The sequence below is a fragment of the Scomber scombrus genome, chromosome 20 (genome assembly GCF_963691925.1).
Source record: "Scomber scombrus chromosome 20, fScoSco1.1, whole genome shotgun sequence".
Taxonomy (NCBI): Eukaryota; Metazoa; Chordata; class Actinopteri; order Scombriformes; family Scombridae; genus Scomber; species Scomber scombrus.
In genome coordinates, this window is record NC_084989.1 from 3036696 (window position 1) to 3180874 (window position 144179).

Below are 144179 nucleotides of genomic sequence, written 5' to 3' on the forward strand. Positions count from 1 at the left end.
TAGTTTTTCGTTATTTTGAGATATTAAGTTAATATTGTGAGATACTTAGTCATTACTAGAGTTACTAAGTGAATATTTTGCGATATTAAGTTATTATTAGAGTTACTAAATTATTTTTTTGAGTTAGTAAGTCATTATTTTGAGATACTAATTCGTTATTTTGATATGCTAAGTCATTATTAGAGTTATTAAGTTAATATTTTGAGCTATAAAAAAAGTAATTTGAGAACGTTTCTCATTATAATTACTTTTTCTTTTTTTTTTTTTTCTTTTTTTAAATCACATTGGCGATAATAGGCTTCCATATCTTTATCTTTACATTACTTTAATCAAATGTATTGTTTGGATAAGTTGAGTATGACATACTTTGTAGCCAATTCACAAGGTGTTTTGAACTTTTTGTACACTGACTCAATAAAGCTAACATAAAGAGAAAGATAAGGCATCTTCCTATTGTAAAATTATGGACACCCAAAATATTCAGTATTAAAAATGAATCAATTTAAGTAATTTTTCAATACTTAATAAAATGAATAAATAAGTTTTATTTTCCCCAATTACAATTTAATTTTAATGACACTTTTAATATTTCATTTATTTCATATTGGTTGTTGGAGTTATTTGTTGCTGTTGTAAGATTTAATAATTAAACGTTATGTATTTTTTGTTGGTGTTTGTTTTGAAGAATATAGCTGAATTAGTTTGATTATAATATTAGTAGTGTTTTAGTCAATTTAAGTACTGGTTAATGCTTTTGTTTTGAAAGTACTGGTGTCAGGTGTCCATATAAACAGTAAAGATGTTTTCCTCTCTGTAATCATTCCTCCTGTTCATACTGACTATTAAAATATATCCTACACATGTGCTTTCAATGGAAGTGATGGAGGACAAAATCCACAGTGTGTCCACACATGTGTGAAGCTTCTATTCAGCTTCAGCAGTCTGAGTCACATCAAGTGATATCTGACACAGTAGTACCTTATTTATGAGTAGTAGTAATAGTAACAGTAGTAATACTAGTAGTAGTTGTTACAGTAGTAGAATTACTACTTTTTGTAGTAGCAGTAGTAGTACTACTACTAGTAAAAAGTACTACTTCTACTACTGTAACAACTACTACTAGTATTACTAATGTTACTACTTCTACTACTACAAAAAGTACTACTTCTATTATAGAAGTAGTACTTTTTGTGGTACCAGGTACCTGGTACTTGGTACCTGGTACTTTTTTAGTACCTGCTTTGGTGAGGTTCCAAGCGAGCCGAGCCGATACTAAATGTGATGTCACCAGACTGCTGGCCACTGATTGGTCAGAAGAGAGTCGCCGGAAGAGTCATGAGCCGTCCCACATAAGAATCAAACCTGGCATTTTTAAATACCGGCAGCAGCGTTACAACCGTAGTTACAGCTATACGGCTCAATTTTCTTGCTTTGTGTGTAAAAGAAAGCCACAAACGGCCTCAATGTCCTCCATTGTTTAAGTGTTTTGTGTCGCGTATAAAACGAAGTCACGGCAGTTTCGCGGAGCCGTGCTATGACGACCCCGCCCACGTTGAGTAGGTACTTTTTTGTAATGGAAAAGGTCTGTTCTGGAACCGTACCGAGGCGAGGCGAGCCGAGTCGTGCTGGAACTGTGTAGTGGAAAAGCGCCATAAGTAGTACTTTTTGAAGTAGCAGTCTTTTTAGCATTAAATGAGTGTTTCCCTGTTGAGCTGTGGTGGAAGTATAGTAACAAAAAGACTTTGCCACTAAAAACACTGTAACGTTGAAACATAGAAGATGAAGATTTGACTCATTTGATTCGTCTGTCAGTAACAGTCAACAAACATCATCACAGATATAGAAATAAACATCTGCATGGTTGACCTGACACCGCTCTGATGATGTCTACCTAATGAGAACATGACATTACAGTTCTTAAAGCATTACATGATTCGGGGAAAACGTGATTTTTATTTAACAATGACCCCATTCTATGTATAATTTGCTTTAAAGAAAATGATCAGCTGGAATGTGTTTGTGCTTATGAGATTATACACACTAGCTAGCCTAAATTAGATTAAGTGAGCCATATTTATGCTGCTGGTTTAATGCACTGGCTGTACCACTGCCTGAAGTCATTTTGAGACGGCCTTGTTTTTGTGAAAAGTTCCCCAAAGATCCTGGATAAGGAAAGCCTGTGTCAAAGCTGTCAGACGGAAGGAACCGAATGACACCACAGTTCTCTGGAGCTGTCATTTCAAAGCTGATGATTCTGACAGAACTGGGCAAAACTGTGTGTGTGAAAGAATGTGTGATTGAATTTTTGCATCCTTTCCAGACCATCTGAACAAGGTTAGTATATATTTCCAGTTAGAATATTAGTGTGTTATTTTTGGTAAACAGTGTTAATATATATTGAAAACTAATTGGAATGATGAGGTTACAAATGATCCGATGAACCAGATACTGAAAGTAAACTTCCCTTTCAAGTGATGATCCAGTACCTGTGTCTGAATCTGCTGAAATTCATCAATCTCAGTAAGTGTAACAAAGCAGTTCTTATCCACCTTTGAACCATACTCTAACTTGTGTTGTATAGCACTTATTCACCAAGTGTTAGTCAGTCTACCATTACCATTTTGCCTGATTTATGATCTGCAATGCAAAAGTTAAACTATCAAGTCTACATAATGCATTAACTGAAATCAAATTAGTAGAGGTGATAAACTCAGTTAGAATAAGAATATTGAAATTGAAAGCCTGAAATGAAACGGGAAAAGAAGAAGGTTATTCTAGGGTGTGCGTGCGTGTGTGTGTGTAGCATTCATGAGTGTTTGTGAATTTTGTCTCTCTAAAAACAGTCATCCCAAAACAGATTAAAATAGTCAATTAAACCAGCATGAGACCTACGAGTGGCACGAAGCCAGCTGTGAAGGCTGAAGATGGGGATGGGGATGGGACCTCAGAGAAAAACAGACTTTGGGCATTGTTTTTGGTTAAAATCAATTTTGGTCAGCTCATTCTGATGACGGACAGAATTTGTTCCCAAATGAACTATTATTCTTTTAATGGAGGTCGGGACTGGCAATACTGGAGCTTTAACAGCAAGATGACAGGGGCTGTGACCCCAATGAGACAGACAGTGTACGGCTGCTTTGAAGAAACACTCCTGACTATTGACTTGCTGGTTGTCAGTGTAAGATGTGCGTAGAATGGACAAAGGGATGGAGACTGAGTGCTGTCAGGACAAAACAGCGCATGCTCAGTGACCACAGAATGCTGTGCACTCACCAACTGTGGATGGAGCAGTGTAGTTTTATGGAGTTCATAACAACTGGAACACTGCCATTTTTATTTTCTCATGTTTCAGTTTTGAAATATTTGAATATGTGGCTAATTCTATAATAGATCATTGGTCAAGTTAATCAACACTAGGTCAATCAATGATGACAGCTGATCAGATGGTATAGGCTCAGTTTGCCTTTTCCAACTACTACAGTAATGACAGCACTGAGGCTGTGAGAGCTGATCTCTAGTCAGCTGACTTTTGACCAAGAAACAGAAAAAAGCAGCAAATCCAAAGTACTTAACCCCTTACATGCTGTTCATATTTACAAGTGTTCCTTTGTAGGTATTCCACTATAATTATTGCCTCTACCAAATTTTGAACCACAAATGTATTTTGTGTTAATATTTTCTTTAGATTTAATGCTATTACAGTGGAAATACATTCACAACACTACATTATGATCTTATTTTATCTAAAATAAGAACATAACAGTCAGTATAATTATTTCCATTAACTTACTGAAAGTGAAGGATGCAACAACATTTGAATGGGGTTTCACGATACCTTTTAAATATGTGCAAAAAAGGAATATCAGCTGCACGAAAATATATAATATAAATAAAAATTCCATTTTTGGAAATTTTAGGCCAATGTAGGAAAAGTCATAACATTTCAGGCTTGAATAATGTAATTTATGTGTTTTTAATTACTTTCAACTGTCAAAATGGGTCAAATTTGAGCCAAACAGTATGTAAGGGTTAAACATGTAAGTGGCTGCAGGACTCAGGTTTCTAATGGATTTATCTGTGTCCCATATTGGCCAACCTTGTCAAAATCCTAGATAAGCCAATAATGACAACTGAGCAAACTCCACCTACTGATGAAGGCTGAATGATGTGGTTGAGAGCTCTGGAAAAGTGAGTTAGCAGACCTTACAGATTTTTTTGTTCCAGACATTTGTTTCGAACACTTCACCAACTTTTTACAATATAGTCACACAGTAGCAGCAAAGTTACAAAATGACTTTTTATTGATTGATAAACAGTGGTATGGTATGGTGGAGCGATAGCACAGCCTGAGTATTTAGCAACCCGTTCTCATACAAATCAGAACTGTACCTTTCAACATTATGTACATACTGTATGTGTATCATCTACACAAACAAACTAGAAACAAAACCAAAAAAAAAAAAAAAAATGCATGCTTCAGTGTCACCTCCCAGAAATGTTGCCACCATCCATTCAGATATTCCCTTTGTTAAATTCCTGCTTTTACAAATGAAAATAGACAAATAGCTTAAAAAGACACCAATACCAAACAGCCACTACAATTGCCACCACCTATACCTTTCTGTAGACACCTCATGATTCTTTACTTTTCCAAAAGCTTATAAATATTTCTATAATAGCTGCTATCAATGCACTTATATTTCAGTGTTTGTTGAGGGAGTGTTTCTAACCATTCTTTATCCACAATAAATATCAGTGTTCAAGATAAACCGTGTTTCAACACACCGACCCAATGAAAACAAGACTTACGTACTGTACGTATGCTGTCTTTACGTTTTCAACAAATTACATCCATGCATTTTTATTATGCATGTCATTTGTTGTCATAAACTGCATTGCACAGATTACTGGATGGATACATGCTCTGACATGTATGACATAGTACAGTAAGCGATTGTGACATGGAAGAAAACATTCCTGAAAACATTGACAGAACCTCAATGATGAAGCTGCCACTGCCAGCAGAGAAAGTGGTAAAAACAGAAACAGAGAAACACCGTGAGCTGAATGGAAACAAAAAACAGACACCCCCCCCCCCCGGTAACCAGCTAGCTTAACAGATAATAGAAAAAGACACAATATCAAAACGCAAAGGCTTCAAAAGTGAAGGCAAACTCTTTGACTCATGCTTCTTATCACGCCATCAAAAAGAAAAAATGCAAACAAACAAAAACATTCAAGGAAAGCGTCAGCACTTCCCTTTACTTATAAATACAATACAGTATAAATAACAGTACAAAAGATTGTATAAAAGAAAAAAAAAAAAGCTGGGGAAGATGCAACATAATCACAGCCTTGTCCTCTTGGTTGTAGAGATGTGTGGATAAGGCCTCGCCACTCGCCAAGGATGACTGTACTAAAAATCTGATTCTAATCAAATTCATTCTTAAATTGCTTTTTCACAGTCTTCATATATGTAGCGGTCTATGCTTCCTGTATTTCCTGTAAATCCTGTATTTCTGTTGCTTTGTAGAGCCACATTACACCACTGTCATCGTTTTCTAAAGCGAGCAAGCACCATTTAGGTGGTTATATGTGTGAAATGTTTAATTCATTAGTCCTTAAAATGAAAATGACAAAAAAATAAGCCTTGAGTGTGTTTTCGAATGTTCAAGAAAAAGAGTATCACATCGTGTGAGGAACGAAGAAGCGTGAAGTCTGGCCGGCTGCTGATAGTTAATGATGGTTGAGCTGTGGCCAAACTCTGAGCTGACTAACATGTAGAAGTGTGACATCAATCTGTTCTTTATAGCCACTCAGTTGAATTCAGGGCCATGGCTGAAGCCTTGGTCGCCAGTTGCTCTCAGTGCTGACAAACCAATGCTTAAACCATCTGTAATTTAAGCCCCATTTATACTTATATCCAGGGTCTTACACCTCAACTATATTACCAGACTATTGATATTGATGAAAACATGAAGTATGTTCAATGACAACAATTTTTAACATGTCCTCGCTTTGTGTGATATCAGATCATGGCAGCTATGGGTATTGTTAGGGAAAGACTGTGGTTATGGTAAATAAACTATAGTTGAGGTTGGGCAACGAAACCACTTGGTGAAGGTTAGGGAAACATTGTTGTTAGGTTTAAAGACAAGGCAAAAGGTAACTGCAGGTCAGTGGAAGGATATAAACTCTGGTCTCCTGCATAAAAGTCTAATGCATTCAACATCCACCCACCATCCCGAAGCTGTACACCTTTACTTTCCGGCTTGCTACATAAAGGGTGCACACAACTTCATGCATTGGCACTGAATGTTGGCACTGGATATAAATTGAGATACTGAATGATCTTTTGGACATAAATCATATGTATTTGAATAAAGTCCAGATGTGAGTTAATACACTTTCACTTACAGTTAGCCACACACGCTTTCGGCAAGTCTGGTTAAGACCTTACTCCTCAAAATGACTTTTTTTTACCTTGCTGTCAAACAACTCTCCACCAACTACCACCGACACATGGACCGCTTGCAGGGTTTGAAGATCAAACCAGACAGATCATTCAATTGCACTGATTGGGGTTCAGATAAACCCAACGACACGTTATGCCTGTGGGAAGTGTTGAAATCACTGGAGCTGCTTTCTTCCTGCTATTTTAATAAGACAGGGAAAAAGATGACTACTACAAGCCCCCAGGAACAATGTCGGGCTAGTGTCCACACAGGGCATTTCAAAACACTGAATACATTTTTCAAGTGTCTCTACACCCCCAGAAGGACTCTCCTTGATATCAGAATTTAATCCATTCAGGCCAATTACATTTGGAAATATCAGAGTTGCTTTTATACCTTGTCAACATTTGGTTAGAATGTGTTACATACTCCTTCCTGAGGTGGAGTAATCAAGTTATCGAACTGCAATCCATCTCTAATGATTCCAGGTTGCATTTGAACACACATATATATCAGATTACTTTCTGTCCAAGACGGATGAAGTGGCTAAGTGTAAATGAGGTATTATAGTCTCCAGTGAACCTTACTATAGAGTGGACTGTGAGTGGATACCCACATGAATATGGGGAGAACATGCAAACTGTATTCAGAAAGAACCAAGGCAAATATCTGAACTCAGGACCTTCTTTATGTGGGGTTCAAGTGCTAACTACTGAGCACAGCCAGAACCCCACAGGCCACATACTGTATGAGGCAGTAAGTAACTGAGGCACAGTCTCACTACTGGACTAGAGATGTATAGACAAGGGTATGAGTGTGCATTGCAGTCAGTCTTTGTCTGAAAGAACATGACAGATTGTGGAACAGATTGAAGTAAATGTCTTAACTATTGCATATATTACACTGGTTTGTCCAAGAGTTTATACCACAAGAGCCGGTTCGATTCAGGAGGCCAATCCAATGATCGCAGGCCCCTTGGAGATCTACATGCTGCTTTGCACCAGTCACATTGTTTGAACTTAGGCGTTTCTCACGTGAGACAGTAAAGGTTTGGATGTTGGAGTACCTGCTCCATGCAAAGAACACCACACGGTGATGGTATACAGTCAGAGACAAGAAGTTCATCAGTGGAAGACATGAATACAGGCAGCTTCCATTCAAACAGCAGGACCAGAGATGCTAAGAGGTTAAGCGATACTCTGGCCAACAGGATGTGTAGAAAGTCCTCTTTAGTCAGCTGAAAACACAGTGTCCACATGCGCATTCTTCGTCTTCAAGGAATCAGGAAGTACCTGTTTACTGGGTCAACAGGATCTCCTACAGTCTCCCAGAAGCCCTTGTGTTGGAGTTGATGGCTACTTTGTTAGAGGAGATGTGACATCATTGTCTTTGAAAGCATTGCAGAACAACAAGGCTCAGGCAGACAGTTTGAGTGGTTTTCAGTAACATGGCTGTCCATTCAGAGGAGAACCACAAAAGGTTATTGTCCAGCTGCTGTCCTCACTTATAAAAAGTGAGACAGGGAATGGGGAAACTGCAGGTCCAAGTCCAGGCCTTCCCGGATGATACCGATACTTCTTGAGTACCAGTATTCGAGAACTATTGTAGTAGTTGTTAAGTCCGTAACTATCTGTCAAACAGCTGGCTCATTAAGGGAATATACTACACCCTTAACCTTGATTTGCTGTTGATGTACTGCATCTGATTTATACCAAAGGACCATTGTTTATGAAGTATTTGTAGAATACCCTGGCACTTCTTCCCTAACCTCAGTGTAATACACCCTTCCTAAAAGACTTCCAGCACCTATAAAACACATTGCTTTCAAAATAAAATCCATTGCTATAGTTAACCAAGAACAAAACCAAAGAAGGTATGAAAAGAGTCTTAACTTAGTGTTTTGACCATTACTGTTCAGCCAGGGATCAGATTTAGAATGAACATCCCGGCAATTTACAAACTCATTCCTGTACTCATTGAATTATCTGCTTACTTCGGTTTTTTCCTCACACCCAGGTGTTTCTGTTAATAAAGCATAGTGATACTGACAGTTTAGTCTTCTTTTCTAAATCGCCTTAACAAAGTGTTGGATTCCTCTATTGTCATGGTTTCTTCAACTTTAAACCAGATGCTAAACGGTCTGGGTAAAGTAATCCGTCCTTTTTAGTTCAAGCTACTGCAGTTCGGTCTATTCTTATGTATTGGCAAAATTTCCTCTCCTCTGTCTAATGTGGACGCGATTATATAAAATGATGTCTTTCTTAACACAGTGGTTGTAGTTTTAGATTTGATTGTAAGGTTACACTGATCTTGGGAGGGTTTTGGATGGCTGGTGTCTGGAGCCAAGCTACATCACATATATTGTAATGTCCCTGTGCCCTCTTTCAGTGTTTCCTATGACCCAGATCATGGTTTTAGATCCTCAGGCGGGTTTCTATTGGCCTGCCACAGTCCAGAAAAATACTTAATGATCTCTGTAGGCTCTTCAGATTTAAAAACAGACATGATTGTTCCTTTGGCATCAGGGCTACTAGACTTTACATGAGTCTTTTCAAAATCTCCATCATACTTTGAACCACTTCTTTTTAAAGCCACACTTATAGATGTATCTGAATGTATAAGAGCAGCAAACTATCTGACAATTTGCAGTTAGACTATATTCACACATTTGCATTCAGTTTGAATTCACTGAAAATATTGACAAATGTATAAGTCATCCTTCAATTTATATACATATAGGCTGCTTATCTTTTTAATCCCATTTAAATTCTGTATTCATTATGACTGTTTGCATTATTTGTGCAGTAGTGATTGTGTATGTACGCATATCATCTTCTGTTTGTGTTAATGCTCATCTTTTCTTGTTTTTACAGTATGTAAGCATACTGTAGCTTTTATTATATATAACTCCACAACTTGAATCTTTTCTGTGAATTCAAAATTTTAACAGGTATGAGAAAAAATCTTAAACGTAATTTAATATATTGTCAAGTATTTTGCTGTCATAATAACATTATAGATCCTATACATAGTTCTTGTTTTCAATGTGTTTATGCTCTCGTGTTGATATTATTTGTCTTACTTTCTGTACATCACTCTTCAATTTTTAGCTTTTGTTAGCATTTTCTATGATTGTAAGTATTTTTATCGTTGAATGAAGGATGCATTTTGGTACATGCAACTTTAAAGATCTTGATTTTATGTTACCCTTTCTATGGGTCATATTCTCCATTCTTCATGATTAATATAAAAATAACAGTAGTCCTCCTGTGGTGTCCTAAGTGCTGGGTGCTGTCATAAAGATCCTCATAGCTAAGTGACTAACACATAGAACCATCACAGTGACATACATTATCCACATGACCAAAAACTTTCTGCACAATCCAGGAATCTTTACGACACATTAAAGCCTGTGAGTTTTTTTGTCCCCTCTGTTGGCCCGGTCGGTGTTACGTGGAAAGAGATGTAGTTTTTGACTGCCTGTCCGGCTCACTCCAGGCCAAACGTGCTGGTTTCTTCCACGGCCGTCAGCAGTTTCTCATACAGCATGGTGTATGAAGGGTATGGCGGCAGGTCCAGACGATTAAAACAGGTATGAGCCCTGAGAGACAGAGAGAGACAGAGATGTTATAGAGTATGGAGAGTCATGGCTGAAAGAGAATGACTGAAATTCAAATGGCATTAATTATCTAATCCAAAAGTAGGGGGCGCCATCATGAACCCAAAAAACAACAACATTTCTCCTGTTTAGTTTAAGTTTTTTTTCTGTCAAAAGAGAACACAGATCATGTTATATCAATAAAATGCACGATGTTAGGCTTGTCACAATCATTGTTATTGACTTATCGTACAATCATCATGTCTATATATGGACTTATCATATGATACATAGACAGGACCTTGATCATTTTTTTGACCTCAGTATTACCACACTTCACATTAGCAGCTAAGAGACTATTCATGTCACATTGACTAAACAAGTAGTGTCCTCCATTCCTCACTGTGTACGTCCTGAGTGGAGACTGCAGTCTGTCTATGTACAGCTCCCCCCCTCGCCCCCCCCCCCCCTACACTGCCTATGAAAAGTAAAGCATCCCCAGTGTGCGTTATGTTGGTGGTAACGTCATGCTGTGGGTATTCCTCTGCAGCCCTGGAAGACTTGTGGGCATATCTGGGCGAAAAATGAAAATGCAGCGAAATACAAACTCCTGGAAGAAAATCTGACGCAGTCTTAGAGGAACCTGCCACTTGGGAGAAGATTAGTTTTATAGCAAGACAATGAAGAGCATGAAGCTAAATGTACACAGGAGAAAACTGAATACTGACTTGGACAGAAGACTTGTGCAAACATGTATTTAGTATTTTATATTTGTTATTAATTTAAAAGTGTCAAAGAAGCAACATTAAATCTACTTTGAACATGTTTACAACACACACTTGCACACAATACAATACTACAATAACTAGACCTGTCATGATAACTACTTTTATTGTAGATAAACGATATTATTGTCATTTGAAGATCATTTTATACCACTGATATAATGATAATATAATATCAAAATTTATTATTCTGACTTTAACAATGTTAAAATGAAGAAGTTGAACTGATAGAGGGACAAATCCATGTTTGTCACTATTACCTGAACACATTAATACACACTCAGAAACTTGTTTAAAAGAATAGTAAGATATTTCTTCTTTTAAAAGTAACATGGTATCACTTTACACCACCTCAACTGTGCCAACACACACACACACACACACACACACACACACACACACACACACACACACACACACACACACACACACACACACACACACACACACACACACACACACACACACACACACACACACACACACACACACACACACACACTCCTTTCACTAGCAGGTTTGTAACTGCTGATGCAGAAGCTTTCTCTGTCCACAAAGTCAAACTCTCACTCTTCTCCCTGCTCTGCAGTGAAACCTGAACCTTGCTGTTTCTGCTGAGCTCGCTCATATTAGAACTGCTGTTTACCAAATTATTGTCCTATTGTAAGGTCAGAGAGGAACACACCTTGCACAATTTCAGATCTACTTGCACTGCAGAGGAGGGAACATACCAAAAATAACTACTACGCTATGCTGGAACATTTTAATGAACTGATGTGAGCAATGTCAAAGTATTATATAAAGCATCATGAAATATGTCTATGCAGTGTCCTCATCTTTTGCTCAGATTGTGTTGTGAAGTGGAATTTTATACATCCATTGTTTAATGAAGTCATAACATAACTAAACATTTAAAAAAAGAACCAAATTCAAATTCAGGAAAAGCATCCATACTTTTAGTGAGGCAGTTTCAAGCATCACTAACTCTATTTTAAAAGTTGAAATATTAAAAATAGTTTAAGGTTTTCTTTAGCTTTTTATATGTTCTGTTTTAGTGTGTTCATAGCAGAACACTGCTGCTGCCGGGTGGGTGGACCTCAAAGCTACACTGACAATGACTTTAGTGCTTCAAAAATAAAAATTCAGCTGTTGTGCAGAAAAATGCTGTATCAATTATATTATATGATGAGAACAAGATGGACATAACATCAAGCTGCATAACCTGCTGTTAGTTATGAGGATGTAAGGACAGAGGTTGTTGTATAATGTACAGATTGTAAAGCCCCTATTGTGATATATAAATAAAATAGACTTAAATATTACAAATTAGTAAAGATAGATATCCAGATGTCAGACAAAAAAAGCATTACCACAGTCTATGTTATTTTCATATTAGCTAATTATTGACACATTTTAAACTGCATCTAGTTTCAGATTGTCAAATTATACAGTGATAAAAAATGGTCAGATTGTTTATCTTTCCTAAAGTACAGAACTTCATTAACTTAAAATGTCCAAATTCCACTGAAATGGATCAACATGTGTTTGAGATATCCTGTTGAATAAAAAACAAGCAGACAAGAAACATATTGCATATAAAACATGACCTCTTCCACCAGGTTCTAGTTATTGTCGCTGCAGGAATCTGTCACCCTTCTGAAGGATATTTATTTATACTTTTCCTACTGATCACAAATCCCATGAAAAACCAAAACCAAAATGATCAGTGACATACATTCTGACTTCCTGTTTATGTCTCTCAGCGCTACTGAAGGCTCACTAATAGAGTTTTTTAGAAGGCCCTAATACTCTAAATTTAACTTCTCTCAACTTTCCAAAGTGCTGTGCTGTTCATTCCCCATCTACAACCTACTGAGGTACAGACAATGAGGGCAGAGGAGTATGAACACGGCTCTGTAGGAAGCAGTTCAGTTGTCAGGGTTACATACCTGGGGAGCGAGGTAACTTTGCCCCACTTCTCGATGCAGAAGCGTCGCAGGCCGTTGGATCCCCTCAGGGCGGCGAAGCCTTCGTACGGCACGCTGGACGTCCCTGTGACAAACTGCAGCAGCCGCAGGCGCTGCTCGTTGTTGAAACGCTCCACGGCCGCCCAGAACCACCTCATCACTATGTGACCGTCATGGTAACCTAGAGAGTGACAGTCAGGGAGTTGACATGTGACATCAGAATGTAAAAGCCTTTTGAGTGGTCAAAAGACAAGAAAAGTGCTATATAAGTAAAGTCCATTACCGCTTACCATTATTGTTATTATACGAGCTATCCATTGAGAATTTGGGACACTTACTAATTGTCGTTTTGCATCATCACTGACAGCTGTAGACTCACACAATACTCATTTTTGCATCTATAAAGTGCAACGCATTGCATGGTAGGACTGGTAATAGAAAGTAGTGTACATGCCACACACACACACACACAGACACACACCTCCTCTGTACTCTGTGTTGCTCCTCCAGTCAACAAGGTCTATCTCTACTGTACCAGCGATGACTAGCTCCAGCTCCCGGGCGTCAAATACTGACACCAGCCTGGAGTCAACCACCTGTGACAGAAAAAACAAAACAACAGGCAAATATTTCAGTTTTAGCCTGAAAATACTAAATGACTTGTTTCATATTGATGCAACGCAGTAAAAGTGGTACTGTGATGTTTTTGCTCTTTTTTTTTTTTTTACCTCATAGAAGCCTCTGACCAGCGCCTCCGTCTGCTGCACCACTCCTCTCTCCACCCTCCACTTGGCCATCCGCTCTATATAATCTTTCTTGTTCTTCTCGGTCACCTGAAGGTTGGAGCCGCCTGACTTCAGCTCCCGCTCTGTCACCTAGCAACAATTAGTCAAGTTAACAGTGGAAGTCATCAAAGCAGTGGAAGCTTATCACTGAGAAAATATACTGTATATATAACAATAATATCATTATGAAAATAAGAGTTTGACATACGCATCTGATCAAATGTGGCTGAAGCTGTGACAAACAAGGACACACACACACACACACACACACACACACACTGACCTGGCCAAAGACCTCCTCATTAACGGTGAAGGTGAGGTCCAGGATGTCTGTGATGTCGTTATCTTTCATCCACTGAAGAGACTGGTGGAACTCTTCATCTAGATACTCCAGATCAGACAGGTCTGTGGGCCTGTAAGATACACACAGCTCAGCTTTACAATAGAAAAGGAAAGACAAGGACTATAAAGTTATAGCTTTATGATTCTTGTCATTTGTTGTTTATTACAAGTTGGATGTAGCCAGAACACATCCAGAAGGGCATCCCAACCAGATGCCCAAACCACCTAAACTGACCCTTTCTGACATGAAGGAGCAGTGGCTCTACTATGACTCCTCATCCTCTCTAACTCTAGTGATGCCCCAATGTTCAGCTTTCCATAAAATCAGGTAAAAAGTAGAAAGAGCTAAATTGATAGTTCTGATAAAAGTACAAGACTATAAAACATCTAATCACAAAACAGTAAAACTTATAGTCAAAACAATGAAATAGAGATAAAATATAGAATTAAAAACACAAAAAGGATGAGGAATACAGTCATTAAACTATAAGAAGGCCCTTTCATAAAATTATTATTATTATTGTTCTTTTTTTCGGAAAAATTTAAGTTTTATTGGGCATCCCCATCAGAAATAATAATTCAGTGCCTCTGTGTGCTTCCTATTGTACATGCAGATAAACATGTATGGATGTCTACAGAAGAACAAACTTCCACACATTATTACATTCATAAGTTGATGTTTCAATGTGGAATACATTTTCTTCTATAGTTTTTAACCTCTGCAATGAAACTGAAGAGGTAAATGAGACATGATAAATAGTTGAGGTGTGTGTGTGTGTGTGTGTGTGTGTGTGTGTGTGTGTGTGTGTGTGTGTGTGTGTGTGTACTAACAGTCTGAGCAGGGCCTTGTAGAAAGGTCTGGTGAAGAAAGCATCCAGCAGGTACTGATGAATCAAGGCCAGGCCCAGGATACGACCACTGAAACGGAACCTGGACACACAGGAGACATTTGTAATAGAATCAGTGAAAGAAAAGTTTCACATTGTCTTATGAACATGAAGAAAGGGGCCAAATGGACTGATATCAAATACAAGAGTTAGAGTGATTTGAGCTTGTTCTTTCTGACATCTGAGAGCCAAAGACGGAATTTGGGGCATTTTGACATTATTATATAGACTCACATGTGAAGAGAGAGAGAGAGAGAGGGGGGGGGGCTAACCATGTGTGTTTAAACAGCTTACCATTCCAGATGGTTTTCCACAAATGCTGACATGGGGCTGATCTGAACGGTGTAAGTGTCGTTGGCCGAGTATTCAAACAGGCCGTAGTAGGGATTAAACAACTCCTGAGACAAGAGGAAGAAAAACTCTCTGGACGGACCGCTGTAATCTAATCTGAAGACAGAGAGGAAACACTTTTACACACATTTGGTTCATGGTACATTTGGACACTAATATAGCCTTCATGTGGCCTATTAAAAACCCATTTATCCACCGCCAACAAAGAGGACAGTTTGGTTAATTAAGTCTATTTTAAAGTCTTGTAACTCTATAAATAATGTTTCAAATGGTTTCACACAACACCAAGAACATATTCTATACAGGGAAACTGAATACACATCATTTAAAGCAGCAAACAAGCAGAACATACAATGACATATTATCATATTGTAATTTTGCCATGAATGTGTGTGTGTGTGTGTACAGTGGCTTTTTCAGAGAGTTGTGGCTCTGAAAACCAAAATAATGAGTTAAAAGAGACCAAAATGCTGTAACGGTTCTGTGTGGTTTCATCACTACAAGCAAACCCTTTCATTTCACTCACTCATCTGATTTATTGTTAATATAAAAACACTGATTAGTGCAGCTTTTACAGAAATTGTACAGGAGAGAAATAAGCATCTTTGCAATTCCAATTGAACTGTTCTTGGTCTCAAAATCTTGTGATCAGCACATAACCCACTGCACAGTAACATATTTAGCTGTGTTACAACGTGTGTGTGTGTGTGTCTCACCCCTCCTCTCCGATGAAGGTGACGTAGAGTTTGTTCCTCTGCAGCTCTTTGCGGGAGTACGCCATCACCTGGTTAAAGGTTCCTTCCAGCAGGTGTTCTCTCCTGATCAGCAACCTACAACACAGAGGACAGCTCAAACACTGGAGCTCATACTGTACATCACACTGGAACTGTCTCACAAACACTGAGGTCAGAAGTCCCCCCCCCCCCCCCCCCCCACCCCTCCCCCCAATTAATTACAGCACTGCTTGATTTTTTTTCTCTTTTGTGATTCCTGAAAAATGTACGTTTTTTTCTTTTTTAAGAACATGACACAATTTTTGACATTTGGTAAAACAGCACAACCGACATCAGGTTATTTAACTCTGCTGCAACAGTCTAATGGTTGTGTTGTATTTTGATGCTAGTACAGTAAATGGATTCATGTGTGCAGTTTGTATGCTGTCCAGTCTTACTTGATCTTGCCTGGTCCCTGGCCGTAACCCTTCGCCTCTAATTTCCTGTAGAAGTTTCTTAGCTTGGCTTCAAAGTCTCTGCGGTAAGGAGCTGGAGCCCTGGCTCTCTGCAGGCCTGCACACACACACACACACACACACACACACACACACACACAGAAAGAAAATATCAAAGAGATGACATAAACACACATAAACACAGCAAAATGCACACGTGCATTATATTTAATGGTGATTTAAAAGTGGAGAGTGATATAGTGAGATTGAGAGGTAGACAGTTTCACAGCTCCTGGACAGTTAAAGACAGAAACTTAACCCTTTCACACATAGTGGTCACTGCAGTGGACAGCTATTCTATATAAAAGCTGTTTTCTTATGTATGAATTTTGATTCAAGTTACACTTCAGCCACCACAGTAGACACTAGTGCATCATCCCATACATCACCACTAAACCTGCAGTAATGTTTTTTTGTTGTAGATCAGTTTATTTATGTTATTATAATGTAATAGAATATCATTTGGTGAAAGAAAAAATGATGTTCAATTTTTTTTTTTTTTTGATGCCTAAAGAGAAATGAAAAAAATCCTGACTGAGGTTATCATAATTCATGCATGAAAGGGTTGAAAAAGTTCAGAAGAAGCACGAAGGCGACACCCGAGGAAAATATCAGAAATATAAGTGAAAGAAATTAAATGTTATCAATTAAAACTTTGCAGACAGCAGGAAACTATTTGGTCTTTGAACTTTGAAGTTTCATTAAAAGATTAGCAGCTCCATTTCATATTGGTCACTATTAAATGAATTTAAAAAAAGACATTATGGAATAGTCACATGACTAAATACAACAAAAAATATACAATCTAGCATGTGAATTATTTAGTACAATTGTAAAATAACTTAAACATCTTTTGCCTGTCAATCAATCAAACAGTGTACAGTTTGTTGTGATTGGCTGTTGCTTTGACCTGAATCAGCAAACATATCACATGCATGTTAACAACAATGAAAAGTGACATTCTTAAAAAAATGTGTCACTAGTTTTTTGAATTGAAAACAGAACTCAGAAGAAGTTTTTTTCCCTTTATATCATTTCATATAAATATTATGCATTTTGTCTGTATTTATTCATATGACTATTTATTTCGCGATGTCTTAATTATGTGTTTAAAATTGATATTCATAGAAACCTGAGCTGGGATGTAGACTGAGTGTTAAAGGTCTGTATGAAATAAAAAAGTGCCTGAAAAATAATTTCTGACAGTCAGACTGAGAGAGGATGTCAGATGTGCAGTGAGTTCAGCTGAGCTCACAGCATTTCTTATTCAGCTTTTCAGGTCAGATATACACAAAGACAAACACACATCTAATAGATAAAACACAATTACAAGCCAGGCTTCCCTGCTGTGACCCAATTTCCCTTTATAGAGGCTCACATCAATAACACACATAGTCAGTATGAGGTATACTGGAGCTCATTAAGATAACATTAGTGCATCTCAACATGGCACAGCATGGGGTTTCTCCTCTCTCTCTATCTGTGTGTGTGTGTGTGTGTGTGTGTGTGTGTGTGTGTGTGTGTGTGTGTGTGTGTGTGTGTGTGTGTGTGTGTGTGTGTGTGTGTGTGTGTGTGTGTGTGTGTGTGTGTCTACCAGAACCCACAGAGAGCTTCAGATAGCATGCAAGATTAGTGCATCTTTACTCTGAACACTTCTCTACAGAGTGCATCCACTTCACTACCTGCTTATTGATTACTGTGGCTTCAGGTGACAGGCAGATCATGCAGGTGTGTAGGTGAGGTGTGTGTGTGTGTGTGTGTGTGTGTGTGTGTGTGTGTGTTACTCAGGGGCAAAAAGCCTAGAAAAACATCAACGTCTGCCCTGCCATCCAGGAAAACCTCAAACCTGTGAACACCTGCTGCTCTGTGGTTAGCACATTATCCATAATCATTATCCATTATGTTGCCTGTATGTACAGTATTATGAAGCAATGTTTGGCACAGATGTATTCACAACTACAAATGTTGGAGGGATAAAAGGAACAATACTATAATGTCAAAATGTCTGCTGTGAAAACTCAACATAGCTGCTGGCCAGTGTGGAGCTCATTTGAACTACTTTATAGATTATTGGGTAGTCCGTGAATTAAATTAAACAGTTCAGTCTAGACGTGCGCTGTGTGAAAAATGCCTCGAGATCACTTTTGTTGTGATTTGGTGCAATAATAAAATGGATTGATATAGTGATTGATCGATTGAATTTTCTTGAAATGTTTAAAAGGAAACTCAAAACCTTCCTGTTGAGTCTGGCTTATGAATAAAAACAGAATAGTTTTATAGTCTTTTATTCTATTTTATTGTATTTGTTTTGATGTTTCAAATTTGTATCTTTTTATTTTACTTTGCCTACTTTATTTTATGCTATTTTATTATATCATTCTATAGGTTTTATCTTCTTATTGATTTTATTTATCTGTTTCTTTTGTCTTTTAATCTCTTTTTTAACCTAATTTCAGTCCAGCCTTTATTAAACTTCTTCTTTTATTCTACTTTTCTTTTGTCTTTTTAATCTATTTTAACCGATTTTTTTACTCTAACTTTTAATAAACCCTCTTTTTCCTTTATTTGTTGAATTTTTTTTCTATTTATTTATTTATTTATTTTTAACTTCTTATTTTCTCATGTGGTCTCAATTTTTGTCTTATAATTTGTTCTTTGTTCTTTTTCTTTATGTTGTCACTTGTTCTGTCTTATTATCAACTACCTGTAAAACACTTTGAACTACACTAACCTGTATGAAAGCTGCTATATAAATAAAGTTTAATTGATTGATTGTATTCCTATGCTCTGTGAAGCACTTGTTAACAACTGTTACACAAGATCAGTCTGAACTATAGTGGAATGGAAGTATAATGTAGCATACAATGGAAATAAAACAAACTACAAGTACCTCCAAATTGAACTTAAAGTGCAGTTTCTGAGTAATCATACATAGTTACATTCTACTATTAATATACATTCCAATGCCTGTGAAAACTGTATGGAAAGGAGCTAAAAATCAGTGTAGTGCTCCTTTAAAATGTCAAGATTTTCAAGGAATGTACATTTTAATTGTACAGTTGAACTGACAAACTAAACTTGAAGTTTATGTATCTATTGTCTGTATGACGGATAATGTAACTGTGTGCTTGCCACCTTAGTGCAAATAACAAAAATGATAACTGAAGTAGTTGAGGAATATTTGATTATTCTCATTACTTCATTATACTCTGACTCAAAGAAACAGTCAGACTGGCAGCTCATCACATGAGTGGCAGGGTGAAGGACCTACCAGGAGAGTTCTGAGGTGAGGAGGCGGGAGAGCAGCGAGGAGAGAAGCTGAAGCCGGGGTGGATGGGGTGAGGCGGAACGTAAGACATGATTTCCTCTTCAAATAAACTGTGAGGAGAGGAGACCGAAAAAGCAAAGACCAATTGTGTTCTTTGTGTTACATCGTTCATATCCAGTTATTTTAGTTTTTAAATACATCACAGAAAAACAAGCTAGGGTTGTGTCTCAAATCACATACTTCTGTTAGTACACTGTGTTAGTACACTTCTGTTAGTACACTGTGTTAGTACACTTCTGTTAGTACACTCTGTTAGTACACTTCTGTTGGTACACTTCTGTTAGTACACTTCTGTTAGTACACTTCTGTTAGTACACTTCTGTCAGTACACTTCTGTCAGTACACTTCTGTCAGTACACTTCTGTTGGTACACTTGTGTTAGTACACTTCTGTTAGTACACTTGTGTTAGTACACTTCTGTTAGTACACTTCTGTTAGTACACTTCTGTCAGTACACTTCTGTTAGTACACTTCTGTTAGTACACTTCTGTTAGTACACTTCTGTTGGTACACTTGTGTTAGTACACTTCTGTCAGTACACTTCTGTTAGTACACTTCTGTTAGTACACTTCTGTTGGTACACTTCTGTTAGTACACTTCTCTTGGTACACTTGTGTTAGTACACTTCTGTTAGTACACTTGTGTTAGTACACTTCTGTTAGTACACTTCTGTTAGTACACTTCTGTCAGTACACTTCTGTTAGTACACTTCTGTTAGTACACTTCTGTTAGTACACTTCTGTTGGTACACTTGTGTTAGTACACTTCTGTCAGTACACTTCTGTTAGTACACTTCTGTTAGTACACTTCTGTTGGTACACTTCTGTTAGTACACTTCTCTTGGTACACTTGTGTTAGTACACTTCTGTTAGTACACTTGTGTTAGTACACTTCTGTTAGTACACTTCTGTTAGTACACTTCTGTTAGTACACTTCTGTTGGTACACTTCTGTTAGTACACTTCTCTTGGTACACTTGTGTTAGTACACTTCTGTTAGTACACTTGGGTTAGTACACTTCTGTTAGTACACTTCTGTTAGTATACTCTGTTAGTACACTTCTGTTAGTATACTCTGTTAGTACACTCTGTTAGTACACTTCTGTTAGTATACTCTGTTAGTATACTCTGTTAGTATACTCTGTTAGTACACTCTGTTAGTACACTTCTGTTAGTATACTCTGTTAGTACACTTCTGTTAGTACACTTCTGTTAGTACACTCTGTTAGTACACTCTGTTAGTACACTTCTGTTAGTACACTCTGTTAGTACACTTCTGTTAGTACACTCTGTTAGTACACTCTGTTAGTACACTCTGTTAGTACACTTCTGTTAGTACACTCTGTTAGTACACTCTGTTAGTACACTCTGTTAGTACACTTCTGTTAGTACACTCTGTTAGTACACTCTGTTAGTATACTTCTGTTGGTATATTTCTGTTAGTACACTTCTGTTAGTACACTCTGTTAGTACACTCTGTTAGTATACTTCTGTTGGTATATTTCTGTTAGTACACTGTCTTAGTACACTTTTGTTAGTATAATTCTGTTAGTACACTTCTGTTAGTACACTGTGTAGGCTACACTAAGTAGATACTTTCATAGTGCACACATTTCACAAATCAAACACTGCTGTTGCACAATTACCACAAATATCGATTTGCTAGATAGCAAGCTAGCGTTAGCAAGCTAGTGTTTCGTGCTATCGTTCACAGTACCAAATCATTACAAACCTACTGATGGCTTAATATGTGACAACAGTATAGTGTTGCTTAATGCATGTTTTGAGTGCACCATACAGGTACTCATAGTACACTGCATTTTTCCATTCTTCTCAGTGTGTACACACTTATGCACTCAAAAGTACACTTAAATGTAAGTCCAGAAGTATGACATTCGAGACACAGAACAGGTGTTGGGTTCATACTGGAGTGAGGCTCTTTACCTCAACAGGATGACCAGGTCTGCATCACATGACAGCTTCTCCACACCCTGAGTACCTTCTGTTCGGATGTAGTGGATCTTCTCCCTAAAGAGTAAACAATACCTGTTAATTAAAATGACTACATTCCCCTGAGGGACACAAGCAAGCTGCGACATTCAAAAATAATGTATGTATGGATACAAGATTTTATTGATCGATAAATTGATTGTTCATTCCAAAGGATGTATCCCTGAGTTCCCTGTTCTTGTTTTTATTAAGTTACTCTTTAAAATGTTCACAGTGGCTCTCAGCCTGCCTTCGAAAGTGTTTCCCATTCTGTGAAGGCAAGATAAAGTGATGCTGAGTTGTTTCTGGTGTCATTTTTAACAGCTTAGTCATAAATAGCTGCACAGCAGATTCACAGTCTGTCTTAGTATCCTCAGGGATTCCACAGAACGCTCTAATGGAGAAGCACTAGAGGTCCAGCAAAGTTTCTACATAGCTGCTTGTTGTTCCTTTCCAACAGCAGCCTCTTTATTCTCCACATTCTCAGACATCAAATCGTCAATTTGCATCTGACTTTATTCTAGGCTCGCTCTGAGCTTGCCCAATTCCTCTGTCATGACTTCAAGATATCTTGAGCTTTGCAAGCCTTTTATCGTTGGATTGCAGCAGAGTAGTTACTACATCTGCTGTTGGCTCGCTCACATTACTGTCAGAATGTGCTCCTCTGCCTGGGGGGGGGGTCTGGAATCCTCATTGATATCCTTTACAATCTTGTTGTCTCTTTCACAAGCGTTCCACGAGTTTGTATCTTTCTGAGATATGCTTCTGTTTGCTCTCTGATATAATCAATAAATCTCTTCAGCTCCTCAATAGACCTGCTGATCGGCACAGATCCATCAGCCTCGAGGCAATCTAATACTCACCTCCAGCTGCTCCCAAAGATCAACACAAACATTTGTTGATGATTAATGATTTTATTAAACAGCTTTTTAAAAGAAGAAATTTCAAGTCTGTGTTCATAAAAATATCAGGGCTGAATGCTCTTAAATGCGTAATGCTGCACTTTTGCACATCTATACAACAGCTACCTTTTAGCCTAAATGATTTCTATTGTTATTTATTATGATTTTTCCAGGCTCTTGATTGCACATTATTTTAGAATAGTGCTGGGTTTTTTAACTACTGCTATGTTTAGTTATTATATTATATTATATTATATTATATTTCTTTTGCACTCCTGGTCCTGAGAAACAGAATTTCGTTCCACTGTATGTATTAAATAGATATGGTTGGAAAGACAAAGAAATGAATTTGAACTTGAGGTGTGTAAAATTATCACATTTGTCAGATAAATCACTTGTGTTATATCTATGACATCATACTGATACTCAGAGAAAAATACCATATATCATAACAAAATGTGTGCTACTACATCATATGATGAATTAAAACAAATGCCAAACTGGATAAAATCATTAAAAATACTGCTGACTAAGACATAAAATCATTAAAAATACTGCATTGATGTTAGAAATTACATACGAGACTATAAAGTGTATTACATGGATATTATAGGAATATTATTCAGGGGTTGACATGATAAACTAAGTCAACTAATACTCACTTTTTCAGCACTTGATGATACTGATTTCAATTTTCATGCAGTGCATAATATTACAAACCTGCTGCCTTTATGAAATATGTTTATCATCAGTAACACATTTCACGGTCAGTCATCTTATAGACATAACTATAACAAGGATTGTGAAGAAGAAACCTTCTTTACATACATAATGCAATTTAAAAAAAAATCTAAACAGACTCCAGTAATGGTTATTTTGCAACGTACCTGAGTGCATGGTTTCTGCTCAGGCTGGGCTGTCGCTCCTGCAACATGTCAAATATGTTCGGCTGTCGAAGGAACGCCACGATCTTATCATTGTAAGCTAAAGAGAGAGAAACAAAGAGTATTAGCACAGGTGAGCATGTCAATTAGCTATTCCATCTAGATTTATGTACTGTAAATTCATATTAATGCATTTTTTAAAATATTCACATTGAAATAACATAGTGACCACATTAACAGCTTACAGCATATAAAATGACATGAAGCACAATCGCTGGTTAGTAAGTGTTGCCCACAGTAAATATTGATTAGTAATGGGATGTTATGACAGTGCCTACATGGAGCGTGATGCTGGCTTCGTATGGCAGCGACCAGGCTGTTTCCAGGTCTGGCCATCAGAGAAGCCCCGCGACTCCGAGACACATCAGAGGCCTGAGAGGAGACACAACAACAGGACACACAGGTTAAGGCTCTGAAAGGTGTTTTACCTCTGATGAATCTACTATGTTTCCAGATAATGTCAGTATATAATGAGGATACAGTATCTTGACACCTGACCATCCATCACTAACTGTTATCACATCTGATGTGCACATTATCTCACATTCTAGTGTTGCTGCATGTTAGTATTCAAACTGAAATCCTGCAAACTTCCTGCACTTAACATAAAAACACAGAAGAGTTTTGGCAGCTTACTATTGTGTAAAGAGAAAGTGATATTCAGTTATCTTATTCAAACCCAATGTGCAGAGCAAAATCAACAATGAACAATGAATGTATCTACTGTTAATTAACATGTATTGTGTGTGTATCAAAGCCTGACATTCTTCCATTGTTGTCCAAAAACCATTAAAAACACATCAGTGATCCACACTGTTGCATTGCATATTTCCTCATTATCAATAACACACACACACACACACACACACACACACACACACACACACACACACACACACACACACACACACACACACACACACACACACACACACACACACACACACACACACACACACACACACACACACACACACTCTGTAGTTTATTTAGACACCATCCTGCTGCTAGAAATACTCACTAGAGCACCACATGTGGATTCATCCGCAGCTAAAATTAGTTCCTAACAAATGCACTTTTTCCTTTAAAATTACTGAGAGAGCTGTTGAGAGCTGTTGAGATTCAGGCTAGTAAAGTCAGAATGTATGAGCACAGATTGGCTAATACATTGTTGGTTTTGGTCTTTTTTAAGGTGTCAATATCAGCAGTCTTAAAAGTATATACAGAACACAAATATGGAGTAAAATGTGCATCAGCTTTTTTATTATCAGCATATAAATAGCAAATCCAACTAAAGTCATTATGCTGCTTTTTTACAGTACTCGAAAAAGTTATGAATAACAAGAAATATGTGTGAATATATATGTGTTCAAATATAACTGTGGTGTAAGTCAGCATGTATTTCCTGTAGTAGAGATGTGTGTGTTTGCGTGCGTGCGTGTGTGTATGTGTGTGTGTGTGTGTGTACCTCCCCGGCGCTGTAACTGCGCAGTCTCTGCAGGTGTTGTCTGTGAGCGAGGTGTCCGGGCAGACGGCCGTTCTGCAGAGGGATGCGAGGGTCGATGAAGGTGGTGGCTCGACTGTTGTGGTCCACAAAGAAAGACTGGGAGGAGGAAAGAATTGATGCTAACAGTATGGTATGTACTCTGTACAAAATATAGATTTCCAAATGATCTCTAAAAGGAAAATAAATATCAGTATATATACAGTACAGTGCTTTGGAGAGTGTGTGTGTGTGTGTGCATATTATTCATCCTGCTTAAAATACAATCAAACAGCGTTTTTTTGTCCTTGGTTCATTTTGCTTGGCTAGTCTTTCCATGTATGAAGCACTGCTGACTATCAGGGAATCTGAGGGTCATTCTGCACGTGGAGGGTGTCCTCCTACCTTGCCCTGGGGGTCAGTCTTGATCTCCCAGCCCCGCGGCAGCTCCAGCTGAGTGTCTGTGAACTTGTTGAGGAAGACCACCAGGTCCCGGTTATGTTGGTAGCGCTCAAAGTTTCTGGCATCGCGACGCACCTTCAGGATCATGTGTTTCACACAGCTGCTGCTGGTGAACATCCGGTACGCTGCCTGGAGAGACACAACAGCTGCTGGTTTACTTTTAAATCTATAAAAGTTCTGAGTCACATGCTGTTTATATTTTATTTTAGATGAGCCTTTTTGAGTGTGTGAGGGAGTGTGTTTGTATGTGTGTGTGTATCTAAAACACTTTTGTCAGTGTTGCATTACATACTTCACTTGCTATTGTATCATAGTATTTATGCTGTCATATCATTGCATGAGTAAACACTTGTTCTTCATTGGTCAGAGAATATGCATAGTAGTTTGGCACAACATTCATCACTAAGCAACACTTTTATCTGGTGTATTCTTGAAGCAGGTCATCTTTCACTTTTGCCAGTGATACTATCACACTGTACTGTAGCTGATATGGACATTTCATCAATTTAAATGCAAAATATTATTACATGTATTTCATCAGTGTCTGCTTAATGTTGTGGATTTGATTTGAACAAAATGTCTCATCAATGCAATACCATACAGCAGATGTAAACTGACGTACTGCAAGGGTATCATTAGCACTGCTGGTGGAGTTTTTAAAAAATGATCCCTGCTTGAAAATTATGAGAAACTTTTTTTTTTGGACAATTTTTTTTTTTTTTTTTTAGAGATTTTGACTTTGATAAATAATAAAGCTGACTAAAAAGCACTTTCAGTGATTTTCAATTATCTGAAAGCTGGAAGTACCTCAGTTTCTTTCCTTCCTTCCAGACAGCCACTGCATTCACTTGAGTAACATAATGCATGTCCAATTGAAGTTAATTGAAACAACAACATAAAAACAGCAATATGTTGACAAATTTAGAGTGTAAGAACACAACAATTATCCTGACTTTCTGAGAGAGTGAGCTGTTATCACCATATGAGGAGACAGACTGAGGGAACAGTGGGGATGACTGTAGCCATTCAGAACAGACAATAACAGTTTTGGCTCCAGCAGAGGTCAGATGACACTTGGAAATAGAAATCATACGATTTGACTCAGTGTGTTTACTCACAAAGGCTGTTGTCAGGTGTGAGTGTTCTACTCACATAGTTACTGTGCAACACAGTGAAGAATTCTGGGTGTGTGATGAACTTGACAGCAGGTGATTGGAGGAGATGGCTGATCTTCTGGTGATTGACAGGTGAGGAGGGGCCTGGAGACAGACAGGATTTAAATGACTTTGCATACTACTTTGAAGCTATTTACTCAAGGAGGTTGTAACGTAATAAACATACTATCATAATTATATCGTTACAGTGTGTGAGAGTACTACAGCCGGAAGAAATAGAACTGCTACTCATGTCTTCAATAAGTAAAAACAAACATGAGCAAGGACACGATACAAAACACCTGCAGGAATAATTCTATAATAAGGCAGAGAAGATACTTTACACTGGGAGAAGGATCAGAGGTGTACCTGTTGGAGGAGAATCAGTCTCTGTCTCTGTACTGTTGCTCCTCTCTAACCTCTGACCGCCACCCTCCTCCTCTGTGGCCATGGTCCTCTGGATGCTCTGGTACCTGCACAAACAAGCGGTCCTCTGAGCATGAAGGATCAAACCTGATGCCTTGTAAAATATTAGGTGCTTTTTCTATTTATTTCATATATTGAGGTCTTGCATAATGTGTTCCGTGTGAGCTTATATTTGAATATGCATTGTATGTCTTTGCATGACATGTGTGTTACATAAACAGAGGCTGATGCTTTGAGTTCCTTTAGCAGTCAGCAGATGTCAGCCTAACTCCACTATAGAAGCTGCATCAGCTTACAATACAGTACTGACTGAGACTATTCACTGCTTTTCTCACTTCAATCCTCACTGCCTGTTTCGCTTCCACATCGTTGTTTAGTTGACAAAAACAACCAAAATCAGATGCTCAGGAGTTATTTGAGATGTGATATATTTTAACATACAGTATACTGTATCTGTTAATGCTTAATATTGAGAAAAGGAACTTTGCAACACTCTGGTTAGCATTGTAAAAAATAAAATATACTTTAATAGGCTTAACATGTATTTATTCATTCTATCAGTTATAAGTTATAAACATTGAAGGTTTTACACATGGATAAATCCTGAAGGTTCTCAGAAAAATGGGGATTTGAACATCTACTTAAAATAACAGCATGGACAGTTTCAGTTTAGTTTAGATGTGTGTATTTTTTTATTCATAGGCAAGTGAAAAAATATACTTTTTCACTTCTCGACTGAACTAGATATGAGCATAAAAAAGCCAGAGACAGGCTGTGCAGGAGATGATAAATAAAGAGCCAAATAAAATCTCAAATGAAATCCTCTCTATGTTGTAGCAGTGTTGGTACTGGTTGATAGTACTGGCACACACATGAGTGCCTGATTACAGTTGGAGTTCTCTCACTCTCAGGATTCCCTCGCTCTCACCTCCTGTTGAGCTGCTCCATCTGTTGGGTGGATCCCGATCGAGGGATGCCGTGGTTACACTTGCCGCCGTTGCTCGGCCTCTGCCAGGTCGTGGTCCGGTTGACGTGGTCCACGTAGAAAACTCTCCCATGGCTGTCGATGCGAGCTTCCCAGTCTGTGACAGTAGAAAAGGTGGGGAGGGGACATTAGTGACATTATTACTGCCTTGTAAAGAATGTGCCTGTCAATCACATTACAGTCAGCTGGATGGGACATTCTCCCTAAAAAACTAATGGAAAGAAGCTCAAACTGGTTTGAACTGGTTGGTGTTGCTCTAATTGTTTACCTTCATTTAACCAAAATTTATAATGTCTTCTACTCTTCTGTGCACTCTTTGGAAAATATATATGATGTTATAGTTCAGATTGTTAAACACACATTTTATCAGTTTCCAAATGTGAAGCTCCATTTCAAATGTACACATAATGAGACGCATTGTAATATTTTTAATCCGACAAGAAATCACTGTTAACCATGTATAAATTAAGATACCATTGGCTTTATTATAATTCACTAAACAAGCTATTGACATTCATACAGGTAGCATTGTGTGGGTCAGTTATCTGTAGCTTAATAGATCAAACTGTGTGTTACTAAACGAGAAAATAAATCCTAGATTTCATAAATCACTTAATCCATATTTCAGAATCCTTCACTCAGAAATCTTTTTGCTTATATTATCCATCATCCACTCACAGGAAGTTTCTGCTTAAAAGAGAAATAGAAGTGGAGTAGGGTGGGTGTTTTCACACTGCTACGACTAATACTGTGCATAATATGTCTGAAACTAAGTTGGTAGCTAATCCTTTCATGCATGGTGTGATGTCCGCCTTGGAGATCACCAGGACTTGTGGGTCTTTTCTGACAAGCTGATTGGTCGTCGGATCCAAGCCAAACTGATTGGAGAATATAAGCTTATTTTTCCATCTTCTGAAAGACTAAAATCTGAAATAGAGTGCAGGAATACAGCAACTGCAAGTCAACGTGTGCATGACAAAGTGTCCGAAGTGACACGATCAATATAGAATCAATTCCAAATGTGTCAAAACAAGTGAATTTATCTACAATGAGAGGACTGAAATTCATTAGGCTGCAAAAATCTCCTTATAAAGTTTTTTTTTGTCTGTAATTAAGACCTTCAACCTACATGGACAGGCTTGTTGGCCTCACGAGAGCAGTGGAGCAAGCTAGAAGCTTAACATTGACATATTATCACCTTATATAGTTGCCATGGCTTACTTAACTACGCACACACAGAGCAACAATGCAACATTAGCATTAACAGGTAGTGTACAGTGGGTTTATCAGAGCTTCTGCTGTCAACGGCAGGAAACAAGGTTGATTAGAGCTGTAAGATTGTAGAAAACCCAAAAACCAAAAGAGCTGAAGATACAAAATAATCAATAAGCTGAAGGTAAACTGCAGTTCTCTGTGGGTTTTTCACTACCTCCAACCGCTTTCACATACACATGGTTATTTATAATCCAGTGTCATTAAAGACATATTGATTATAGCAGCAGCAAGTGAATATAGCGGCCATTGTAGTCAAGTCATTTTAACCTGTTTGTTAAAGGAAACGTCAGTGACTTTCCACAACAGTGTGTTTTTACCTCAAGTGATGAGACATGAGTCAGTATCAGTGTAAATTGGGGCTGAAGACTATAGTTTGAATATCTATGGGTGAGGTGTTAGAAAGAAGTGAGGTTAGCAGACCTCTGTAGCTCGTTCTCTCTGCTGGAGGCTAGCAGCTTCAAGCTACATTAGCTGCTAATAGCATAATACACCTGAATCTGTAGCCATGGTGACTTGAAAGAAGTGAGGTTAGCAGACCTCTGTAGCTCCTTCTCTCTGCTGGAGGCTAGCAGCTTCAAGCTACATTAGCTGCTAATAGCATAATACACCTGAATCTGTAGCCATGGTGACTTGAAAGAAGTTAGGTTAGCAGACCTCTGTAGCTCCTTCTCTCTGCTGGAGGCTAGCAGCTTCAAGCTACATTAGCTGCTAATAGCATAATACACCTGAATCTGTAGCCATGGTGACTTGAAAGAAGTTAGGTTAGCAGACCTCTGTAGCTCTTTCTCTCTGCTGGAGGCTAGCAGCTTCAAGCTACATTAGCTGCTAGAATAACACACCGGAATCTGTAGCTACAGTGAATTGAAAGGAGTGAGGTTAGCAGACCTCTGTAGCTCCTTATCTTAGCTAAAGACTGAGGGCTGATGGCTAGCAGCTCCAGGCTACATTAGCTGCTAGAATAACACACCGGAATCTGTAGCTACAGTGAATTGAAAGGAGTGAGGTTAGCAGACCTCTGTAGCTCCTTATCTTAGCTAAAGACTGAGGGCTGATGGCTAGCAGCTCCAGGCTACATTAGCTGCTACTGGCATAACACACCTGAATCTGTAGCTACAATGAATTGAATTAAGTTGTAGGCTATTGTGGGCAATGAAGGCTCCAGGTTTTGAGGAATAGTGGTGATATCCTTTTTCTGTCATGAGTCTTACAGTGTTATAAATCAGTGTTCTCTTTTAAGCAAATAAACTACATTCAAGTATTTCCTATCATCTTTTTTCATATATTTTGAGTGTTATCCAGCAATGTTGTTTCAAGACACAAACATTTATTACTAAACAATTCTAAAAACTAACTGACTGTTACTAGAAACAGATTGAAACTACTAGCACAGGCAGAAATAACATAACTGTATTCTACATGACAGGATTAAGATTAGAACATTCTCCAACTAAAGGCATGTAGTTTATAATCAATAATTTATTGAAAGCATTGTTCCCTTAATGATGACTGTAAACTTTGTAATTTGTGTTAACTTATGCCTGGCCTGGATGGTTTGGGGAGATTACATTTGTGTCATATCTACAGAGGGCAGAAACAGGCAGTTTTAAAGACCCTCACTGGAAACCAGTGGTTGTTGTTGTGGCTGACTGATGTGCCTCCATTATGATTCCATTTGGCTCATAAATGGCCGCAGTGTTAATGTGCGAGACAAGGACTGTAACAGCTTTCCTCAGCTCTGACTAACTGCTGTAGGAGGAGGAGGAGGAGGAAGATGAAGAGTGCCCCCTCAGGAAAGAAAAACCCTATGTTGGTTGTCACAACAGCTCTCTGCCCGCGCACACACACACACACACACACACACACACACACACACACACACACACACACACACACACACACACACACACACACACACACACACACACACACACACACACACACACACACAGCCTCTTACTGCCAGTCCTAAGCATATTTTAGGAGTCAGTGTACAGGCTACCTTGGATTGGATTTCTAGCCCTGCTCCATTTAATCAGACTGAAGTTGGTTTGGGTCAGGTTTAAGGTGATGGCGTGGTTTACTAATGACACTCACTTGTTCAGTTAGTGGCTATAGAAATGAGGCAGTGATTGGAGGGGACTTTATTCTCCTCCTCAAACACAAAGATCAGCTGAGGGTCACCAGAACATAAGTGTAATTCTGCACCTGTAAGTGTTATAAGTGGACCCAGTCCATGGTGTGAGAAGATTGAACATGCTGCTTGACACACAGTGCTTGACTAAACAGCATCGTGATCAACCTCAACATAGTGGAAGTCAAGAAGAAATGATGATTAGTAATTTAAAATAACAAATGTGGCATCTCTGATTTGTGCAATAAAGGAAAAAAGGTTGAATTGATGTATCAAATAAAAATGAAATTGATTGAATTGCTTTCATTTTCTAATTATTGGCTTTGATTTAACTGACACTGAACCTGGATTATGGGTAACTCATGACACTGCTGTGCAGAATCATACATTAACACCTCTCACAGCATATCCATGAAATATTCATATTCATCAGTTATGGTGAACTATAAGATAAACAACATTTCTTCTTTTTGACACAGCTGCTATTGTTGTAGTGTTCACTTGTTTTGTCTTTTTTAAACAAAAGCCATCAGATTGTTTCAAGGTCTTGTTATTTTTTAACATCACCCTTGACAACGTAGTATAGAACCCTCATTATCACTGCACACATCCGAAATCACATACTCAATATGTGTACTATATAGTTCAACATACTTTTGTGTGAATAAACGGTAGTATGCATTGTTTCAGACGCACTGAGGTATAATTTTCATGTCACTTCCTGAGAGCTTCCGTGTGTAACCATGGTAACCCGTTCCAACCAGAAAGTCTGAACTAATTAAAAAAAGAAATTCACACATTGAAGCTTTACTGAAGTTACGCCAGAGCTGCTTGGTTGCTGTCTGCCCTTGTGTGTTATGTTACTGTTGTTGTCACTACTGCATTGCATTGTGAGATACTTATCCTGGCGTATTGTCCAGCACTTGCATACTGTAATATTGGAATTGGAATAGTATGCACCACTTACTATTGGTTTCATACCATGGTTTTAGGCATACTAAAAAATATTTTTAGATTACTAAATAGCATGTTAGTATGGACTTTCCAAAGCGGTGACACTCCAAAGACACTCCATATTTGGAAGGTCCTGGCTCCAAAACGAAAAGATCATCAGCAGAAACTCTGGGTTTCAAAAAGCTCCAATGCAAACAAACAGATGATGTAACAGTTTATTACGTCAATTTTACTGCTGCTGACCTTTCTTCATACTTGATATACTGCCCCCACTGTTGAGCTTGAACTTCATTGCATCTTTTTGAAGTGTATCATTAAAGGCACTGCAACAGTGTTTCCATTTATTCCCACTAATTAGACCTGTGCTCATGTTAAAGAACTGTGCTTACATGAAGTAAGCAATAATAATAGTTAATGTTTTTTTTCCATGCAAACACATGTATTACAACTCATTAGGGTTCAGGGTTGAAAATATACATGTGGGTTCACCTTACATGGCTATTAATGTATGAGGATGTATGCACAGTTTACACAGGATATCCATCATGCACATGCCAACACATATCAACACAAAGCCCGACTGATACTGGATTTTATGGACCAATACCAATACTGATATTAGGGGGCAAAAAAATCAAATGTCGATGTATTGGTGGATAATGTATGTGAGAAATATATCTAAACATACATTTTTTTGCAATGATCCCTCAAATGTGGTTATTGAACACTTGTAATGAAGATATGTAATGGATATTGATATATTATGGTTTAACAATCAACTTTATTGTATAAAATGATGTCAGTGCACTGAAACAGTAAACTAGTAATTTAATAATTATAATTAGCTATGAATAAAAAACCCACAGAACTAAACAAAGACTGACCATAGACTAACCAAACTAGACAAACTTGACCAGAACAAAAAAAAAAGACAAAAAACAAAACATACAAATATTAAACTTGAAGTAAGAAAAAAGGATCAAATATAAACAAAATTCTGCCTATATAACTTTTTAAAAAATGTTTTAAAAATATCACATATCGGACAGCATATTCACCAATATATTTGTGATAGGTCAATATCGGCCGATAATATCAGCCGACCGATATATGGGTCAAGTTCTAGCCAACACATTGCTAAAAGGAAACACAAAAACCTTCATTTGTAGGTGTTGATGTGTTTGTTGTCTTGTCTTCAGCTCTTAGAAATAACATAATTACTGCTAATTCCTCATATTTTGTTGCTTTACTACATCGTATGGTATCTGACTGACAATTATGAGGCTGAGGGACAGTGGCTGATTTTTTACTATAAAACTTCCATAAAATGTGACACACTTTGTCTCGTTGAATTAACGGCTGCCTCAAATACTCACATATACAGAGCTTGTTTGTCATTCATGAAGTTGTCGTAGCAATTTTTTGTATAAGATGCATGAGCTGGTTTCAGTCCTCCAGTCTGATTTGACACTATATCAGGACAAACAGACTCTACATTCTGTGTGTTGTCAGGGTGAATGTGACTACGCTGCGGTTCAGGTCTGTGTTCTGTGTTTGCATAAGAAGAACGACAGAAAAAAAGTTTAAGAACCCCCTTTGTTGCAGCACGAATCCAAGCAAGCAGCACAGAGCAGTGTAAAGCTGTACGTGTAAACATAAAGGGGTTATGCATGAAGGGAGGGGGGGGGGATGAAATGATGTCTGCAAACACAGAGGTGGTGGAATATGTTTGACAAGCAAACATACACGGCAACATGCACATGAATGAAACATGCACACGCATACACACATACACACACACACACACACACACACACACACACACACACACACACACACACACACACACACACACACACACACACACACACACACACACACACACACACACACACACACACACACACACACACACACACACACAGGGACTGCCACACTCACAGCAAACCAAGGTGTGACTCCAGAGTAAGACTGGGAGGTGCTGGTTCTTACTTGGAGGTAAGGCTTGGTCAGTGGCTGCAGGAAAATGGTTTAGGTCATGGCTGGGTCGAAGGACTGGAAGATGGCCAACAGGAGGGGAGGAGCCTGGGCCTACAGGACATCAGAGAGACAGTTGGGGGTGAGTTACCATGACGCTGGGGACACTATACCACTGGTGGAATCCCCAGACACTGGCAAGTGGGTGGTAGTGTGTTCTTTATGTAGTGAGGTGGACAGTGGGGTGTGGAGGATGGTAGTGTGATGTAGTGCATCCAATTTTATTACAGGGGAGTTTATGATCTGCATTTATGTTTTTAGCTGTAGCTACAATCTAGAACTGACATTACAACAGTATTCATTAGTCATTTAGGTGACCTGGTCTCAGCAAACAAGCTGTAAACACAGAATTGATATATTATCACCTTAAAATATTCACATGGCTAATGTGTTAGCAAACTGTTGCCTGTTCACACCACATTAGCATTGATTTAGAGCTATGTATGTGTCTGTGTCTACCTGATTAATGTAAGTCCGATGTTAAATCTTTTTAACATTGGATCATATCTGGCTCTTTAGCTGCTAAATGCTCCACTATGTTCACCAGCCGGTCACTAACTGTGTGTGTGTGCTCTTTGCTGCTGGGCAGGTAGTGAACTGTGGGTTCATCAGAGCTATTGAGCAGAAAACATCTGCCTGCTGCTGCTGCTGCTGCTGGAAATGAGGTTAACGAGAGCATCGAGACCAAACGGAGCAGCTGAAAGACACTAAAATGCTCTGTAGAGCTGCAGAGTGAGTGATAATTCAATTGCATTTCATTTATTTCTTTGCAGGAAAAACAGCAGAGCAATGTAAAACATGACCAGCTGTTAACCTGACACAGTTTGGAAACTCTTTTCTAGAAGAACATATAAAACAAGACAGGCAGAAAATAAAACTTAACAAATTACACCAACATATTATTCATATGTGTGTGTGTGTATATATAACATGTAAAACTATGCCTATTTTTTAAGAGTGAATTCTCAATAAAACTATACAGCATTTAGCCAAAAAAAAGGGAAGTTGAACCATTAGTATTATCATTTTGTTTCAGAAGAAGGAAATATCTAAATATTTAAATTATAAGAAGGGAAAATCTCTAATGTGATGAGACTTCATTCCAAATGTTAGTGTATGTACAGAAAAATGATCTTACAAATGAATACCTATAAGTACTGTAGGATTATGAAAATGTAATGATTTAGTAACACTACACACTATAATTATGTGTCCAAGGAGAAAGTTCTCTATGGATTCATTCCACATTTGACCCTTCGTTAATATATTAGATATTAATTAAAGCAGCTTTAACAAACATTTAAATTGAACATAAGCCAGGGTTTTATCAGAAATGAATAAAATCAGCATAATGTCTTGTGACAGGGTTGGAAATGTAAATGAATCCACTGTATTTGTGTCATCACTAATATCAGAATCAATCAGTCTACATATGACAATATACTCAACTGGCTCTATAAGCTCTACTCTTAATAGGCCCTGGCAGTTTGTATAGAGTTAGTCTCTGATGGAGTTTCCATGTGCTATTAAAGTGCAATTTGTGTCAGAGCGTGTGTCCCAGATGGAGGAGAATGTGTGTGAGAATGTGTGTCAATGCAAAGTGGAACTGGAAGTATAAACACGCAACATGCTTATAGATGAGAATGTGGTCAGATCAGCTGCACTCAGCCTGGTGGAATGTAATCCATACGATGCTGTAACATTAATGAGGAGGCTTTCTCTCTCAGGAACATTACCGCCATCATCATCAAGGCGGCTGAAAAAAGTCTTTAACGTGAGATTCATCATTGCAAATAGCAGAAACATCAGTGTCATCACAGCATGGAGTCAAGTCACAATGCATAGAAACAACATCAGTGTGAGTAATGCTGTCAGTCCTTGCTACAGTATCAACCTTTTAAAAAAAAAAACCCAGTATGCACATGTGCCTCAAATCAGCTGAGATATACTCCAACCTGAACCTCATCATGTTCATTTCTGACTTGATAATGACTGCAAATGTTTACTGACTCCAGCATAAAGCTTTAAATCCCTCCTGTCCAAGCTCACACCCACAAGGCCAACACACACTTCCACCAACAGTTTACTCCTAAAATAACACTGACTCTGCACTTAGCACAGCATTACTCACTCACTTCCTCCTTTTTTATTCTGCTCGCTTGCTGCTCTTCTACCATGTTTACATCCTGCCAGAGGAGGCAGAAGAGCAAAAGAAACGTCTCCTCCGAACAGTTTCACGGGCAACAACACATTTGCGTGACGGCAGCTACAGCGGTTATTTGAATCAGTGCGAATGCAGGATGACATTTTTAACTCAATCAGCTCTTGAAGATAATAAAGAACAGGCTCAAGTTTGACATGCTAAATCTATTTAAAGTGTTTCTCATAAATAAGCATTGAATCACATCCATAATATCAGAGCATTAACAGCAGAGACTGAACCAGATATGATATTTTAAATAAAACCCAGAAGCCAAACTTGGCTCTTCAATGTGTGGACATAGTGGGAGTAAGCATGAAATTCTATTCTCAAAATTTAAGAAATAATAAATAAAACATTGATGCGGTGCATGTGGCAGTGTGTGGATGAGGACAGGAAGGGAAAAAAAGAGACAAGTGTTTTGAAAATGAACAAACCTGGCAGGGAAACTGGCTGAGCGCCGATTGCATTTCAGAGGAGGGAATTTCATTTTGTTTCTGCAACACTGACGGTGTGTGAATGTGACCTACTTTTCTATCACAGTGTAAAACAGTCATTATGTAAAATGTACAAATACAGTGTGTAAAATATGATGATGTATCCAGTAAAACAAGGCCAGTCAAACACACTCATTGCACTGCAGGTTATATACAGAAGCTGAAACTGATAAAACCTTACTGCTATTCCATTATTAACTTGGTGTTTAAATTGAATCAACTTAAAATGATTCAATATACATGTCTTTAACTTCATCTTTCACACAGAACACAGAACATCGCAGGCTTCATCTACAGCATATGTTTAATATGAATGGCTTTTTCAGGCATTAGTCTCATTCATGTGAACATGGGGGATCCTCACTACAGTACTAAAGTTTCTGATCAATATCATCAGATTATTTATCATATGTGAAAATGTGACATCCCTCAGACTCTGTAAATTAACAGGATGTTAGGATGTGACTAATAAAAGTAGATGGCAGAGTTTCCAAAAAAAGTTCAATTAAAGTGAGGGTGGATATGCATTTACATTAATGTTTAAGTATAATGTACATTTCCACAGCACTAATTCTACCAATATATAACCAGCCATGCAATACTAACCAGTGTTCTACTTCTTCTTTTCTTTTCTAACATTAAAAGCTAACTAGGAAAGACATAATAATAGCCCTCACACACGTGTACAAGTAGTGTTGAGGTAACACTTCACCTGTTCAGCATTTATAAGCAGTATATACACATTTAATAAATGGTTTATAATGTACAGTACCAGTCAAAAGTCTGGAGTAGCACCTGTGAGTAGATGCTGCTGTATAAAAATGCAATAATATACAATATGTTTTCATAGGAAAAGCTGTATTGGATGAAAAATATGGCACATTAATAAATGTGTTTATAACTATATTATAGTGTGTTATTACCTGTCTATATAATTATAGGGGATTTAAAGTAAAGTATTATCAGTGTTGAATTTCACTGGAACTTTACAATGCATGTTTTTTTAAGAGGATACGTACTGTATATATGGAAGGAGTGGAATTTACCTTTATCCATGGAATATAAGAAACTTAAAATGAAGGATTTTCTCTTGAGTTAAATAAATACGCCCCTATTTCAGAGTTTACGGTAATTCTACTTGCATACATGCTGTTTGTGTTTTGCTGGATCGTCATGCTGTAAGGAGTTGAATCATGAATGGATACTTCAAATTAAGGGAGACTTATGGACTGATGATGACACACACACACACACACACACACACACACACACACACACACACACACACACACACACACACACACACACACATTATCACTCATTCCATCTGACTCTCTTAACTGTGCCTTCTCTCTTTACTTTGTGTTCATATTCAGTCACAGTTTCGTTCTCCTTCCTCTCCCTGCAGCTGTCCCTCACAGCCTCACAGCAGACTTTGACACTTATTCATGAGCTGCACATGAAAAACTGACGCCACATTCATGTAACAAAGTGACTGTCAGAAACACTGAGAAGCAGATGTGAAGACTGAGAAACTAAAAATCTATTCTGTTCACTTCTATTCTATTAAACTGGGATCTCCTTTAAAACCACTGCAGTGAGTTTAAATGAAGAAAGGACCAATAGGAAAGCGGTATTTCATCTCACCAGTGCTGTTCCTGTCACTGGGCCCTGCCACAGCTGGCTCCCCATGCTCTCCTCTCCTGGCCTCCTTCCACCTCCCCGCCCTCCTCTCTCCTCCTGACCCGCCCCCCTCCTGGCCTTCGGGGCTCTGGCCGGGGTCAGGTAAGGACTCGAAGGCGCTCTCCTCGTCTTCGTCTTCATCCTGCGAGGAGAACACGGTGCTGCCGGAGAGCCGGTTGCTGTCCACGGACGAGAGGCGGGTGTGGCTGCAGAAGCGACCCCTCCCCTCGTAGCCTGAGTTGCTGTAGCAGGACGTACTGTAACAGGAGGTGCTGTAGCAGGAGGTGCTGTAGCAGGAGGTGTCGCAGAACTCACACTCGTTTTCGCCGTGCGGCCTGTGGCTGCTCCCTCCGACTCTAGTTCCTCCTCCTCCTCCTCCGTTACTGGAATCCCCCTCCTCGCCCTCCAGGCAGGAGGGGGAGAACCTCCTGACTGCTGGATGTCCTCCACCTCCTCCTCCTCCTCCCTCACCTTCCAGTAGCTGGTTCAGCTCAGAGAGGCGTTCGATGGAGAGGCTGCGAGGAAGAGAGCGACGACAGCAAGGACCCGGACACTCTGGGACCTGCAGAGAAAACACAAAGATTTAAAGGAGCAGTACGTAAAGTTTCTCATATGAGACATTTTTGGTTTTTATCAAACTTTACTGGAGAAGAACATTCCAAATTTGGGAACGACACAGTGTGATAGGCTGAGATACCAAAATTCCAATCAATAATAGGCCTAAAATGTGGGGTTTCTAAAGGCTACTTTACTTTAAAATAAATCTAATGTATATCAAATATTGTTACTGTCACATCCACAGGTTCTCATTTGTCATGTTGATTTGAACTAAGTACATTTACTCAAATAATGTACTAAAGTATAATTGTGAGGTACTTGTACTTTACTGTAGTATTTCCATGTGATGCTACTTTCTACATCTCAGAGGGAAATATTGTACTTTCTACTCCACTACATTTATTTAACAGCTTTAGTTACTTTTCAGATGAAGATTTGACACAATGGATAATATAACAAGCTTTATAAATACAACACATTGTTAAAGATGAAACCAAAAAGCAGTGTGTAGTCAGGCTCACATTTCAGATGTCTATGAGTTGTTAACAGCTCCACCAAATACTGATTTTTCCCTCTAAACTTCTCACATGCTTTCATTTCAATAAATGTTCAAATGATCCAATATTTCAGCAAATATCAAAGATTCAAAAACTGAAAACATAACTAAGTATCACAACTTAGTTTTTTCTTCTTTCCTCTCCCATTAATCATCTCACCACCCCTCACATTTATCTGCTGACCCTTTGGAGGGGCCCCACCCCTAGGTTGGGAACCACTGGACTAAACTAGCTAACTGTATATAAAGTAGTGTAAACTAGCTCCACCTCCAGCAGCTACAACAGTAACATGCTGCTCTAACACTGATGCTTCACTATTAATAATCTAATGATGTCATATATAATAATATATCAGTCAGAGGACCAAACCACTACTTTACTGTAATACTGCATACTACATCACTCATAATACTGCAGTACTTTTACTGTAATACTGCATACTACATCACTCATAATACTGCACTACTTTTACTGTAATACTGCATACTACATCACTCATAATACTGCAGTACTTTTACTGTAATACTGCATACTACATCACTCATAATACTGCAGTACTTTTACTGTAATACTGCATACTACATCGCTCATAATACTGCAGTACTTTTACTGTAATACTGCATACTACATCACTCATAATACTGCAGTACTTTTACTGTAATACTGCATACTACATCACTCATAATACTGCAGTACTTTTACTGTAATACTGCATACTACATCACTCATAATACTGCAGTACTTTTACTGTAATACTGCATACTACATCGCTCATAATACTGCAGTACTTTTACTGTAATACTGCATACTACATCACTCATAATACTGCACTACTTTAACTGTAATACTGCATACTACATCACTCATAATACTGCAGTACTTTTACTGTAATACTGCATACTACATCACTCATAATACTGCACTACTTTTACTGTAATACTGCATACTACATCACTCATAATACTGCACTACTTTTACTGTGGGACGACTTTTACTTGTAATTAAGTATTTTTAAATCATTGGTAGTTGATGTTGATACATTCTATTGTGAAAATGTGATTCAAATGATGGTGTCAGTTACAGGCATTAATGTAGTTTTGGATATTTCATGTGTATTTATTTACTTCCTACCTGAGTGGGAGACTGGGTTGTATCCTCCTCGTCCTCCTCCTCCTGCCCCTCCTCCTCTCCGTCCTTGGAGGTTTTAAGCGTTGGTGATGTGGAGGTGTTATCTTGAGTTGTACTCGTATTCTCTCCCTCCCCAGGCTCCTCCTCCTGGCTGGGAGCTCGCTGCTGGGCCGAGGGGAGGCTGTGGAGGAGGTGGTGAATCCGGATGTAATGGGATCTCGGCGTTTCCGGCTCGCCGCAGGCCGACGCGATCACCGTCTCAAGCTCTGACACGGGCAGGGAGCAGGGGCGGTTCTTACGCCGCGAGGGGCCGTGGGAGCTGTAGTTCGTGAACAGGGATTGGCAGGTACACGGGGCGGAGTTTCCTCCGTCTGTCACTTCCTGCGGGGCCCCTCCTGCTGGTTCTACAGGGGCCTCCTGGGAGGTGGTGCCTCCCTCTGCCGGAGCCTCAGCAGCAGGAGCCTCATCATTCGTAGTCTCTGCTGTGGGATTGTCAGAGTCTGGCTTTGGCTCACTTTCCTCCCCATCCTCCTTTTCTTCTCCTCCTGCCTCCCCCTCTACACACGATGCACCCTCTTCTCTCTGCTCCACCTGCTCTTCCTCCACCTGCTGCCTCTCCTCCCCTCCTCCCTCTTCTACCCCAGCTCCAGTGCTCTCCTCCTGCTGTTCAGCTGCACCCTCATCCTCCTCCTCCTGCTGCTGCTCCACCTGGGGCTCAGCAGACAGGGGCTCCTCCCTCACTGTGCTGTCCTCCTCCAGGGTAGCTTGCTCCACCTCTGTTGCCGCCTCAGCCTCCTCCGCCTCAGCGGGTCGGACCTCCTCCTCGTCGTGGGTGGAGGTTTCGGCCGCTGGAGCTGGCGGCGCGGAGGTGTCGGGGTCGGGAGGAGCATCAAGAGGGAGGTCAGGCATGTCAGGTCCAACACTCACAGTGTCATCATCAGGAGCGTCGGCAGCATGGTCCACGTCTGCTGCGTTCTCTGCTTCAGGACAGGCTGCTTCTATGACCAGTGACATCTCCTCATCATCTGAGGAAACAACAATATTCGTAATGAAGGACAACTCTACTGAAAGTTTATTTTATTCTATTTTATTAACTGATAGTTTTCCACCTTTTATTTCTGTTTTTACTTCATCACATTTCCTCTTAGTTGTTTTACTATTTTATTTTATTTTAATATATTTTCCTTTTTTTTTTACCCCTCCTCACATTTCTGCTTTTACCCACTTTATTTTATAGTGACTTTATTTTATTTCATTAATCTTTTATTACCTTTTATTTTATTTGAATATTATTATTTTTTTACATTTTAATCCTACTTCTGGTGTTTTCTCATTGCAGACTCATGAGAGTTATGATAACTTTTCCTCACTTCCTGTTTTTATTTTATGAGTCTTTCCTGTTGTTTGTTTTTCTTATGTAAAGCTCTTTGTGTTACATTACCATGTATGAAAAGTGTTATACAAATTAGAGACCGACCCATATACCGGTCAGGTGATATCATCAGCTGATAACCTATCACAGATATGTTGGTATCTGTGATAGGTTGTCTAATATGTGCCAAGTTATACAGGCAGTATGTTATGTATATTTGATCCTTTTTCTTAATTCAAGTTTAATATGTTTGTTTGTTTTTTTTGTTCCATGTGTTTTTTTAAATGTATTAAATTCCCAGAGAAGTTTATTGTTTCAGAGCACTAATGTCATTTTATACAATAAAGTTTATTGTAAAACTGTAAAATATCATACCTTCATTACCTTTGAGGGATCATTACAAAAAATGGTATAATCTTTATATTATGTATATATAAGATTATCGGCCAATATATCAATATCTGAGTTTTTTTACTTCCTAATATTGGTATCACCATTGGCCCCAAAAATCCAGTATTGGTCAGGCTCTAATAAAAATAAAGTTTGATGAAAAAAGAAAAGCATACATTTTAAGATCAAATGGCCTCATGGTAGAATCATTTGTATAAACATATTAATTCATCAGTAGCTGAACATGCAGTTTGAGACAATTTGTTACATTCATCTATTTTCCTGAAGGCCAATCCACACAGAAAGTGTTTTTGATGATATGTCTCACAGAACACGTGCTTCTGTTTTATTAAATGCATTAATCCACACATTCTCTGAGAGACATGTGTCACCCCCTGCACTTTCTGCATGCTCCAATTCTATTTTCTTCCTCCTCTGGGGTGTTTAGTGAAGTGTAAGCTGTTTAAATCCCACAAATCTCCTCCTGTTTATATGTTGTGAAAGTATTAACAGTATCTGTATCGATTGTTCAAGTCCGCCTGTAGCTCGCCTGTTTCACTACGGCAGTTCCTCTGTACCTGCTGGGGAAATAAAATCAATAAATCAATGAATACAAACAAGTGTGTGGAAAGTGAGTGAAAACTGGGGAAAACCTTGTAAGTGGACGTGGACCTTGAGTGAAGATTTATCAGTCAAACTATTGACTTCATGCTTGATAACAGACTTTCATGCTCAAATAAAAGCCTTTTGTTTGAAACGGCATCAACCTGAATGAGCAGCAGAAGATACAGAGTTCATTAAATATGTGTCTGATACATTCAAATCATCTACTTCCTCAAAACACTTCAAGTCCTTTGACCCACACGATCAGTTTGAACTGCTGTCCAACATGCAGACATTACAGGACAATAAAGACACGGACAAAAAGGTTAAAAAAAACATTTCTTATGCAAAAGCCATAACTGTTCTATATGCCCCAAAAACCTGATTTTGTAGAATTTGTTGACTTTTTTTGTGCAATATTAAGGGAAACTGCAATAATGATGGCAGCATGTGGAATGTCTTGTGTGTGTATATTATGTGTTTCACCTTACTTTTAGTTTTTATTTTTTTTTATAGTTATACTATCTTTTATAAGCACTTTCTTTTAACTTATGGCACCAATAAGGATAGCTTTCAATGTCATTGTACATGTAAATGACAATAAAGACTATTCTATTCTATTCTATTCTATTCTATTTCATTCACTATCAAGTTAATAAGCTTCAAATATTAATGTTATTTAATTGATGTGAAGCGATTAGCTGTTTACAGTTTAAGCAGCCAAATACAGAAACACATAACAGCTTCGTTAGTTAAGTTACTTACAGAATTAACACTAATAAGCAACAGTTATCTCCAGAAGGTAATATTTGGTATTTTAAGCAGATATAATGATGGACTTTGCTCTGTGTTAATAGAAAAAAAACAATGAGGACAGATACAACATTTGATAAAAGCTTTTTGATTAGCTTCACAATTAATTGAAATTGAAAAAAGGAACCAACTACCTGAATCCAGCCCAACTCTTATCCTCTTTAGAGAGTAGATTTAATATGACACAGATCAACAGAAAAATAGCCTTCAGTATCAAAGTGAAATCAGATCTATATATAAATATTTATGTTTATAAAATAGAAAACACCTCTCCATGTCAGTATTCAGTAGATGCACCTCTGCCAGCAGTTATAGCATTAAGTGTGTAAATAAGACTATAATCAGCTTTGCACATCTAGACAATTTTCCTCATTCTTCTTCATAAAACTGCTCCACCTGTCAGGTTACATGGAGATCGTGAGCAAATTCTAGACTCTGACTGAGCCACTTCAGGACATTAGTATTATTGTTTTGAAGCCATGGCGTTAAGCTTGGCCTAATCACTGTCTTACTGGAAAACAAATGTCCCAAGTTGTTTCTCTCAGACTGTATCAGGTTCATTTTTTCCCCTCACAAACCCTCCAGAGCTGCAGAGAAGCTTCCCCCCCCCACAGCATGAAGCTGCCACCGCCGTGCTTCATGTTGTGTACGCTATGTTTATGATTATGTGCAATGTAACATGGTGTCTAGTCACTCTCCCATAAAACTACAAAGTGATGAAGCAATTATTGTTGCATCAATAATCCTGCACTCCGGGGGGGGGATTTTCAGCGTCTTTCGAAAATGAAAAACACGAGTCAGGGAATGGATACGAGACAATCACATTGTCAAGGAGCTGCTTTGAGCGTTCCTTCATCTTCACGGTGGAGGTTTTGCTCTTGTATTTCTCATCAAAAGTTGGACATTCCAGATACAGTTATATTTAACCAGATGCAGGTTGTCATGGACATTTACAGACGATTTCACAGAGGGGGAGTTGTGTTTCTGAGTTTTATTACAGTAACCAGTTCATATTTGCAAATGGGGATCCCCCAAAGACAATCATCCCATATTCATCACCCGAACACATATTTTTAATTAATTCACCGTATCTCTAGGGAGGTTCCTTTCAGTTCCTGCTGAGAATTAACAGGTGAAGGCTGAATCCTTATCTGAACTTTCCCTCTCTGCCTGTGTATAATGACAAGTGTAAGTTACAGTGACTGAGTCCCAAAGCTCAGCTCAGTGATGATAACTGTATGGAACATTTTCTCACGGGAAGCAGAGACCACATAGTCTTACAATGTACTTTTGGTTGTAAGGCAGTGTAACGTAACCTTAAGATAATAACATAAGGGTTTAACTTTCCATTACACAGGTGTTTTTTATACTATATTCTATTGAACCTTCTGTCCTCACACAGGTGATTTTTCTATCAAACCCTCCTGTTGTCCTGAGGTCAATTTTGACCCAGGAGGACAACAGGCATTAACTCACAAATGAGGTATAATTTCATTTAAATGAGGCCTATTGACCACCATTTCCAAAAATCTGTGTATAACATGTGGTAATAAGTGAAAATGAAGTTAGCTAATAAGGTCTAACACAGAATTGGGTGATAATTTATACCGTATGCTTTGAACAGTCAAACCAGACAGGAAAACAACAAGAGGGTTAAATAATAAAGTGTCTTCTTAAACTTACTGGGTTCACCAGTGATGATTTAGGTCCTATTCATGGGTTGGATACTTTACATTTGTTTTCACTTTGATATTTAAAGGCGCCATATAGGCACTGTACTAATACCAAATGAAATATATATTTTGGACATATTTCCATCCCCAGAGCTTCAAAGCAGTTTTTCCCTGCTGAGAGAGATTACTTTAAAGTAAGATTTTACAGCCTGTAAATATCAGCAGATTTCTTTAAGGCCAAATACAGGATTGAGAGAATATGTGTCCAGGCTGCTAGAAGGAGAGATGTGTTAAATACCTGGGTGAATAGAGGAGGCCAGCTCAAAGCGGAACTGCAGCTGCCCGCAGACGTGATCTGTAGGCAACCTACGACCCAGAGTGTAACTCACAACCCGATCCCTGCGGGGAAGAACAAGACAGTGACAGACAGAGTCAAATAGAAGTTATTGCAATGTTTATTTTGACCAGCATGAACAGGATATGTACAGCTAGCTAATGAAATCATACGCTTGAGATTCAAACAACCACCCACATCGTTTATCTTATCGACTGCCAGTGTGGGATTGTGTATGTGGGAAATGCTTCCACACCTCTACAGACCTGAATCATCCAGCACTAGAGTAATATTTGGACTGATGACGAACACGGTCCCACTGCACTCAACTTCAAACAACCCAAATATCGCATGAGTGTGTATAGTGTGTGTGTTTTACCCAATGGCGTGTTTTTCCAACAGCCTCTGGACGGGGACCGAGAGCTTCCCCAGGAAGCGCTTGATGATCGGCCGACTCTTGGCAAACTTATCCTTCACCTCGATCTCCAGCACATCAGTGGGCAGAGACACAAAGTTAAACCTCTGGAGAAACAGAGAAACACAGATAAGGTCAGTCAGTGTCATTGGATTGGGATGATGTTTGATATTTGCGTGTGCTACAGTTAGATCACATCTGTTTGCCAGTATATTGGGCCCAAATAGCTTTCAACAGCAGACTAGGAGGACATTAAATACTAAATAGTTTGGGGCAACCCTATTTTGTAGTGATCAAAATGTAGCTCGACAAGAATACATTTAGATTTACAACCAAGACACAGAAGAGTTTGTACTGACTGTGACAGGAAAATGTTCAGTCAACGTTTGACAATATAATCTTAGCTTAATGTATAGGTTGGTTAAATATTGGACAGGACTAAGAGTCTATAGAAAAGCTAACAGCTCTGTGAGGGTGCTTTGATTTAAATGCTAATGTCAGCATGAAATGTTCACCGCTATGATCTTAATGTAGAGCGCTAGCATGCTAAGATTGACTAATTAGCATGGAACGCAAAGTACACAGGAGGTCGATGAGCGTATCGTTAGTTTTGCGGGTATTTAGTCGGAAGTAGCACTTAAAATTATGGACAAGAAGCCCCACAGATATCACCACTGCACATTATTCGTAGTATAATCTATATCTCAGACTCAGACTTTTAAAATCCTACATGGTCTTGCCCAGGACAATGCCAGAGCCACATGGTCCACGTTTAGAAGGGACTGTGTTGTTACTTTTAAGGAGCACGTTTGGATGCTCAGCCTTTTCTGTCCGAGCATCACACTACTAGAGCACCTTCCCCTTAGGTAGTAGGACCTGTACAACCCTTTATCTGTTTAAAAAAAACCTGTAAAACATTGGCTCAAACAACACCAGAGCTGTACCTATAACTACATCTACAGCTTCTGTGTACATCACATTCAGATTATAGATGAGTTGATAGAAACACATTTTGCTGTATTTTGCACATACAATCACTGTAGCAACATGATTTGATGAGACACTAATAAAACAAAACTGCTAATAAACAGGATATTACTACAACTTTCACACTGTTGATGAACCATCAATGATTGGTGAGGTTTATCCAACCTTCCAAGTCGGAAATCTGAATCCAGGGGTTCATTTCAGTTGAAATTTCCAACTGGGAACTCCGGAAATTCCGACTTCCGAGTACAAATGGAACACATCATTAGCTCCCCCAAGAGTGCTTGGCTCCTAACTAGTATTGATGTAATGAATCATGATCATACCTTAAACTCAGATTTAAGGTTAGGACGGGGGGTGTTGTGTCTTGTAGCCCATCTTAGTGTTGTTGTTGGGTCAAAGTCTAAACCACCTCTACGTCTTTCCTACAATGTGTCTGTGGACTTTTAATATCCTAAAAAAGTAATTTAAAAAGCTAACACCAAGGGACGTATTTTGTTAGAGCAGGGTTAGCTTAGGGCTAGTATAAATATGCATGTCATTTCATGGTAAATCTGCCTATTAAATTTACTCATGAAGAATCCAAAATAGAAAGTATTCACCATGGGGGGTGAATGAATGTGCTCAGTCAGTCTCAAGGCAATCTACTCATGGGATTATCAGATTGAACATTATGCAGCTTTGCACACAGTAATGCCACTAAACACAAAACCCTGCAGTAAATTCCATCTTTGTGCAATTTCTAATGTTCTGTTTTTGTTGATAGTGTTTCATGAAGAATAAGCATGTTCATCTCTTTTTAAATCTGTTTGGGTTTTGCTCCATCTACTAATACTCAGCTGCCAACATGTGGTCTCCTTTACTGAAGCTACAGTGTTATGATGGATTAAGATATCTTTCCAGAGCTTATATTAGGGTTTATTCTTCTTTCTCCAAGTCAATTAGAGATGTGTGTAGTTTTAGTTTTGATGAAATAAGTAATCTCCCACTCAAACTCATCACCCCCCCCCCCATTCCACCACCCCATCTCTCTCAGCAGGGGTCTGATCGTAGTCCAAGCTTCTTAAGAGTTACTTTAGTGTCTGGGACTTTAACTGTCCAAATCCCTCCAGCGCCTTTTTTTCCCCACTCTTTCCAAAAAAACAAAATTCAGAGGGAGACAGTTAATTCAACTTAAAGCTCTTTGAGACGTGGTTTTACTTTTCTGCTATCAAAAATGTTGTAAATGCTTAAATGGATATCGGCTCAAATTACCGTATGAGCTATTAGCAGCTATAATCCGAGAATATCCACAGTGATTCTGCCCTTGAAACACGAGGAGCCAAAAAACAGAAAACAGCTGCACACTTCAGGATATATATATTTACCAAGATCTCAAAGATCAGACAAGTATGAATAAACAAGGAACGTATCATAGAACAAGACACAGCTGAGTGGGATGGGCAGTGGAAAAGGAGGGAAACATAAGGATTGGTTTACAATGAAGACAACAAAGGTGTAGAAGGCAACACACAGGGAAAGGCTAATGAGACTAAATAGTGAACAGGTGTGCAGGAGTAATCAGTCTGAGGAGGACATCGGCAACACATGAGGAACACAAGAGCTTACAAACTATCAGGAATAAAACCAAAGTAAGGAGTAAGATTAAGCTAAAGAAAACAAGACACCTGGAATGTATGCACACCTTTTCTTGATTAAGACTACCCATCATTCATCCAACAGTATACTGTATTTCTACCTACATCAGACCACATGCCAAAAAACTGGGTGTTATATTCAACAGTGATCTAAACTTCAATAAACAATACATTTCGTTGTCATGTCCAGCTTTTTTCTCAGAACCATCTCCCAAATCAGGCATTTCCTCTCACCCTCAGACCTAGAAAAAGTCATTCATGCACTAATATCATCCAGACTGGACTACTTTAACTCATTCTACCATGGCATTTCTCAATTTACAATTTACCATTTCTTGTCTACAACTTCTTGCAAGAACAGACTAGTTACTAACAAGATCCAAAAAATGAGACCACATCACCCACGACTTTGCATCCTTACAATGGTTCCCTGTTCATTACAGGATAACATTCAAAATTCTCCTAATTATTTACAAATCCCTCCATGGTCTCACCTCCTATATATATTTCAGAACTTCTCACCCTTTACAACCCCAACAGACCCCTCAGATCCTCCCACCTCAGCATGTTGGCAGTGCCCTGCTCATGAAAAAAAAAAAGGCTTGGGGCCTTTTCTGTAGCGGCCCCCTCAGCTGTCTGTTCATACTTTTAAAATGCATCTAAAGACTAACTTTTATTATTATTCTCTTTTCTCTTTTAACCAACACATACTGCTCATATTCAGACTCTTCACAGTATCCCCTCATAATTAGTCTCTACCAAATTTCTGCACAACAAATCATTCATGAATACGTCATCAGTCACAGATTATAAGTGAGATGAATCCTTAATGAAGCTTTCAGAAAGCTGAGAGAGTTTATTATTCAGTTTTTACAATTCATGTTTATGGAGAAAAAACATGAACTATATTAAATGTGATGAATGCAACAGTATTTTTTTGAATTTTTGAACAAATGTGGGTCAAAAACTCTTTAATTAATTATAATTAATTAACTGCATTAATATGTTTTTTTATATTTAGAGTGAATTTACTGCTTTTAAATGTAAAAATGGGTCAAATTTGACCCTGAACAGTATGTGAGTGTTAATTGTGTTTAATCTGTTTTATTTGGTATCAGACTTTTTGGGGATTTCAATTTGTGCTTACATTTTGTTGTTTTCATTTTGATCCCTTCATTAAGTCTGTTTGCTTTTTAAAGTGCTACATAAATAAAATAAACTTGAAACTTATATTTACATAAGATGCAAGTTAATAGAAAATATTTCCTTTGACATCACATATAGAATTTCAGCATAATAGATGAAGTATTTTATGTGGCGTTAAAGGAACAATGTGTGCATTTGATTGCATTCATGCTCAATCCATCATGTTATGAACCGGGTGATTTCAACTTGTTTTATGAGTATTTGGATTTTCAATCAACTAATCATTGTGTGTATACAAAATATGAAAAGTGTGTATCCTCTCCCTCTGTGCATGTTATGTACACATCCCTGTTTGACTTTCGGAGGCCTAATGAGCCCTGTTTAATTATTTGGAGCTGGAACAAAGTCTGAACGCTAATAATGTTTATGCATGGAACTCATTTTCAGAACTACAAAGTGATTCAGACCAACAAAAATTCTACTCTGACTGGTTCTCGACATATTGGCTCTGGTTTCAGAAAGAATTTGTGAAAACATAACGAATCATAAATAACTACACTGTACAAACCACACCATTAATATATTCCCATGTAGAATTCTAATAAAAGCTTTAAACTGTTTCTTGTTGGCCAAAGCCAGTTGGCCTCATGAACATTGTTTAACCCTTTCCATTATTTACATTAGCTTAAATGTGTCTCTATGCTGTCACCTCTACTGTCTTACCAACCTTCACCTTAAGTACACAAGCAGCTCTTCAACACCTATCCATGTAACAGAACAATATGTTTGGTGTGTTAAAATTGTATTGGTGAGAATGACTGTTATTCTGTACATATTTTCTTTATTCTAATAAAATTCTGAGCATAGAGCTGTGAGAACCTTTATGAATGGTATTTTTATAGCATCATAAATGTGTAAACATGTGAGTGTGGTGCTTTAGGGAACCTGTCGGAAGCAGTTCTTTACAGCACCCGACAGGGCTCCGCTGTGGTACAGAACAAGCCCGAAGCAGACTCAGGGTGCTTCTATGATGTGAGATTTATTACTCTAATAGCTATCCTGTCTTGTTGGGTTTAACAGCATCAGATAATATTTTCCTTGTAAAGTAGTTTTTATTTATCGTGCTTATTCCCAGGGGTCAGAAAACACATGCATTGTTACTTTCTGTAACATATTTTGTAGGTCCTGAGCCTCAACTGAGGTAACCCCGATGACATCATTATGACATCATTAGAGTTACTTTCACAGACTTGACAAACGTCTTCCACATAGGACATCATGTTTTCACAGGAATTTAACTGAGTAGAAACATGACGAATAAACTAATCGAGTGTTTTAACTTTTGACTCGACCCTTAAATTATTCTACATGTTTTCACACATAAATTATTAAATGTCACCTGAGGGACTGACACTGAAATTTACAGTGCAACTTAGTTGTATTTTAACCAGCTAGTCAGAGTGTGTGTGTGTGTGTGTGTGTGTGTCTGTGTGTGTGTGTGTGTGTGTGTGTGTGTGTGTGTGTGTGTGTGTGTGTGTGTGTGTGTGTGTGTGTGTGTGTGTGTGTGTGTGTGTGTGCGTTCAACTGTCTGTATTTGGTTTCCCTGATGTGGCCGACTGTAAATATGTGTTCTTGTGTCTTGTGAACATAATCTGCAGTTGAAGGGGTTTGTGATATTTCATTTTCAATCTTGCTCGGAGCAGATAAAAAAAAAAAAACATAAAAACGAAAACAGATATGGAGGAAAACGGGGAAAGAGAGGAGGAAGGAAAAATGAGCGACGGAGCACATTGAAATACATTTTAAAAAATGCATCTGGTTGATTTGGGATGAAATGAAATGCGGTGACATTGTGGTGGCTGAGAAGGTGGAGAGAAATGAGGAGAGGGGAAGGGAAGAAAGGCTGGGCTGGGGAAATCAGTGTGCAGGGTGATAAAGGAGGAGGATGAAAAGGAGTCAGACTGAATAATTTACAAGATGAGCCAGAAGGGAGCCGACAGAGCAAAAGTGTGTGTTTGTGTGTGTGTGTGCAGGGGTGCGGGACAAACTCAATAAACGAGAGAGAGGAGGAGGACGAGGAGGAGGAGGATGAGGAGAGAGCGTGTGTTGTTGCAGCAGACGTGTTCATCTGTAGAAAGAGCAGTGAAATGAAGCTGTAGTGGAGAGAGACGTGAGAGGTTAGGAGGAATAAGAGGAAGGGAGGAAAAAGGAGAGAAAAGAATGGAATAAGGGAAGCTGAGACACATTTTAAAGAAGAAAAAAAAAAGCTCTTTGATTTATGGAAGTGAAGAATAAGACACGCTAATAAAACAACTCACAAGAAATAGATCACACAATTAATCATATGTGTGCTAAAAGAGGAGGGGAAAAAGGCAATGCATTATTTAAAGGGGTATTCCACCAATATACTCTTACATAAAGTCGAAAAACTTACAAGAGACAGAGATGTCCTGACTTTAAGTTCCTAGTATGGGTCAACCTGTGTGTTTGGGGGTGGGAGGGTGGCACTGGTCATTTAGGGACCGATCTGGCTTCTAGCTCTTAGTCTGAATAGATTCTGAAACTATGAGCATGGGACATATTTCATTGACCATCTGCATCACTGTCACATGTTTTAAAAGTTCCACCATCACAGCTTGATGCTTAAGTCTTCAGAGTGGTTGTCACTGCAGCAACTAACAAGTTTGACTTTAATATGTAGTTTAATATGAGATTAAATAGAGTGTTATATATATAATTGAACCCTTACATACTGTTCAAATTTGACCCATTTTTACATTTGACAGCTGTAAAAAAAAAAAAAAAACAAAAAAAAAAACAACATGCATATTTCTTTTAGCTGGACTTTTCCTAATGTGACCCACAGTTTACAAAAATGGAAATGTACCTGTCTTTATTTTAACATTTTAAAAATCAGCATTCAAACATGTTGTAATCATCATAATCTATAAAATGTTCTCCTGGACCATAAAAAAGTGATTGTGAATGCCTTTTCCCCATAAGATTAATCATACAGAAGGATTAATCAAACATTTATTAATGACTAATGGGGTATTCATGAATGTGGATTGGTGTAGAGACTAATTATGAGTCAGAATATGAACAGTATGTGAGGGTTAATAAAGGAAAGGGTACACATAAATCGATATGATATAATGGTATGTATGCTTAGTTTTTTTTATGGGCTGCATGCTTTTATGATGGTTACATACTTGTATTGAGTTGCTTGTGGTTACAATGCACCATCTCATTAAAATTACAACTGAGTATTGAGCTATATGGATATAAAGCCAATACAGCTGGAAGAAAACAAGAAAACATTTTTTCCCTCCTTCTCCAAACTGCACAGAATATTTAAGTAGTTATTTTTAGTGTTAGAGCTTTGTGTCTTTTACCTCTATTCCTTCCTGGCCTGACATTACAGGAAACATGACACATTGATGTCAGTATCACTGAGTGAGAGAGATACAGTATGAAGATCACTTCAGAGTACATGATTCTTCAGTCAGGATCACAGCTACAGCAGCTGGCTTCTCTATTATTAAATGGTACATGTATAGTGTGCTCGGTTCTTCTTTGGGACACGGTGACATTATTACAGCACTACTGTAATGAACTGTAAGCTGGGGATGTTCTGAAAAATGATTTTATCTTTTACATGCAAAAAATGAGATAATGGAAGCAGGACAAACTCTCCAATCAGCAGTGTGAGCTAAAGTGTGACACATGACACAAGAATGAGACACAGGCCTCCCTCCATGTGGCAGCTATTGATCTTTATAAAGTAGTAAAGGTCATTTTCAATGGGAGGTGCACTTGGTTTTATATTCATGTCACATCTACAATGCACGTATGAAAAGGTGAACATGTAGAGCTTTATCATGGACAAAAAGGAAGAGCGTCACAAAGGGGGCCAAACAATTTTAAGATATGCATCATGGGCAATTTTCCCATTATTTTAGATTTAATATTATATTTCAACATTTTGTATTTGTAGATAATCATCTTGATAACCATCTTTGTGACTAAGGGTGTTGATAGCTTTGGTCTGAATCAGTGGATGAGTCAGTATACTTGCATTTTCCCCACAGACTATATAAAATATGTTTGTAGTGAGTTTCCTGTACTTTTAACTATTTGTTGGCGTGTGACTGTGGGCTACCAAGCGTTTCCTGAGTAGGATGTGCACACATCCTCAGAAATTAAAGGACTTACACACCTACAGTGAACCCATATGGGTGTTTTCACTTATACTGCCTGATTACTCTTTCTCACAACAGTGTGGTTGTTTAAAAACTGTGTTCTCTCTGACCTCCTGTGAGCAGTAAACTCTGGACCACAGGCTGCATATAAAGATGGACGTAGTGAAGTGTAACGTCACCCGCTGGTTTCATTGGAGCCGGTTTGAAGCCCAGAGTTGCAGCTTATGTTTGGCATCATCTTTTCCGTTTAGAGCCAGGACCTTCCAAATAAAGTGTTGCCTTTAATGTACTAGAAACACGCTCCACTATCTCAGACCTAAGCTAACACTAGCTTACTGGGAGCACAGAATGCTGCACATTTTATTACCTTTATCTGGTATCATACTCAAGTAATGTTAAACTTAGTAAAATATTATACAATAGCCCAAGTCAGTGCGAGTCACTGACACTGGGAGAGCAGCTGGTGAGCCAACATGACCATCAGCACATTTATTAGAGGGTCTGTATTTAGTAATAGTCTAAACTGTCTCGATGTGGTTGTTCTAGTCCTCACCAGAGTACCAATGCTGTGTTCAGATCTGCCCAAACTGAACATACCAAAAAAACTAAACAAATGGTCCCATTCAACTGGACAAATCCTCAAATGTCATAATAGTTTCTGTACATTTCATTATCTAGGTTATATTGTGGGGTAAGGACTGAGCACTTTACTTAATAGCAGTGCAAGATATAGTTACATGTCATGTAAGCCTATTCATTCAAATACTTTCAAGGTTCAAGTTATTTCCATTAGATTTTAAAGATAAAATGACATTACTCAGATGAAATTCGAGTATCCACTGATTAATTCTTTTTAACCTCTTTGAACCTCTGCTACCATTCTATCTCCATTCGCACTGTAGGTCATCCATTGCAACTCTACAGGCTTTTCTTGCAGAACCAATTTCCAAAATGACCATTTTCACAGAAAAATCCAATTGCAAACGTGACCATTGGGCCAGTGTATTGTACCCTGAGGGGATTCAGCATACTGAATTTAAGAAATAAAACACAAAAAAAAAAAAATGTTTACGGTTCCTGGACACAAAACTTTTAAAGTCTAGACATGAAGTCGATAGAAGTTTGATTAACAAACTGCAGCTAATTTCATTTGGACATGCATGACAATTGCTCCCTGAGGCCTGTACCTCACTACTGGTCTGGATCAATATTTGAGATAACCTCATTAATTAAAGTTTAAATCAAATGTTGGTGTATTCAAACAAAGTACAGATGATTATCCATGTCCAAAGTCCTAAAACATCTTTTAGACTGGACAAGAGTAAAATTCTGTGGATCATCAATAAACAATGAATCAATCCATATCATATTAAATATCCTACATCATATCATCACTATTTATAGAACACATTTTCATAAAGTGTACCTTCCAGGGTGGTATATGTACACAGTATGAATAGTATGCTGACTGAGCCAGCATGCTATGGACACCCATTACACTGATATTGTGCATTACAGCCAAGCAAGCTGAGCTCCACTCAACATAGAAGCTGTTTGATTTAATGCAGTGTCCCTTTTGGCAGCATCCACTCAACTCTAAGCCACTTTCGTTTTCCAGAGTACAGAGTCTCCCGAAAGACAAAATAAAAAGTACAGACTGTGCGGGGGATAGCTAACTGTAAAACATTCTGAGACATGCAGAAAAGCACAAAGCTCAAGATTATGCAAAAAGTGTGTTTTAATGTTCCAACCTATCCATTGTATCAGTCTCATCAGTCATTAGTCTCTCCAATGTCTTGATCTCCACCAAGAACTGTTCAACTTGAAAAATGTATAATGTATTGAACGATCTTTCTCAAGAATCACTGACTCTACTTTAATTCCATGAAAGTAACCAGATAGACTGTAGAAGACCCAGAGAAAACACTCTTCATCAGCCAAAGTAAAGATGGCTTACTGGAGCCAATGTCCAATGGATATAAATATGGGTCATCTGAGCTCACCACACACAACTGCAATAGTCATCTTCACATAGGTTTTGAGAACTCTGTGACTCATACAAGTAATAGTCATGCATCTCTAGCAAATCGGGCCATCGGTGAACCTCAAGCAGAAACAGCTGATGCACAGGTTAATGGATGGGTGTGGTGCACCTTTCATACCAATCGCCCTTTCTGAGCACGATGTTAGGAGGGCTTTCAAACATGTGTCCACAATGATATTCAATCTGTCCCTAGTTCAGTCTGTAATACCCACATGATTCAGGAAGTCCACCATTGTTCCTGTGCCCAAGAAAACAAGACCAGACAATGCAAGGCCTGAATGTCTACCTACTAATGAATGGCACCTTATCTCTAAAGTGATAAAGTACTTTGAATGGCTAGTCATGAATTACATCTGCTCCTCAATACCCAGCACACTGGACCCACTACAGTTTGCCTACAGTCCGAACCGATTAACGGAAGATACCATAGCACACATCCTTCCCACCACCCTATGTCAACTGGACATGAAAGGGTGTAATGTAAGATTACTGTTCATTGACATTTAACACCATAGTTCCCTCCAGGCTGATCACAAAGCTCAAGGATATGCGATTAAACACCTCACTGTGCATGTGGATCCTTGACTTCCTAACAGGCAGAACCCATGTGGTGAGGGTAAGCGGACACGCCTCTTTTACCCTCATCGACTACATTTTGAGCCCCCCGTTGTATTCCCTGTATACAGACTACTGTATAACCAGTGGACTTTGGAAAGAAGCAATGAAGAACTACACCCCCCTTAATATCAACATCCTTGGTGGAAAGAGCAGACAGCTTCAAGTACCTTGGTGTCCATCACTGTGAGACTGACCTCGGCACTGTATACTTAATCAGTGGTGAGAAAGGCTTGAGGAAATTCCAGATATCCCCTTAAATACTGCAGAATTTCTACTCCAGCACTATCAAGATCGTCCTGTCAGGGAACATCACTACCTAGCATGGAAACAGCACCCAACAGGACAGCAAGGCCTTGCAACGAGTGGTTCGTGAGGCTGAACATACAATAGGTGATGCTTGGTCCAGTCTAAAGGATATGTACACCAGGCACTGCTAAAATAAGGCTAGGAGAATCATTAAGGATCTCAACCACCAAGATAATGGCCTTTTCTCTCTGCTGCGGTTTGGAAGAAGGTATTGGATACGCCAGGCCAGCACTGACAAGCTCAGGAAGAGATTCGAGCCTCAGGCCACTAGGATCCTAAATGAGGTCACTGCCTAAGACTGCCCCCCCTTCTATTCCTATTATATTTAAACTCATTTTGATGCACAAATTTAAGGGACTGGTGGGATCACATTCCACTGTGAATGTACCTTATATGGGTGCATGTGACAAATAAACTTGATTTATTGGTTTTCATTAAAAAGAAGCTTTTTCTGTGGCTTTTCAACCTAACTAAATAATGCACTTAAGCAAAAAACTGACATTGATTAACAGAAAAACATAGATTAATAAACACAGTATTCCTCTAAAGTTATGATCTAACATAATAACAATCTAAATATGATGACAGTTATAATTCCACCATGATCATCTCACTGTTTAAGTCTTTTTTTAAACACATAATAGTTTGGTATAATACCTATTTTGTCCCTGATAATCTGTCATGAGGTTTCTGAATAATCTCATCAGGAGCATTTGGAACAAATCATTTTAAAACATGGTTTTTGATGACATGAATATTATTCCACATTAGCTATGAAAGTTAGAATATGAAAATAACTGGTCTTTTCTTTCTGATTTGTTCTAATAAAGCACACTGAAGGCTATTCCGAGGCGTCAATGACAGCAGCACTCGATGACACTGATTATGATGTACTAGCAAATCTGGAACACTGTATTAGTGTACATGACAGGGGCTGACATTAGTGATATTACTCACCTTAAATGTTCCACTTATGACATTGCGCCGGAAACTATGAACCCTTAGTTATAAGTAGAAAGATCATTAAGGAATGGTGGAAATAAACCTCAATGGTTGGAATCAAGTGGTACTGACACAGTAGTGTAGGACATTATAATAAATGGAATGAGATCATTGTAATAATAATGCCCACAGGAAAGCTGACCACGTTTTTAACTAAAATCAGAGTTAAACAGATTTTAGTTATTATTTATTACATTTTTAAACTAGTCTGCTTCTTCAGGTCTAGGTTGATGAGGTTTGATAGACAGTGTGCAGGAAACATGAACAAAGAACTCCACAACTGTCATCAGATTTAGATTCAAATGTCACTAAACTCTATATGTTGAACAGAAAAGTCTCGTCACCTCAACTGAGCCCTGCTAAATATACTGTCAATTATTATTATGTTAATTCATTTTCTTTACCGCTTATCTAGAGGGTCAAAGGGGAGCTGGAGCCAGTTTCAACTGACACTGGGTGAGGCCAGTCAATCAATTAAATATTATATGTATTTAGTGATTCCTCTGGTCTTCCTACAGTAGATTATTATATTTAAAACCCCTTGCTCAAGCCTTGAATCTAACATGTCTACAGCAGGATTGATCTGGAAATGAACTTTCCAGAAACAGACGGTTTTCCAAGAAAAAGTCCTAAATGAGAAAATCAATTGGCTGATCTTGTTTTCCACAAAGCAAACATGATTTCCATGGATTAGATTGATCCTCTTACTCTACTGCTGAAACCTAAGGAGCACCCACTCATCCCTCTTTTGTGCAGCTTGTCTGTTGTTCTGGGTTAAAGAATTTTAGAAACCTTTTTTCCTCTAAAACATACGTTAAGTAACAATCCAATATTGATACAAATTATCTTTATTATTTTATTGAAAGAGTAGCCATTATTTACTCTACATCTGAAATGGACAAATTACCTGATTATTGTATTAATCCAATGACCTGTATGCGTCTGCAGAAGTGGAAAAACAAGCGGTGTGACAATGACAGTACCAGTTCCATGTTTGTTGGTTATTAGTAGGATAAAGATTAACGTCTCAAGTCTCAACCATTTAAATCTTCCTCAAAATGTTCACTAACATTCATTTCATGACATAATCTTGGCATAATGTTATCCAGAAATGTAGCTTCTTCTCTCAAGTTAAACCCAGACAGTATTTGAGTGAGCAGGTGAGTGAATCCAGCTTCAGTAGCTGTGGTAATACTATGTAAGCAGGAACAATGGAGTGAGCAAAAGCCAGAATTTCTAATGACAACTGGATTCTGTGAAGAGTTAGCCTGTTGTATTACTGCAGAGCACAGTTACATGAGCACTGAATGTTAAAGCTGGAGTGTGGGGATTTAGTCTTCCCCTTCTTACATCATAGACTCCACCGTCTACTCCGTCACTACTGTGGTGTCTGTAAAAAGGTGGATAATTGTTTTGGGCTTCACACAACGACTTGTTTCCCCATTTGGTCCACTGACATTTGGAAAGTCTAGAGTAGCCGCACAATTAAATTATTTTATATCCATTTCAGTTAGAAGGTTAACCAGAAGTTAGTCACTGGGCACATTCAAACAGCCAGAGCAGCCCAACATGAGATTTAAACACTCTGTATACCAGAGTTAATATAGTTTTGAAATTTTCATTAGTTTGTATTTTTCAGTTAAAAAAAAAAAAAAAATTAAATTTAAAGAAAAAAGACAAACTAAATCAAAATCAGGTGCCAAAAACCTACAGTGTGTGGGTCTGTGAAACACAAAATGCTGCAGGAGTCCTGATTTCAAGCTCCTTTCACAGACACAATCCTTGTCTACAGACAACAGAACACATGCACACATATGTCTGACATCCATTTTCCATCCAATTGAGAATGATTAAGAAACCATCGCTTTTTTGTCTTCGTTCAAAGTGCACTTATTCATTTCCACTTGTTCGATAACAGCAGGAGACTCTAAGCCAAAGTCGGTGAGGTACAGAAGGCTGCACTTGGAAAGAATGATGAAGAACACAGACGACACAGGAAGCAATATGGATACAGATAATGAAGTTTGAATAATTTACATTTCTAAATATATCACGGAGATGGCTAAATACACACGAGAAAGAGAAAGTGTTCCTCTGTGTGTGTGTGTGTGTGTGTGTGTGTGTGTGTGTGTGTGTGTGTGTGTGTGTACCTCCATGTTCCATTGTGGGTTGACTGTGTTGCAGACCACGCTGGAGCGTTTCTCCTGACCGTGGTGCTGCAGCGAGGGGAAGATGCTGTGTTTTCCAGGCTGAATGGAGAGCTTCAGATACGGGTCCGGATTGAAGAACATCCCCTTCTTCAAACCAAGTGCCTGGAGGTCTGAAGCAAAGAAGGAGGGTGTCATGTGAAATAGGGATTACCTCTCTTGAAGATGAGAAAAGTGGTCACAGAAACCACTGACACTTCTGACATGAAGTGAAAAGGTATATATTTCAATGATTATATCGTCAGCAAAAAAACAAGTTTTACTTGAGAGTTAATGAAATTAAAAAAGACACTCAGGCCTGCAGCTACCATATAGTTGAATTGTTTTAAGATTCATTACATTTAGAGTCAATATATTAAAATGTAACTCAAATTTTAAATAAAAAACAAAACAAGAATTTAGTTTTCCTCTACAATAAGTTTATTCTAAGTATGAAGAGAGATTTGAAACAGCATTTTTGACCTTCATTTTGGGAAACAGGGTAACACTTTTCTGGACGTCTCCATTACAAGTTGGAAACAACAACATAATCTGTTCTCCATCTAAATAAAACTTCTAGAAAATATGATTAAGCAGCCTTGATAAAAATTGTAACTATAAAAATCTTTTAGGGAAGGGGGTTAAGTGGTTGTTTGGGCTCATGATCTCAGTAAGTCTAAAATCTCAGCTACGGACCTGTAGCAGAGAAGATCATCGGGGTCTCACCCCCCTCCCTTCATGACATCTACGAGGACAGATGCAGGAAGAAAGCCCTCTGCATTTTGAAGGACTGTCACCATCCAGCTCATGGACTGTTTGACCTTATGCCTTCTAGCAAGAGATATGGCCCCATTAAAGCAAAGACGGTCAGAATGTGCAACAGTTTCTTCCCACAGGCCTTATGAATTATAAATATGAATTAATCACTGCTGCTTTTATGTCTGTCTTAGTTTAGGATTTTTTTTAATGAAGTATGTATGTGTATGACATTGTTTTATTTCATTTAACTTTGGCACAAGGATCCCGAAGCTGGAGAGAAATACTTGTCAGGCTGACAGTCAGTTTTTATAGGAATATTATGGACTTTTATTTATAGAGAAGATTACTGGAAAAATACAGTCATGAGTGACATGAAATGATGACAAAACAGATCTGCTGGTGTGTTGTGTTGCCATAGAAATCCCAGACAGTGCTACACATAATTGCCAATAAGTAGATTGCAGTGACGAGAAGTGTGCAGGGTTGTTGACACTTCTGTGATATTCCTTTATTGAATTTCTTTAACTGTATCAAGGTCATCTTGTCTTTGTTTTTTTGGTCTTTTTGTGTGCGTGTGTGTGGGGTGGGGTCTGAAATTGAATTTCAAGTGGTATGTGCATAATTTGAGTTGTAGAGGCATCCAGAGGAGGATCCTCTCACACGATCCAAGGTAATATGCAAATATAACTCAAACTCATCACACACACACACACACAGCATTATGCAAAACGCAAGTGAATAAAAATGTGGCCAAACAGCAGCAACCACCTTTCTGCTAAAATATAACATCAGGGCTAAACAAAGAACAGTAGAAAGTGGTGAATAAAATATCTCCACTGATTGAAATAAACAGTCCGTGATAGTTTGACACTGTGAACAACTAAGAAAAATATCCAAAAGATCCTTAATCATGTTTTTAGGGGACAATGGGGGACAAATATTATGTTTTAATTAATGTAATATCAATTGTGTTTTATTAGTATTTATACTCAACTTGTGGAATTCAAATAAATATTCAAATAAATAAAAAAAGAATAAGATAAATAAATGTTTTCTTATATCAAATAAAGTGCATTATACAAAAGCTTTTGATTGTGCTTCTTAAATAAAGTTCTTAGTTTTAGAAAAATAAAAAAGAATCCCTTTTTACTTTCACGCTTAAACTTAAACCATGAACTTAATTTCACATCTAATAACTTTATAACAAAACACCTCAACACATATGAACTCTTTACACTGACAGTCCAGTCTCTCCGCATGTCCATTTGATTGGCTGATTAGTGTCACGTGAGAAGATTGGTTATGCACAGTGGTCGGTTTGCGAGGGCCACTCCACTTTTACCGTAACAGCTGGAGAAGCTGTGCTGCTTAAAATAGAAACGCTCGGACACAATTTAACAATCCTCAATATTTCATCATTTACAGGTTCAGGTCCGGATAGGACGGCGTCTGGTCCTGATCCGGACTGCGGCCCTACTATTAGTGACCTCTGCCCTACAATCTTCCAGGATAGGAGGGAGGATGTTAGCTTGTTACAATCTTCAACCTCACCATTTGATGACACTAAATCTTATGTTTAAGGTGGTGTTCATGCCAATAACAGCAGTGTTAAAAAGCAGCCTCGTCATTCTTTTCAAACAGACCATTGTGTTGGAACAGAAAGTGTTCTGAAACATTGAGGCCATGCAGGACAGAACAGAACTGCATTTTAACACGATGGAATAAAGGCGTTACACAAAAACCTTTTCCTGACTCTAGAGATATAGGAGAATTCTGCCAAGACCAAATCATTTCTTTGGGTACTGTCATCTGAAAAAATCCAATGAAGGCTTTAACACCCATGTTGCCCCCGTCGTCACTCAATGCGACCCACGAGTCAGTTGCCAAAATATCAATAAATTGCTTGTCTCACAGGTGTGGGAAGCAAGCAGGTCATTTGACCACATGTGAACCAGATCCTAATTGTAATTTTACTGTAAACTGACAGAGGGTGCTCCTTTGAAACGATAGAGGTCTGTAGCCATGCAATTGCGGTCTTGCCTGGTCTCGAACAGTGACATGAGTGGCCAAACCAAAACACTGGACCAAGAGAACCGGGCAAGAAGGGAAACAGATGATCTCTTTTCAGAATTCAAAGGCAAACCGATGTGCTTAGTGTGCCTGGAAACAAAACCAGCCATGAAGGATTTCAATTTGAGTCGCTGTTACAGCATGACACACAAAGACACATGTAACATGTACACTGGAGCTGCCAGAGCTACTATCATCGCTAACCTCAAAATAACCTTTTTACTAAAGCCACAATAACATAGGGGTCCTCTCTCTAGAGTCTAGTCTAGATTCTGGTTTAGGTCCAGAATACATGAATGACATGTTAGTAGAATATAAACCCAGTAGGGCTCTGAGATCTACTGACTCAGGTCAGATAGTAGAGCCCAGAGTTTAGACTAACCATGGTGAAGCAGCTTTTAGCTGTTATGCTGCACACAACTGGAACAAACTACCAGCACAACTGAAATCAGCCCCAACTGTGAACATTTTTAAATCCAGGTTAAAAACACTTCTCTTCTCCTGTGCTTATGATTGAGCTCTTTCAAAGCACTTTAAATTGTAATCTTTCATTTGCACTCTATGTCCTTTTAATGATTTTAAAGCAAATCATTATTTTATGCTGCAACCTTATATTTAATCCTCTATTGTAATATTTTATTTCTCTCTCTTTCTATGTTTCTGTACTTTGTTTTTATTATTAGTGTGTGTGTGTGTGTGTGTGTGTGTGTGTGTGTGTGTGTGTGGGGGGGGGGGGGGGGGGTTATGTATGGGTTTACTATGATTGGGTTTTATTTTTATTTCTCAAATTCCATGGTTTTTTTTCAATATTTTTCTGTTAAATGTTTGTTTTATGTAAAGCACATTGAGTTGCCACTGTGTATGAAATGCGCTATATAAATAAAACTGCCTTGCCTTGCCTTGCCTAGAGTCGTATGCTGTTTCCCTTGAGCTTGCTAAAGCAAAGAAGCTACTGTCATATGTTGAAATAGTGAAAGAAAGTGCAGTAGAGATGGTTACAGCTTTTGGAGATGGCTAAGAGCTTTGAAACAGTCTCTCTGTCCCATCGCACATTGATGCAAAGAATTTCTGACATTCAAAATCATATCAAGGAAAAGCTAAAACAAGTCGTGCATGACTGCATGTACCTCTCCTTGGTGTTGGATGAAAGTACAGATGTGAAGGATATTGGCCAGCTTCTCATTTTCAAAAGAGCAATTGACAGTTCACACAAAGGTATTGAAATTAGTGTCTTTGCATGACACTACCAAGGTCAAAAATGATTTCAATGTTGTTTAAAGTGTGCATGGGGTCTTTGACAAGCTTTCATCTGTTATTACAGATGGTGAACTATCAATGCAAGGAAGACACACTGGATTTTATTGGTGTTTCGGGTTAACCAGTGGCCGGGTTAACTAGTGACTTTCAGCTGAGTGCGTCATGGTTGTCATGGTGACAGCAGCTGTTGAAAACATGAACAGATCATGTTGGTGTTCTGCTAAAAGTTTTAAATGATCATATTTTCAGCACAGCATATATCAACTGGCTCTCTTTGTATAACTTTAAGTGAATTAAAGAAGCATTCACTTTTCTTCACTTATTTTTCTTTGCATTCTCAATAGCCAGCACGGATGACTGAAGTGAAGAAGAAAGAAGATGGAGAAAAAAGGAAAAGTAAGTGAAACGTTTTTATTAAAAATGTTAACGTCGCTATGTGACTGTACTTTTCAATGTGTTATATTTATATCATCGGACCACTCACTTCCGTTGTGGCCTTTTTTTAAAAATTTGCATCGTAGCTTTTTTATTTGCGTTGTGTTGTTTGCATTGCGGTGTCCTTTCTCAGCCACCATACAAGCATGTTTTGGAGCATAAACATCTGTGAGAACGGCTTCTCAACAGTGAATCACATCAAGTCAAAAGAGAGAAACAGGCTGACAGATGAAACTCCAGCTCATCCAGATTGGATGCTCAAAGATTGACACTGTCTCTTGTACGCCAGCAGGAGAGGCCACAAGTATCTCATTAACAATTTATACTAATCCACTTGTGGGTGAGGGTCAACGGCTTTTGAGATACTTATTTGAAACATGTCATGGAATAGGAGGGTAGAGTAGAAATGTTTTATGTTACTGTTAATGCCCTTAGTGTTAACTTTTGTACTATTATTAAATGATGATTTTTAACACCCCATTGCACTGAAATACTGTTAAATCACTCAGAAATATGGACATTTTGTTTCTCTTAAGCTCATTAAATGAATGGAAGTATTACTAAATTCATTTGAATATGAAAAAAATAAATGTTGGTAATGATCACCAGTGCATATTTAGTTACTTTCATTAGTCAGTGAAGTGGTTACAGTGTCCTACTAGTGGGCGGTCACAATCTGGCACTAAAAGTTTAATGCAAACCTCTTTCATCAAAGTTACCCATCCATGCTCTAATCAAATGGTACATGGTAAATAGTAAATGGACTGCATTTGTATAGAGCCTTTCTATTCTTCCGACCACTCAAAGCACTTTTTATACTACTACAAGCCACATTCACACACACATTCATGTACCATGCAAGGTGTCTGCTCATGATGAGAAGCTAATCATTCATACACACATTGGCACACTGATGGTACAGCCTTCGGGAGCAATTTTGGGTTCAGCATCTTACCCAAGAAAACTTTGACATGGAGTAGACTGGAGGAGCAAGTGGATTGAACCACCAATCATCTGATTAGTAGACCCGCTCTGCCTCCTGATCCACAGCCACCCCGAAACAAGAGTTATGGCTATAATTATGGTTCTCTGAATTCCAGGTGACCAGAGACAGTATATAATATCTGCATTTCCACCATTTGTGATGGTCAGGAGGAACTACTGTAAGTAGAACTCTCCACTGTTGATTTCTGTGTTCATGACATGAACATGACATTGCCTTATACTTCAGGCACAAGGCAATGTTATACATTCTTTTCAGGATTTTTTTTTTTTTTTGTCTTAAGGACGAATTACTTCATTTTCTCTTGTAAAAGGCAATGAACACTATGGACTGACACCAGAATCAATTACAACTGAACATCTGCCTTCAGATAAGCCTAGGCTGGCAGTGCTTTGAGCCTATCGCTGCTTTTAAACAGACAATAGTAAAGTGACACTGCTAAGAGAGTTGCAGGTCAAGGGAAGGGTCAGATGAGGATAGAGTGTATAGAAACACTGATTGAAGGTACTAAGTGCAGGAGTGAAAAGACAGATGTTTACAGCTTACCTGACAAGGAAAAGTTAATAAGCCTCCTGTTTCCCAGTCCATGGTTGACTTCTGGACTAACCACTGGCTTTAATACCTGAAGACACAGATAGGGACAAGACGATGAATTCAAAACTGAGAAACATGAAAACACACTCAAACCTTCCTTCTCTTCTACACCAGCATCTTCCTTACTTTCCTGTAAGATAAATCTTTAATGACGCCCATAAGGAAAGTGGGTCACTGCAGCCATATAACAGTATATATAATAAATGAATAACCGCACACAAGCAGAGAGAGAGAATACAGTCGAGTAAAAGTAAGTAAAATGTTAAAGGCAAATTTGGATAGTAACTAAATATAGTATGAATACATTTACAGGTATAAAGATATAGAATATAATGTACAAGAATTTCCAGGTTAGTATCAGAGTATCAGATATACAGAAGGACTGTATATGCTTATTGGTCTCTTAAGAAGGATTATATAGTTTAAAAGTCAATGTATAGAACAATCATGCTTAAATGTACACATTACAGTTTCCATTATTAGAAGCTCTATATAAAAGAGTCAATAGTGGTGAAAAAGTAACCACGTGTAATAACACATTAGGATTTCATATACATGTTTAAGATGAAACAAAACATCCAGTCTCCTTTCAACACACAGCTTTTTTTAAAGTTCCATTTTCAGTTGGCCTGACAGCATCCTGCGATCAATACCCTGTCTTCATTATCCTGACATTGATTCTACAGCCAGGAAGAGGAGGAGCATGGGGGGATGGGAGGGGAGACAGAGGGGCTGATGGAGAGGGCAAAAAGTAAAGGAGGGTATGAATACTGCTGTGTTGTGAACCAGGGACGCTGCCATTATGTGGCATGCATGGTAACCACTCAGATACCAAGGCCCTCCAAGTCTTTTTTCTTTTCTTTCTTTTTTTTTTAGAAAATTGCCAAAATGTTCCTGCTGCAGAGTCTTAAATGTGAATGGTTTTGTGTGTCTTTAGTCTTTTATGATAGTAAACTGATACTTGTGAGACTGAGACGTTTGGTTGGGACACATTTAAGGTTGAATATTGGGCTTTGGGAAACAAAACTTTTTTTTTACATTTTCACCACTTTCTGATATTTGATAGACCAAACTACTAATACTAATCAACAGATTAATCAATAATGAAAATCATTAGTTAGCCCGAGTAAGCATGTATCTCAAAGCATTGTACATCCCATGTTCAGCCCTACTTAGATGCAAGAGCTCCTGTTTGGCTGGATAGTGGCGCTTAGAAGAAGTTATGGGTCCACCAAAATTATTAGAAAGTATGGTCTGGGAACATCTGGCCAATAGTGGAAGAGATACTTAATGCTGTTGAATGTATATTTTCAATATGGTGATAGCTAGGCAACAATGAATGTGACATATACATATAAATATGTAGTATTTGTGTATTTTGATATTTCTGATTTCACAGTGACTAAGAATATACTATCATCTTAGAAAACACTGCCAGTTTGGTTGACCATCAATGCTAAAGTAATAAGACTACAGGAAGTTAAGACGAGAAGTGGACAAAGTACAAACAGCCAGTGTGTCAGTCTTCCTGCAGTATTTCTTTACAAAAGCTCCAAATGAGCTCTGAATGCTTATGCAACTGACTGGAAACACAACACGCCAGTGAAAACAACAAGATAAAGGGATAAAGGGAATGACAGATGTTTGGACCAATTCATTCTAATGAGATGCTAATCTGCCTGGCTGAGTACAGTCATGGAGAAAAGTGCCAGCGTAGGTCTCCTCAATGATTCTAATCTTACAGATAAACCACATGACAACTTCATCCATCTGCAGCCCACTTTATATAGTCGACCAATCTATTGAGAAAAAGTGAAGACAGAGAAAATACTCTTTAAAAATATAACGGGAACAGTATCATTTATAGGAATCCTTTAAGTATTGGAAGATTCTTAAATGATGTAAGAGGAGATAGATTTAACACAACAAAAGCACCCCTCCCCACAACCTTGACAAGCCTGAAAGAGACAGCCCACACTTACAAAGTGGATCCACATCTGATTACAGATCAGATACACAAAGGCTCCGACCACAGTGTAAGTGTGTTTAGGTTATTTTAATACACCCCAATGCCTTTTAAGACAGAGACTCTAAAGCAAACTAACTCAGTTAGTGTTGCTGAACAGGGACACAGGGCAGGGTAGGGTAGGGTAGGTCATGTCAGCTCAGCGTGGAGGAAAGGTCTAGTGGGGGTGGTGTGTGAAGTGCTATTATTTAACGTGGATTTCTCAGCAGTAGTGATGGGTCTATGGTGATGCATACATCCTTTTTAGCAATAGAACCATGAGGTTTTACTGACATTTAAGAGCATAAACCATTTGGAGAAATCTATCATGACAACAAGTATCTAATTGGTATTTACGAGCTGAACTATGCTGTAATAGTTGGAGTCTGAAGAGTTCATGGTGTATTTTTTACATTTAAGGTAGTTCCACCCCAAGTCCAAATTTACATGAAAGATACACACCATAATACCAACAAGATAGGTAGATCCTTTCCTTGTATATGTAGAATTTCTTCTTGACCGTCAAAGATGCAATTTCATGCATTGAAAAAAGCTTTAAGTTCTGTTGGTTCTTTCCAAATTTGTCAAAAACAAGCATTTGATTAACGGGTATTTGTCTAATGGCAGGAATTTAGGGCAAGGCAGAAGCATGAGTTTATGACCGTTTATAAATCTTTTAAGTGAATTATCACCACAGGCTCACATCATTGGGAAACAAACATTTGTTCAGATTAAGGCGAATGACACAACAGGAAAGATTTAGTGGCTTCGTAAACAAATTAATGCATTAACATTGTTTTTCAAATACAAGGCCAGTTGGTGAAAGTCACCAACCTTTCATCGTCTCGCCAGCATTGGATGAACCCCATATGTTCTTTTCATTTTCTTACGCAGCATAAAAAGCTAAATTAATTTCCACTCCCCCACTGCTGACGAGCAAGAAAAACAAAATACAACACAAAACGCTTAATTGTTACTGTGTGAAATTTATGCACAGGCTTTTATGTTATAGTTGATTCATGATACCTATTATTCATTTACTGCTATAATTGCTCCTTCTGTCATCTACCCCGCCTCAACAAATGCCTTATTCACAACTCTGATAACCACATTTATTGTCAGTGTTTGTGTCTCTAAAAAGGGAATATTGGCAAATATATTAGCATTACTGTCCTTAAAAAACAAACCAATTGGGTTGGGTTGGACATTATTTTCCTTTTTCTATGTGTTTCCTGTAATGTTATAGCATGCAGACATGAACATATTTGTGCCCATTGCAAACATCCTGAATATTTCAGGCTATTTATCACAATATATTTTACACACCAGCAGTATTTTGTAACAACTTTACAATCTTGTATTCCTAGTATGTTGATATATAACACACACGCACACACACACACACACACATCTTTTCTAATCTGATATCTCGTTCAACCTATGAAGACATCATAATCAAGTCATTTCCCTAAGTTTCAATTTGCAAAGTCTTTACGCTTTTTGCCATTCTAGCAGCATTGTTCTGGGGATAGCAGTGTGTCTGTTGGTCAACCATTGTTTACAGTTGAATCCTAATGATCTTCTTCGACTTCTGTCATCAGGCCAAACATTCAATATGTCCTACTTTTTGTTTATTGACTAAATACCAGCAAAACAACTTACATTCCCCTCAGCATGGTTAGTGCTAATTAGCAAATGTTAGCATCGTAAGCATTATCTGCTAAACATCAGCAAGTTAATATTGTCACTGCGAGCATGTTAGCATGCTGACGTTAGCATTTAGGTCAAAGCAGCACTGTGCCTAGTAACAACCTCACAGAGCCACTAGCTTATACTGAAACAACTTTCAGAATATATTAATTTAACATTTCACCTTAGCCCTTTTATACATAATTGGATATATTAGCAAACTGATGTATAAGACAATTTAGCAATACAGCGTTAACAATGTTGTATAAGACTATGATAGATTAGATACTTAGGATTAAATTCTACTTACTACAGTAGCATGTCATAAGCTTACTTTACAATTAATGAGGAAACATCAAGCTACTGTTTTTTATTATATATTGCACAATATTATACTTCAGAAGATTAGCTTAGCTTAGATTCTGAATGTAAGACAGACTGACTTCACATTTTTGGTTTTTGGCCCCTGAAAACTAAGCAATGGCTGCTTGCCCAGTTCAACCAAAGACCTATTTATCCTTTCCACGCTGTTTCATTGACTTAATTATGGTAGAAAACCTACAGAATTGATTTTATATTAACTGACAGCTGACAGACCCATACGTCTCGTGCTATTTCTGCAAAATAACTTAATACTTATACGTGTGTGACTCAAGAGAAAGACATGACAAGAGTGACTATATGTTTACCCAGGCTATCCAGCTGAGCCTCGTCCTCCTCCCGCTCCTCCTCTTAGGATGACTGGGAGACAGCAGTCCCAGCTGGAGACACATGCCGTCCATCACATACATACACAAATAAATGCTATGTCTTCTCTGTCTGCAGCGTCTGACAGCTCTGACTTGCTTGAGTAGACAACTGTCAATCCAGACAAATCTGCTCCACTTCTTTCCTGTCTGTCCATCTCCTCTCTGGTTATTTTCTCCACCTTCTCCGTCGGACTCCAGTGGTTTGACACAGTGCTTTATACCTCTCGCCTCCAAAAAGCAGAATGATTTACCTGGACTGGCTTCTCCTCTGTTATCACTCCTACTCTCTTCCCTCCCCATCTCTCTTTTCTATAGCAGTTATTTTTATTCCTTTGTCCTCAGGAAGCAAGAACAGATCAAGTTCTAGACCCATCAGCATTTCCAGGGGCCCACAGCAGCAGAATGGAAAGGCAAACATGGAAATCCAATCGCCCAGCTGGACACCCTTGTGAGACCACAGTCTGACTGATATAGGCTTTAGAAGGGCAATGGCGATGCTGATATACTGATATACTGTGATACTGCTCAAATCGTTATGTGACAACTTCCCAGGGTTTTTGAGCGCCGCTATGCACTTCTCACCTGCTTATCCAATGGCCAGGCACTATCTGGCAGGCCAGGTCTGTACATCAAAGGTTGTGAAAGAGCCGGACGCCTCAAGCAATGAGAGGCATACTGAATCAAAATTCTCAAAGGGACAAACCACCAGGCTTCCCCCCTTTGTTACAGAAGATATAAAGTACTAAATGCCATATTGATTCTTGTTTTGCAATTGATCATATGTAGTTGCAAGTAGTGTAGTGTTTCTTTGCTATCCACAAACCTTTAGAAAATAAGGCTGGCGATATTCTATATTTTTCTTATTGTCAATAAATCTTGTGTTCAGACCAACAATGAACTGATCTACTAACATGTATTGTGTATGTATCCAAAGCCTGATATATCTTATTAATCCAGACTATAGACGCACTGGGTGACATGTTCTTTCATCCCTGAAGAGTGGTTACCATGGTTTGTTTAGAAACGGCTCCAAAGACTAATGGCATCTCGTTTTCATTCTCAGGAGAGTAGTTCCGTGTACAGTTTTTACAATGCTTTGCTAGCTTGTTGTGGTACATTTTAAATTTGTCAATAGACTTCAGTACAAAGTCAAGAGGTTGTGATATGTAGGACAACAAGTTAGTAAAGTTCTATAAATTAAACCATGTTCCAATGCAGGTGCTTTGGTGTCTGACTAAAAATATGATTACTTGTATTAGTTGTTGGAGCCATTTCTAAACAAACTACAGACACTACTGTTTTCAGGGATGAAGGTACGTGTCACCCAGTCTGGCTCAAAAAGAAAAGTGGACCAAAGGACCGAATTGGAGGTCTATAGCACAGAGGAATACGCTGCCTCAGTTACACCATACATACACATACACAATAATTATCAATAGATCAGTTAATTGCTGCTTTGGCTCTGCACACGAGATGTGTTGACAATGAGAAAAATATGGAAAGTTGCCAGACTCATCCTTTGCAGTTGAATATATGCTGTGTATAAGAGAAAATTCTGCTGACATTAACCTTAGAAAAATAAAACCTCACACATTTTACGTAAACACAGTGGGTGGGGTTATGATGGAGTAGTGGTTGAAATTAAGATATACACAGAGTCTGCATAGCTGGATAAAAGGCTGGACAAGAACTGCATTAAGCCAATGTGATTAATATAATATGTTGAAGCTACACTGACTGACTTAACAGTTGGGGTTAAGGCTCACCTAAAATGAAAGGAGATATCCCGTATGGTTGCAGTATGGTTGTGACCAAAGTAATAAAACCAACAACAACCTTCACATGGTGCGCCACAACTTCATTGTCTGTAATGTCACTTGTTAGTGGTGCTGACTTTCCACAAATTGGATAATAATAGTAACATAAAATAGAAACATAAAGCACCAAACCAAAAAACAGCCAAACAATAGATATTCCATTCTATTGGGATTGTAAAGTCCACACAGCAAGGAGATTCTATGCAGATGATTGCCCGCTCTTCAACTGCTCACAAGGTTACATACCTGTTCATCTGCACAGTTTAAGACTTTAAGAATTGATTATGAATAAAGAAATGTCCCATTGAATTGAACTGTCCACCATAGGTAACTATATTTCCTTTAATACAAAGTACTTCTAGTGCTTCTGTACCTTCAGACAAAACAACAAACTCTATATAGCAACCCTGAACCCTCTTAGGGTTCTGATCTGTATAACACTAGATAAATGTATTCTTCCGGGCAGTGTAGAGAGGAAATAAGTGAACTAATGACACATATAGTTGTGCATTGGAGCTTCACTACAAGTGAATTACAGTCACAGAGGTTAACCCTACCCCCCACACAAAGGCAAACCAGTACCAGCATCTACTGCAAAGGGAAGGACATGATCTAGCACTGGCAAACACAGCAAAATTGTGTTCAATGGGCCACCTGGCCAAGCTGGAAGAATCACTGCCAGGAAGTCCCAGGTCTCTGCAGTGGTAAATGCAGAGCTTTTACCCCTGCACCACCCACAGGCACATCCCCCTTATACACATTACGTAAGACCGGTAACCAGGATGCTACTGTTAGTACATGTAAACATACAAGATTGGTAACACATGTTAAAGTCATGAGGTGTGGAGAGACTCACAGGTGCAGCGCCCTTCTTGATGGTTACGCTGGGTGTAGTTGCCCTCAGTGCTCCGGTGACACCGTGGTAGTACCTGAAGCAGACCTGGGTCTCAGCTGAGGACGAGACATGGTTAGGATGAGATGGGAGGGGAGGGGAGGGGCGGTGGCAATGATTAGAGACAAAATTCTAGTTAGTTTCCTTTAATCAGCACTGAATCTTACACCACATCTCTACCTGTTTTTTTAAAATGTACCATTAAAACAACAACATGCTGATGATGTTTCCAAAGATTAACCTATTTGCAATTTTTCTGAATCAGACTCCAGCAATGAGTTCCTGCCTTATGTCCCATGTGGTCAATGATGAGAACAAGCATGTGTGCAATATCACAGGGAGAAAAAGAAAGAAAAAATAAAAGAAAGGGGAAAAAAAGAAGAAAAACAGAGGTAATTGTTTCAATGTCGTCTTGTCCTCAGAGGCTTTCGAATCATTTATGGAACTAAATGAAATCACATTATTCTGCAATGGTGATTTTCAGTTTTGAGCTAGTACTTTTATTTATTTCATTAAGAAGTTAGAAGCAAAGAAAACAATCTAATCCCTTTTTAAGATCTATATATATGTATTACTCCAGTCATTTGTAATCAGTGATAGTCCATTGGTGACATTTATCATTTCTGGGACTCCATACTCTTAGAAAATTGGGGAAGTAGAGCAAAAAAACAGCTAAATGCTTTGGGGGACACAGAGAGATTAAGGTCATAGTAAAGCTCTGTGTTTCTCTGCTTGTTTGGCCGGAGCCACTCAGATGCTTTGATAAGAAGAGAGGACACACACACACACACACACACACACACACACACACACACACACACACACACACACACACACACACACACACACACACACCCAAACACACACACAGCTACACTGTATATGAATGACTGAATGTACAAAAGTTTTAAAAGGGTGTAACAGAGAGGGAGCAGAAATATAGCTACCATTTCTATTTCCACAGAGTTAAATGGTTTAATAACACACATTATGAAAGCAATAAACTGAGAACAAAAAGCAAGTGCATAGAAAATCCTCATAAAAACACAGTAGGAACTATTAAATGCTGGTTACAAAATAAAGTAATTATACAGTATATTATCCACGGTTTGAACATTTGCTGTGATGCATCACTGCAGCTTGGTTAACTCTGTTTTTAATCATTAAAAGGTCATTTTTATTGGAAGAACTACAGCACGCAGACATCAACACTGTCTTTATCAAACAAATAACGCCCTTGAGCAAAGACCTTAACCCCAACTGCTCCACTGCAGCTGCTCAGTGGCAGCAGATCAGACTATGGTTGTACTGGGCAGCTTCCAGATGTGACTGTGTATAACAGTGTAAATGTGATTAGGATGTCCCTGCAACAGAAAGACTTTCTCTGAGTAAAACTCTAGTATTATAATGGTAATGGTGTCTTTGTGGCTAGTATTGGTTTTAATATCATATGGTTTTTCAAATGCTTTTCCATGCTGACAAGAATAAATGTTTGGGGGGGGGGGGGGGGGGTTGAATACTTGGAACAGTTTAACATAACAGCTTCAGTCCTATAAAGCCTAAAGCTGCTGAAAAAGCCACTTCCACCTCTGAAATAGAGGTTGGTGTTACTAAAGTGGAAACACCTGGGCGGCTTCACGCTGATAAATGTATTCTGTGTGCAGCCACGTAGTCTCTCTCACTCTCACACACACACACACACACACACACACACACACACACAATTCCCCACGTCCCTAAACACAACAGTTATGCACTGTTTGCAACTGTCTCCTCGCACCTATTCTCTTTTCCTCTCTTTACTAATGATGTGTCACTGTAAGCGGTCCTGTTGCTTTTCCAGATACAGCACAGGCTTACAGTCATAGAGTATATAACAACACTGTCATGTGATTATGATTGTTTAATGTAATTTAAATTATCCCAAGTAGTGATGACTACAGGTATCAGGTTCAGCAAAGTGCAGCATGAGAATTAGATTTTCCTCGCAGGTTACTTTAGTAGTGATGATGCAGGATGACATCACCAGTGAAAGAGTTACCCGTCAGTCCATATGACTTAATGTTTACAGTTCTTTGTTTCAAATAAGACAGTTTGAACACTTTTTTATTCCTGACAAAGTATTCGAGTGCTATTTTTTTACATCCAGGCTGCATCAGATCAATGATGTTTTATTTCATCAGTGCAAACTATAGGAATAATACCAAGATGGTTTGATTATAATGGCTCATGATTCAGCCAACACTGACGTGATAGACTGCACATAGAACCTGGCTGAAAAACTGAAGAAGCAGAATTCCAAAGAGAAATTGCCAAAAATAACATAACAGCTAATACAACTTGGATGAAGCCGTAAAAATTCATTGAACAGTGCGATACAGGCTGTTTATGGAAGACCTTAACTTGAGCTGATTTTAATGAGAAACTCATTTCCTCAGGGTAAGTTTTCTTGGGAATATTTTTTTTGTTACTTACAGTCGGTGAGGTGGGAGCTGCAGTCGATTTTCCAAACTATCTGTCCCTTGTGAGATCCGTTGATTCCGCGGTTCTTATAGTCCAGAAAGTTCTCAGACAAAGCCTCATCTGGGGAGAGAGATGAAACGAATGGAGACACACTGCGACTTCAACACTCCAGAGTTCTTTTGAAGAAGTATATATATATATCTGTATTTGATTCTCTAAATCCAGACATGTCAATGGGGTACCCTTCACGTACCGATGGGGCCTGAACCTCAAATGACTTCAACACGATATCTCATTCAATCTTAACCAGGCCTTGTAAACAACACAAATGTACTATTGAGTGGGTGAGTGGGAAGCCAGTGAGGGATGATGTTTTGGATTTTGGATTAAGAACAACAGCTAGTTGGGTAAAGAGTCTCAGTATTGGCACAATTGGGTTCACAATACAAAAAGGGCTTTATTAAAGGACTCACAAAAAAGTATATGAAACATATATTTTTTTAAATTTACCTTTACTAGTATTTAGACACAGAGATAGTTTTGGTTTAATTTGTCCAGATTTTGAGGAATCAACTTCTAAGATTTCGGCTCATAATGTAATACCAACATACGTTACAGGCATTCTATTACGTTATCAGTTTTTATAACTTTTTTTTTACTGTATTATACATCGTTATTAGATTTTTAACACATTACAAAAAGTCACCCTTCATTGAAGAATGAAACAAACTGTGGCCAAACACTTTTGAGGCTGGTGTCATTAAGTATAGTTCAACCCCTTTTTTTAATGTTGTCATGTCTCACTTACCTACAAGATACATTCCGATCCAGTCCCCAGCATCTACCTCCTCCTTGATGTCCCATGTGATCACCAGGTCTTCAGACTGGCCTATGGTGTAGTGAGAGGAGCTGATGGTGAGGGTGGAGCGAGCATCCGGGGAAACCAGATCAGTGTCACTGGTGGACCGTGACAGTCCCAGCATGAAGGCCTCCTGGTTCAGACCGTTGACAGCGTAGGTGTCCGGACCGTAGCTGTGACGATCCTTACAGCGCTGGCGGGTCTGGCTGCTTCGGGTGGGGGAGGCCATGGCCGCCAGACCCAGGAACCGATTCTGGTACAAATTCTGCAAAGCAAGACACAGCAAGAAGGTTTTGGAAATTTTCCACCACGAACTTTGACCCAAACAGTGACAGTCTATTAACTACTAACTTAGTACTGATAACTAGGTACAGCAGGCCTGAGTGTTGGATTTCTGCACATTGTAGTGGTATGCATGGAGTAAGACAGATACCTGCAATTTAAAGAGTTTGAAGGATTGTGACTTTATTGTTTTTATCTCTCCAAAACTAGAAATACAAGAGCTAAGAGCCAAGAGAGCCAAGATGCCACTATAAAGTTTAGAGCAAAGTAAGCACCTTTTTCACGATTTTTTATTGGATTGGAAGTTTACACTTCACAGCCAAACTGTAACCCAGGATAGTGTTACATTTGTCAAATACATGAGTTAGTCCTCATCCTCAAACCACTGAGGATTGGGACATGTAGTCTTTTAGCATTATAGCCACTAAAAGCATTTGAGACTCTTTACAAGCATTCTTATTTGTGGTATAATACATTAAAAAGGCAGCTGGAGAGTTATAAGAGACATAATCGATGTTTATCTGCTAAAAATGAGAAGCCTGCATTTCTCCAGTTTAAGGGTCTTGGTATTGAGCGTACTGGCACGCTGTCACAATATCACCTGAATAGAAGCAACACATGCTTTTCCTACTATGACAAGTCAAAATGCTGTGAAAAAGGTGTTTTGCGTACCCTTGCACAAGGGATTCAATGGAAAAGATGCATGGGTGTACTGGATGTGATGCAGAAGACAAAAGCTGGCCTGTCCATAGTGCAAGCCAAGTTGTCCTAATTCGCTAAACAGTCACAGCTGGAGGTCACCGCTGATTATCTTTCTTTTTCTTTATTAAAACAATGTTACACAATGAATAATCTCAGGCCACAGTTTGTTTAGCTTCACTGTAAACAGATGAGAGCTGCTCTTCATCATTTGCATTACTGATAGTTTAGACACTCGTGGCAGATTTGCTGCCCTGAGTGGTTGATACATGTGTCAGTGAAACCACGAAAATTCCCTCCACTCAAAATATGTTTGTCTTCTTTGTTCCCATTTGAATGTCTTGATGTATTTGCGGAGTTTGTTTTTACATTCATCTGCTGAAAGTAGAACGTTTCTCTGCGCTCACTGAAAATGTGATTTTAAGGGGTGTGGGTCTACATGCATGATTAATAGCTTGGAAGACAATCCTGCTGTAATATTCAACACAGGTGTGATGTGGAAACTTGAACCCTCCAGTGTACAAACACTGAGAATGGACTTTACAATGAAGTGAAGTAGGAGATATCTGGCGTCCTCCAGTTAAACATCTATATTTATACTAATATATTTGCATATTCAGTGATTCTGGAATTTTTAATGAGGGAAGATGTCATTTCAAGGATTTTAATGTTGTAGAAAAAACATATCAGACACATTATTGTTGTAAGCAGAGTATTTGTATATGTCTTAATACGTGTCAGGAGTGGATATTTAATGATTAAAACTTTGAGATATTTGTGGACAAATATTATTCAGCACCTGATATGAGGTTAAAAAGTCTATAGGGTAAGGGTTGTATTTTCCTATGGTAGTTCAGTCCCAACAAAATACACATACTTTGTCATTCATCCTATTTAGAATACACTGTTCAAGACAGGTTAATGAATGTAAGAACCTGTGTAAATGAACCTGTGAACATGAACCTTTTAGAACTTCATTTAAAAGTTGTGGCAGGACCCATTAAGAGTTCAGTGTCTGCTCATCACGGATGCTGTGATCACCGCAAGATGCAGCATCATTACCCGCCGGTCCAAATGCGAGGGAGAGTTTTCCCATCCTGGGATCTCAGATCAGATCAGAGAATGCTCCAGTTAGAAAGGAGCTTCAGGGCACAGGGCTCAGCCAGCCTCGACGGATCGGTCGGAATGCCGAAGCACTATGTGCGTGCGGTTAGTGATGAGGAAAGGTTATCTGCATGCAAAGCAAAGCAGCATTTTCATGTGCTTGCTTGTGTAACCATAGGATACGAATGTTATTGGAGCTGCAGTATCGTTACAGTTTCAGCCTGGAGTTATAACAATATGGTGGTTTTCTAGGAGATTTGAAAAATATTGTTCTTTGTGAAAAAAAAGTATGATATAATCAGTTTACATTTTGGCATGAACATGATTTGAAGATATTGAATGTATTAAATATGCTATATATATATATATATACATATATATTGGTACTGACACCAACCTTCCCAGTAATGGTTGAATCTTACAGACAAAGCAGGCAAATGGGGCAGGTGCTGGGTGGTCATGATGGCGGGTGAGGGGGTGGGGGGGGTGGGGGGGGGGCACTGACCTTGATACTACAGAGCTGCATCAGCATAATGACCAGTCAACCCAAAGCAGACCAAAACCTGAGGGAAGGGGGAGGAGAGGGATGCCGTGTTACAAACCACAGAACAAAAAAACAGAGGCAGTGAATGCAGCAGGTGTAAGTCAAGTATGGCATTAAGTGTGCAGTTACGTTAGGGGGGGGGGGGGGGGGTTAGGGTTATTTGCTCAATTATTGAGCAAACGGACAAACAAGAGGGAACACAGAGAGACGAAGACATTGTGAACTCTACACACAAACATGGAGAACAGAGACATTCAGCAATGAGCGGACATAACATCACCGCCGCTAATGATGTTCAAGACAGCAACAAAAAAAAAAACATCCCGTTAGATATCATGTGCATCAATTGATGGTCACATGGTACATATGCTGCATTGAAGAGGCATGCCTGCAAAGGAAGAAAATATTAGCAGTCCAGCAGTCTGGTATGAAGGGTGTGATGCAGTATGACTGACTGTGCTGTATGCACTGTATCTACTGTAGTGTGAGAAGACATCAGTTGATTCCATGTGAAATATAGATTGTGCGATAAGTCCAAATGGAAATAATTATTATAATTATAATAATATTATCCACAAACAGTTATTATATTCTATTTTTGAGTACACTGTCAAAGTCAAAAGATAAAATACATTATAATTACTTGAAAGGACCGTAATTAACTGAGTTGCAGTAGATAATGGGATGGATATAATTTCATGTTGCAGTGATAAATCAGAAACTATTATATATTTTATAGATAAAAAATCTAAAAGGATACACAATACACGTCTCAAGCAGCTTGGACAGAAACATACAGTAGTGTTCAAATGTCATTTGTTTGTTATGATGGAAATTATACATGTTTCTGGCACCAATAAAGTCCATAAAGTTAAATGTAAAGTGGGTCAGCAGGGGCACATAACCTCTTTATACACAGCTGTAAACACAGAGAGGCAAAGAACAAAGATGATTTATTTCATTTTAGTGAACCTGTGAACATCTGACTATCACTCCTGTGTTGGGAGCATCGCAACATCACACCTGCTCAGCCACACATAATTCACTGAGAAGAAAACCTGAGCTTAAGCTTCACTTTCTTTCACAAAAATCACCATTTTATACCTAAATGTTTTTATTGGGTGATGTAAGGTGGAGAAATGAAGTCGATCACTGGCACCTCAACTCTCAACTCTCAACCATCAATTATGAACTGGCTTTATATACAAGTACAGCCTCTTACAAGCACAAACCAAAGGATGTTTTATCAATGAATCCATACAAACATTTCTATGCAAAAACATTAATGTCTCTGTCCTAAGACCGAAAATGTTGTTAGATACAGACACACACTTCCTGTTCAGCAGTTTGGATCTTTACCTCGAGGTACCAAAACTGTTTCAAATGCTGAAAACATTTGGGTAACTGAAGTTATAAATGCATTTGTTTGTATAAAAGTGATTCATCAATGGATTAGAAAGCATGTGGTAGTCAGTTGTTGTTATGCATATTGAAATAATTTAAAATTAGCCAGTTAGCATCCAATACTCACCATGCGTTCTATTGTCCACTATGGTAACATAACTTAGCCCTAGAGGTCTGGGCTACAGTACAATGGGGAGTGGTGCAATGTAACCTATAGATTAGCCTCACATATATATATATATCAAACTGGATTGAATAAACTATAGAATTGTATAAACTAGATTATGTTTGGCGAGCGTGAGACTTATTCTTATCGGACATGGATTAGCACCTTGACAGTGACCGTTTCTAAAGGCTGAAGTATCCAAGTCTAACACAAAATGTATGCCTGTAATTATTTGAAGTTGGCTTAGATATGTGTTCTTATCTTCACAGCGAAACTAGTTTTTTTGGCGTTTGTAGAGGAAAAAAAGATACGTGATGTGTTTTAATGCAGCCAGGTTCACTAAACACTTCACAGTTCTATATTCTCCTGTGTGAAAGTATAACATTTGAAATCCAAATGCATTCCTGACCGTGTAACCCACTTCCAGTGATTCAACTTACTGCTGCAAACAACAGCAGTGTTCAGATCTCCTCATTATTGTATTACAATGCTTTTTAAAATTGTTTTATTCTGTCACTGTTTATGTCCAGTCTGAGTCTATGAGACTCAAATCCACTGACAACATTTCGTATACGGCTGGACAAGAGACTGAGGAGCAGTTGTCTTGCCCTCCACTTATACCTCCTCATTTGCGATCTCTCTCTCTTTTTCTTTTCCCCCTTCCCCTTCGTGTGTCTGTGCTTGATTGCAGGAGTGGAGACAGGTGTTCAGGAGTCAGGCCACCAGCTGCCATCAATCATGATTAGTCCTGCATATACGCTTGGTTCAGCCTTCACCTCATCACCAGATCTTAGACCCTGTTAGCACAGTCATTCACATCTCTAGCCCTCCTAGAATCAAACGGTTTTGCCTGATATTCTGCATTTTGTTGCCCTCTTTTCTCATCCGTCTTCCAAATGAGCTCTGTACAGCTCCCTGCTCTCCAGATTCCCCTCCGCCTGGTTCCCCTCAGCATTCCCCTGCCCTTCTTGGTCCAGCTCAACACCACGGACTCAGCCCCCGGGTTCCAACTCTTGCCCAAGCCCACGTCCCAGTCTCCCAGTTACCTCCCAGCAATAAAACTATCTTTCAAGACCACTCACTGCCTCCTGCCTCAGTGTTTTGCACTTGGGTTCTAGTCTAGCTCCACTAACAGCACCTAAACAACATAGCCACAAAAAAAAGCCACTATTCTGAACACTTTTAACCCTAACCCTGATGTTTTACACCACATCAGCCAAAGTGCTGCTGAGCAAAAATGATCAAAACGCAGGTGTGTTTAATATCAGTATGTTGTAAATGCAAGTTCAACACTCTGCTTTTCAGTAAGAACCTTTCAGAGAACAACACTTATATGCTGAAGCATCAAAACAGGGCTTGAATGCTTTGAGCTTTAACCAAAGAAAGCTGTTCAATCCCTACTAGTGTTGACAGATATGTGGTGCCAACTGAAACTCATCAGGTGCAATGAATTTAACTGTATTCTGATTTCATTATCCAAAAATAACACCAAGAAATCCTTTGTTGCTAGAATAAGGATGGCCTGACATCGAAGAATTCTTTTTTTTTTTTTTTCATGAATGAGTCTTTCAGCAGTCTTATAAGAGACTCCTGTGGAGATATGACTAAAAGGGGAGGTGGTAATAACCTACAAACGTGCAGACACAACCTAGTGCGCACCATGACACACATATGCAAATAATGTAACAGATTATACTGTACATACTCCTGCTTCGGTCATGTTCAAATCCCCGTAGTCCTCATTATGTAGTACCATAATAGTATGGCGCCATAGCGAGCTACACTAACACACGTTTAGTAATCTCCAGGGATATATCCCAGTTGTCCTTTCTACTTGCTCTCACACTGGCGTAATTAACCGGTATAATACTGATCAAGACGACATGATTATTAATTCAGCGCACATGTGGAGTAGGCTGTAAGGGAGAGACTGGAAAGTCTCTGCTGGGAATGAACTGATCCAGTACTGTGGTTCAGTAATGATCTCTAAAAAGGTAACCCTCCTTCAGCTTATTGTTCGACTAAGGATGAGTAACCATAGCTACTGTATGATCTAATCTAGCTGTCCGCATGACTTTCTGTGGTAGTACGTTTCGAGTGAAAGCTGATATGCACTTTATGGGTTGATGTGTTTCATGGAAAAAAGAACTAAAAACATAAAAGACACTGATATATTGTTTCAGCTGCCAGTAGCACTTAACCTGAGCTGGTTCTCCTGAGATAATTGGATCCGAATTTCTTGCTGTCAGATAGTGAGCATTGGTACCATACACATCTTCATGATTCTATAGAAAGACACTAAACACATATAACAGTGAGTATTACTTGTGGAGTCTGGCCTGGTTGCCTGGCAACCTCACGGGGATTCAAGGAAGTCACTGTACAACATATTTTGATGCTGTGTGTTAATCAAACCTGACATAAGGCATTGAGTGAGCTTTAGAGGTGCTGACGGGTAAATGTACTACATATTAATCATCATAGTAGTACGATACAATACTACAAAGCCAGACAACAATCGGAACTTAAACCTTTTTTGATCACTTTTCCATATTAAGATATCAGTACAAAAACAAGTACCCTTAAAGTGATACTGATACCAACTGAGTACTTCATTAGATACCCATCATGTGAATAGAAGCATTAAATGGCATAAAATACCACCACTCCTCCACATCTAAATGATTAGATTTTTACACAAATACATTTTAAAAGTCTTCAAATTAATATTTATTAATCAAAGAACGCTTGCGTTGATTGGCTGTGAGCAAATCCATACAAACAGTCATATTTTCTAGCTATTGGTGCAAAAATGATGGATTGCAGGTATATTTTGACGGGAGACATTTCAATACTTCTTGGAATCGATTTGTTTATTCAACACCTGCTTAGAATAAGTATGTTTCGTGGATTTGAAGCACTCAAAGTCAACATAGACTGAATGATGTAGTTCAACCTTTGCTACTCAGTTTCAACCGAGCGTGACAGAAACAGGGTTGAGAAAAGAAGGCTAAGTGTACCTCTTCACTGTTGCTGTGGCCCATTTATCAGTAGTGGACAAAATAATGTCCTTTTCTCATTTGAGCATAAGCCTTCACAGGGAGATGAAGGCTGTCTTTTTAAACCGATGTCTTTATGGGTCAGCCTTTCTCAAAGAGGGTCTGTAAATGGCTTGTTATCTAGATATACAGCCTCCAGCACGACATGAAACCTCAGCGCATAGAAGATGGATACAATGCATGATGAAACGCGGTTGCATATGAAGAGCTAAACACGAGAGTCTACTGGGATGTCGAGCATTGTCAGAGCGCTTTGTCTGTCTTTGTGCAGTCGCCTATGACAGCTTCTGGTGAGAACAGGCCAATCAGCACTCTTCACCACTGCTGTCTGCAAGCACACAAGGGTAAATCTGAAGTGACGTCATTGTTTACAACCAAGCGGCAGAGTGTGAAGTCAATGCGGAAGGATCTTGCAATCATTAGTGGCTGGCAGTGAAAAACTGTGACTGTATTGAATTCAGAATTCAGCAAAATATTCTATAATCTCCCTGAAACCCAAAACAGCTGACAGTCAAACACATCTTCCACATGAATTTAGGATCCACTTATTCTTCGTGTAGAGATATTAAGATCAATTGTTTTATTAGAGATATTATGGTGTAATTATGTGCAGTGTTTATGGCCTCATATTTCCCTGTGGTAGCCACACAATTGGTTATAACTGTTTATGTGAGCAGGCTGATCTAAGGCTGCAACTACCAATTATTTTCCTTTTCAATTCATCCAACGATTGTTTTTTTGATTAATCAATTAATTGTTTGGTCCATAAAACATTACAAATATTGAATGATAGCCATCACAATATTCTAGAGCAGTGGTTCTTAAAACCTTTTCATTCCAAGGACCCTTAAACTGATACTTATTGGACCACAGACCCCCATTTATAAGATTTTGTCACAGAGATGTTTTATTTGTCTAACATAGTCATACATTCTGGCATTGTGTTACTTATGACTTACTTACACTATGAACTATAGTGGAAAATAATCCATTCCCCTTTTTAATAGGGACCTCCTAGAACCCACTCAGGAACCTTTTGGGGTTCTCCAGACACCATTTTGAGAACCACTATTCTAGAACACAAGGTGACATAACCAGATGTGGTGTTTTGTCTAACCATGAGTCCAGAAACATATTCAGTTTACTATACTGTAAAACCAGGACAAGGAGTAAATCCTCACATTTGACAAAACTAAACACTGAATGTTGGACTATAATGCTTCTCAAATTCGTTGGAGATTATTTTTTCTTTCCTCTGACCAATTGATCAACTAATCATTACAGCTACAGACTGACCCCTCCCATTTAAAAAAAAAAGACTCAAATTAAAGACTGCTCACTAGAAGACAATTAGTATAATTTGATTTCTTCCTGTTAGTACATCTACCAATCACTACTACTACTCTAATTCAAAGATTATGCTATGTCATGATACATACTGTACTGATCATCTTCCTGTTCTTGTGGGTTTAGAAATATACTATCTTGGTCCCGTTGTGGCCCATAGGGACATTACAACTATAAACATCTATGCTATGAAAACATATTCTTAAAGTTACTGTTATTGTCTCTTTCTGACAAGTAAACACCATTTACATCAGTTTTAAAGTGGTAATAATCACTTGTGTTTTTCAGAAAGGTCAGATATCCACTTAGCATTGAGCATACAAACACAGTTGCCCAGCATCAGCATACTACTGTTATTTAAGGTTATTAAAAGTAATTGAATGCTCTTTGAAACCCACACGCTGTATATTAAAGCCAAATAACCAAACATAGCCATCATACAAGTGTACCATTAAACAAATATTCATTCAGTGTCTAATTTACATTGGAAAACTGGTACAACATTTTAAGGCATGACTGTCACCATCAGTATTGCCCCTATCAATTATCATTGTCTCCGGCACAAATATAATGGATAAATTACCTGTTAGAATATTTAAGATCAATCTGTATTTATGGAAATAATAGTAGAAAGAAATGGGTCACTAAAACCATTAGGATTTATCATCATGTATCGGTCGCTATCACTTAATGGTGTAATGCCACTCAGAAGAAAAAAAACAGCAACAACCGAACACCAAATCCTGTACCACCCTTATACAAACTATAAAATCTAATTAAAGTCTAAGCAGGTGTCGTATTCCTTTAAGGTATACAGTGATCTATCCATAGTGGTCTACTGTAGTTAAAAGTGTGTCAGGCTGCAGCTGTTCCACATCCACAGCATCAAACATCAACTCCTTACTGTCAGTAGAAACACACTGATTCTACTCCTGCCAAATCACATCTCTATTCTTCAATAAACAGACTATATTCCAAGTTTGACTTTCATAAAACATTCAAACATAACACCAATGCTAACACTAATCACTTATCCAGCATATAGGGTGGAGAGTGTCTGCTGTACATCTATCTATAATATCTCAGCACAGAGCAACAGACTGAAAAACAATACAAATGGTATATACAGTACAGCACTGCATGGTGAATGCAGCCAACAGCTGTTCCAGGTATTGATGTGAGCTTTTTCTGTAACTGGACTCCGTGACTTCTTCACAGGACTGTACCAAGTTTTTGGAGAACAATGTGTTTGTTGGTTTCTGATAAGATTTTAAACATTATGCTCCTCAATATCAGTTTAACATACTATGTGCACTGAGATAGATAGATAGATATACTACATGGTTTTTTCTGCCTTTCTCAGCTTTCACTACCAGATAGCAGCATGAGTGTCCAGACCTTGATTAAAACTCAACTAGTTCATCAAGTTGAATGACACCAAACATTTCCTACAAGTGCTTCTTTGTAACCTTCTACAATACAGGCCTCATCAAGTGAAGCGATGTCTCTAGCAGCTCGTACTTGGTGTTTTGTTTTTTTTAATTATTATTTTCAACTTCTCTTTTCATGTGGTAGAGATAAGAAAATCAGCCTTACGCTTCAGCATAAATCCTGTTGATTGACAGCAGGCTCTGCACCAAGTTGGCATTTTGATGTTCTCTTCTCGTCAAACACATTCTGATGTCTGCCTAATTATGTGGGCAAACCATCACCATGTCCATCACTGATCCCCCAAATGATTCACCCAGTAGCACAACATCCTACCCTGTGATCACAGTAATAAAACATGCAGTAATGTAATATTGAAAAGCACCGTTCTGGTTACATCTTAAACATACTGATTGATCACTTGGATCAGACATGTCCAAACTATTCCACAAACTGTGTCTGCAGGTTTTTTGTTTCAACCAATCAAGAGCTCACAATTCAACCAATCAACTGTCTGAAGACTGAGATCAGTCCTGCCTGGTGTGCTCCTGGTTGGTTAGAATGAAAACCTGCAGCCACATGAACCTTTATGGAATAGTTTGGACATCTGTGACTTAGTAGACAGACATAATATTAATCAGTGAGTCTTTATAGTTAAATTGAATTATCCTTATTTAGTCATTTTTCAAGCAAAACTGCAAATCATCAACTTCTCCAGTGTGAGGATTTGCTTTTCTGTGTTTAAGGTCTTTGTAAAATTGAATACCTGATACTTTTGAACAGTTCGGACAAAACAAGATATGAAAGAGTCACCTTGGTCTTTGAGTTCAGTCTCACTACACCTGTCTGTTCTGCCATGCTTTGAACTCTGTGATCAACACAGACAAAAGCGAGGAAGAGGGTTTTTGAGTCGGTGTGGAAGAAAAATCCGAGCTGTATCTTGTGTATCAGAGGCTGAGTCACTAAAAGAAAACAGTCTTTGTCAATGTCAAATTTCTGCTCTTTCCAATTTTTGTAATGCACACTGAATGACGGCACCAGCTGTCTCATCTACAGACATCAGGACATAATGATTAATACATTTACATGAGTCAAACTTTAGACTAAATATTTCCATCCCACATACCTGTATAATGTCAATGGTTTACTACTGTTTATTGTGAATGTCTGCTTGCTTATTGGGAAAACATGAATGTACCTGTGGATATTATTCTGCCAGCTTATATTATAGGCAACCAAGCTTTGCTACTGGGCATCAGTTATTCTCATGGGACTAATATTCCTCACAGACAATCAGAGAGAGCCTCTGGGAAGTGTGCCAACCTCTGCAGAGCTTCATTTATAGAGTCTAACAAACAAGACCAACGTTACACCACCAGAAACCTTTTTTTAAAAATCACACTTTTGTTGCATGTACTGCACAATATCATCCTGAACTGGCACCAAAGCATAGCTGGAGAAAAATATGCATATTTATGAGCGTATTAAAAATAGCTAGGGGAAATCAGTGGCATCCAGGAATGGAGAGGAATGGAAAACCACCAAAACCCAGTTTACCCTCCTTGTTGTTTGCAGAATTGATTTTATGCTCTGGAAGCTTTTTCAAACCCTAGTTATTTTTTTAGAGGAAACAAATAAGAGTGTAAAAGTGATTTAAATTACATAAAATGGTATTGAAAGAGAAATGGCTTGTATTTTTGCTGTATTTTGGCAGTGGTTAGTGTTATAATGGTCTCAAATGAAAGCTATAATTTCCCCATGTAGCTGAAAGTCACATCTGTGTGAAAAATACAGTCATTTATGTCACAGTACCAGTTTATATAGACTATCACTGTTGTTTTTCAATGACAGGCTTACAGTTTGCATGACAGCAACATAAAGGGAAACAAAAGGAAGAGGGGGGCTACACACATGTGATGCTCCTGTGTTTTAAGAGGATTTTGAGGATGGGAATCCCCCACACAAAGAGGGAGGAGGAGGGGTGTGAAGGGGGGGAAGCCTCTCCTCCTATGTGGACTCGTAGTAAAAAACCTAAATGAAGAGCAGCTGGGGCCCTGCCGTCTCCAGCGCTCGACACATCTCGACTCCACCAAACCCCGTTCGATAAAATAGCTTATTTTAAACGTGAGCTGGTTTGTTGGCGCGTGTTGACATTTTACAGGAAAGATGACTCGAGCTCTTCTCACGTCCACATCCGATCTTGGATTCGGCGCACGTCCACTGCTCACAACACGCCAATGAACGCTTGTTTCATTTACTTATATAAAAGCAACTTTTACGACTGACGCGTGTTGGTGATTGAAATTGTTATCTTAAAGCTGATGAATTTTCTATGAAGTTCTGCTTGAGGTTTAAGCTCCATGTTGAACAGAGAAACCCAGCGATGTTATATTCTTATGTGCTGTCGATAGATCGGATGTGATCAGTCCGTGTGTTGATAAGCACTGGGCGGATCTCCTCGAAACAGACAGTGACATTCACTATATGATAGATGTGTGCGGGCTGCAGAGCGCTGGGCCGCTGCTGGAGGCTCATCACACATCATCACCTACTGCAACACTGCACAACACGTACCTGGGAGAAAATGAGCTGCCGGTGGATCATTCTCCAGAGCTGAGGATGAGGAGTGAAGATGTGCACCTCTCCTAATATCCAACCAGCCGCATTTCGACGGTAAAAGAACAGGAGAAACACAGATAAACAGCGTGCGACAGAGAGGCTGTAGTCACATCCTTTCCTCTTTCTCTGGACCACAGTCAAGCTAGAAACGCAGTAGTCAATTTCCTGCTGCTTTCAAAATAAGACTGTATATACTAGGTAATCGTGGAGGGAGTTAGCGGCTTCTAATCAATATTTTTGATAAGAAATGCATATGCTGTTACTATCATGTAATCAATACATTTGTAATAACAGCATTAGATATCCGAAATTTTCTTCGTTAATCGATTTATGTGACTATAACGCAATATAGTCTTTAATGCTGAAGGTCTCGTTTCCGGTCACGTTGAGGATTAATGTGTGAGACTTGACGCAGCTGGGTACCAAAGGCTCTCAGCCAATCCGCGAGCGCGCTTCGCTCCTCGCGTCTCACGACTTTCAGGAGGTGCATATTACTGGAAGTGATCCTCAGTCAGTAAACAGCAGCTTATACTAACAGCTGCTGAATAACACAATGAACTACAGTGACTGAAGGTGGCCATTATCTTTTATTTCTAATTAGATATTTAAATGACTGTATATTTACTATGCATTTTTATGTCCAACAACCAATTACATAACTGGTTCAACCTTTAGTCTTTATTGGCAGACTGAAAGTGAAAGTGATTTTATGAATAAAGCATATTTAGGAAATAAAGAACATTTTGAAATAATGCTGGGATTTAAAAAAAAAAAAAAAAAAAAAAAAAGCTTTTATTGTGAAAAGAAGCTAAATGAAATGACATTTTTTTTATATTGAACTAAATTTTCAATTTAGTTAGTGATATATATTTATTTCAGTTTCATGGTTATGTATAACAGGTTTTCAATATGGTTAGGCCTATCCATAATGTCCATAATGTCCAATTTATTCAGTATTTTATATACTTTATTCATTGTTGTTTATTCATTCATTTCATTTTATGCTGCATAGTGATAACAACATGTTTGTAATGTGATTAGGTGTCACCCAGTGGCTACACAATTAAATATTAAAGTATATTGTGGTCATTTGAAATTCATAGAAAGAAAATCATAGAAATAATCAAAATGAATTTTTAAAAATTGAACTTTAAATTGAATTTTATTTCATATTTGTATAAAAATAAAAAACAGTTTCCATATTAAGCCTGGTCACTTAGGGGATTCTACATTAGATAGCTCATCACAGGCAACCATCTACAGAGACCGCATTAATTATAAAATGTTTTACACCCACGTCGTTCATTCAAAGCCAACTTGTAAAACCATTATATCTGTTCAGAATCTGTATTGTTTGTTATTTACTGGGAAATGATTTAAAAGGGTGTAATGTAACCACAAACAAAAGGAAGATGAGGTACACGCAGTCATTAATAAACTGGTGGGTGTATGAATCATAAAAAGCAGAGGCACCATAGCAGTGAATAAGACACAAAGAAGAATGGAAGGAGGAATAAACAGGAGAGGTGGAGAAGAAACAAAGAGGTGGTGTAATATAGAGACAGAGGATGTGGGCTTAGAGAAATGAGGAGATATGGAGAAACAAAAATAAAAAAAGGGAGAAGGCTGTAAGGAGGTGGAAAGATGGAAAGACACAAACAAAAAACACAGAAGAGAAAGTTCCAAACAGGCACAAAGAGTGATCAGCAGATGGATGAGGTCAATAGAGTCGCAGTAAAGTGGTGCTTCTGAGGATACTGTGGCTCCATCTGTTGTGTTGTCTTTAACAGAAGAATCATTTCAAGAGGAAATGAATGCAAAGACTCTTCACTCAACATAAATTTACTCAAGTGTCTGTATTTTCTACTTTTAGACAGAAGAAAATAGAAAATCTGTTTTCAAGTACCGCTTGCTATGTGATGTGTGACAAATCCTTCATTTCACAAAACAGAACATGGCCTCCACCACCAGGGGCAAATCCCATGCAGGGGCTCTCATGACACTAGGCGGGCGCAGTCTCAGTGCCCCCCTCAGAAACAAAGAAACAAGCCTGTGGGACCCCACAGTGACTCTGTCAAGCAGAGGCCGCCGACTTGAGATAGCGGCCACAAACACCTTCAGAGTAGACTGAGAGCATCCATTGTCAAAGAGACGCTGCAAAATCTCCAAGACAACCGTCACAGAGCAGCGCAGCGGGTCCACATGCCTCTCGGCGCACCACCGAGAAAACATCCGCCACCGGCACTCGTACTGCACCCTCGTGGATGGTGCCCTGGCCTGAAGAATAGTGGACCGAACCAAGTCACTGCAATCTATCAAGTGTGGGTCGGGCCCTGCAACGGCCAAGCCCACAGGCGGAGGTGGGTCGGGCCCGAGTGCCAGATCTGACCCTCCAACTGCGACAGGAGGTCCCTCCTGTCGGGGAGGCGCCATGGCGAGCTGTAGCAGAACCTGCGCAGCAACGGAAACCAGGTCCTCCCTGGCCAGTAGGGGGCCACCAGCAGAAGCTCGCCCAATCGTGGGCCAGGGCATCCTGCCCGAGGGGGCTGGAAACCTCGGCCCAAGAGAACCACAGCGGACAGTGGGTCGACTCCTCGGAGGCAAAGAGGTCCAGAGGCTTGTGCCGGGAGAGCAAGTCTGCCAGGGGGTTCCGAACAAAACCTCGGTAGGGTTATCCTGCCATCCTTCAGGTGAGCGACGCCCAGGCAGGGGGGGCAGAGATCATGGCCATCCTCCAGTTCCAGGGGGCCATGCAATCAGCACAGGAGTGCGACATGGCAGCGACACTCCTTGGGTAACCCACACCGGGGGAGCGCAGCCTTCACCGGGAGTCCCCACCAAAGCCGCCGGTAGCACGAGCGGAAGTGCTGCTGCTAACCACGAGCGAACCAGCGTGAGCGGGAGCACTGTGGCCGGCACAAACCTAAAACAGCGGAAAACTACCAACGCACGGTACCCGGGTATGAGCGTGAACGCCGCCCCCAGGACAGCGAAGCAGTGATACACGCTACTATTAACACAAAACCACAGAACTAGCTGCGTCTACAAACGGCCTTTAACTACAAAAGAAAGACGTACCTCGCAGCAAAAAGTAGCTGCGGCCACAAACACGAAGCTGAAGGCAGGCGTGAGCGGGAGCACTGCTGCCAACACAACGGCTTTTTACTCACTCAGATAAGTCTCAATCCCGCGTTGTTGTAGACGAACAGCTCGTCACAGCCTCTGGAGGGCGAACAAAGTGTCCGCGGCACCGATCAATGGGATCGCGAAGCTGCCAGCGACGACTGTCAAACACAGTAAGAACAACGAGCAGACCATACGTGCAAGCGAGAAGATGAAAAGGAACAGATCCTCAGATGACACCAGAATTTATTCCCCCGGGTCAAAGGTGACTTTGGCGGTCAGGAGGGATGAAATAGAACTATTTTTGTATGTATCAATCTGTATGTGTAACAAAGCACAACAGAGTAAAAACTATCAGGATTTAACTGTTCAGGTTGATTTAACAAAACTACAATAAGAGTTACAGCTAAGGAAAACATAGCATTCTGTATCACTCGAAATAATCTTAATGTGATAGCAAACCTGTGTTTATAGGTCTTCATGATTGTAAACACTTGAAAGCAGTGAACAAACACCAGATACACAGAGCACCTGCATAGCACAGCAAGCATTTCGTTGAGCAACTGTACAATGACAATAAAGTCTTCTAAGTGCTAAGTTATGCAGCTAACATCAGCTAATGTTTGGTTGTACGTTAGCACACTGCTAACATTAGCTGTCTTGTTAACGTGCAGTCAGACAGCTGTAGTAACAACTTTGCTGCTACATTAGAGCTAACATCACAATAACAGCATATCTTGACAAACTAGACAGTGAGTTGAATGTCCAGACAGGTAACATTCAGTGGCGGCTGGTGACAAAAATGTTTGGGGGGGGGGCGCAATTTGATAGTTGGTGGTCCTAGGATTAGTGTCAAATAAGCCGTAGCACCACTTCATACCGCAGCAAAAAAATAAAAATAAGAAAGAAAAACCAATCTAAAAACAACACAACACACTATAATGTTCCCTGGTTTGTCCCAGTATGTTATCTCTGACCCACAGAGAGAGGAATAAAAAATTATAACCAGACATGATAAAATGCCCATTTCACTCACATCACCTAAAGATACCAGCAGTTAAAGCAGAGTTACCAATAAGGTTAAATGCTTAAAAAGAGACACCACCTATATTTTAGTTATTGTGTCTTCAGTCCTGATTTCACTGTAATCTGTTAGTTGTTGCAATACCTAAACATGACAATAGATGGCGTATTAAGCACTATACACTGCTGTGATTAGGCATAATTTATTTAACTTATTTTAATAATGAAATGTACCCCAAATCAACTGTAATAGTCAAAATTACTTCCATCCTTTCTTATCCTGCATTTATGCATTTTAGTTTTTTACACTTCATAGTTATGTCTTTTATAAAGTATTTTTTAACACTTTACAATATTAATAACAGGAATGCAGCTACTACCTGATCTTTTATATGTCCTGTTGGAGCTACTGGATGCAGATACTGACTGAATCTATGTTCCTCTTCTGGAGCTTGGCATAGCAGAGGTCTACATGTGGCCAGATGTGGTGAAACAGCTGCAGAAAGAGCTCAGCAATGCTAAGTCTGCTAAAAACAACTTAGCTTCATGCTATTGTCTAGATGGCTGCAGCTTTCTGTTTGATTTTTTTCAGAGAGATGTTTTAGGTCTCGTTCCCCTGTCGTTGTCCACAACGCTTCGGTGCTGACACTTTGAAACAGCAAACAGATAAAGCAATAAAAGGAATAACTCACACTGCATCCAGCTAGCCAGCTCCGTTTATCAGCAGGAGAAACTCTCAGCTCCTCCATCACCTGCTGCTGCTTTATCCTCTTTCTCTCTTCTAGTGAAAATCTTGTGAAATTATGTTTTTGTAGAGAAATTACAAAATAATCTTCTTTAATTTCCGCGGCTCCACTTTAACGTCATCTCCTGAAACTACCGTCAGCAGGGAGTTATGGTCCTCTGAAATGATGCGAACGCGGAAGTAATTTAAAACTGCATTCTATCAAAAGGCCACCAGGGGGCGACCGTTTTGGTGTCAAAAGGACTTCCGTCTCTATACAAGTCAATGGAGAATTCACCAACTTCTCACTTGATTTATAACCTCAGTAAACGTTTTCAAAATGTGTTTATGGTGTGTTCAGGAAGGCGCCTCATGCTCCTCCTGATGCCCATATAAGTAGAATCAGTGTTATTTTTTTACCCAGCATGCACCTGAAATTTTCAAGATGGCGCTGCTCAGATCCGATACTATTCGCTTCCAAGCAGCAGTCCACAAACCAATGGGTGACGTCACGGATGTTACGTCCATTTTATATACAGTCTATGGCAGTGGTCTCCAACCCTGCTCCTGGAGAGCTACTGCCCTGCATGTTTTAGGTATCTCCTCACTCTAACACACCTGATTCTAATAATCAACTCGTTATCAAGCCCTTTGACGAGCCTCAGCTGCTTGATAACGAGTTAGAGTGAGGAGATACCTAAAACATGCAGGGCAGTAGCTCTCCAGGAGCAGGGTTGGAGACCACTGGTCTATGGTGACAGAGGCTGACGGGAGGGCGTGAATGACAGCCGGAACTGTCCAATCACAGTAGATTAAAAAACATGAAACAACAACAATTCGCTGCCAATAAAAGTGGGCGTGTCCGGGGCGCACTGAGCTGCGCCCCGTGGGAAACGTGACGCAGGCCAATGAGAGAGCAGCCTCAGGTCATGTGCTTGTCAAAAGTTTGAGGGCTTGTATTGACTCCCATTAGGCCGGCGCCACGCATACAGGAAGTACATATAGAAATTAATAAAATACAATTTGGAATCGATTTATAATGAATGCTGACAGGTGCTGAAAGACTAACAGGTGCATTTTACAAGCAAATACTTTTTATTTCATAATGATTTAGCATTATCTAATTAATTTATATTTAATATGTTTAAGTAGACTTTCTCTAGACTATTGGATGGGGTGGCGCCCCAGCGCCCCGCATTGACCAGCCGCCACTGGTAACATTACTGTTTATGTGAAGCACAGCTGATGTTACTCACCTGAATTGGTGCATTACCGCCACACATAACACACACACATAACTTATATCCTCCCCATTAAACCACTCACTCTAAGAAACTCTAACATTAATTGCGAACACCTACTTCCAGTGTGTTCCTGTAACATGGTTCTGAGGTCATACTGTATCTTATTGTTAGTAAGCTTTCTAATCCACCTGTCTTTCGGCTTCATACCCCCGACAATGCACCATAACATGCTCTACTGTTTCAGGTTGACCACATTTCTCACATTCCCCCGTGTTATGTTTCCCTATTTTAGCTAGTGTACCATTAAGTGCAGTATGCCCAAACCTAAGTCTTGCTATTATGGTTTCCTCTCTTCTGTCCCGTCCTGCACTTCTCATGTCTCCCACTTTCCTTTGTATTGTGTAGAACCACCGTCCTGTCCTCTCTTCCTCTATTCCTCAATCTTTGTTTGATTATGTTTTTAATTTCCAACTTACTGAGGCTAACTGCCAAGTCAACAACACTATTCTTTGTTGCCTCCTTCGCAGCCTTATCTGGCGCCTCATTCCCTTTCACCCCAATGTGTGCCGGTATACCCATAGAACCACCACTGTAACCCCCATCATTTGAATCCTGTATAGTGTTTGTTGCACCTCAATCAAAATATCTGGTCTGCTGTGTGAGTGACTGTACTGAAGACTCTTTAGTGATGAACTTGAATCAGAACAAATAACTGCTCTGAAGGGCATTGCCTCTTCAACCCACTGCACTGCTAATAGTATTGCCACCATTTCCCCTGTGTACACGGACACTTCTGTCACATGACCCTGCAAATTAACCCAATACACCAGCGATAATTGCAATCTTCTCATATCTAATGGCATTTCCCCCATTTTCACCTGTAATGCTGCTGTTGGAGTTGTTTTAAAAGCCCCTGTACTCAGCGTCAATGCCTGATATTGAATAATGTCCAGCTTTCTCAGGGATGTGCTTGCCGTCGATCCATACACCAAACATCCATAATCTAAGATAGACCTAATCAACCCACAATATATGGCTTTTAGCGCACTCCTGTCTGCCCCCCAGGCATACCCCACCAAACAAAATCTCTCTCAAATCTCTCTTTTTTACATTTATCCACCACATTTTCAGTTAAGGTGCCTTATATGACCAATAAAGTCAGAAGAGTATCACATATTTGAAAATGTGATAACATAATCTCGCCTAGGGCACCAAAATAGCTAGGGCCGGCCCTGGCTGCAGTAGATGTGAACTGCGACCTGAAAATCGCCAGAAATATGTTGTCTACATTTGTGAATTGGACTTGACCCGATTTTGCAAACTGTTCATTCATTGGATGAGCCCTTTTCTCCCTTTCCCAGCAGGCTGTGCTCTATTCCACATTTTAAGAACAAACAAAGAAAATAATATATTGCAGTTATACTTTTTAAATATACAGCCATGAAAGTTGTAGAATAATGAAATAGGAGTTGATTTAAGTTGCAAAATTGGAAGTGATAAGAAAGAACTGGATCACAAGAGTGAGCATGACTGAGAAATGCACAGCAAGAAAGCGACATAAGTACATCATGGATTACAATTAACTGATATATAAATTGCAGCCTTCTTTTTGACCTCTGTATTTGAAAAATCCTGGTTACGGCCTTGCTACTGACGTCACTCTTCTGCGCCGCTCAGATTGCCAAATAGTTTTCGAATTATGGGCACTATCTTGCGGGGCAGACCAATAGCAATGTCCTCTTTGTTTTCGGCATAAAATGTGCAGTCTTGAAGAAGAAAATGGAAATTGGATGATTGATTATTAATTGTATTCATCAGTCAAATAATGCAGCCACATTCTTAAAATGAAAAAGCATTTCTGCAAATGCATTTTACATTTTAAAAATTTAGTATCTATTTGCTGGGGCATATTTTGAAAATTAAATCTCAAATGACTTTTTCTTTTTCATTTTAATCAAGTAAAAGAATGAGCAGTCTTGAAAAGAAAATGCAAATAGGATGATTGATGAATAATTTTATTTATGAGTCAAATAATGCTGCCACATTCTTAAAATGAAAAAGCATTTCTGCAAATGCATTTTAATTTAAATATTGGTCACGATTCGCTTCCATATTACTGATAGTAATTTCATCAAATTTAATTCTACTTCATCTAACTTCCGCTGTTTCTAACTTACAGTATATGTTACTATTTGAAGGTCATTTGCACATCATTTTGTACAAATAACAATATATTTGTGACAGTTTTAAGGTAAAATTTCATTTTTCTCTGTGCTTAACGCTAGATTACAATAACCATAGGCCTACTGTCTGTTTGTGTAAATAACCCGACAGGGAAATAAGAAATAACACTAGCAATGGAGAGATTTTTGTGTGGAATCTATCTCAAGTGAATTTTTATTGTGCATGAAAACTAAATGAAACCCAGTGGCATAACAGTGGTTAAAACTCAACAGCATGCTTTAAAGTACAGATGGTTCACTGTGACTGTGACTAAAGTGCAAAAATACATGTATAGTTCTGTAAGCTTGATGGTTTATTTAGACATTATACAATGATTTCAAGACAGCTTTATAAGACTGAGGTTGTCGCAGAGTAACAAGGTATCTTTCAAGCTGAATTGTACAATAAAAATCACCAAATGTGGAGATGTGTAGTTTTTATTGAATGATAATTTCTCAAACAATCCCAGAAGAACATGAGAAGAAATTAATTTACCTCAGTTTGCAATACCTTCAAATACAGCAGAGTCACAGTCAGCAGTAAAAATGTGGATCTGATAGACAGACAGAGGAGGAGTGGATGTCTGACTGAAGCACTCTTCTGCTATAATGACTTATAGTCTCTACATCAACCAGTGCATCACCTTCAGCGTGGCAGCTTGAGAGATTTAATCAAATACATCAAGGTCACTGAGTTCGCTGTAAGACAACAGCGCAAATGGCTGGTCTCAAACACTCTGCTGACTTTGTAAAGCTGCTGCAAATCTGTAAGGCTTTGAACATTTCATAAAAACACTTCATAAAAAGATACTGTGCTGCTAGACGGTTTGTGAACCCTTTAGAATTTGCTCTATTTCTACATGAATATGGTAGAAAATGTAGTCAGATTTCTATGCAAGTCCTAAAACTAGATAGAGATATCAATTTATAAAATGAAACAACAACCTTACACCTGTTTATTTATAGAGGAAAATGATCAAATGTTACGAATTTGTGTAAGGCAAAAGAATGTGAACCTCTAGGAACTCGTTATCAGGAAGCCGCAGCTTGTCAAAGGGCTTGATAACAAGTTAATAATTAGAATCAGGTGTGTTAGAGTGGGGAGCAACCTAAAACCTGCAGGACAGTAGCTGTCCAGGAGCAGTGTTGGAGACCACTGCTGTAGATTCATCAATTCATTTGAAGGGTAAATTACAGTCAGGTGTTTCAATCAATGAGATGGCAATCAGGTGTGAGTCTGGGAGGCCCTGTTTTATTTAAAAAAGAGGAATATAGATCTTAACTATCAAAGTCTTAGCTTCACAACCCAGGTTTGTAGAAGATGGTCATAGCTCCAACAAAGGAGATTAATGAGGACCGTAGAAGAAGAGTTGCTGATACTCAGCAGGCTGGAAAGGGTTACAAAACCATTTCGAAAGAGTTTAAACCACCAGTTGACTATCAGGCAGATTGTGTAGAAACTGAAGACATCCAACACCAGTGTTACCCGCTCAAAGACTAGTGGAACAACAAAGATCACACCAAGAGCAGGTGTGTAATGGTTCAGGAGGCCACAAGGGACTCCAGAGTAATGTCTAGGAAACTAAAGGCCTGTCTTGTAGGGACTACAGTGAATGTTCATGAGTCCACCATCAGGAGAACATTGTACGGCAATGATGTACAGGTCAGAGAAAGCCACAATTCTCCAAAAAGAACATTGCTGCCGTCCATGGTTTGTCACCACATGGATAGGTCAGAAGGTGATTGGAAAAATGTTTTGTGGACAGATGAGACTGAATTGAACTTTTCAGCTTGAATGAGAAGCGTTTTGTTTGGCACTGAGAAAACACTTCATCCTAATATAAGAACTTCATCCCATCTGTGAAACATGGTGAACGTATCATTGTTCAGGCCTGCTTTGCTGCCTCTTGACCAGGACAGCTTACAATCAATCGGGTCGTTTCCACTGCAGGAACTTCAGGGTAATTTTACGGGGCCGTGACCGTTAGCACATGTCTCCATAGCAGGAACCGTCCCTGAAGGACAATCTCCTGGAACTTTTACGGGGGAAAAGGAGTCCCTGCCTCAGGGTTGTACTCTGTGCAGCCCCGACAAATTCCTCGGTGGGGCTTGAGGTTGACTCAGTACTGATTGGGTATACTCAAAGCGGGATGTGACGTCAACAGAAAGCGCCAAAATAAGCGCATATAAACTGCTGCGGAATGAGTAGGTCACCTCCAGAGTCTTGTGGGTTCTGTCAAGGTCCTACTTTGCAATGGAGACACAACGGCTGTGAGGACGTTCCTGTAAAGTTCCTGCCTCCTACATTTTACCCGGAACTTCCTTTATGAAAACAGGACTATTGATAGAGCTTGTAGTTCTGAGTTGTACCAGCAAATTCTACAGGAAAATGTCAAGGTACCCGTCTGTGAACTAATTCTCAACAGAAAGTGTGTCATGCAGTATAAATGACCCTAAACATGCTAGTCATTCTACCAAAGAATAGCTATAGCAGAAGACAGTTAATGTTTTGGAATGACCAAATCTAAGTCCTGAACCTCAATCCTATAGAAATACTGTGAAAGGACCTGAAGCAGGCAGTTCATGCAAATAATCCCACCAACATCCCTGAGTTGAGACTGTTCTGGAAGCAGGAATGGGCTCAAATTCTTCCAAGCTGATGTGCAGGACTGATAAACACTTACTGGAAACATTTGGTTGAAGTTATTGCTGCAAAAAGGGGGTCAGAGCAGCTGCTGAAAGCAAGGGTTCACATACTTTTGCCTCACACACACATATAAGATTGGATAATTTTCCTTTGAAGTTTGATATTTTTGTCTCATTTATTTGATTAGGGTCCCTTTTTACTTAGTTTTAGAACTTTTTAGGTCATATTTTATGCAGAAATAAAGAAAATTCCAAAGGGTTCACAAACTTTCAAGCAGCACTATATTTGGAGACAGCAACTTGGCTCTGGTAACTGTTAATGGAGAGATGATTGTGTCCAGTACTCCAGCCTGCTCAGTATTTATTTTCAGTTAATGCACATCCCCAAGTTGAAGAATTTGTAAGAAATGGAAACAAATCAAAGTTTTGTATAATTCATTGTTTTCCAACCTGTTCACGTCCTTATCACAGTTAAATATACTTTTCAGCACATCCCTCCAACACACTGCAGTACTCGTGCTCATCATACCAGCAGTGTTGCAGCTCAGCCTGCCAATAAACAAAGATGCTCAGTGACAGAGTGGTGATGAATACCATCAGTTACTTTTACGTGAGATGTAGCCCTGGTCCCTCTGATTATGTCTACACTGTACATTATTTTCAGGATCGAACTGTAATAATTCAAAATAAATTACTATTATCTTCTTAAAGGCTTTACTTGTGATATTTCACAATATAAAAACTGTATTCTGAATTTTGGTCCCTCAGATTATTATACTGATGTTTAGCTCTGCAGATCAAGCAGTACACTCTCCTAAGAGGCTTTGCAAAGACATACAAGGACAACAAATTACATACAACTCCACTTACTGCTTTTACTCTCAACAAACAGGCCTTGCTATGATTGGTATTATACTTTTATAGCATATTCATGGCATATTTTAATAATAATTCTATTACATTTAGTACATTACAGTTGGAGCTGGTTTGATTGAGCAGGTGTGGGGACTTCACAAGTACATGCCTCACAATACCCAAGCCCCCCTCCTCTTCCTCCCGCCCCCATTCCTCCCCAAGTGGCAAGTTTCTTTTGCTTTTAGGAGTGTGTCTTTTGCCTGTTGGGTGTAGTAATTGCTGTAGGATAAAAGCTGTGTTTGAATCTGTTTGTCCTTGTTTTAACTGATCTGAATCGTCTGCCTGATGGCAACCGTTCAAACAGAGAGTGTCCAGGGTGAGAAGAGTCCTTTATAATGTTCTGCGCTTTGTTTTGATGCAGCGGGAACTGTGTAATTCTTCCAGTGTGGGTAGAGGGCAGCCAGTGATCTTTTGGGCCATGTTGATGACCCTCTGGAGCGCTCTCCTCTGAGCCACTGTGCAGCTGGTGAACCATACACAGATGCAGAATGTTAGGATGCTCTCGATGGAGGCTCGGTAGAAGGACACCAGCAGTTTCTGTGTGATGTTGTTCTTCCTGAGTATTCTCAGGAAGTAAAGTCTCTGCTGAGCCTTTTTCAGTAGCTCCGAGGTGTTGGCACTCCAGGTCAGGCACTCCCCAATTTGGACTCCCAGGAAGCGGAAGTCTGCCACCCTCTCCACACAGTCCCCGCTGATGATTAGTGTCCGTTTTCTTTCTCCTGTAGTCTATTATGAGCTCCTTGGTCTTTGCGGTGTTGAGCAGGTTGTTGCCCCTGCACCATGCTGTCAGCCGCTCCACCTCGTCCCTGTAGGCAGACTCATCCCCCCCCAGAGATGAACCCCACCACTGTGGTGTCATCAGCGAACTTCACAGTGGTGTTGCTATGGTGGACGGGGGTACAGTCATGTGTGTAGAGGGAGTAGAGCAGGGGGCTCAGTATGCAGCCCTGGTGGGAGCCAGTACTGAGGCTCAGGGCTGTGGATGTATGATGGCCCACTCTGACCCTTTGTCTGCGGCCCAAGAGGAAGCTATGTATCCACATGCAGATGGAATGTGGAAGCCCCATGTCCCCCAGTTTCACCACCAGCTTGTGTGGGAGGATGGTGTTGAACGCAGAATTGTAATCCACGAAGAGCATCCGCACATAGCTACCCTGCTGCTCCAGGAGTGACAGTGAAAAAAAAAAAAAAAAAAAAAAAAAAAAATTAAATATGAAGAGAAGCCGTGGATCACCAAAGGTTTAGACAATGCCTGTAAAAAGAAAAATGTACTGTATAAACAATTTTTGAAATGTAGAACCAAGGAAGCAGAAAATAAATATAAAAAATATAAAAATAAATTAATTACAATTATGAGATCAAATAAGAAGGATTATTATAATAAACTGTTGGAATTACATAAAAGCAACACACAAGGGACACGGAAAGTATTAAACAACATAATTAATAAAAGTAAAAATAAGTCTGATTGTCCAAATTATTTTATTGATAAAAATAATCAACAAAATATAAGTACATCCAAGGACATTGCTAATGGATTCAACGTTTATTTTATAAATGTTGGCCATAACTTGGCCAAACATATTGCTGACCCTATAATTAAAGAAGATGTCAGTGAAAAAATTATTGATGTCAACCGTAATAATATATTTTTAACAAAAGTGGATGAAAATGAATTGATTGATATAGTAAATAAATTCAAAAACAAAAAGTCAACCGATCTTAATGATATTGATATGAGCTTAATAAAAAGTACCATTTTATTTACAGCCAAACCACTTACTCATATCTGCAACCAATCACTACAAATAGGCATATTTCCTAATAAAATGAAAACGGCTAAGGTTATTCCCATCTTCAAAACTGGTAATAAGCATGACTTCTGCAATTACCGGCCAATCTCACTGCTTCCTCAGTTCTCCAAAATACTTGAAACACTCTTTTCATGCAGACTGGAGGATTTCATAGAAAAACAACACATTTTGAGTGACCAACAATATGGCTTTAGATCAAATCGGTCAACTACAATGGCAGTTATGGAACTCATTGACAAAATTTCTACAAACACTGATAATAAAGAATATACAGTTGGATTATTTATTGACCTAAAGAAGGCTTTTGATACCCTTGACCACACATTATTATTGAACAAATTTGAAAGATATGGTATTAGAGGGGTTGCAAAGTCATGGATAAAAAACTACTTGGATGATCGATACCAATATGTCCAGATTGATAATGAACGGTCCGAATTGAGAAGAGTCACATGCGGGGTCCCTCAAGGTTCCGTATTGGGTGTATATAAATGATATCTGTAAGGTTTCTTGTGAATTTAAATGTGTTTTATTTGCGGACGACACCAATTTATTTTGTTCTGGCCAACACTGGGGACACCTTCTGAATACAGTGAAAACTGAACTTAAAAAAATAAAAAGATGGTTTGATGTTAACAAGTTATCTCTGAACATAAGCAAAACAAAATTTATTATTTTTGGAAATCGTCCTATAAATCAAAGAGTGCAAATTACCATTGACAATGTGGAAGTGGAAAGAGTTTTTGATAATAAGTTCCTTGGAGTGGTTATTGATCATAAGCTGTGCTGGAAGCCACATATCAACTTCTTAAAGAATAAAATATCAAAAACCATGGCAATTCTATATAAATGTAAAAATATCTTAATGACAAATTCTTTAAAAATTTTGTATCAATCTAATAAAACCATACATAACTTATTGTATAGAAGTGTGGGGACACACATTTAAGTCAATCACCAAACCTATTTTTTTACTTAAAAAAAAAGCAATGCGACTTATAAACAAAGTCGACTATAGGCATCCAACCAATCAATTATTTATTAATTCTAACGAACTCAAATTCAAACAACTGGTGGATTTCAAAACTGCACAGCTTATGTTCAAAATTTACAACAACTTGCTGCCCGAATGTATTCAGAAATTGTTTAATTTAAGACAAAGCCATTACAATCTCAGAGGAGTATGTATATTTAGAAAGTTAAAAACAAGAACCAACACCAAATTACAATGCATTACGGTAACAGCTGTTAATTTATGGAACAAATTGGAGAATGACTTAAAAACATGTAATACCATAATCTTATTTAAAAAAGTACTTAAAAACAGGATGATTAATTTATATAAGTTAGAGTAATGAGTGGTGACACGTGCTATGCTGCTGCTGTTCTTTTTTCTGTATGTTTGATTGTCTTCTTTTTTTTTCTTTTTTTTTTTCCTTTTTTTTCCTTTTTTCTTTTGAGGAGGAAGGAAGTAGGGGAGGAAGAAGGGAAAGGAGAGGAGAAGGGAAGGGAAAGAAAAAGAAGAAGAAAGGGAAATCGAATCAAGCAGCTTCTCTCTTTTTACTGTTTTGTGATTGCTTATTTCTTTTATTAATAAATAACAAATTGTACATTTTAAATTTTTATTTTTTATTTTTTAATTAATCAGAGTTGTAACAGGGTAGGCGTAATAAGCTATGCTTCAGCCTATGCCTTTTCGGTCCAAATTTTCTTTTTCTGTTTTCTTATTGTTTATTCTGATTGATGTTTTTTCTTTATTTACTTTTTTCTTTCTGGTTTGTAACCTTTCTTTTAATGACATGATTGACTGAAATAAACTAACTAAACAAACAAACAAACAAACAAACAGTGCAGCATGGAGTGCTGTGGCCACGGCGTCGTCCGTGGATCGGTTCGCTCTGTAGGCAAACTGGTGGGGGTCAAGGCTTCGGGGCAGGGTTGCTGTAATGTGACTCCGGACCAGTTTTTCAAAACTCTTCATCACCACTGGCGTGAGTGCTACTGGCCGGTAGTCGTTGAGGCTGGAAATGTGGGGTTTTTTGGGCAGGGGGACTATGGTGGAGGACTTTAGGCAGGGTGGTACAGTGGACTGTTCCAGAGACAGGCTGAAAATCCTTGTGAAACTCCAGCCAGCTCGTCAGCACAGTCCCTCAGCACACGTCCTGGGACGCCATCAGGCTTGACGGCCCGCAGCGTGCACCTCATCTCATGCTCCTCTACTGTGAGGTTTAAGCTACTGTAGACCGTGGGGTGTGGTGATGCTGTCCCTGGTGGTGTCACCTCAAAGCGGGCAAAGAAGAGGTTCAACTCCTCTGCCAGAGCGGTGTCACCATCAGCAGCTCTTGGTTGGCCCTGTAGTTGGTGAGGTGCTGGACTCCCTGCCACACCTGTCTGCTGTCGTTACTGTCCAGGCGTTAGCTCGGGCTGTGCTGTAGAGAGCTTTGTCTCCGGATTTGAAGGCATTGTTTCTCTCCTTCAGGAGACCTCAGGACCTCCCGGGTCATCCAGGTCTTCTGGTTGGGGTAGACCCGGAATCAGGGAGACAGAGGGGAATGACCTGCAGTATAGGTTCCTGGCTGGATTTTAACCAGGGACGCTGTGAATATGTGGCATGCGCTCTAACCACTCGACCACCAGGGCGCCCCAAAACACTGTTTTTGAGCTTATGCTACAATGTCTTCAATCAATCAATCAAACTTTATTTATATAGTAGCTTTCATACAGGTTAATGTAGTTCAAAGTGCTTCACAGTTGATTGAGCTGATAATAAGAGAGAATAACATGAAGAAAAGGAATAAAGATGATGAGGGAACAAATTACAAAGAATAAAAAAAGACAAAAGTGAGACCAATGCATGCAAGAGAAAATGAGGATGATGAAAATCTTTAGAAAGTTTAAATAAAGTAAAATAAATAAGAGCAAATAAATAAAAGAACATACAATAAAATATAACAAAAAATGTAAACATCAAAACAAATACAATGAAAAGACTATAAACCATTTTCAATCTAAGTTGTAACTGACAGCAGACAGGCTGTGCTGCTCTCTGGTGGCATCTGCTGGCCAAACGCTGTTATTACCTCTGTATGACATGACTGCCTCTCCATTGCCTCCACAGGAATCAGATCATAATATTGTTCCTGACTGCAATTTGAGTGTTTCAGCAAAGACAGCCATGAACTTTGTTACAACACCACTCAGCCCTCCTTTAATAGCCGCTGCCCGTGCAAGGACTCTGTTTATATTCTGCCTGTGCTTTCGTGTGGGAGGGAAAAAAAGAGAGACAGAGGGGAGGACAGAGAGAGAAATTGCCAGAGTGAATGTAAATGAGTAACCAACATTTACATCTTCCTGGGTTGGCTGTGCTTGTAGCCCCCTGATATTTCCTCGTCTCCCTGTCATTCCACCCCCTCGCATTATCTCCCATTCCCTTTCATTCCTCTTCACTTCCACTCACTCACTGTCTTCTCCCATCCCTCTCTTCCCCATGCTTACATGTCACCCCCACCCCCTCCTCCTCCTATTCCTCCTCCTCCTTCCAGTTCTTGGTTTCATTTTCCCGCTCCCTCTGTCAGCTCCTCACCATTAAGGTTGATTCATTGAAGCAGGAGGAGCAACAGCTGCCTATTCATCTTACTACTGCCTGAGACACGCCAGGAAGGAGGAGGAGGAGGAGGAGGAGGAGGAGGAAAGGGGAGAAGTCAGGATTACTTTTTTTTTCGAGATGTCCAGTAACCGCACAATCACACCCACTGCTGTTCTTACTTTGGCAGTAATGCAAATGTACAGCTATAGAAATCCAATCCATTTGATTTTGAAAGAGTGGAAGATCAGCTGATCGGAAGGCGAAACTTCATTTGAAAACACACCCCAACTCAAAAAAAAAAAAATTGCAATAATGAACATTTTTACATTAATAAAGGATCAATGCTCAAACCCACAGAAAGCGTCTCTTTCAGCTCTTTGTGTTTAGTTTTCTGCGTATCCTATAGATATTAAATTTACTGTCATATATGACAAAGAAAAACAGGAAATCGTCACATATGACAAGCTTGAACCAGATGTTAACCATGATGTAGTGTATTTAAAATGAACTTTTACCCTTAATTGTCAGCTCGACTTGGTAGAGGCCTGTAAAAAAATAGAATTTAGGGCCAATAAGAAAAAAAAAATCAATGTTTTATGTTATCATGGCCCCAAAGAGGTAGGAAAAGCAAAGAAATATATATTTTTAAATACCATTATCTATCTGTGACCTACAAAGGGTTAACCCTACTGTTGTCTTCCCATCAACCGTGCAGCTTTTGTCTTTGACTTTTTATAAAGCATAAAGATATTAATGATCACCCAATTCTGTGTTAGACCTTTGTAGCCAACTTCATTTGAACTTATTACCACAGGTTTTATGCATATTTTTGGAAATGATGGTCAATAAGTCTCATTTAAATTAAATTAACGCCTATTGTCCTCGGGTCAATTTTGACCCAGGAGAGTTCAAAAGTGGCAAACAATGATTAATTGCATATCAGAGTAGTTGAAGATTAATTTCCTTTTTATCAATTAATTAATTAATTGATGGATCATTGCAGCTCTAGCCGTGACATTTGCTGAATCCTGTAGGCATACTTACAATAGAAACCAAATCTGATTTTTGCATGGACTTTGTATGGAAAGCTCACACAGTAGAGCAAACAACAGCAGAGAGGGAATCATCACTGCAACCTGCCAGCAGGGGACATTATTTTGCTGTGGTAGGACTGCATTGAGAAGCTGTTAGAATGTAGCAGTGTTGATCTGAAATCACAGCTTGGCTTCAGTTGTGAGTGCATTCAACATTTTACTCAGCTCTGCCAGTTTTTCTATATGATGACACAAAATGGTTTTCATATAATAATTTTGGAAACATTTTCCAAAAATATGAGGTACTCAGCATTACCTCACCGCAGAACTGTATTACATTAAACCTTTTATTGAAACACTTTTTGGCTGCTAAACCATAGGTCTCCACATTTTAGAATAAAGTATTAAACCAAACCAAAAGAAACAACATCAACAAAAAAACATGCCCATTACTGTAGTTAATATTACTGGCAACACTAATAATATTGGTAATAAGAATTATGAGTATGATAATCAATGTTGCATTAGTACCCCCCGGGGGCCCCTGGGCACTGAAGTTCATGTCTCCACACAGTTTTTATTTTATTCTAATGGGATAATGCTGCTGTCAGGTGGAAACCTTGTAACATGTATTTTAAATCACATACTTTCTTTTGGACATACTAAGTTTCCGACAGTGACCATAATTATCATCATCAAGAGAATGGGTCAAGCATCGTGTTGTATTTCTGTAGATCCCGACAAAAAAAAACCCATCATCGAGGGTCCCTTTCTACTCAAGGGCCCCTAGGCAATTGTCCAGATTGCCCGTATGGTAGATCCAGCCATGACCACAACCACTATTAACAACATTCCTAGTAATAAAAAAACTTAGTGCATTAGATATAAATATGTACCAAATGGAACAGTAGCTCTTAACTTTAGTTTTAAAATATCATCCATGTTGCTTCACCTATGTTTTAAGTACAGACTCAGAGAGCGTTCAGTTGGAGCGTGCTTTCAGTGCCTTCTGGGGACACGCCTCCAGCATTTCAGAGGATTCCCATTGGCTCCTCAGAAAGAAGCCTCAAATGTGGAATAAAGTATTTGTACTGTTAGGGTTGACTTGTAGTTGTAAATTTGGGATTCACATATACAATTTAGTTCTGCGTGAACTTTTTTCACCCTCAAACAGATACAAACCTTATCTTATCCAAACATCTGATTAACTCGAGTGTATTCATGCAAAAATGTTTTTACACATACAGCTGTGGTGATACACAGCGTTAATACTTATGACTCTATCTTTAGCCCATAATAACCAGTAGTAGTAATGTTAAAGGAAAGCTCCATGCGTATTACTGATGCACCGATTCATTCTAGAAGTTACTTTGTGATTAAGTGGGATAATTATTTGACTTCACCCGCTCTGCCTCCCCCTGCCTCACGCATCTACTCCAGCAGAAGTGTTTCCCAGAGTGCCTTTCAACAACCATTTACCTTGATGTTTTGGATTAATGAAACATTTTCTGCTATTAAACTCCTCCAGCTAGAAGTCATGCCATTTGCTGAGCTATCCATAGGAGAGGAAAACTACATCATACTGCGGAAGTCATCCAAATACTGAGAAATTGTTAAGAATTGTGTTGGTTTCCCTGACAGTGAGATATTATGATGTTCTTATTTATAAAACCACAGTCTAAAAGCAGTGATGTGAAGAATGTGGAGTTATTTCTGGTTTAATTTGCAGCATTGACATTCATTTGACGGCAGTGAAAGCAGCCACATCCCAGTCTGTTTACCTTTAAATTGACACCTGTATATTTCTTTTGCTTTGGGCTGGTGATGCAAAGCACTGCAGAGAGTAATTAAAATGTATTCTTTCGTCCTTATTAGAGGATTAGTCCCTCAGAGATTTGTTGGAACCATTAAGGGGCACCTGGGGACGCTAACCAAAAACTGACAAGCTATGTGGGCTTTGATTTATTTTTTTTAAATTTTTTTTAAATGTTAATAGTTCAAAGTAAGAGTTGAAAGCAGTTTAGTTTTAGTCAAAGTTATGATACTGAACATATATCTTATCTTACAGCTTATCTTATATAATATATAAAAATGTTGGCTTCAAATATAGTTAATCAACATATGTATCCATCATTTCAGAGTTTTATTATGTTTCATAGATTGAGTTTAGAGCCAGTTGTCATTTTCAGTTGCTTATCCACACATCAGCAAACCCAGAGCAGCTCATTTCATTTAGTTTTGTCCTGACCAATTAGTAGCGAGTGAGATATCTGTCCAACTGACTTTATCTTCACTTTATGTAGAAGTTGTGGTAGCAGTTGTTAGGAGCTTAAAGATTAACTCAATGTTTTTCTCCTTGATCAACAATATGTTAATTTATGAGCTGTTATTTCATTATGTTGGCTTATAATAACCACACCTGTCACATGTTTTTTGTGTGTGTTATTTCTCAGCCAAGCAGGTAACTTGCTTTGACAGTTTCACGGCTGATATAAGGTTAATAAAAGAAGAGTTGGCAGGAGGGAAAAACAACAACAATGAGCCAAAATAGGCAAAAAAGTTGAGTATAGCTTCAGAGGAGCTGCAGGGTCAGGTAGTTCTGTAATTCTCTTTGGGTTCATCACCATGGATGATACTTTTCACATTACATATAGTCAATGGATCAACTGTTAATTTAAAAATAGTGATTAGTGCAGCTTTAAATGAATAAATTAATGACATTATGTCAGAGCTGGTTGACACTGACACTTATTGAGCCATAGGGTTGTATATTTATTTCTATTTTGGAGTATTCAACACATATCTTAAAGTGTTATGGGTATGAATGTGAATGTGGTCATGGGTATGGGTGAGATGAGTTTGGGCTTGTGCGTGTGTCTACTAGTGTTATGTGTATATATTTTATATTTTTATATTCTGCATTGGACTGCTCAAACAGAGTTTCATTATATACTTGCAGTGACAATAAAGATGTATCTTACATCTTAGGGTTAGGTCAGGGTTGGGGTTAGAAAAAAGTAGTATATGTTGTATCAGGCACATGGAAACATTGTTGGGGTTAGGGGGTTAGAGGGTTAGGGTTTAGGGTTAGGTAAGGGTATGGGGACTTAGGTGCACTGGCCTGGGGGTGCGCAGAATGTCGCCATTCTTCCCTGTCTCCCTGGAAAGAAAAAATAAATTAAAAAAAGGTGCGTTTGGCATGTGTTTTTTGTTGTAAATAAATGAATTTTCTCTGAGTAAGTGGTGTGTAATGGATTCTTTTTGTATATTGTATTTATTTACAAAGGGCCCAGATGATAAGTGTATCAAATTGTGCTTTATGCATATAAAACATAAAAAACAATGTACAAAATATAGAACACAAATTAAACCAAGGTGATAAAACCATTAATATGAATAACAGAAATTAAGCAGTGGAAAGTGTTTTTGGGTTAGGGTCAAGGGTTTCGGGGTTTAGGGTTAGTTTTAAATAAGTCTATAGATGGTTGATAGATAAATTACACACATATTGATGCAGATGTTTCTATATAGATCACAAGGGCTTTTATTTGAGTGTGGAAATGATGTGTGACTGTGAGAGCTGTGGCATATGATTCACATCTCAACCCAGCTGAACACTTGAGAGATTTCTTTAGACAGCACTCAACACCATCATAAAAATACCAAATGAGGGAACATCTGTTGGAAGAATGCTGTGGAATTTATAGTCGTGGAGAATCTATCACAAGAAGTGAAGACATTCTGGCCTCGTGGTCGAGACCTTAATTTGTCCCCCCTCCCATACAGCCCTCATACCGATATACATGATATTTTATGTGTATCAAGCATCTTTGAAAGAATACTTCATGTTTTTATCATCAAGCCTTGTCCAACAAGAGAACCACCCGTTTAAAGACAGCACCCTCTACCACTTGTAGAAGATCAGGCTGGAGAGAGAGAAACAAGACAGAAAAAAACCCAACAACAACAAAGTGTCATAGAGAGAAACCACTCGTTATCTTGTTGTAGTGGGAGGGATGAAATCATCTGCAGTGTCCCCCCCCCCCCCCCCCCCCCCCCCGGTGTTATCCCACCACTAGAGGGCAGTGTGGTCATTCTCCACTGCTGATAATGCTGCCACTTTTTTTTTCTCCCTTCACTGTTTTTGAAGTATTGAAAAGGCTTGCTGTATGCTCTCTGTAACATCATGTGGTTCTATCTATCTTCCTCTGTCACACCAGTGCACAATCTTGTATTTACATAAGAAGGAGAAATGTGTGTGTGTGTGTGTGTGTGTATGTGTGTGAGAGAGGAGTCGCAGTATTGGTTTGCCTCATCTGTGCCGGCCAGCAGCAGCGAGGCACGGCATCTGCTGCAATGAACAAAGCATCTCCGAGTGCCACCAGCCTCCCCCCCACCTACCTCCCTCCCTCCCTCCCTCTCCCCTCCCTCTGCTCCGGCTTCTGTATTTGTCTTGTTCTTTCTCAAATCCTGCATCGCTGTGAAGGTGACACAATCAAACAGGCTTTCCACTGACAGCAGCTTTTCAAAGCTCATACCAATATTTTTTTTTCTACTGACACTTTGAATAGCTGACTAATACTGCTGCTGCTGCTGCTGCTGCTGCCTCCGACACTACAACTGCTGCCGCTGCTCCTATCAGTCCTACAGCTGTAATTGCTACTACTACAACTCCTTCAAGAACTGCTACTGTTACTATAGTCCTGCTGCCTCTGATACTGTTATTAAAACTGCTGCTATTACCAGAGTCACTGCTTCTAACTACTGTTCTGTGGGGTTAATTCTCCTTGTTAGATGATGTAAATGGCTGGTTGAGTCCACACAGAAATAATGTGAAAATAGATAAAACACACAATGTTGGTGAATGGAAATACAATTGGAGTGAAGAGTCGACTAGGTTGAGTTTTCACACCACTGTCTGACAATTCCTCATTGTTCTTTCCCCTCCTGTCATAGTTTCAGTTCAAAACAGACCGAGCTATGACTCAGTTGCCTTTGCATAGAGAGAAAGTTCATAACACTATCAAACCTGAACACTTAAAATGTTCTGCACACTTCATCACTTTCAAGAGACTCACTAAATCCTGCAACAAAAATGTACTCATGTCTACTTTTATGTGTGTTTACTTTGCTCATCTTCTTTTAATTCCGTGCTGTATTGTATCTATTATACAGATGTACTTGGTTACCTTCTTTTTTTACTCTTTAAAAAAATATTTTAATCTGTTACTTTCACAAAAGCCCTTCTAGGGATAGGTGTTCCAAATCAGCATTAGCTATGCACTGTGATACTTGCATCAGACAGTTGTTTCAGCCTGTCTATGTATATTGTATCTTTCCCTATTAAATAAACCATAATAATACTAATACAACTATATTAGTACTACTGCTAGTGGACTCAATCTGGGACTGCTGTTACTAGATGGCTAATTACTACAGTATTACTATTAGCTACCGGTACTGTTGTATTTACTACTACTGAAGCGTGTCAAAATAATCTCAACTCAAGTTTCAGAGTGTTTCTGGGCTTTTAACTTCATCTCATGCTCTACTTCAGCAGTCAGATGCAGTTAAAAGCTGTGAAAGAGCTATTAAGTAGACCTTGAAATGTGATTATTTTGTCATGCATACTGATCCCAAAGTGAGGAATTTCTGTCATTACTGCTGCTATGACTATTAGTTCTATGCAGTACTATCAGTAAAACAAATGTAACTACTATGACTGCTGTTAGTAGTATTTTTGCTGTAGTTATTACTAGCAGTGTTACTGATGCCATAACCCTCCTGTTGTCCTCGGGTCAAATTTGACCCATTTTTAAAATGATTTTATATAAGAAGTATGGATTTCTTTCATCTAATTATCTGGAAATCACATGGATGGTTCCATATTACATTATTTGCAAGTATAATTATCACTACTTTAATTGAATTGGGTGATCATTTGTACTTTATGCCTTATGAACAGTCGAACCAGGCCGGGTCAATTTTGACCCATTTTGACAACAGTTGTGATTATGTGCTGCTGTTCAAATATCTAAAATGGTTTCAAAACTGTATCCTGACTAAATTTGGACATATACCAGTCTGTGGTAATCCATCAACAAATCATCCAATTTCCCTCTGATCCTAAATGGAGGTGAAACAATTCATAATTTCTGCTTTTTTAACTAAAAAATGAGGTATACTTTCATTTAAATGATTTATTGACCAGAATTTCCCAAATATGTGTAGAACCTGTGTTGGAATGAATTGGGCTAAGAAAAAAGGTCTAACACAGAATATAAACCTCATGCTTTATAAACAGTCAAACCAGACCAGGTCAATTTTGACCCGAGAGGACAAAAGTTGCATGATTGACAGGGAGACAACAGGAGGGTTATAGGACAGGTTGGGATCATAACTGTTGACACTACATGGTATGAAATGATACAGATGAACAGCAGTAAATGATAGGAGATGAAATACACAGTCTTCTTTCAGCTGCAACTGAGCTGCTTTTGTATGATTGAGCTGACATTTACTATGAAATTACCTTTGTGTTGTCTATTGGTAGAATTTTTGAATGCAGTCTTGACAGAACAAAGACTGTGGATTTTTATTCCCCAGCGTAGTTTCTCTATGCAGGGATTACTTTATATGACATGTGAGCAAGGCCGCTATAATGCACGGGCTTACCTGGGCTTCAGGGGCCTCCCTTGTTCAGGGTCATGATGAGCTGAAAAGGTCATATTGTTTTGTAACTTGTCAGGTTTTCTGTCAATCACTCTAATCGCACGCTACGTGGCTGCTGATTGATCCAAATTAGGGGTGACCCACATGGCCTCATAGCCAATGGCCCGTGGGCTTACTTATCAGAATGTCTACAGTTAGTTTTGGGGTGTGTCCCTCTATGATTGAGTGACATTAAGTGGAAAATGTCGGGGAGGACGTTTGAGATTGGTGACCAGAAAAGAAAAAAACGCATTAAGAAAAGTTGCGTGAAAAAGAATGACTAAAGAGCATCGCAAAGCTCACCGGATTTATTAAACCAGCTGCTGCTGTAGATGGACCCAGCACCGGGGGAAGCTGGCTATCACACACCGGAGGGAGCGGAGGAGACGCAGGCCGCGCAGGTGGATGTAGCTGGAGAGGAGCAGGGGACCGCCTGCAGCAGTGGAGGGGAGGAGGAGGGGGGAGCACACGAGCCCCAGAGAGAGGACCAGGATACAAACTATTCAGGGGGAGAATTGTTGATGTTTTAAGTCTTTTAATTATGTGATTGGACAGTTCTGGCTGTCATTCACGCCCTCCCGTCAGCTGTAGTTTCAGGAGATGACGTTAAAGTGGAGCCGCAGAAATTAAAGATTATAAAGTAATTTCTATACAAAAACATAATTTCACAAGACTTTAACTAGAAGACAATAAGAGGATAAAGCAGTTTAGACCGGACCGGCTTCAGCAGCAGCAGGTGATGGAGGACGAGCTGAGACCTGGAGCTTCTCCCGCTGCTGTTATGATAAACGGAGCTGGCTAGCTGGATGCAGTGTGAGTTATTCCTTTTATTGCTTAATCTGTTTGCTGTTTCAAAGTGTCAGCACCGAAACGTTGTGGACAACGACAGGGGAACGAGACCTAAAACATCTCTCTGAAAAAAATAAAACAGAAAGCTGCAGCCATCGAGACAATAGCATGAAGTTAAGTTGTTTTTAGCAGACTTAGCATTACTGAGTTCTTTCTGCAGCTGTTTCACCACATCTGGCCACATGTAGACCTCTGCTATGCCAAGCTCCAGAAGAGGAACATAGATTCAGTCAGTGGGTGCATCCAGCAGCTCCAACAGGACATATAAAAGATCAGGTAGTAGCTGCATTGCTGTTATTAATATTGTAAAGTGTTAAAAAATACTTTATAAAAGACATAACTATGAAGTGTAAAAAACTAAAATGCATAAATGCAGGATAAGAAATGATGGAAGTAATTTTGACTATTACAGTTGATTTGGGTACATTTCATTATTAAAATAAGTTAAATAAATTATGCTTAATCACAGCAGTGTATAGTGCTTAATGCGCCATCTATTGCCATGTTTAGGTATTGCAACAACTAACAGATTACAGTGAAATCAGGACTGAAGACACAATAACTAAAATATAGGTGGTGTCTCTTTTTAAGCATATTACCTTACCGGTAACTCTGCTTTAACTGCTGGTATCTTTAGGTGATGTGAGTGAATTTTATCATGTCTAATTATAATTTTGGATTCCTCTCTCTGTGGGTCAGAGATACTATACTGGGACAATCCAGGGATCATTATAGTGTGTTGTGTAGCTTTTAGATTGGTTTTTCTTACTTATTTTACTTTTTTTGCTGCGGTATGAAGTGGTGCTACGGCTTGTTTGACACTAACCCCCCCCCCCCCCAACATTTATGTCATCAGCCGCCACTGGATGTAGATTACCTAGATATTACACTTTTTAAAAATGAGACTCTATAAATCGAGGGGATGGAGGGCCTACAAAACCTCTCAGCCCCGGGGCCTAACATTAGGTTAAGGCGGCCTTGCGGCGGGCTGCGTTAAGATAGACTTGGAGAAAAAACCCCCCAGAAGAAATCCTTTAAGCACCGCTGCTATCAGTACTACCACTGTTGTACTATCAACACCACTGACTGGGAGGAGGAAGACATTGCTCAGTAAACAAACATCCTCCACACTCCATGAGGAGGAACGCAGCGGAGAATGAAGAGTCCCATCTACCTGCCACCACCAGCACCATTCATCCACTCTGCCGTAAACTGCGGGTCCAGGATTGGCCTCTAAAGTCATGTCAAGACTCACAAAGGAAAGCAATCACACTGGAGTACTACTATTCAATCTGCACTGCCTTGGGTTTGTTCTCCCACTACTACAACTGCTACTACTACATTTCATTTACAAGATTTTTGTAAGATTATTTTAAGAATGATGATGTAAATTGCCAACAGCTACGGCCTGTGCTGGGAGAGATCCGTTCTTCTTCTTCTTCTCAATCTGTTCCTCTTATTGTTTGTGACATGTGAGCCGCCTGCCAAGTGACACTGTTGTGTTTGTCCTAATTACGCTATAAAGTGTCGAGTTCTGCTCCGCTGCTGAAGGAGAATGTAATATTTATGTCATGAAAGTCACAGTTTGAAACATACTCTACTGACTCAATTGAGATCATAGTGTACTTTGCCTTTTTAGACGGCAAAATACAGATACAGACTGTACACATGTAAAGATTTTCGAGGGGACGACCCAGTTTGCAGGAGTTAGATACAGAAAGAGTTACGTCATAATACTCATAATATCAGTAGTTTCCAAAGCAATGCAATGAAGCAGATAGACCGATTGGACAGATAGGACATGTGAAGGGTTTTTTTTTCAATGCAGCTGCTATTAACCTCACAAACCTGTGACTGACTTCAGTGATACAGAATCACACTGCTACTACTTTCTGCCTGGACAACCTGTGGTACAGTTGTTGACTGTTGAAATACTCCTTTATCCACATGACATCAGTGGATGTCTATCAAATACCTGCTGATCCCAGCTATGGCATATAATAGAGCAGTTCAACGCAGCGAGGGGTCAAGAACATGGAGACAAAATTGGTCTCATTTCTCTGGTGACATGATCCATAAATAAAAACATGATTTCTAAATGTGTATTTTATGGTGTTTTCAAATATATTTTCCACAAACATACATTACACAATTGTGGTAGCAAGCTTGTTAGTTTAAGAAAGTTTGGTGATGTACTATCCTGTGAGACAAATGCTGGTAGGGAGGGATGGGGCTTATTCTGTTCTTACATACAATCCATAACATAACTCTGAACTGTGGATTCATTTCAATATGCTACTGTACCACTTTCTTCTTCCCTAAGCAGAAGTCCTCACTCAAACTCACACACAATCTGAACGTTGTGTTAATGCTCATATTACTTTACTTGGACACATTGTACTTTGATACTTTGTCTTAATATTGGAGTATTTCTATAGTAACTTGTATAAAAAGAACTGGTGAAAAGGTACTGAGTCTAAAATGCCACACTGTGTATTATCAGAGGAAAGCTGCAATTTTATTTAGTGAAAAAGTGATCTCAGAAATGAACAAGTCAATACTGATTTAATAATAATCGATATGTAAAAAGATTTTCTTATGTATCCTTATATATTGTTCTCTTATCCTGCCAGTCCACTCACTTTGATTATATTACATGCTGCCCTTTACACTTACTGGAATAAAAGGTCACTCAGTTTGGTGTTTAAAAAATAGGTTCAAAACAGGTGATCTTGATTTGTTTTGTCTCCTTTAAAGGTAAATACAACCTAATGTGATGTAAGGTAAAAAAGAATTCTTTCAAACATACTGTGTGTAATGCTGCAATAATCAGAGGCAGATGTACCAGAGTTAAATACAAATATTTCTTTGCACTTTTTTAAATGAATCTTTTTCCCAGAGGGATGAAAGGAAACAATGTTCAGGACCTCTATGCTTTGTCTGAGGATAATGTACAATGAGGTAGCCATCACACTGTTAATGAAGGTGAAGGTGTTATCCATGTTGTTGGGGTGGAGCCCTCCACCAGCTGCAGAGAAGATGATTTTCATCTGAGTGAATTGCAGGTGGAGATCATGCAAGTCCTGCTTGATCCCTATGACAGGCTTCATGCTGTTGATGTTCCTGAGACTACTCCCTCCACACTGGATCAACAAGACATCTGGTACAGCTCTTACTCCAAGGCACTGATGAAAGAAGGAGAGGACGATTCTCCACACTGTGCCATCCCAGCCAGACCACCTGACTCGGCCATCCAGACCATGGCTGGTTCCTGATGGTTGCTCAGTTTTTACCACAGCGAACGTAACTGTATATAAATAATGTAGATTTTGGGTAATCAATGTTATTCACTTTGCCTGGTAGTATTTTCTGTGTTTTGGTTGATTGGTGTATATTTCCCCAATTGTGAAGAATATGGTGAAGGATGACTCATCTGGCCATATCACTTTTATTCCACATCTCTACAGACCTGTGTCCATGGTTTTGGCACCACCGAACTCTCAAATGTGCATTCATCTTTGTAATGAGGGCTTCATGCACTGACAATCCTACTATAATATCCCTCTCTATATAATTGTCGACTAACTGTTCTTGCTGACAGTCTGATCACGTCCTGCATCGACATTCTCAGTCACCTCAAGGAAACTATAAAAGAAGGAAGAGTCATTACGGCACTGTGTAGCATGTGAACGCACATTGGTGCCACACTTGAAAGCTCTGGGTACAGTAAGTGTAGTGGTGAATGGGCAGACCTCTCCTCTCCTTCATCTCTCCCCTCTTAGTTTCACAGGTTATCAATCTGGGTGATGGAGGAACTGATATTTTGGTCTTTTGCTGGTGTTGGTGTGTTGAGGACGTCTCGTTAGTTTTCACGGTACATTTAATTTGATTTGAATGTTAATTCAATAATTTACTTGCAGGCAAGTTATATTAATGTTATGCTATAATGGACTGGAGGTTCTTATGCCTATGTGATTGAGGTTAGTAACAGACTAACACTAGCAAATTAGTTAAACTGTAATAATAACTAAACTAAATTAACTCTGAGCCCATTAGCTAAATGATGTAATGTAATCTACAGTTTTTTGATGTGGTGACCAGGTGGACAGAGGTGCACTAGATGAATGGGATTACAGCCTAAGTGTTGATTTTATCATGGCTGAGATTGCTTCATTTATAATTACATGCATTATTTTCTGAATTTTCTTATAACCAAAAAATACAGGTTTCTATTGTTTTATAGCTTATAGTTTAGTTTATAGCCCACCAATGCGAAGTTAATAATAAGAGGAGGTTTGTAAAATATTTCATTTGTATATGTGATATTCCCATAACATTGCCTATTATTAGCCCTGTCAGTCATTGTAAAGCAATGAAATTGAAATAAAAGTTAGAGAGAAGGAGTGAAGAATATTTATTTAAACATCTATATTGTCAAGGGGCACTTTATTTGTTTGTTGTTGTTTTGTTTTTTTTAATTTGCCATGTTCAGCAATTTAATTTGACTTGCCATGAACCCTTAAAGTATACCTGTAATCATCTTTGAATACTATTCAGAGACCAACAGCCAGTAAATGATTGTGCACATTTATAAAAATCAGTCAGTATTCTCCGAAGTGCCTTTTTTCATTTGGTAGTGGCATTTCTTCATGTGTGTGCTCCTCCATGCATCTACCATAGGCTTCAATAGAACTGGCACCAAGCACAACATTAAACATTGGTATGATGAAATAATGATGCTTCCCTTTTTGATAGTTTCCTTGAGTCAGTTTCCTTCTTCCTTCTTTTGTTCCTTACATGTGGCACTAATGCAAGAGCATCCCGGTCATCAAATGTACGCTGTCAACCACAATTTCTGACCCTATTTACTGATGGCTTTCCCATTGATCTACATGCAGATGTCACTTTAATCAATGTTCCTATTGAAACTCCAGTCAGTTGCCAGTTGTGACTGAAGCTCCTGCCATCCGTACCCCAACAATGAACCCTCTTTCAAAGTCACTTAGATCTTTTCCTCTTGTCATCTTGATACTCAGCATTTTTATACATGCCACAGAGCTTATGCTATGCTTATTTTTATGTTTCTCTACTCATTTAGACAGTTTTTTCCTTTGATTTGTCACCTATTAATAGTCCTATCCAGTACTTGAGTAAAAAGTCAAACTTCAAATGAACCCAGAAGGTAAGACACCATAAAATGAGTCTTTGTTGTTTTGATCTCATTTGCACACATATTACAATTTACCTATATTATAATCTAATAATCGTAATCTGCTGTACATATAACAACTTCATTGTCTTTTACGCTAATCTAAATGATTCACGGCAGTATCTTGGAACACTACCACTGTTGATAGCCTTTGACTGTTGGAAGTCGTTAGTTTCCTGCAGTAACAAGTGATGAGAATATAACCACAACAGGTCATTAGTTTTATCAGAGTAATAAGTACCAATATACCATGGGAGAAAAAACATATACCTCACCAGCTACAAACTGGACTTTTACTCAAGGAAAACTCCACACTTTTATCTCTCTATGTCACACATCATCACATTAAACTGGTGGTGGAAACATGGCAAACACATTGTCTCACACAGCTAGACCAGTGGTGGAAAGTTCATTTACTCAAATACAGTTTTTAAGAACAATGTTGAGATACTTGTACCTTACTTGAGTATTTAATATGTAATGCTACTTTCTTTTGCCACATAGTTTCATTTCAATAAATGTTCAAATGATCCAATATTTCAGCAAAAAATCAAAGATTAGAGAAAAAAGTCCAAAAAACTGAAAACAACATTTGTGTATCAGAACTTAGTTTTTTCTTCTTTCCTCTCTTGTGGTATTTGCAGACTTTAAAGAACATGCAGAAAAGCTGATTCCAGTAAACTACTGCTCACAACTACTTCCTCTGTTACTCATTGTGGATATACTTCTTACCTTTTTTTGTCAAAAAGACTAACATATCAGGCTTAACATGACAACTCCTGTTTCTGCAGGGGACCTCTGTTGCACCGGAATCCTCTCAAAATCTGTTAAATTGCTTTAGGCTAATATCACACATGAATACTAAATTGCACGCGAGACCCCCATCCTGTCCCCTTGACATTATCCCCACATGACTACTCGAATAGATAATAGGGGCCATACTCTTTAAATGGCTCTTTATTATTAATAGCTCTCTCATATGAATGTATACCAGACCATTTAAGACATTTTGTGTTCAACTGTAGCTCAAGCAACTTGTCCTGGAATCCATAGACATGAAAAAACAAATACAAATATTTTATCCATGTAACAATAAGGGGATTTTTAATTCACTATCAGAGTGCCTTGGATGTTTTTAGACTGCCCCTCCACACCATGGACTCACATTGTTAGTAAATTAGTCTTTTTTATTCTCATGTGTCTACTTGCTCGATTCCTGAGGAACACCTGATTTATTTTTCAGTTTCCTGACGCAGTGCAGCACAACCTATTTTTTCCCCCTCATATCATACACAGTTCTTAAATGTAAAGCTACTCAGGAAGGAATTAAAGGGAAATTAAGGAAGATTAGCCTGTAAATAGTTGAATAGATGTATAATTGATATCGCAGCATTTGCATACTGGTCACACACTGCACTTGAAACACAATTTCAAATTAAATTTACATTGACTACAGCACATTGCCAGTGGTGTTTTGTCAGTTATGATGATGTGACGTAGCCATACAATTACTGTGTATATTGTATTCACTCAAGCATGCCACTTACTATTTTTTCCCTTTTCACCAGCAGCTGGTAGTCAAATACAATCTCATTGAGTGTGACTTACACTGTGTGGAAATCTGCTCAAGTGTAGGCCAAACTCTGTGTTGTACTTTCTTTTTATCCTCAGCAGCCAATGTTTCAGCAAAAAGCTTGATTTTAGTCCGGCCAAACTGTGGAATTTGGACCTTCCTTCCTTCCTGATTTAAATATTACAGAGCTAATTCAGTTTGTTATGGTGCCTTCTTGATCTTCATGTAATCAAGATGGCTCAGTGTCTTTTGGTCAGCAACACAGCGACATTTGGTTCTTTGCCAGTTGGCTCTGTCCAGTCTTAGCAGTGCTCCCTACGGGCAACTAACATTATCAAACATCCACATTCAGGATTCCTGCAGCAGCTTGCTGCGTGCCACAGGTTTCTAGCTGACTTTGAGTTTGGGCCTAACTGAGCAGCATTAACATCCTGACAGCCTAGAGGTGTCCCCCGAGCTCCCTGTGCATGCCGGCTTGATTTGCAACAGCCAGCACTGCAACTCCCAAACGTTGTCTTTGTGCCTCTCACCAGGCTTGAATGTATTTAACAGCAGTGTGCAAAAAAAAAAGGGCCAAGAATTTTTTTCCAGGAACAACCCCTCATGTGCTCAGACTCTCCTGGCACTCGTGCACTGAGTGCCCCACAGATGTCACACTTGCACAAAAGTATCCAATAAACAAGTTTGAGGAAGTTCAACAAGTTTTGAATTTCTCTGCAGAGAGAATCACAAATTCATCCCTCATATGTGGAAATTTTAAAAGGTAGACGGTAATTTTGCCACTGTAGACTTTCTCTCACTTCAGTAAAAAGGTTTGAAAAATCCATGACCTTTCTCTGAGCAGCCATGCAAAAGCCGGCTACAGCTTCATGCCTCTATGATTAGGTTTGATGATGACACAAACTATTGTTTAAACATTCGAGCACCACACTTAGATCCCTGGCTACTAAGTCAATGGATTTCCCATTTAATTATAAATATTTGTAACAATGTTTAAAAAAACAGAAATAGAGCTGTTTCCATTTCATTTTTTCATGAAAACTAAATTTTGTTTTGCTTCCTAACTATTGAGTTTCACATAGTTTCTGTTACTAGGAAAAAATCGGGTGAGTTTAAATTATTTGATCAAAATCAAAAGATTGCCAGACTGAACGGTGTAAGAAAACTTTCAAGCCAACAACACACCACCATCAGCTTTTACAATCGATAGCTAGAGTCCTTTATATGTGCTGTTGCAGGGCCAAGTGCTGTATAGCTTTGATTATTCATTTGGCCACACCCTTGAAGATGTGCAATCATTTTGAGGCCAATTTGTTACAGTTGGAAAAGTTTAGAATTAAATTAAAATTAAGTGATTAAACAATTTTTTCCCCTTTAGTTTCAAAATAGGAATTTGATTGAGACAAAGGCACATAGATTATTGAGCTTTCTGGTGAAATTTGGTGTGTGATCCATTGGTCTTAGGTTAGGGTTCCGCCTTAACGTTCTCCACCTTCAATCCTATGTAGACCAATCTAAATACATGTACAATGTCATGGGACAGTGTGTATATGGCATTGTTTCAAACATAGATGTAGTGCATACTGTATAAATAAATTGATAAATTTGGTCCTTGTCTTCTTTGTTTACATCCTCCCCCAGATCTACCTCTGCCTCTTCCTCTCCCTCTTATTGCAACATTGTCTTCCATTTTTGTTGCCTTTCCGGTTTTGGTGCGCTCACCTGTGCTTACAAGTCATTGGGTAGTTTACAATTAAGCACCTAAATTCACATGACAGCTGTGTTTGATTAATTGGTTCACAGGTGTATGTATGTATGTATGTATGTATGATTAGGTTCCAGAGCACTGAAAAAAGAAAAAAAATTCCAAATCCATTCTTGCTACACCAGTTCTGATGGCTTGGTCTACAACGAGAGCGAGACAAGGCATTCATTTAATTTATCTTTTTTGGTACTTTCATGTCCTCAAAAAAACAACCAAAACCCAACAACACTTATTTAGGGGATACACTCTCCACTTTTTAAAAGATTTAGACAAAACCATAGTTATCATTACAAAAGCATGTAGTCAATAGGAAAGCTATCAAATAGCAAGAAACAAGTCATTTTCTTCCGTACATTGGTAAAACCAATTATTTGCAGCAGAAATGGTCAAAGGGCCCAGTGTCTGCTTTTACAGAAATTGTTATGTTGAAGTTGAAGGATAATTGTGGTTCATTACACCCTGAATCTTATTTTCGTGGTATTGAATCATTCCTATTGGCAATAGGACATTGGAGAGGAGATAAAATTGCTGTAACAAGACAGCAGAAAGCAAACTCTAAAATTGTTTGTTTCTTGCCCTGTCTGACTTCAGTTTCTCCCTTCTCCCAAAACCCTGCAACAGACTTTAGTGAATACATTGTTATTGCTAATTATTAGGTGAATTATTAAGGGGGAAAAGCTCCCTTCTACACAAAAGCCAGGGTTTCAGTCTGTTCTGAACACTTCATTTGCAATGTTACCTCCACTTCCACCTGGCCACAAACACAACTCCAAATGAATGCTAATTTTTGTAGTGGAAAAGCGCCATATGTATGCTGAATGTGTAAATGGCTAGCTTTGTTATCTACTTGCTAATTTAGCTCTGTGTATGCTAGGTGTTCAAGTGGCTAGATTTGTTAGCTGATGATCATGTTGCTATGTGTATGCAGGATGTTCAAATAGCTAGCTGTGTTAGCTAATGCTAATTTTGCTCTATGTTTGCTGGGTGTGTAAATGGCAAGCTTTATTAACTACTTGCTAACATATGAACACTTTATAAGGTGTTAAGGTGTTAATGTGACAGTGTTGTATTAACAGCTTGTTGTGTTGCCACCCATGAAACCAAAATATTGAATTCAGACTTAGGTTTGCTTTAAGTCTCTACATGTATAATGGTTTATCGTTCTACAAAAACACCATAAGAATATTGCCATGTGTTCACATAACAGCTATAATATAACTACGTGAGTTCATTAGAACATCTACAGCAGTGCAATTTTAGAGTCATGTCTTGCATTAGCTCGTGTTAAACTGTTTGGTTTAGTTCACTGAAATTAGGTTAGAAATCCTCAGAAGACGTAATGTAGAAGAGCCTGAAACGTTTTTTTTTACTATTAAATTTGAAAATGTTAAATAAAATTTTCATGGCGAAAAATAAGGGGAGAGGTCCTTGAATCATTTTTGCTTACATGAATATATTTCTGACTATGACTGATCACTCAGAGAGGACTGGTCAAAAATATCCCATTGAGACTGCAGCAGAGTCTGTTTTATTCCTAAATAGCAGAGTAGGATACACACAGCCTATGGTATTATAATTGAATAAGGGAACAGGGATAAAATAAAGTTCACACACAGCAGAGCAGCCAGCAGGTGATTACTGATATCAACGTTTTATCTTGCTGCCGATGATTAATGTCACGTTTTCCTTTGTGTATACTGTGCTTTATGTTTAAGCTGCCGCCTCCTGCTGCAGAAATATTTCCCCTCCATTTAAGAGACATGCTGCTTTTTCAAGTGCTTCATTTTGTCACACATAAATCTGTGGGCTGCAACTGTCATCGCAGACATTGCCAACGCACACTGTTTTATGAGCATGCTGTCTTTGTCCATTACATTAAACTGTATTTCACGAGAGGTGTAATGTTGCTTGACCACTGTTCAGTAAAAAACAGAGACACTGTGGGTGTCAGATACATGTTTTATGTAAAGGTAAGCACACAAAGTTCAAGGTAAAGAGTTTTGTGTGTATGTAACAACAATGTGTGCTTTTACAGAGCAGCCTAGAACAGCCTGGCTGGCAGTAATAGGCTTGTTGCCTATTATTAAAGTATTATTATAAAGTAAGTAGGTAAGTAAAGGAAAAATGTGAGGCTTGGATCACTGCCTGAGAAACAACAAATAAACTAAAAAAAGAAACGCACAGAACTGCACCTGGCATCCCTCCAGTCAGCACTCACAGGGACTGTGAAGAACAAATATGTGAGGCAGAGATGGCAGAATTCAAGATCAATATTTGCCAGAGGTAATAGGATATTTGCATACTTTATTCAATCTAATATTAGTGTTTCACTCACAGCGGAAGAGGCGCACACTTAAATTTAAAGGATACTGTCAAGAAATCCCCTGAAAAGACTAAAACTAACAATTTGTTAGTCCATTTCTCAACACTTTCTGAGTTCCCCTGCCCTCAGCCCCCAGTCCTATTGATTACTGTTGAAGACATACATTTTTAAAATAGGCTCACAAATATGTAGCTTCATTTAAAAAAAAGGTTCAGTAATTGTTACCCAGAAAGCAGGAAATAGTACACATCAGATTAATACACATTTCTTGAGTCATTGATATGTTTTCATTGGTTTTTGGACAACAATGGAGGTTGGTGGCATGGAGGAATAATATCAGGCTTTGGATACACACAATGCTTGTTAGTAGTTCAATTCACTGTTGGTTTGGCTCTGCACGTTAGATGTGTTGACAAGAAGAAAATATGGAATACAAACAGCTTGACCTGATTTATAGCTGTGATACGAAGTCTTTATACCTGAAGATCAGTATGTAACACAAGTATTTCCTGCCTCACAAACCAAGATAACATACTGTATATAGGTTACACAGAATACTGAAACTATAGTTCTTCCTTAATTGCAGCCTTTGCTGATGGTGCTCCTGAGCCTGTGTTGGCTGTTGTTGTCTGTCATGCTCAGAGGCTTTTTTCACTTAGATTTTATAATTTTTGTACCTAAAGTGCATGACCCTGAATGCCAGTCTTCCTCCTACATAGATGAGCATCCACTGCATCATCGCTGGCACTTTCATCATCTTTTCTCTGCTCCTCTGGCTGCTGGATGCTGCGTTGCTCAAAACAAGTCAGATTTCTTAATGTAGCGCAAGAAATAGACATTTCATATGAGATATGGATGTCAACTGAAAAGAAAAACAAGACAGCATCAGCACACTGCTGGCTTTTCTTGATGGGAGCCACAATATTTTTGACCTTTGCAGGTTAAAAGTTAATGACAGCGACTTGAAGTGAGGACGAGCAACACGTCTCCGGCTTGTCAACGCAGCGGTGTCGCTCACTTTGCATGCATGTGATGCAAAACATTAAAAATAATGCCATTATAACAAAAAACTAAAAACGTGCCAAGAATTTAAGTCTCTCTCCTGATGAGCAGGTTGGCACCCTGCATGGTAGCCACTCTTATCAGTGTATGAATGTTTGTGTATGGTTGAATGAGACTTGGAGTGTAGAAGTGCTTTGAGTGGTCAAAAAGATTAGAAAAGTGCTATATAAGTACAGTCCATTTAACATTTAGCATTCATGAAAATGGCACCTAAGAGGAAGGTCTTTATGAGCTCTGAGACTGAGGTCCTGCTCTCAGGTATAGATCAACAGAAGCACATGTTATTATTTAGAAGTGTAAGTGGTTGAATTAAAGAAATGGGAAAAAAAATACTGTCTGGGCTGTTGCACCATCCCAGAAGTAAAAAAAGAAATGATTTGACATGAATTGGATGCCAACAAAACATCTTGTTAGGGGAGTCATCAGCCAGGGAGCCAAACCATAACCTTCATCACCTACATTTCATTTCAATTAAGTGAATAAAAGTAATTCACGAATAGTCAGTTTGCATTGTGGAAAAGTAACTGTGGGCAACTCGCTTTGTAGTTTCAGCGTTAATATTTATATTGTTAGCAGGCATTCTATCATAATTTCCAGTGCCAATTTAAATGACTGATAATCAGTCATCCGGTCAGTCATCTTCTTGCCGCTTTAGACCCCGGGTCTTCCCCGGGGTCTCTTGCCGGTGGGACATGTCCTGAACACCTCACCAGGGAGGCGTCCGGGATGCATCCTTACTAGATGCCCGAGCCACCTCATCTGGCTTCTCTCAACGCGGAGGAGCAGCGGGTCTACTCCGAGCTCCTCGCGGATGACCGAGCTTCTCACCCTATCTCTAAGGGAGAGCCCAGCCACCCTACGGAGGAAGCTCATTTCGGCCGCTTGTACCAGCGATCTCGGTCTTTCGGTCACGACCCAAAGCTCATGACCATAGGTGAGGGTACGACCCGGAGAGTGCACTCCACCCTTTTCCGGCTGAGGACCATCGACTCGGATTTGGAGGTGCTGATTCTCATCCCGGCCGCTTCACACTTGGCGGTGAACCGATCCAGTGAGAGTTGGAGGTCACAGTCCGATGAAGCCAACAGGACCACATCATCTGCAAAAAGCAGTGACCCAATCCTGAGGTCACCAAACCGGACCCCCTCAATGCCCTGCCTGTGCCTAGAAATCCTGTCCATAAAAATTATGAACAGAATTGGTGACAAAGGGCAGCCCTGGCGGAGTCCAACCCCCACTGGAAACGAGTCCGACTTACTACCGGTAATGCGGACCAAGCTCTGACACCGGTGGTACAGGGAATGGACGGCCCATATCAGGGGGTCCGATACCCCATACTCCCGGAGAACCCACCAAAGGACTCCCCAAGGGACACGGTCAAATGCCTTCTCCAAGTCCACAAAACACATGCGGACTGGTTGGGCAAACTCCCATGCACCCTCAAGGACCCTGCAGAGGGTGAAGAGATGGTCCACAGTTCCACAACCCGGACGAAAACCTCATTGCTCCTCCTGAATCCGAGGTTCGACTATCCAACGGACCCTCCTCTACAGTACCCCCGAATAGACCTTACCAGGGAGGCCTCTGGTCCCCCTTCTTAAAAAGAGGGACCACCACCCCAGTCTGCCAATCCAGAGGCACTGCCCCCAATGTCCATGCGATGTTGCAGAGTCGTGTCAACCATGACAGCCCCACAACAACCAGGGCCTTGAGGAACTCGGGGCACATCTCATCCATCCCCGGGGCCCTCCTACCGAGGAGCTTTTGGACAGTGAAGGTGTCATGTCTTGTCTTCCTTTTTCTGTTTACATTGATTGATTGATTGAGATTGTTATTATTGTATCATATGAATATTCCAATATGGGCTTACAAGACATCACAAATTCATACATGCCAGGGTTAAATTACAGTGTACACCTTTTAAATAACAATGACCAAGAGCAACATTTAAAAAAAATTAATTAATTAATTAATTAATTAATAACGGAAGCTTCCTTCATAATCAGATCAACATTAATCAGCGTAAATTATTAATAGAGATACAAAAAGCTGAAAAATAAGATAAAAAAAAACAACAAAATAAATATAAAAATAAAAATCAGACAAAGTATTTATTGAACATTCCTTCTTGCCTTCTTTTCAATGCTTCTGCCAAAAAACGTTCAGTTTAAACACATCGAAATTAAATAGACGTTCCATTTTTTGCTCATCAGAACGCCAAAATATTTCAGGATTCAGTGAAGCCATTTGTTGGAACATTAACTCTCTTAAATCAGTATAATGTGGACAGTACAAAAGAAAGTGGGTCTCACATTCCATTTCCACTGTTGCCTCTGCTATAGCGCCTGTAATACCTCTTCTTCATTGAACATTCCTATTAAAGCATTTTTTAATCTTTTCTCATGTTGCTGAGTTGCGCATTTGAGTCTTGAGTCCTCTGGCTCTAGATTCTGATACAAGGTGGATAACTTGGTGGATAACCTGAATCCTGCAGGTGGTTCAGTATAAGCAATAAAAGCACTTTGGTTTAGTTTAGTAAGAGATTGTGGTTTAACCTAACCTCAACCAAGTGCTGACAGTGGATCCTACAAATAAATAATAAATACATACATTGTCACTTAACAGCTTACTTATTTAGAGGACAACTGAGCCATGCCACAGATTCTGTTCCCCTCACGGCTGTTTCACTTGACCTTTTAACAGGATGACTTACGCTTGAGTCTAATTTTCTGAGTCAAACTGAGAAGCTGGCTTCCTTTTTTTCTTATATATAACACCACATGAAACTGTGGATGCACTGATAAGCATAAACATACACAAACAGATGTGATGCCGTTGATGATTTAATTAGCCAGCATGCTCCTCCAGAGAGAGCGACAGAGAGGAGCATCTTTTAACATCAATGGCTGTTATTTGCTTTTTACATCTGGGCCTATGAGCTTTCCAATCGGTTCAATTGAGCAGGCCCATCTGGATAATACAGATTTGTGTAAAGCCTTTTTAATAACAAAGAAACAAACTGTTCCTATCTTCCATGAAGTATCTATTGTGAGACTTCTTGACTTTTTGTGGTTGCACACTACGTGTCTTGTTTCCATGACCTTTAAGTTTTGTACTTCTGCTTGTATAAAAAGTGAAGATCTTAAACTAAACAAGAGACCTTTCGCCAATGATTTGATTAAAAAAACCAAAAAAACCCAACAACAACAACAACAAGCCTGGTGTTGAATCCTGCACAGTATGAGTCCAGTAAGTGAACAGAGTCAGTGGCAGGCTCGGGCTGGCAGTTCCTGTGGCTGGCTCAGTCCACAGTCCTTGGCATGCTGTTACACCAACTTTAGTCTTTGACAGTTTTACAGTTGAGTTTTTTTTATTGCGGTGATGACTGTCCTCACAACAGTGGCAGTTAAAATGGCTACAGGTTAGTTTTCTTAATCTGATCTAACTGACAGGTCTCCTCTTCACTTCTCCTGTGCCACAACTCATCAGAAAAACCTTCAACGCCTCAGTGTAGCAGAGAAAACTCCTAAAACTCCTATCACCTGACAGCATGAGGTATAACTGCAAATAGTGGTGGGAGGATGTTTGTACTGAAAAGGGCAGAAATGAATACAAATGAGTTAATGCAGGTAAAAATAGTTGCGTGTCAAGTCAGGTTAATGTTCTAAAAGTGCATGAAAAACTAAAGTACATAAACAAAATGCCAGACTTGCATTTTGTTTGTTGGGTGCTTTAGATATTAGTATAATTGGACAAAGTTGGACTCAGTCTGTCCTAGTCTGGGTGTAAATGTTAAGAACTGGGAGATAAAATCGCACAGCGTCCAAGAATCAAGCCATTACCAGCACTATGCTCCAACCTTAGTGTGTAGTGTTTAGGGATTGTAATGGTTTGTTGCTACCTATCATTCATAGTGTAGGAAGCCACGGTATTGTAGTGACAATAACTGAAATAGTCACATTTTAAAGTAGCCCCTGTGCCCCATACAACACTTGACTACAGGGGGATACCATATTTTTAACAGAATACACCTTTAACACAACATATGACCCCGCTCATGCCAGAGGGAAGTAACTAACTGTGCACCCAACTTCACTAAAAAAAGGCTTTATTCTCATATGGCAAACTGTAACCAACTAGATTAATTTTAATAGTTAGTGACCAATAGCACTAATCACCGTGCATAAGATAACATCTGTGATGATTTCGAACACATTTGATATTAAATCCGAAAACACATTGTCTTAAGGCATGCTGGGACGTCCGCCCACCTATCCCCAGCAGGCTACAACATTAATATTATTTTAAATGTTGGATTTTCAGCTGCCAGGACCGTTCATATCACACGTGCAAGCAGAGAAAACAATAAAATGGTTCAATGGTTCAATGCAGTGCCACGGCTGAGCTGAAGTCCACTTCACTATAGTGAACTTCTCCTTGACCTCATCTCTTTATTCCAACAACTCCTGCAAATACAATGTCAAAATGTGTTTTCTTAGTCTAGTACTAGTCAACTGTAATGTTTCTCTTTTTTCACCTCCTTTTGTAATCCAGTATTTATTTGTTTTAAAGCAAACAGCATGCATCATGTGGCAGAAGTGCTTTTTGAATACATGTATTGTATTGAATGCCAAGTTTAGGGGAGACCAGGGGCAATTATAACCATTTTTGGCTTTGATGTCAAAAACCTCTTGAACTATTTGGATACAGTTTGTATGAAGTTAATTATATCTGTATTCAACATATCAACCCCACCAGCATGTCCATGTGGGCCCATAAGGGTTACATTTGGGCTGCAAATATGGGTCCCAAGTGGGTTTGTCAGCAGTTTCCATGGTGGCCCCGCCTCTGTTTGCCCATATGGGCTTCAAGTGGGCTCTGACTAGGTTTCAGGTGGGGCCCAACTGGGTGAGACCCATGTAGGCCCCATATGTTTTCCCATATGGGGTCTAAGTGGGATCAGAATGGACCTCAAATGGGGCCCATTTAACCAGCCCACGTGGGCTTAACATGGTGGCACTATGTTTCTGAAACAATATGAGGCCCATTCAATTTGGCCTGTTTATGCCCATGCCCGCTTAGCCCACTTACATCCCTTATGGGGCTCATACATTCATCCCATGTGGGCTTCACATGTGGGGCCCATGTTACTGAAACTATGTGGGACCTGCAAAATGTTCCCAGTTCAATCCCATGTCCACTCAGTACCCATGTAGCCCGTATTTAACCCATGTGGGGCCCACATGGACATGATGGCTAGGAACAATCAAATATTTTTACAAGCACTGTTGAAATCAATATATTGACTGAAACTAGAATTCTAATGTTACTGGAGTGATCGTAACAGCACGTGGGGCAACCGTACCAACACACATAATACCTTCATAATTAATACATGCATAAATACCATGGACCAAAATACCCTCCCAAGAAGATTGATATACTTAAAACTATTTAATATCCATTGATCAATTAATTCCCGATTTAACTAAAACAATGTAATTAATCATAATTATACAAATAGAACATTTTGCAATGAATAAGCAACACACACACACATACACACACAGTTTCCCTTCATCAACATTGAGAGATAGTTACACATCAGTCTGTCATTGGCAGGCAGAGAGGGATCATCACAGACCATGTGCATAATTAGCCTCATGGTTCTGTCTCATTTTTGATTGGTGCAATTTGAGGTGTTACAATCGCCCCCGGTCTACTCTTGCTGTTTGTGTTCAGAATGTTATAGGCTATAATGGGACTTAGGTGCTATTGTTGGCCGGGTTTCACCATCATCAGCTGTTTTTATATGTATTATATATAATGTAATATATAATGTAACACCCAATGGCCACATCGTCTCTCTTTAAATTAGATATTTGAATGCCAACCCTGCTAATTCAGGACCACCTGCAGACACCTTTCCACCTCAGACAAGCCCAACAATTGAGCATCAAGTTTTTTTCTAAAATAAAGAAACTCTCAAGGACATAAAGCATTTTCCTTTTGAATGTATGAACACTGGTGGTGGAATTGGTTGCGATTCCAGGGGCACTGGGTAAAATCTTGCCTAGAGCACCAAATTGGTCCAGGCCGGCTCTGGAAGTGAGGTTAGCAGACCTCTGTAGCTTTCTCCTCATCTCTGCTGGAGGCTAGTAGCTGCAGGCGACTACAATAACACTCCTGAATCTCCTGACTATTCTATATTGGTGCCCTAGGCTTGATTTTAGATTGGAGCCAAACTCCATCGGCCCCCCGCCTCAAACTCCCATCGCTCCCCAACACTGCGACACCACTTACTTTACAAATGAACTTAAATTTAATAAGGAAGATAATAAGTGAGTTAAATAAGTAGATGTAATAATACATATGAGTGATTACAGCAACCAGAAATATGTTATAGAAAGACAACATATCAAATTATAGGAGACATTAGCATGGAATTTTGAATATGAAAAACATCCAATTGACAAGAATTGGACATAAGAATTAAACAAAATGTTACTATAGTACCTCCAACTTCAAATATGTATTGATACTTAAATTAAGTGCATCAATATTACCTCCAGTCCCAGTAGGACTGCATGGTATTAGCCAATGCTCAATATTAACAGAACAGTAATAATGAACAGAACATTTCTATTGTACTTTATCAGTGTTATTTCACACACAGGAGGATGTGAATGAATACAAGGACATAGCTTTACTTAGCTGTTAGCCCTAGGCATGATTTTAGATTGGAGCACTGACAGATTTAAATTGGAGCCCCCTCCAAAAAGTGACACTACAAAAAAGTGCAACACTGATGTATTTGGCACCCAAGGTGGCTGGCTATATGGCCTGGGACAAAGCCCCCAATCCATTATCCAAGTTCCTTAACATCCCCTATCAATTAAAATGTATGATAACTGTCGTTTCTGACTATTAATGCTGATTATTCTGTAACAGCATTAAAAAAGCATGTCATTGAACCTCAAATAATAGATTTGATTTAACTGGACAGTTGGAATATCATTATCATTAGTTCACAGGGAACAAAAAATCCATGTGAATAGAAATGATAGTTTTGAGTATTCAAATGCAGCTGTTAGAAATTTGACATTCAAACTTTCATTACGTCTCGTTATTGATCATGAGAAGCAGCCAGTCAGAAAGCAGTAATATGGTGCCATATACCAAATAAGAAGCGTTTTAGCAAATTGTTCCAATGGAAAAAAAGAGCAGCCTGCTAAAGAAGTCTGAGGCTACTGGAAAGAAGAAGAGGAATATGTGTCCATAGCTAAAGTATTCAATAGAATACTTTTGAATTGGAGGCAGAATTTTTTTTTCATTTTGCTGATATGATATGATCGCTGTTGTTTTGTGATGCTATTCAATTGAATAAATGATCAGAGCTACCCAAAATTTGATGTTTGAGTAAAACCTATGCACTTTCACATCATTTAGGACTATTACCATAACAACACTTATTTTTAAAGATGCACTGGGTGCCATAAAAAATAATAATCACAAAACTTAGTTGAAACAGGCTTATTACAGGCTTAGCGTGTGGTTCTCATCAAAAAATAGACGATGAAAATGATCTGTTAATAGTCATATCGACATATTCCAGTAGTATTACACCTTTTACTAGAGTTTCATTGTCTTTATCTGTAGAGTATGTCACAGACATGATAAAAGTGTCCCCACTGTGGATCAGCCTGTTATTTTCCTTATTTGTGGTCAGTTTCCCTCCTGACAGTTAGTTTGGAGGTTTGTTTGTTGGTGTGTGTTTGGCTTGTTCGGGGAACATCTGGAGGTATTTTCTTTACTTGGATTTGTGACAGTGGGGGTTTAACTGGTGAAATAAACAATATAATCAATAAAAAACCTACCCTGTGTGAGGAGTGTGTGTGGCAGATATGCGATAACCCCAACCAAGCACATTCCCATCAGAAAGAAAGCCCCTGCCAACATTTTTTCACAATCAAGCAAGTTTCTTCACCTTTTTTCTGTCTAAACTAAATGAAAATAAAATGTATAATGAAATGATATGAAACATTCTCTTATTAAATTCTATTATTCTATTATTTATCATTTTCAAAGTCAAACTCTACACTGTAAACAATTGCTGTAAATTTGCAGCCAAATTTCAACACTAAAATACTGTTTTCATGTTTAACAGTTTAGTACTGTAGTTAGCAATGCATTGTGGGCTTTTAAATTACAGGACACTACAGTATTTTTGGGAACATTTCCAGAAGAGGACGGCAGGATGCACAATTTAGCGGACATGTGCTACGTATGATCAGTCTCCATCACCATCATTCTGGCCTTACATTTACAAAATTAAACGGTACGTTAATTAAAATCTTATTTTCTTTGCCTGTGGGTGGGCTATCTTATTGATATTGCCAAGAATGTTTGATATAACGCTCAGGAGTTTGTCTCTCTATATGTATCAGTGATGCTTAGATTTTTAAGAGGCTAGCTGAAACAATTTTAGGCTACTTTGGGGTTTTTTGTTGTTGTTTAATCTTGGTTAATCTTAAACTAGCAGGGAAATAGCATTAGGCTACTGGAATAATTATATGTTGCCCGATGTCATAACTGTGGCATACGTAAGGCACATGAGGATTCATAAAAATACACCTAATTTAACTTTTAAGTGTGTTTTGCCAGATTGCAGTCGGACTTTCCAAAACCTTTTCATTGTAATTGATGATGATGATGACAGGCTTGTTACTGGAAAAATCAAAGTGGTTCTCGTTCATAAGGATTCAGCAGTATATTTTATTGCTGAAAAGTATCATGCCCTGTGTATTCCTGACATGGGTGTTTACAGCCTCACACTGATGCAGAGAAGCTACTGTTGTATTAATCAGGAGAATCTGCTAGATTACTATCCCTTGCCTGAGTACACTGTCCATGGCACACCACTGATAAGTCTTCACCATTCTTTCCCTCTGTTCCAGAATGATGGCGTACTTGAGTGAAGAAATCAAAGAGATCATCTGCAAGACCTTGCCAAATCATTCTGAAGAGACCCAGTGGCAAATAATATTGAAACTTCAGCGCTCCGGCTTGGAGTCAAAAGAAGACTTAAAATATGTACAACAGGAAGACATTGCTGATCTGCTAGCTGTTATTCAGCGCCGAAAACTCCTGGATGCATTCAAATTAGGTAATGTATGGCTAGTTTAGTTTGGCATTCAATTGGGGATGCACTACTTAAACAAATCTGGTATCAGGCTGATACCATAGTAACATAGGGTACAGGTGTAGGGAATGATCATAATGAATCCATAAACAGTGGGAGCCACATGTAACATAACAGAAACCATACTGAGTTTATTTAGTTCATTTTCATGAACATTTTAAAATGGTGTTCACCTCATATTTTATCATATTCAAATCAAATTGATGCTTTGTATTGGGCAATTTTTTTTTACATTGAACTGTCACTCAGAATGCTTCATTGCTTCCTCTCACTCTCTTACCTGACGCATTATCTATTTCTAGGTTAAGGGTGCACAATGTCGTTTTGGGCAAGACATTTTAATGAAAAGAGAAAAATCTGTCCTGTTTGTTATTGTTTGACAGTGGCAACACTGGAATAATGCTGCAGAGAAACAGCAGCTAACAAACTGATGGTCGTCTCTTCTGGATCCACAAGATTTGAATCAGGGCCGTTCACACCCACCCAGACTCCCAACGGAACTAAGAAGTAAAAACACAAACCTACCTACCTCTTATTTCCTCTGTATTTGTTGCGTTGGTCTTTTTCTTAGACCCATTGTGTTATTGAGTTCAAACTTATGTGTTAAAGACAATATGAAATAATATTGACATTGGCCCAAAAAGTCAGCTATAGGTTATGCTCTGACAAGCAATTTAAGAATGTAAGTTTAGCGCCATAGTCTAAAGCAGACACTAATAGGCTGTTTCTGTTTGCTACTTGAAATCTCTTCTCAGTGTCGTCCGACAGGGTTTATTTTCTTTTTTTCCATTTTCCGTAAAATCATTTTACGGATGAATACCGTAAAAATGACAGTATATTGCTGGCGTCTCTGCTGCTAGCTCTTTACTGTTATTTTACAGGAAAATTATTTACAGTGTATGTAGAAAGACAGGGCTGGTGGTAGCAGGAGGCGTTTAGGTACAGTGCTGAGCGTGGGTCACCCGTGTTTTGAAAGAGCTCGGAGCCCAATACACAAATTTGACTGTAGTTACACATGTAAAATGGAGATAAATATACTTGGCAGCGCGAAGTGTAATGCACATTCAAATGTTGGGTTAAAAATAGCATTTAAAAAAGACACACAGAAACGCCCCCCGAGATCACCTCAACACCCCCCTGTCAAAACCATTACTTCCAGCGCCCATTGACGTGCTCTGGACAGGCATTGCCTCCATTGGTAAACTCTAACCTATGGACCACCCCTGCAAATCTCTTATTTAAACTGTCTGCGGTCGAGTTGCATTGTGGGTAATGTGGGCACCAGGTTTTGACATGGAAGAAGAATGTGTGGAGAAAAAAAAGATGATGTGCCTTGTTCTGCTGCATTAATTTTGGTCCTTAAACCCCCCCCCCCCCCCCCCAAAAAAAAAAAAAAAAACTGTCCATCCTGAGTCTGAAAATGACACAGTAGTGCAGTGCCAGAGTACACAATAAGCAGTGCTTGGCTCATCACTGACCTGCCATGGGGAAGGCATTTAATCTACTGCTGCAGCCTTCAGGTGTAAATGTGAACATGTAAGCAGGATATTCCTGAAATATCATTTTGTCCTCAGCAAAATGAATCTGGCTAAATAAAAGTTAAAATGGATCTGATGGCAGTTGTAAAATTATATTTAATCATCTCATCATTATTATTTCAGCAGTGTTCTCCTCCTGTCTGACACCATATTATATTTATTGGACACTGCACAGTGTAAACAATTAAGGGGTAGTCACCTCACTGATATGTGTGAATTGAAAAATGAGATGAATCTACTCGAGATAAAACTAACCATTAATCTGCTAACCTAACCACTGACCTGTAATATTCACATGGGTTTTAATGATTGCATCTGCTCTGTGTGAATTAGTATAATTTAGGCCTTTTGAGATTTGAATATTTGAGGCTCTTTCTATTTGAATATTCCCAAGAATGAGGATGTGTTTTAAGTACAAAAGGCATAATTAAGGAACTGTAGATGTTGTTAAAACTGTGTGCTGACTCACCTGGATGGAGGAGACTTACCATCTGGCATCTCTGGAATTAATGAAAGGCTGACCTACTTATGTGTTGCAAATTTGACAGTTGAACTCTGAGTATAGAGTAGCCACTAAGGAACAAATCTGCTAAATCATGAATAGCTTACAAGTAGTTCCTTAATAAATCTGAATCAAGAACTATGTAAATGACCTTAGAACAGACTGCTAGACACTGGAATAATATTTCTGTCAATTTCCATACTGATCACTTTTAAGTCTGCACTTATCAATAATTTTATATTAACAAATAATTGAATGTATGACTTTAAAGGTGCCTCCAATCATCAGGCCAGACATTTCTCTCGAGTTGGTGGGAGACAAATACCAAAAGGTAAATAAAAAATATTATTTCTTTGTATCTGCTGGATGTGTAAATAAGTAATATTTCCTAGCAGGTTAGCCATATCAACTTGATGAGGTGAAAGGTCAAGGAGATCAATGTTGTGTTTACTACCATCTCGTTTTTACACCGATTAATGCTTTGTGCTTTTGCTGCCACTAGGTGGCCCCCATTCAAATAAAGGGCTGTTTTTTATGTAGAGCTAATGATACTTTGAATGCTACCTGAAGTGATATATCATACCAACTAGTCACTAAAGCACGATTACTGATTACATCATTATCTTACCCTGTGACTAAGGTATTCTGAAGAAGAAGGTGATGCTAGCACTAGTAATGTGAAAGTAGAGCTACTATGGCTAATGCAGCATTAACTCATTATCATTCAGACTGTAATTATGAGCAGCAGAGTCAGAAAACTGTCTTTGTTGTCTCAGTTTAAGACTGCAGGCAAAATGGCTTTAAACTCTCCATTGCTGACGGTGAAATCTAAATAAAATCCATTAACACTGCTACAATTAATTCAGCTAATTTAAAAAGAGATACATACATTGTTTGTTTGTGGCTAGTTTCACTTGTTAATGAACTGCTACAAATACTGTATGTACTGTAACACAACACAAATAGCTAATTTGGGCTAATTAAATGGTGGGACTACAATGCTAAGAATTGTACACTGATTTGTTTGGTTTGTTTACTTCATACCAATAAAAAGAAGCATATCACAACAGGAAAAAAAAAAAGATTACACAGCCAAAGAATCAAGAAGTGCGACGTAAGTCCAAAGCCCAGGAAATGCAAAGTCCACTGAGAATATCATTTTTGCTCCACAGTGAATCTTTTTGACTTCTGCAGTTATTTTAACATATAAGAAAACTACAGGTTGAATTAATAACACTGAAAGTTACTGCGGTCAATGAGTTCCTGGGTCATGATATTGTGGCATGGCTTACTAAGACACTTAAATAGAATGAAACCACCATAAATGTGATCTATTACCTGCAAATTCGTTGTGTATAACGTTGAAATATATAATAGTAAAAGTTTCAATCTATGTCTGCTCTCTGTTCAGATTAGACCCATGTAGTATGTATCATGACAGGCGCATTACTAAATGACTGCAGTGATGAACTGAATGTTATCATCTGGTTGGTATTTCATAGATCTCATGAAGCTGGTGCTCAGCAGACTGGAAACTAGAGCTGGTAAGTATGCCAGTAATTTCATGGATGGCATGCTGAAAGAGATAACATGCTTGACCTTTTTGGTACAAGTATCACTTGTTTCAAATGGCTAATATCTTTTTGCAATTAAATTCAATTTCTTGTGGGTTATACAAGGATAATAAAAAGCATCTTGACATATTGAACATTTGCAAATATATGTCAGATATGACTGCAGCTTGTTAAAAGGTGTCTTACTCTTAGGTGTGGAGTTGGGTTCTCATGCTGCTGGCAATATACTGTTTGATACTGACCGGCTGTAAGAATAACTTTTAGAATGGCAGCCTGATTTCCCTACAGAGATCATTATATTATCATGAAAGACAAAATGCTATTGTATTTGCCAGCGATGTATACTTTGATCTGTGTTCCAGTTGTCTTCCTTTGATTGTGAGTAGGTTTCTTTAGAGGATTCTTGTACTTAACAATTGAGTTGTCAAGGCATGTAGCATCCATTTATTGGCTTTGAGTGTGACAGATATAATTTCCCCAATAAATTTCAGTTTTATTGTAAATATATATCACATATAAATAACCCATGTGGGGCGACACGTGGACATTTTGGCTGGTCAATTATTTATTGTATAAATAAAAAAGACAGAAAACATTATGCAACATTAGACAGATCTGGAGAGACATGGTGATAGTATACAGGGAGTCCCTTTTTTTCCTTTTTTTTTGAGCAACATACAGAAAGTAATGTTTTGGGGTTTTGATGCTTTCAACCTTGTACAGGAGAACTCTAGTTGCTCTGAACCCAGCATTGAGGAGATGTCTGTTCTGTATGTTCAACTACACTGCTGAGGTATCATTTAGGAGTAATACTTCGTTTGATACAAGGATCTGTCTCCTCAGCAGAGTGGAAAGTACAGTAGAAACATTTTAAACAAAAACCTTTAACCTCTGAAGTCCCAATCCATGTGAATAAATGTGCCAATGGTGTCATCCATACGAAAAGAACAGTGGGGGTCTGTTCTGGTTCTCATTTGGCAGAGCCAAGAGAGAGATAAGCTGTGGATAAGTATCATCTGGTGGATTGGGTTACTCAATGACAGATATTTTGCTCCATATACCATTCCAGTTTAAGAAATGAGATGAAGTGGCAATTTTCTTCCACGGTGTATCTACAGGGACCTGTAAAAGACCTTTGGAATTAGCTTGAGTGTTAGCTAAGAGGGTGTGTAGAGGATAAACTGTAAGGGCATGATATAAAGGTATGCTATGTCCTTACATTGCTGAGTGTAACTGTAAGTAGAAGAAGAAAGAAGTACCTGGGAGGTTAAATTTGGTTTGGAGGTCTTTGAATTGCTGTAGCCCTAAAATCTCTGAACAATACACCAAATGTACACCTTTTTGGCTCCATTGTAAAAAAAAGAAAAAAGAAAAAAAAGAATTGGCTTATTGCCTATTTTAGGATAATCATTATTAAAATTGGGGAATTATTTTGAAATATTTTGTTGTAAATTTTAGCAATGGTTTAGATTTTTTTTTAAATCATACTGAGAGATTGTGTATACTTTGCATATTAATTTTGTCTAGTATGATGGATCAACAATTTAGTTTGTTCCCTCAAAAGATACTTGTGTTCACTCAACGTGGAGTCTCTTCTTTGAGTTATATCAGGTTTTAGATTGTCCATAATATTCTGTTCAAAAGCAAGGCTTTCTTTCCCATGAGAGGTAATACGCATCATTTATTTTTGCTAAGACTGGAAGTGAAGGATATTGTTTTCTTTCTTTAGAAGCCCTTAATTACTTCCCACAAATAGTGAGAGCAGTCAACCGAATTATTATTAATGTCCAAAATATAGATAATTCTGAAAGGACTTCTTTTTAAGGTTTTCATTTATTCATTTGTATTATGACACCACCGTGCTACCCTACGTGGAGAAGGTTTCATGTGAAAAAGAGCATAAAATGGCATTATGAACAAGATTATATTGGAAATCCTGTTCAATAATGATTTAGAAGAAAATATCAATTCTTGAAAATAAATTATGAAAAAGAAAGACCAGAAAGAAGATAAACTCTCTATTACATGTGTTAATTAATTGCCACATATCTACCGCACCACATTCATCATTGCAACATTTCTGTAGGGCCACATGAGGCTAAATGCTGCTCTGTAGCATTCTTCATAGATATACTATATATTGCCACATGTATAGCGTGAAAATCAAGCAACTTATTAACAAAGATAGCTGATAACAGCAGTCTTAGCACTGGAACTAGCGTGTCCCATCCGTCACTTGCACTAAGTCTCTCTGAATTGGTGGTTCCATCCATAGATATATATACAACACTAGATGTCTCATCCGCGCTGCTGGCTAATGGAGTCGAACGCAATATGCACACTGAAGGCATGATGCCACCATAGGTTTGCAGAGAACTATATACAATATGCACAGTGAAGGCATGATGCCACCAAGCTGTAAAATTAATGAGTAGCTAGTAGCCTAGCCGTGATACACAACTAAGCTGCACGATTAAGTCGTTTTTAGAAGAGAAAAGCTGCAATTTCAACATGTTCAAGCATCCAGAATTATAACCACGTTAATAACATTTGTAAGAAACCAAACCGTTTGTAAATCCGTCAAGATTTCAGCGAGATAAGAGTATTAGCGTTTGTGCAGATCACTGATTTACCTCAGGTACCACAGATTCCACCAGAAAGCTTGCCCGTAGTAAGATGGCCGCCTGTGAGGACGTTCGACTCAGCGCGGATGAGACATCTAGTGTTCTATATATATCTATGGTTCCATCTATGTGCACGGAATCCAAGACAGCAGAGGCCTTGGTAACATCTTCAAACATGTACCGCTCGACTACACCAGACTTGTGTGCTATGTTCAGCATTGGGTAGCAAGACTTTAAGTGCTGAGATGTTGCCTCACTGTAATCTGAAGCAAACTTGTTCTGATGTCCAGCGGTGTCCACTGGGCGTTTTCTGGACTTGTTAAGAATCCGGTCTCTATGTTTTTATCTCGGGCACTTTAAAATCAGAGGCCACGCATGAGAAGACAAGTCTCTTGGATACCCGACTCTGTGTGCTCACATTAGTTTTGGAGGTTGAACTGCCAGTGTGAGATCTAACTTTGGTATGTTGGATAGTAAATACTTAAGGATAAGATTGTCTCTGTTCGCTTGATCTTCAAACTGGATGAGTTTGTTTTGATATTTAATCAATTTGTACTGATATTGCACACAGTTTCCAATTTTGCCAAACAGGATTACATTTTCCCTACTGCAGTGTAGAGTGATTTCAGTTCCTCAGCTAGGCAGTTCAGAGCAGACTGCATTGGTTCAACCTTTTTCTCCAGATGGTTAAATCATCCCTTAGCAACCTCATCTGCTTCTTGAAAATGAGACAATGGGCCAGATGCAAGAATATGTTCGTATTTTTCTTATTAAATCTGTCGTACTTTTTTCGTGAGGTGGAATTTACGAGTGAGCCACGTCGGATTCACCAAACACTCGTATCACCAGGAAACA

The 144179-nt window shown here is 38.9% G+C and overlaps 1 protein-coding gene across 1 annotated transcript; it reads right to left on the minus strand.

Moving 5' to 3' along the window:
- Nucleotides 1-9944: 9944 nt before the first annotated feature.
- Nucleotides 9945-80026, minus strand: LOC134002192 (E3 ubiquitin-protein ligase HECW1). Its single transcript, XM_062441489.1, has 29 exons — nucleotides 80000-80026; nucleotides 77359-77674; nucleotides 76563-76670; nucleotides 74052-74146; nucleotides 66888-66963; nucleotides 60782-60951; nucleotides 46654-46796; nucleotides 46239-46339; nucleotides 41093-42114; nucleotides 38811-39408; nucleotides 34422-34520; nucleotides 28013-28166; nucleotides 27028-27131; nucleotides 26657-26763; nucleotides 25448-25633; nucleotides 25028-25162; nucleotides 23796-23931; nucleotides 23503-23599; nucleotides 21669-21752; nucleotides 19670-19776; nucleotides 16342-16456; nucleotides 15887-16000; nucleotides 15114-15266; nucleotides 14764-14862; nucleotides 13874-14003; nucleotides 13534-13680; nucleotides 13287-13401; nucleotides 12788-12986; nucleotides 9945-10056 (listed from the first exon to the last, which is right to left on the minus strand). Exons 1-29 carry the CDS (start codon nucleotides 80024-80026, stop codon nucleotides 9945-9947), a joined length of 5049 nt encoding a protein of 1682 aa, XP_062297473.1.
- Between the last annotated feature and the right edge of the window lie 64153 nt (nucleotides 80027-144179).

Coding starts and splice junctions, on each gene's coding strand:
- LOC134002192 (XM_062441489.1), bottom strand. CDS start 80,026: ATGCTGATGCAGCTCTGTAGTATCAAG. Junction 46,340..46,653: donor TTGGAAAAACACGCCATTGG/GTAAAACACACA, acceptor TCTTCCCCGCAG/GGATCGGGTTGTGAGTTACA. Junction 14,004..14,763: donor TACAAGGCCCTGCTCAGACT/GTTAGTACACAC, acceptor TGTATCTTACAG/GCCCACAGACCTGTCTGATC.